This window comes from Esox lucius, chromosome 19 (genome assembly GCF_011004845.1).
Source record: "Esox lucius isolate fEsoLuc1 chromosome 19, fEsoLuc1.pri, whole genome shotgun sequence".
NCBI classification, from domain to species: domain Eukaryota; kingdom Metazoa; phylum Chordata; class Actinopteri; order Esociformes; family Esocidae; genus Esox; species Esox lucius.
The window spans coordinates 16638725-16782903 of record NC_047587.1 but is presented as its reverse complement, the minus strand read 5'-3'; the positions used below and the strand labels follow the sequence as shown (position 1 = coordinate 16782903).

Genomic DNA, 144179 nt, shown 5'->3' with positions numbered 1-144179 from the left:
GAAGAATGTTGCCTGGTTTGATGAGTCTCGATTTCTGTTGAGACATTCAGATGGTAGAGTCAGAATTTGGCGTAAACAGAATGAGAACATGGATCCATCATGCCTCGTTACCACTCTGCAGGCTGGTGGTGGTGGTGTAATGGAGTGGGGGATGTTTTCTTGGTACACTTTAGGCCCTTAGTGCCGATTGGGCATCGTTTAAATGCCACGGCCTACCTGAGCATTGTTTCTGACCATGTCCATCCCTTTATGACCACCATGTACCCATCCTCTGATGGCTACTTCCAGCAGGATAATGCACCATGTCACAAAGCTCGAATCATTTCAAATTGGTTTCTTGAACATGACAATTAGTTCACTGTACAGAAATGGCCCCCACAGTCACCAGATCTCAACCCAATAGAGCATCTTTGGGATGTGGTGGAACGGGAGCTTCGTGCCCTGGATGTGCATCCCACAAATCTCCATCAACTGCAAGAAGCTATCCTATCAATATGGGCCAACATTTCTAAAGAATGCTTTCAGCACCTTGTTGAATCAATACCACGTAGAATTAAGGCAGTTCTGAAGGCGAAAGGGGGTCAAACACAGTATTAGTATGGTGTTCCTAATAATCCTTTAGGTGAGTGCATATGCCATGGTGGAGGTAAACTTAATAAGAAACGTTAGTCAGTTTAACACAATCCTAGTTATTGTATAAATGTCATTCACGAATGAAAGAAAAAAGTATATTGTTGTGCCATGAAAAAAAATACAAATAATGTTATGCCATGAAATGAAATAGCTTTGGCAGACTCGCTAGTAATTGCTCAATTCTTATGACTATTTCAGTAAGTTAATAGATACCGGTAAAGCTTATTACTGGCTAATATGCTGTTAAAACGTCCAGTAGCAAAAGGCATACACTATTAGTGGTGGAGGTAAACTTAGTAAGAAACTTTAGTCAGTTTAACTGTATCAATATAATTCACGAATGGCCAATTAACTATTAAAACGGCCAGTGGCAAAAGAGGATTTGTTCAGGATATACAGATGCCGGGTTTCAGTATAGCCAAGAGTTTTTCCAATAGATATCTACGACCAATGCCAAATGTAACAACTTCCAGCAATAATTGCACGAATGACCATTGCCGAACACATGCAACAAGTATAAATACATTTTCAAGGATTTTCATGACCGTACGAACCCTGTAACCCTTCTACTCAAGAGGAAGTTTGGCCAAGGTAAGATTGTGGCAACGCGTGTATATATATAGATATATATATATATATATAGTGCTGGAAAAATTAAGAGACCACTGCACATTTTTCTTTCCTCTCCAAAAAAGTTGAAAAGGAAGGTTTTGAGTGAGGAACAGAAGGGTTAAAATTAAGAGAACACTGCAAATTGAACGCTTCTGTTCCTCATTAAAAAATTTACTTTTCAACTTTTTTGGAAAAAAGTTGTTTGAAAAAAGTTGTTTCAACTTCATTTTTCCGGAGCTGTATATTCAATATATATAGTTCCAGAAAAATATATGGCAAGCTGTGTTTTTCCACTAGATACAGTGGGGAGAACAAGTATTTGATACACTACTGATTTTGCAGGTATTCCTACTTACAAAGCATGTATAGGTCTGTAATTTATATCATAGGTACACTTCAACTGTGAGAGATAGAATCTAAGATCCAGTCTTTAGGTCTTGCATTTTAAATGTTCACAATCATCACTGTCATTTATATGTTGGCTGAGAGTCACTGACAATTAGAAGGGCCAGACATTGGTTGATGTTTTTATATAAGGCAGTCATGCAAAAATATCCTGACAATCTAAGTAGAGAAAATCAGAAAGAAGAATAGCAGTTACCAAACACGCTCTCAAGACTGGATAGTACTGGAGATTCCACAGGCCTAATCAGAACTGTGTAAAATTGCTTTTAAAAATGTTGACCCACATTCATGGAATGTCATTCAGAAGTTAAACGTTTTAGTGTCTATAAAACTTATAAATTATCTTTTTATTGTCAATTGTGTTTTCCTTGATGTATGTTTTATTTCCATTTTATATGTTATTATTGTTGTAAAATGGGGCTCACCTGTAAAATAGAACTTGGTCTCAGTTGATTTCTCTGTATAAAGGTAAAATAAAAAATAACTACTTATTATGCTAAGATTACACATTTAATGTGCTATAGTCAATACATGTTCAAGCATTTTGTAGGCCAAGATTGTGCACTTTTTCTTACAGTTAACAGATTTCATGGATGGAGGCTTAATGTAAATGTACTCTAAAATGTCTGTAATTATAATCATTGTCAACTCTGGCTAGGTATGTGTCAGGGGGATTTCTAGGATTTCAAGACACAGGAGGCTTTGCCCAGATCTCTGACTTCATTTTTTAATAATAGCTAAATGACAGACAGATTGCTATCCAAAATGGTCAAGGGGATTCTGAGGTAGCTTAACTTGTTTTGGGTCATATTAAATGAGCATCATTCCTACCATTTGCCCCTGGGTGCTGCTGTTCTTGTCTGTATTTATTCTTGGTTCATCTGCAGTGCTTTGTATCGCGGGAACATGGTATATTGGCAATACACCACCAACCCCAGAGATGCCTTATTGTTCTTATAAACCAGTTAAAAATGCTATTAGGTTAGTACAAAATGTTGTGATGTCATGCCTGTGGTATGCGTTCTCATATACCATGGCCATCAACCAATGTTCATTCACACATTTCTAGTGGAGTGTAGCGCTACAATATACTGTAACTGTGCATCATTTCATTGCAGAGGCAGTTCCGGAGTGTTTGATTTGTTGCCTGCGTTGTATTTATCAAACATATGCATCAAGTTGTATGCAGATCCCCTTTGCGGAAGTGAAATTTGACATACCCTAATGATGCATGTAAAAAGGTTTGAGGATTGATGTTGTAGTTGTCAACTGCCGACACTGCGACTGATGTTGAATACCTTCAGGCTCAATCACACCTACAGTGTTGATTCTTAAACTTTTATGCATGCTTCATCGGAGCATGCGCACAACAGAAGTTCAAATTTCACCCAATGCTACCACTTCGGCCAAGGGGTTCTACATACAACTTGATGCATGCTTTCGATAAATCCAACGCATGCAACAAGCAGAACACCCTGAACTGACTCTACAACAATGTAGAGATGCACAGCTAGCATTCCATTGGAAACTTCCAGTGTAATTATTATGGAAAGCATTTGACACACATGCACCACGCATTGACGGTGCATGTGTGACAAATGCTTTCCAGAATTTTGTCCATTGACAGTTTCAACCATTTCTAACTTCTGACCTCAGATGACTTTGCAAAATAGGAGGGGAATGTCCCCATCAATTTCAAAATGTTTTATGTGTAGCAGAGTATTTTTAAAGGAATTTTTATTCAGCTATCTATCTTTGCAAGTAGACCTTTAGCAACTGTGGTAGGCCAGCTAGTCCAATGTACAGCAGCAATCTGCCAAAGTAAGGCCATTATTTGAATAACTACACAAACATTATTACACTGATTTCCATAATTTCCAAAACATCTAGACTAGATACATTTTTCAAGGAATTTCATGACCGTACAAACCGTGCACAATATCTATTCAACAGGAAGTTTGGCCAAGGTATGATTGTGGCAATGTGTACAGCAGGTCCTTAAACATGTTGGACAAGACCCACCAAGGCCATTATGTCTCCAAAAGCATTTTGGAGAGGGTCAATCTCCTTGTGAATAGTCCCCAAAACGATTAAGATTATTGGCCAACCCTGTCTAACCCTGAGAACCTAGCAACATGTCAACAGTCAGAGGAGTGGTGGTGGTACTTTAATTATAGACAATTTCTAGACTCTTGTAACCTTCCAAGAAAGCCTTTCAATTTTTATTTTATTTAGCAGATATATGTATAAAAAAACTAATAAAATGTTGAGTGAAATGGACCATGCAGAAACTGAGGTACAAAACAGTTGCCTAGAGTGTGTTTAATAATTATTTTCCATATTTTCTCCTCCAAACTTATGTACAGTGAGGGAAAACATTATTTGATCCCCTGCTGATTTTGTATGTTTGCCCTCTGACAAAGAAATAATCAGTCTTACATTTTAATGGTAGGTTTATTTGAACAGTGAGAGACAGAATAACAACAAAACAATCCATAAAAACACATGTCAAAAATGTTATGAATTGATTTGCATTATAATGAGTGAAATAATTGCTGGTGGGGGCCTGAAACATAATTGTTTCCCTCACTGTACACTACATTGTTTTCTGACAGTGACCTTGAAAGAATGTTTCAGGCCCCCACCAGCACTAAATTGCCCACATCACTTGGGTTCTTACGCTTTATGTTGGTCTTTTGCTCGCCTTTCATGAAAATCTATTGATTTAACACTTCTTTTTGTATTTCACCTCAATTTCTTCTCTTTTTCCCCCCATCTATCCTCCTCCCTACAACCTCCTCCTCAAATCTCCTCTAATCATACCACTGTCAAATGTGTTTTGTCATCTCAATAATACCAGATGGTGATCTTACCACCTACAAATACTCCCTTACCTTTTCTCTTCTTGTGACTTTAACTCCACTTCCATTCTCTTATCCTCTATCATCTCCAGTTTCTTCTCCTCCCTTATTTTTTCCCCACTTTTCACCATGCTCCCTCCCTTTTCTCCTAACCTTCTCCACCTCATCTTACTTTTTTGGCAGATCAATGCCTCAGTCATCTTGATCAATCAAATGTATTTATAAAGCCCTTTTTACATCAGCAGTTGTCAAAAAGTTATTTTACAAAACACCAGGCCTTAAACCCCAAGGTGGCTAGGAAAAACTCCCTAAGAAGGCCGAAATTAGGAAGAAACCTAGAGAGGACCCAGGCTCAGAGGGGTGACCAGTCCTCTTCTGTCTGTGCCGGGGGAACATATTAAGAGTACAAATTGTAATAATTAATAAATGCATGTAGGCTGAGTCCAGAGTTTATTTAAACTTAGTCCAGGTCGGAAGCATGACCAGATGGACAAGGACAGGGACAACACGGAAGATTATCGTATTGATCTCCAACACAACTAGGAGGACTTTGGACAGGGACAGCAACGGTTCTTTCAAGCCAGTTACTCCTCAGGTGTGGGCCAGGACCCCATGTCCTCCTAAGTTTAAAACGGCAGGAGACAGGGAAAATTCAGAAAATGCATTTGTCAGATCTACAAGGATTTATAGTGGAGAAGGAGAACTGACCCTACTACCCCAGCACAATAATATAGCAGCGTAAGACCTTGGGGCTGAGACAGGGGGGTCCGGTGACACTGTGGCCCTATCTGGGGGAGGCCCCGGACAAGGCCCCAACAGGCAGGAAATCAATCCACCCACATTGCCAAGCATCAACCAAAGGGACACCTACTAACCGCAACCAACCTGAATGAGTATTGCCAGCAGATTACAGCCCAATTGCATAAGTGCGCAACAGAGAGACAACAACAAGCCAATGACTCTGCCCCCAAATGGTATTGGAGGGAGGGCATCCCAGTGGCGATGAGAGCCCACCTGGCAAGTCAGAAAGGGTGGACCCTATCAAGCCTTTCTGGTCACCTTCATGCCCCTGGGCCAGACAACATTTAATCATAGACCATGCTATTGAGATGAGTCTTTAGTAGACACTTGAGAGTTTGCATTTCTAACCTTAATTGGCAAATCATTACACAGTAGTGGAGCTCTATGAGAAAAGTCCCTGACTCCGGCTGTTTGTTTAGAAATTCTAGGTACAATAAAAAGGCCTGCATCTTGCGATCTAAGATTACGTATAGGTATGTATGGCTGGTAAGTAGGAGCAAGTCCATGTATTGATTAATAGGTTAACTATAGCCCTAACCCTAACAGGCAGCCAGTGTAAAGAGGCTAGTACTGGAGTAATGTGTTTGACATTTTTTGTTCTAGTTAGGATTCTAGCAGCCTTGTGCAGCACTAATTGAAGTTGGTTCAATGACTTGCCTGGGTAACCGGAAAGAAGAGCAATGTAACAAAAGCATGGATTCGTTTTTCTGCATCAGTTTTTAATAGAAAGTTTCTGATTTTTGCAATGTTTGGAAGTTGAAAATATGCTCTTGAGACATATTTTATACGTTCATCAAAGGAGAGGTCAGGGTCAAGGGTAACGCCACTGTTTTATACAGTTTTTTGGGATACAACCATGCTGCCGTCGAGGTCCACAGTGAGCTCTGCCAACAGAGTTTAAAAAGCAAGACGTTCTCTGTCATCCACTTCCTAATATCTGAAACGCATGCTTCCAAAGTAGCTAATTTTGGGGCTTCTCCATGCTTCATTGAAATATATAACTGTGTCATCAGCATAACATTAAAAATTGACATTGTGATTCTGGATGACATCACCCAGAGGCAGCATATAGTGAAAACAATAATGGGCCCAGAACCCAGCCTTGAGGAACACCAAAACATACCTTTGATTTGTCAGAGGACATGCCATCCACACATACGAATTGATATCTTTCAGATAAATATGATTTAAACCAGGCTAGAATGTGTCCATGTAGCCCAATATGGGTTTCCAGTCTTTCTAAGAGAAGGGAGTTATCCATAGTGTCAAGATCAAGAAGCAACAGTACGGATGCGGAACCTTTGTCTGAGGCCAATAGAAGATAATTTGTTACCTTCACGAGTGCAGTCTCAGTACTATGACAGCAACTGAAACCGGACTGGAGCATTTCATAAATGTTATTTGTCTTCAGGAAGGCATTCAGTAGTTGGGAAACACATTTTTCTAAGATTTATGCGAGGAACAGGAGGTTCGATATTGGCCTTTAATTGTTTAATATGTCCGTATCCAGATAAAAAAAATGTTTAGAAGAGGATTCATTTCCACAATTTTTATTGAGTTTGGTACACATCTGGAGGAAAGGGAGCGATTTATTATGTTCAACATTGGCTGACCTTGCACAGGAAATAGCTCCTTAAGTAATTTTGATGGAATCGGGTCTAGCAGACAATTTGTGGGTTTAGAACTCATTACAAATTTAGTGAATGTGTCGAGTGATACGGGATAAAAAAATGTAAGTGTCCCCATTGACACCTGGTCAAGGAGATTCACGACTTTCTCAGGAAAACTGAGATTTTGGGGACTATCACTATTTAAGGAGGAGTCAGTAATTTTTTTTGTAATGGTGATGATCTTTTCAAGTAGTTAATGTATTCATTACAGTTAAAATGAAGTAAAAAACTTCACTTGTTGAACTTTTTGATTGTTTTTGTTCACTTCAGTCAGGTTGGTGAAATAAGCTGTGAGTGCTATTCGGTATTGTAGTGTACTGTCTATCCAGGCTAGTCTCGATACCTCCAACGAGGTATGCAGCAAAGCATTTGTGAAGCCACAACACGCACAACCTTGAGGCGGATGGGCTACAACAGCAGAAGACCCCACCGGGTACCACTCATCTCCACTACAAATAGGAAAAAGAGGCTACAATTTGCACGAGCTCACCAAAATTGGACAGTTGAAGACTGGAAGAATGTTGCCTGGTCTGATGAGTCTCGATTTCTGTTGAGACATTCAGATGGTAGAGTCAGAATTTGGCGTAAACAGAATGAGAACATGGATCCATCATTCCGTGTTACCACTGTGCAGGCTGGTGGTGGTGGTGTAATGGTGTGGGGGATGTTTTCTTGGTACACTTTAGGCCCCTTAGTGCCGATGGGGCATTGTTTAAATGCCACGGCCTACCTGAGCATTGTTTCTGACCATGTCCATCCCTTTATGACCACCATGTACCCATCCTCTGATGGCTACTTCCAGCAGGATAATGCACCATGTCACAAAGCTTGAATCATTTCAAATTGGTTTCTTGAACATGACAATGAGTTCACTGTACAGAAATGGCCCCCACAATCACCAGATCTCAACCCAATAGAGCATCTTTGGGATGTGGTGGAACGGGAGCTTCGTGCCCTGGATGTGCATCCCACAAATCTCCATCAACTGCAATAAGCTATCCTATCAATATGGGCCAACATTTCTAAAGAATGCTTTCAGCACCTTGTTGAATCAATGCCACATAGAATTAAGGCAGTTCTGAAGGCAAAAGGGGGTCAAACACAGTATTAGTATAGTGTTCCTAATAATCCTTTAGGTGAGTGTATGATATACATTAATTGTTTGTTTAACAAAAGAGGTTCATTATACAGTGGGGAGAACAAGTATTTCATACACTTTGCCGGTTTTCCCACTTACAAAGCATGTAGAAGTCTGTAATGTTTATCATAGGTACTCTTCAACTGTGAGTGACGGAATCTAAAACAAAAATGCAGAAAATCACATTGTATGATTTTTAAGTAAATAATTAGCATTTTATGACATAAGTATTTGACACATCAGAAAAGCAGAATTTTAAATTTGGTACAGAATCCTTGGTTTGCAATAACAGAGATCATACGTTTCCTGTAGTTCTTGACCAGGTTAGCACACACTGCAGCAATGATTTTGGCCCACTCCTCAATGCAGTCCTTCTCCAGATTCTTCAGGTTTTGGGGCTGTCGCTGGGCAATACAGACATTCAACTCCCTCCAAATATTTTCTATTGGGTTCAGGGCTGGAGACTGGCTAAGTCACTCCAGGACCATGAGATGCTTCTTACGGAGCCACTCCTTAGTTGCCCTGGCTGTGTGTTTCGGGTCGTTGTCGTGCTGGAAGACCCAGCCACGACCCATCTTCAATTCTCTTACTGAGGGAAGGAGGTAGTTGGCCAAGATCTCGCTATACATGGCCCCAAAGAATGATGTTTCCACCTCCATGCTTCACGGTTGGGATGGTGTTCTTTGGGTTGTACTCATCCTTCTTCTTCCTCCAAACACGGCAAGTGGAGTTTAGACCAAAAAGCTCTATTTTTGTCTCATCAGACCACATGACCTTCTCCCCTTTCTCCTCTGGATCATCCAGATGGTCATTGGCCTGGACATGCGCTGGCTTGAGCAGGGGGACCTTACGTGTGCTGCAGGATTTTAATCCATGGCGGCATAGTGTGTTACTAATGGTTTTCTTTGAGACTGTGGTCCAAGCTCTCTTCAGGTCATTGACCAGGTTTTGGCGTGTAGTTCTGGGCTGATCCCTCACCTTCCTCATGATCATTGATGCCGGAATTCTTACTGGTTGGTAGGTGATCAAATACTTTAGTCATGCAATAAAATGCAAATTCATTATTTAAAAATCATACAATGTGATTTTCTGGATTTTTGTTTTAGATTCCGTCTCTCACAGTTGAAGTGTACCTATGGTAAACATTACAGACCTCTACATGCTTTGTAAGTAGGAAAACCGGCAAAATCGGCAGTGTATCAAATACTTGTTCTCCCCACTGTACATAACTCTGATTTCATGTGTGCAAAGATATGTTACTCCCTTTATTCTATAGCTTGTTGCACCTCCATTAGGAGCATTAACTTGGAGTAAATCCTATAGCCACAAATTGGTCCCTGAATCACATAGTTTTTTCTGGATTTTTACCCACTTCTTTCAAAACTCAGCATGTGGGGCAACCGGGAGGCAACAGGGCTGTTAGGCTAGCATTTTAGGTTTTATCTATTATCTATTCAGCTGCTGGGTACCTCTTGCTGCTGTACTGCAATGCTAGTGTTCTCACCCTGGCATGCATCATCAATGGGTTGATAACTTGTGGAGTATTTACAGTAAGACTGGTTGTGTGGCTCAAAAAACTAAATGTTTTTAAGGGAACAAAAACATTTAAGGGGTTAAGCATTTTAAATGAATCACATGCTTTAACACGTTGCCTTTGACAATAATAAAAGGATGACACTTCATTCAATTTGTGGAAGCAGGATCTTTTCCACGGGACACTCAAACCAGCGCTGGATCAATGTTGAACAACAGGAATGTTGTTTTCAGGGCAGATAGCTTAACCATAGTAAAAGTGTTATTAGACATAGGATGCAGGTTCTAAAATACCCTTCTCATGTTGGGTACTTTCAAGAGGCTGATTCATATATTATTAAATCTTCTTTTCAATTTTGTACAACACCCTTCTTGTGGGATCTAAATCTGGTCCAACAGTGCATCCTTAGGGTGCAAATAGTAGTGATCTTGTCAACAATCCCATATCAATTTTTTCTAGTGGAGAATGTGCAACTTCATGCTTTTCATTCAGAATGAAAAAATGTATACATTAATTTTGTTTGAGACTGAGACAGAGTGCAATTACTGCAAAAGCTGCAGTTGTCATTGATATTGTCAAAGCCATGGATTCTAAAACCCATAATTAGTTGACAAAGATACAAAATGGGATTTTATTTTTATGTAACACTATGAGAGTTCTGCTTTTTCCTTCCTCAAATAAAACTTTTCAGAACGACAAGGCAGAACTCAATCAATCACATTTATTTTATAAAGCCCTTTTTATATCAGCAGTTGTTACAAAGTGCTTACATAGATAACCGGCTTTAAACCCCAGAACTGTTTCAGAGACAGCCTTCCTTTTAAGATGACAATGGACTTTCCCTCAGCATTCCTCCTATCAAAAACCTATTAGAGAAATAAAAAGATAGAAAGACCCCACAATGTCTAATAAACATGTGTTCACATAAAAGTTGTGGATGAAAACGTAGTTGGTAACAGAGGGTGTGCATGCCCTAAAAATGTTGCCTTTATAGAACCTTCATTTTGTCCTGACTGAGGGCTTCAGACCATGCGTGGGTGTTTATGTTGGAGGGATGTTGTGTGGCACCCCCAATGGGAAGAAACACTGACATATTTAGTCATCGAAGACCGGCAGACATCTGTGGGTCCTGCACAAGAAACCTGCTGTTAGTGCCACTACTCCATTTGCAGTTACTGCTGTGGTAGATTTCTTTGTGGCAGAAAATAAAATGGTTATGACGTAATTATTATCACTGTGGCACCATGTAAAATATGTGATATTGTCATTCCTGCTATGGTTGAATGTAGGTTTATTTTCAGTATACTTCAATAACAACCAATAGAATATGAAGAGTGATTGAGAGTCAGTACAGATTTGTGGTGGTTGTATTAAATGCATTTTATTCCCATTAAACGTCCCACAATGTACTGGGAATTAGAAATTATACTTCGTAAGAAACTATACATATTTCGCCCCCATGGTTTACTTACTAATCCTACTATACTCCCAGCAATCACCTTTAAGTTTTATTGTGCTTGCATGAATTACAGATAAGAGATTCTCTATTATTATCGTGTCATTACATTCTCAGGTAAATTAAAAATCAACTGGAATTAATAGTTGTTTTAATAATATCCTTACATCGTGAAAAAGACAAACTGCTGGTATTGAGGAATAGAAGTAAGATACAAGGCAGCTCAACCTTAGAGAAAAGATCAGTGCTTTAGCAGGAAAGTTTAGGGGATGTGCTAATTCCCCTATTATTTGCTCGCCCCCACTTAACTCTGTTTGATTGATACTCTTTGGTGTGAGCAGTAATTTTTAGGCAGGAAGATAGTAGCAGAGATGAAAGAGGTAGCATTAACCAATGGTATGAATTCCCTCAGTTTCTTGACCCAAAAAGCAGGACCACCCCATTATTTGATCTAAAGAGAGTGAAATCAATTTCCATAAACCCTAGTAGAAATGCAACAGTTCAAGAGCAAATAATGATCAAATACAAGTTGTTGTTTTTTATCATTAAATAAATGTATGCCTTTTTAAAGCATAAAAGTAAATGGGTGAAATACTGCAAGTAAATCACTTAACAAATTATAAAAAGTATAATAAAATGTCACGTGCTGGAGTGTGGAAGGACACAGGCACAGAGTTGAGATAACGGGGATAATCCATGTTTTATGAAAACAAAATCTCAAACAAAACAAAAAGCAGCAACCAGTGACCTGGGGCTAACTGATACTCAGGCAAAACCAAAGTGAACCACACTGGCAAAGCAAAACAAGGAACTTAAATAGGATCCCCAATTAGAGGCATCGACCGACACCTGCCTCCAATTGGGGAGACCAAAAGGATTGGAGGTGGCAAGATGTGCCACTTCCTGTCCTGTCCTGACTATGCCCCGCGCCCAGCGCAGAGATGGCTAGGGGCATAGCCAGGACGTGACAGTACCCCCCCCCCCCAAAGGCGCGGGCTCCCGACTGCAAGACCGGGACGACAACACCCGGACAGGCAGAGGCTCAGCACCCACAGCCGCCGGTACAGGCCGGGGAGGCGGAGCAGCTGGTATTCCATCTAAAATTGAGTGGCCTGCACCGTCACCGGATCTCAACCCTTTTGAGCTGTGGCGGCAGCAGCTTGATCGTATGGTACATTGTCAAAGACTATATCTCCTAATCATTTTGCTATACTTCCTGGTGAAACTCATTTCAGGTATGTTTTCATGAAAAGCAAGGACATTTCTAGGTCACCCCAACATTTTGAATGGTAGTGTATGTTCAAAAAGGTTTTAGATAAGATTAGATACTAATTAGCTCCTTGGGACAACAGAAATGCCTTTACTTGCCTCATTTAGGAGAGCTTTTTTTGCCAGATTTGAGTCTGATATATTTTGTCATGGTGTTAATAGGAACACCATGACACCATTTCCTCAGATTAATAGTTTTTTCTTCACCTTGCTGCTGGCATACTAAACAATAATATGAATTCAAAATGGAACAACACTCATCTGTGTTAAAGTTCATGAAAGAAAATATGTGGATTTCACATGACTGGTAATTCAGACATGCTCGTATGAAAATGTCTGAGATCTTCTTGTTTCAGCTCATTAAACATTGGAAAAATACTTTACAGGTTGTTTATATTTTGGTTGAATGTAAAAAGTAATACCACATAGACCCTGAGCCATGTTTTATTTTATTTCTATCATTCAATTACTGATTATCAAAATCTTTGATTTAGTTTTGTTAGTTAGTTAAATCTAAACTAATGCTTGCTGAGACATTATACAATCCAGTGTGATTTTAGTAACAAGTTAGAATTTCTACACTGTGCTACAAGTAAGCAATGTAAACAAGTAAACAATGAAGTGCTGAAACCACACAATCCTAGCAACCATGCTGCTGTAGGCATGCTCTTACAGTGCAGTTCAACAGCATATGCATCATCAAGACGTTTACTATGTCTACTATGGCAACCAAATGAAGTTACATTTGAAATGCTTAGCAACACAACTTTCATTTGCAAGCACGCAGAACCTCAGCTTCTATTAGTCAAGCATTATGGAAATAATGAGAAAAATAAAATTTACTTAATAATGTTATAGCAAGTCTACCCTAATATTCCATCATCACCAAATTAATTGCTGCATGACAGCGAGAAACAATGCCTACTACAGCTGAAGTATGTTAAGTATGCTTATGAATAAGAGGCTGCATTTAGCAGTCACTTTAAACAATAAAAATATTTGCGTCCTGAATGTTAAGCAGAGAAAACAGACTAATAAAATCTGACTTTGTCAGACCAGGGTCCACGTTGTCAGACCAGAGTGTTTTGGTTGTGCTAATTACATTCTGACTAGGGCCAGCTTTATCGCATCAACCAACATCCCTTGATGAGGTGAGTTTTCCCAGAGAAATATGAGAAATTGCGTTTGTGGTCCAAAGCAGGACACCTGGCTGGTTCATCAAAACCCTTCTGATGCCATTTATTTACTTGCTGAAGCGAAAGATTAGAAGTATGTGAGCACAGCAGGTTTGATTCGGGAAGACACATTGTTCAATGTACCATGTGTCGAGGTCTGCTGGGGCCAGTTGAAGTGTTGAGCAGCCTCATGGCTTGCAAATGGAAGCTGTCTTTGATCCTATTGGCATGGGATCTTAAGCTCCAACATAGACCACATTAGTCCAGCGTTAATGGATAAATAGCCAGTGCAAGAGTCTGTCCTTAATGCTCGAGGCCTGGAGTCAATGCAGTTGTTAAGGGAGTCAGAGAAATTTCCAAATTGAAGGGGATTATCTATGTAGTGCTTTCACAATGCTCTCTTGGCCAATCTATTTGTCCCCTTGCTTAGTTCTGTACCAGGGCCCCTCACTCCTCTCTCTATTGTGGTTAGAGACAGATGGCGCTGTTCTTGGAAGGGAGTAGTACACAACATTGTATGAGAGCTTCAGTTTCTTGGCAATTTCTCTCAAGGAAAAGCCAGCATTTCTCAGAACAAGAATACACTGACGAGTTTCAGAAGAAAGTTATTTGTTTCTGGCCATTTTGAGCCTGTAATCAAACCCACAAACTCTGATGGTGAAGGTACTCAACTAGTGTATAGGAGGCTAGTTTCATTGCTTCTCTAATCAGCACAACAGTTTTCAGTGATGCTAACATAATCGCAAAAGGGCTTCCAAATGATCATTTAGCCTTTCAAAATGATTAACTTGGATTAGCAAACACAACGTACCATTGGAAGAGTGATGGTTGCTGAAAATGGGCTTCTGTACGCCTATGTAGACATTCCATTGAAAATCAGCTGTTTCCAGCTACAGTAGTCAAACGATAGAGTATGTTATAATTAAATATAATATAAATATATAATTGGGCAATTTTCTATATTGCAAATGTAATACAGAATTTATTTTAAAAAAAATTTATTTTTGAAAGGGGGCCCAAAGTATTGTGGCACACGTGAGAGAAACAAAAGAGTGGCAGCCCAAGCTTTTATCAGCGGTAAATTTACCCTGACTGCCTCAGGAGAAGGCTAAGTTGAAGAATGAGAAGTTTAATGGCATATTAAGGAGAAGCCAGTGGAACTGTGAGCCGGCTGTGTGATTTGAATGGACAGACATCATGAATACTAACCATGGCAAATCCTCGACCTTGATCAAAGGAAAAAGCATTTGGCGTCATAACGCATTGTTTCCTCAAGCAACAGCGAGACATAGGGCTTTTGCAACTGCACTATAACAAAATGCACCTATGAAACAGTGCATTTTAAATGCTTTTTGATGTAGAAACATAAATACCTGTTAATGCCATTACGCAACACTGCTAAACCAGTCATAATGCTGGATCAGACCAACCCATTGATAGACGAGCCTTCCATACATAAGCATGCATGTCTCACACTGAAGCAGTAAACCAGCAATCAGAAAAAACTGCATCTGTCAATCATGTAATACTGTTACACATTGAGACACATTGGTAAAGAAATGGAGGTGATGGTTTGCAATACGAGACAAGCCATAGAAACACTTTTTGAACCTTATAAATGTCTTATATTGGGATAATAACAATGTTTGGCCTTTACTTGGGGTTTTCAGAGGAAACTTTAAACATGTTGACTGCACTGCTTTAGAACTGAACTAAACTTTCCACACATACTGTATTTGCCTACTGTTGATTGGTCAGTAACAAAGACATCAGCAACTGAATATCAACATCCAGACTAGAGGAAAAATATGGCATGAACAAAACTAGACTTATAGAAAACAATTACTCACCATCTGGATCTGATTCACACTAATTGTTTGGAGGGATAAGAGATGTCCTGTTATTGTTATTACATTATTACTTTGCTTTGTGGCAACAGTCCTGTCCAGCTTGTAATGCCTTTTTTTTGTAGTCTTTCATTTCATTGCATTTCATCAACAACTCGCCTAAAAAGTCCTTAGTTCTTGGATGCTTCAGTATCCTTTTCTAGCCTAACTGACTGCTGAAACGTTCCAAAGAACTTGACACTCAACTCACTTCATCAACCCCTTTCCAGCCCATTTCAGCTGGGTTGATATGCTAGCTTTACTGACAGTCAGGGAAAACAGCCAAAATGTTTCCTTTCCATTTTTATGTGTATTTTTCCAATTTATGAGTGTATAGCTTCTCGCTGTCATCTGTGAGTTCCATGCAGCAGCTTGTTTGTCAATGATGTCCTGTTCCTCTGGTCCAATCTCTTTTTTTATACACCTGTGACGTCACCATGATGACACTGACTGAATGACTACACTCCTAGCTCTTAAGTGCCATCTGTACAGATGCTGATGTAGAGAACTATGTTTAACAAAACATAGAGACATGCAGTGAACCTCTTAGATTTGACTTTGTTGGTTCCGGCACCTATTTTGGCCTGACTGGTATCTCTTGTACAATTTTTACTTTACCTCACTGTTTGCACTCTGCACTGTAAACATTACAATAATAGCCATCAGAGTTCATTGAAGTTCTCAAATAATCCTCATTTTTTTTGTTCCACCAATATAAGCAGTCATTTGTGTTAAAAGTGAAGTTCAGGTATCTTCAACAATTATTCCAGATGTGTCATCTTGAAAGTACTTCAATTGCTGGTGCAGGCATAGTAAGTAGGCTAACTGATCTTAAAACAGTGGTGAATAACTTCTGAGAAGTCAAACAAGGAAATGCCATTGTAGTACCATAAACCTATGGTATATTTGTTTGTTTTTTACAATTGTAATTATTCCATAGGGTTTGGGCCTAAGCCAATTAGAGTATTGTTAAAAGAAGAGGTGATGCACAATAGTAAACAGGCCCTTGAGCCAACTTTTTTGAAACATGCTGCTGGCATCAAATTCAAAGTAATCTTCTGTCAGACTCATCCTCTCTGGAATAATATTTTAATACCCAATCATGTTACTGACCTGTCACCAATTGACCTAATTAGTTGAATGATATTAAACCAGGTTTAGTTTTTTTTAGCATTACACAACTTTTCCAGTCTTTTGCTCCTGTCCCAACTTTTGAAATGTGTTGCTGGCATCAAATTCAAAGTGGGCATATATTTTTTAAGAAACATTAACATTGTCATTGTCAAATTTTATCATTGTACTACTTTCTATTGAATAGAGGGCTTAAATGATCTGCACATCATTGCATTCAGTTTTTCTTTAGATTTTACGCAGTGTCCCAACTTCATCAGAAATGGGGTTGTTCTTTTAAACCAAAGCCTCTGTGATTGGTGTGTCCCTATAACAGCTGTAAAAGACGCTTTGGTCTCATACTGATTTCTCTGTATAAAAAAAGTTTGAATAAAAACAACACTATTCAATTTATTGCTTATTAAACGTCTGCTAGATGTTAATTGAGTCTCCAAAAATACACTGAATTAACAGATTATAATGCCATCAACTGATTTAGGGGATAGAAATGAGAGAGCATTGATGGAGAAATTGAACTAGTCAACAAAAAAATTCACAAAAACATATTGTCCAATCAGAACATAATCTTCATATAACGCTCTCCTCAGTGTACAGTGGGGCAAAATTAGTATTTAGTCAGCCACCAATTGTGCAAGTTCTCCCACTTAAAAAGATGAGAGAGGCCTGTAATTTTCATCATAGGTAAACTTCAACTATGAGAGACAAAATGAGAAAGAAAAATCCAGAAAATAACATTGTAGGATTAGTATTTGGTCACCTACAAACAAGCAAGATTTCTGGCTATCACAGACCTGTAACTTCTTCTATAAGAGGCTCCTCTGTCCTCCACTCGTTACCTGTATTAATGGCACCTGTTTGAACTTGTTATCAGTATAAAAGACCCCTGTCCACAACCTCAAACAGTCACACTCCAAACTCCACTATGGCCAAGACCAAAGAGCTGTCAAAGGACACCAGAAACAAAATTGTAGATCTGCACCATACTGGGAAGACTGAATCTGCAATAGGTAAGCAGCTTGGTGTGAAGAAATCAACTGTTGGAGCAATTATAAGGAAATGGAAGACATACAAGACCACTGATAATCTCCCTCGATCCGGGGCTCCACACAAGATCTCACCCCGTGGGGTCAAAATGATCACAAGAACGGTGAGCAAAAATCCCAGAACCACACGGGGGACCTAGTGAATGACCTGCAGAGAGCTGGGACCAAAGTAACAAAGGCTACCATCAGTAACGCACAACGCTGCCAGGGACTCAAATCCTGCAGTGCCAGACGTGTCCCCCTGCTTAAGCCAGTACATGTCCCGTCTGAGGTTTTCTAGAGAGCATTTGGATATTCCAGAAGAGGACAGGGAGAATGTCATATGGTCAAATGAAACCAAAATAGAACTTTTTGGTAAAAACTCAACTCGTGTTTGGAGGAGAAAGAATGCTGAGTTGCATCCAAAGAACACCATACCTACTGTGGAGCATGGGAGTGGAAACATCATGCTTTGGGGCTGTTTTTCTGCTAAGGGACCAGGATGACTGATCCGTGTAAAGGAAATAATGAATGGGGCCATGTATTGTGAGATTTTGAGTGAAAACCTCCTTCCATCAGCAAGGGCATTGAAGATGAAACGTGGCTGGGTCTTTCAGCATGACAATGATCCCAAACACACTGCCCGGGCAACGAAGGAGTGGCTTCGTAAGAAGCATCTCAAGGTCCTGGAGTGGCCTAGCCAGTCACCAGATCTCAACCCCATAGAAAATCTTTGGAGGGAGTTGAAAGTCTGTGTTGCCCAGTGACAGCCCCAAAACATCACTGCTCTAGAGGAGATCTGCATGGATGAATGGGCCAAAATACCAGCAACAGTGTGTGAAACCTTTGTGAAGACTTACAGAAAACGTTTGACCTCTGTCATTGCCAACAAAGGGTATATAACAAAGTATTGAGATTAACTTTTGTTATTGACCAAATACTTATTTTCCACCGGAATTTACCAATAAATTCATAAAAAATCCTACATTGTGAGTTTCTGGATTTATTTTCCTCATTTTGTCTCTCGTACTTGAAGTGTACCTATGATGAAAATTACAGGCCTCTCTCAACTTTTTAAGTGGGAGAACTTGCACAATTGGTGGCTGACTAAATACTTTTTTGCCCCACTGTATATATACATATAATGGTGGATTGGAAGACACTAACAATCAAAGGGCAAATAGTTTACCCAAGTATGTGCATGTGCAGTGCATGAATTGGTGGGAGAGAGTGTATTCAGGAGAGACATTCGGTGTCATTAACTTATACACAAGGTTAAATACAACTAATGTCAACATGAATTTGCTTTCTGCTTACTGTCTGTTTTGCCTGCAGTATATATTGGTTGCAGTAGGTGTGCTCAAAGATCCCTCTGGTGTTGCAAACAAGTATGTACACATGCAGAAAAATAATGACATCATGCTCCAAACCAAAAGTTGAGTCATGGGCAATGCCACAACCAATTGCGGTAGGATGGTAAAAACATTAAACAATGATATGTGTTACAGTTTGGTTGTAAGGCTGAATGTGGAAAATTCAAATTAAATAACCCCATATCAAAATCCAAGGTTCTGCAGGCCTCTCGCCTCTGCTAAGCTCATTCTTCATGAATCTGGCCTCAGAAAGACAATGGACATAAATGGTATTCATGGCAGAGTAGCTAGATGGAAACCAGTGCTCACTAAGAAGAACATGAACGCTCATCTTGGGTTTGCCAACATTAACCTGTATGATCTGCCAAAATAGTTCTGGAACAACGTTCTATGGACAGATGAGGAATAATTTCAACTGTTTGGTTTGGGAACCTGCACAACAAGCTATCATTGAGTTCGGTTTTGGATCAGAAAACTTTACAGAACAATGCCAGGCAATCCATAAATGAACTGAAGCTGAAGTCCAGCTGGATCATGCCGCAAGAGAAGTATCTTAAACACACAATAATTAATATGGGTTTGTCAGTATAGATGAAGAACACCAAATGCATCAATAGGCCTAGTTTTGGAATGGGCTAGTCAAAATCTGGACTAAAAATAAACCACCCTGATTTGTTGTAAAAGAACATGAAACAAGCAGTTCATATTCAAAAACCCACAAATGTCACTGAGCTGTTCTATGGAGGAATGGGCCAAAATTCCTCCATGGCTCTGTGAGTGACTAATCGTTCATGAAGCATTTGGTTGTAGGCATTGCTACAATTTTGGATTAACCATTTTCTGAGTTTAACGAGGCAATTTATTTTCAATACTATATATGGTGTTTGTGGCTTTTGTTTCTTATCACAAAGTAACAAAGATGTGTCAATGCCAGTAAAGCAGACCTCCATGAAGCTGAAAAATCTGAATAAATTGATCAGTGATATGGCAAAAACATTGGTTGTGGCAAAAATGCACTTCTGAGCTCAGCAATAGCAAACAAACTGGTACACCACAGAAGACTGCTTTGAATTGTGAAGACTGATATAAATAATGTTCTGTAGGTAATCACACAATGGACCCATTCGAAGGACAACTTTTGCATTGAGGCCCACTTGCGACTAGCAACCATTATAGGAATATGGATTCCATATGTAATATTCTCTGTGGGGGCAAAGCAAATTAATAGAGGTTTTTTTTATCCCTTTATGCATGCCAGATGTTCTGAACATCCTGTTATGTACTCTATAAAGTGAAATTATTCCCTTTGTTCCTTTGTCTGTCCTGAGCACGCTGCATCCACTGACACTGCTAGAACGACGAAGATCTGTTAACTAATAAATGTTTGTTTTAACCCTTCAATCAATACTTTGTAGTTTCCTTCTTGCACCTTGAGCTTCCTCAATCTACCAAATACCTATCTCATCAAAGATAAACCACTTTTAACTGTGGAGCAAAACAAAAACACTCTAAAGGATGTAGGCAATTGTTGATGACCACATTACTGTACCATAACCTCAGATGGTTTATCACAAGATGCAAATCACTGGCAAGCCTAAAAAAAAACACTGCCAGGTTACAATTTGTTAGTATGGACAGATGAGTTGAATATTAACCTCTCCCCGAGTGCTAGAAACAGAAAGATGTGGAACTGCTCATGATCCAAATCATACCACTTCATCTGTGTAACATGGTGGAGTTAGATTTGTGGTATGGGCATTTATGACTAACTCTGGAAATGGCTCACATGTTTATTGATGATGCAACTGCTGACAAGATCAGCTAGATGAAAGTGTACAGAAATATTTTATCCGCTGTGATCCAACCAAATGTTTTAAAACACATTGGACCGCACTTCAACTTGCAGCAGGACAATGAATTCACACATATTACTAAAGCCACCAAAGAGATCAAAAAGTGCAAGTCAAGCAACCAATCTGAATTCAATTGAGCATGCGTTTCACTTGCTGAACACAATACTGAATGCAAAAATATCCCACAAGAAACAAACACTGAAGATTACTGCAATATAGGCTTGGCAGAGCATCACCAGAGAAGATACCCAGCATCTGGTGTTGGCTATGGTTTAGTGTCTTCAGCCTGCCATTAAATGTAAAAGATTTGCAACTAATTACTAACTCACTTTAATTTATCAAAGTAAGACTTGTATATTTTTCTGATGAAAATGTAGGGTCTTGATTTCAAAAGTTCACAGTTTATGGATATTAATATACTTAAATTAAATATGAAAGTCCACAATGTAAAACCTTGTACTCCTTATTTAATTTCAAGTCCTGTGTGCTGGAGTACAGAGCCAAAACAACTAAACCCATGTCACTGTCCAAATACTTATGGACCCTGACTAATTCTCTCAAATTACTGATAAATGTGACTTTTTTATGTTTGAAATTTTATTGAATATTTTAGAAAAATGAAAACAGATTAGCCCTATGCTGTTTGAAGCTTCATATACTCAATTAGATGAAAGAATGTGCACCAATGAACCTTTGCCCTTACCTTAACATTGGCTTGCACTTACCTTAACCTTTGAAGTTGCAGTTATATTTTCTGGAAGACACCACACTGTTGAAGGCTATTAATGGTCCGGCTATAAATCTGAATGAAAAAAAGAGCATTCTGCAGAAGTTAGCGATTAGGTAAGGCATAAGGAGTTTGTTGCCAACAGTTGTATAAGTGGAATAAACTCCAGAAAGGGACTCTGCATGTACAGAAAATGTTGTTTGTAAGTAATCCATTTAGTAGTGAACATTTTTGAAAACATAATGAAAAACCACTCTTTTTGCACCTGCTTGTAAAGGCAAAGACCACTACATGGCACAATCAACACTTTTTTTTTAAGTTTGGTCATTTCTAGTTTCGTATTCTTCTACACCCATTTTTAGAAAGGGCTGTACCTGCGTGTTTGTTGCGTTTTAAAGCTGTAAAATATCCTTAATCCCTAAGCTTCTTGTCTTGCAAAAAATTATGTAATCTAGGTATATAAAAAAGATTCAGCTAGACTGGTAGGATGTTTGTAATAATAATCATACATCAAAAGGTGACATTTGATGATATTGAATAAAATACTTTCAAATATGTAGATGGTTGTGACAAATGAAACACAAATCTATTATAGGGCTAGGCATAGGTAATGTCCATTGTTTTAAATAATAGCCATTAAAAAGAAATTGCACTTTTTATAATAATGGTATTTTGTATAAACACCTTGCTCTGTATCCTATCATTACATTTGGAATTAAACTGTCTTAAATAGCTAATGCCGAGTTATGTACAGTATACTAACATTAGACTTGCTTAGATTATCTGGAATTATTTGGAAATCAAATTTTCTGATTAATTGAATCAAAATCTCATGAATCAAGAGGGTAGTGAAAGGACCAATGTTAGGGGTAAAGCATTACGACTACCTTTAAAGGTAATGGGTAACGTAACACGTTATTGATTTAATTTAAGTAATTTCAATAAAAAGAAAATCAGTATTTTTATGTAGATTCCCTTTTCTCTGGTTGCAAGGGGCAATAAAGGACGCAAAGATGGCAGCACCAGCTAACCCAGATAAAGGGCATGAGGGTGCACTCAAGATGCCGACATGAGAGGTTATGAGGTTATTTTCAGCAGAGAAAATAAATTGGGTTTTCTTACACTGTCAGAGAAATTGAAGTACAGTTGCATTGTATATATGGATCAATCAGCCATAACATTATGACCACCCGCCTAATATTGTGTATGTAAACAAATTGCTGAAATAGAGTCAAAAGTAAGAGGCGGACAGAGGCGTTGCTAGGATCACAATACATTTGGGGTTTAGCCCTCTGCTTGAGTCAATTTGTGGTAGCAGAGACTTTCCCACTGTCGTAATAGCCTGACAGCAATTGAACTATCAACGATTCTTCTCACTTCAAAGCATTCTTATTTTGGGCCTACTAACTTTGTGGAGAAAACAATTTACTCTACTAGCAAATGAAAAACGTGCTAATCTTGTAAGAAAACCCTAATATTCTGAAGTTAAACAAGATGTTATTGTTATAGACAGTCAATAAATTCATGTGTATTTCTATTTTGTTTATTAATGCCGGAATATGTTGAAGAGGTAATTTTTATTTTTATACTGCAAGGGCAAGTTGTCAATATATTGTTAAAGCAGTTGTCAATATACAGCATATACTACCTACAACAAAAATAGTCATTGTATTTTAATTTCCAATGTGCAAAGTAATATGGGGGAAGACATTGCTGCACGAGAATCTTGATCGATGGCCTCCGAGAGATTTTTTTTTTATGCTAGACATTTGGAGAAATAAGAACAGAGACAAAAGTATGTTTACATGGAGCAACAAAGAGATGTCTGTACAGTCCCATATACATTTTTGGCGGATCTTAGAAGTTATTGTTGATAAGCTTGATTTAGTTTTGATGGAACCTTCAATTTTAACAGGTCACAAAGGGATATCAATAAACATAAACATGCTTGATTTATCTGTTGTGAAGGTTAATAAAGGATATTGGAAGCTAAACCAAACTGTACTAGAGAATTAGGTTTTTAAGACAAGAGTAGCAGGAATTATTGAAATACTAGAACCATAAGTACTGGATAAATACTATGAAAACCTTTGGGAGTTATTAGGAGCTAATGTTATTTGATATAAGGACTTGACCTTATATCAACTGGGAAAGGAATTCCTCGGGCCAAAAGGATGAACGAATATAACATCAGAAAAAGAATAAGGCATTATACAAAAAAGCATTTCTAACTAAAGCTGCATTATTGGAGGTCTCATCACTACAAAGATTGTAAGATTGTATTTATGAGGAAAAGGCTAGAGGAGCATTTGTTAGATCAAGACAAAAATGAAAGAAGGTGAAAAGAATACAAAAACGAATACGAAAAGCATGTGAAATGTCATTGGTGTGCAAATTAATTATTAATGCTCCCAGTGAAAATTCAAAAGAAATCTCTCAGTACGTTACTCAATTTTACCAGACTCTGTATACCTCAGCCCAATTCACATCCAATATAGATTCTTTTTTAATTGAAGTAGTAAATAATGCTATGAAAATAAATAAGGATTTCAGGTATCTTTGTGATGTGTATTTACTCTTGTATGGTGAATTTCTTGACATATTTAAAATTCCAACCCCTAAAGAATATGCAATTGCCTTTGATGCAGTCTCCGGGGGGTGGGGGTTATTGTTTTTTTCAAACTGAATATTGACTACATGTGTGAGTTCCGTGGAATGGTGAAGGAGAGTTATTTTTTACCTGTATCTGGAGTATCATTTTTTGGCCTCAAGTACATAAGTTTCTCGCAAAGAAAACAGGAAATCTGGTGTGACTGAATAGATTTGATGCAATTATTTATTTAAACATTTTAATATGGAAAAAAGTGTGGTATACTTGATTCAATTGTTAATAATTGTAGGGAAATACAATGTTCATAAATGTAAATGGGTTTATTCAAAACCAATTTTTGTCCATTTTATAAGTGAGTTTAAGCAATACCTCACCATGTTAACTAAAATAAAAAACAAAGAGGCTATAAAAACTTGTAGTATTATTTTTCAATATGATTTATGTAGATCCCCTGGCTGTGTAAAAAGTGTGTATCGTTTCTTGTATTTGACTATTCCTCTTTGTGTACCTGTGTATGTTCTTGTTTGAATGAATACAATTTTTTAATATTATGGCCTTGATACACCTACCAAAGTCACTCGTTCAGCTCCCATTCTTTTCAAAATGATATGTAGCGTTGACTAGCGATTTGTGCTATATTAGCCATATTAACAACACCTTATTAATGAGGGCACGTAAAAAAAAAGTGCCTAAGGCACTGGGGCTTGTTTGGGATTTACCAGAGTACACTTTCATTCTGTTAATAAACATTATGGTGCACTCATTGTATTTGTATTATATGGGAGGTGTTAATAGTAGGCTGGACAGATGAAAGATTTAGCAACAGTTTTTCAGGGTGAAATGATATATGGATTATACGCATTATTCCAAAGAGATTTCAAATTGCAGTTTGCATGTTTGTTTGTTGTTCTTCATTGTTCACTACAATGGATCTATCTAGTACTGGAGTCTGTACATATAGGCTGTTAAACAAGCCTGGCCTGAAAATGTGGTGGCACATACAATACAAAATAATTTATTGATTTAAGAGATTATTAATTGAAGAACTAAACGCAAATATTCTTTCTCATTATGGTAAATGATTACTTGAGGTAATAGGATTGGTCACTCTTGCCTTATAATGATTGATGATTGATAATGTTATATCCTGATGAGTGATGTTGACTATGCAATAACTGGCTATGTAATAATACAATAACCCATTACATTTGTGCCTTCTGGCCATAAGTGACCAAAGCGTGAATACAGAATCAAAGGACTGATCATAAAATAATGGCTAAGTACCTTAATGCCTTACTTTCTACAGCAAGTAACTAAGTACCATAATTATGGGAACTGCAACTAGGACCTGTTATTAGTTACTTTTAAAAGTAGCGTTTCCCAATACTGGAAAGGACACACGCTTTTCTGTAATTGTTGAAGCAGATCAATGTGGGTGATGACCAGTATTGTGGTTGTTAAATCATAGTTGGTAATCCAACCACAATGTTATCCTTTGCTAAAATATTTTTTTTGTGTTATACTTTCCTGTTAATCACCAGACTACATAATAACCATATTCATTCACACTTTCCAGTATATAAATGTTTTTAATATGATAAATGATAAGGATAAGTGCTAGTGGTAATTTGGTCATCACTCCCACTGTATACAATCAACCTTACAGAACATTGGTCATTGTTTTAACTTGCTGGAAATGTTCATTATAGACAGGGTGCTGTATGCAATGAATAGAAGGAGAAAAAGCTATTATCAGTACATGTCCAACTGTCCTACCTCAAAAGTTGACCTTTCATGCACATAAAACACTTTTGGTGATATGTGGTGTGTTTTGTTGTTATACCTGAAAGAAAGGTTGTAAATAAGAATCAGACCATACAGAAAAAACAACAATAGTTTATTTGTAACCTTATTTTTGTGTATGAACTACAAACTGGTTTCTATATTGATCTTCATATTTTTTTTAAAGGTCATGAAAGTATGCTCACATAAATCTATTTCTTTTACAGAATGTTTTTCTTTTTTTCCATTTCAGAACAGGTTGTTGGCTGCAATTAAAGTTTTAAAAATGTTTTCTTTGTTATTTTATTCTCAAAATGTATTTTTATATAAATCTACTACTAGAACAGCATTCCCTTTCAGAGAAAAATAAAATATTGTGGAAAGAAAATCCTCTCCCAGTCTAGCCAACCAAAACATTGAGATTCAGTACATAAAGAATGAGATGGATTGACTACATTTCAATAAATTCACCATAAAATTCTCTAAATTATGAAGGAAAGAGAATGAAAGTTGGACAAACTCTCTTGCTTCAAACTTTTTGACTCAGACCCAAACATGATCACCCAAACACAAAGTCAATGACACACACAACATACATGGTTTACCACTTTGTTAAACTCCATATAAACTTGTTTCACCATCACTAATTATTGTATTGTGAATGCCCCACTGATGAACATGTTTGTTTCATGTTGATTAAAACTGTTTGAAAAATCTCATGAGAGATTTCTGATTTACTGATGAGGTCATTAATGACACAAGTTAAATATTAATCTTTCAGGATTATGTCTTTGTTAACTTATTGTAAAAAGTAAACAGTAAAAGTTAATACTGACTGTAGCATTTGTCTCTTCTCTGGTTATATATACTCCCTTGTCTGGATTTAAGTGGAAAAGTAACAGGGTGACAATGTATCATTATCATCTGATACAAACTCTATACCAAACAACAAGCACTCGTCAAGGGCAAGGGGATGACATGCTTCTACATCACTTTAAGAATATTGTAGCATAGCTGCGGTGCAATTCCATTAACGCTATTCATGGAAGTACCATTTGTATTTGTCACTGAGTAATGTTAAAGCATTCAGTCAATAGAAAGTGTTAGCATGTCTTTCTCAAGGTCATGGTTTCCATGGTAACTAAATCAGCACTCTAAAGTATTTGTCATTATATCCTTAATAGTGCTTTCACTCCCAGAGAAGCACTTGATGACATGTAAATGGGAAACAATGAGATGAATTTACCCTCATTCTTCTGAAACATTTTAAACAGTACAGAATAACATGACTTACAAACAAAATTGAACCAAATAAAAAAGTGCATTCCTTACCCTTTCTTATAAGTTTGACATTATGGAGGGAGTGGAGAAAAATAACATGTTTATTTCATCTATAGAGACATCTGGGGCATGTGGCACAATTTTTCACTGATTTGCCATAGGTGGGCATTGATGATGGAATGGAAGAGCTTTGTCCAATGTCTTAGCCCCTGTCCTACCGTACTCACAAATCTGCTCCTCATATAGCCCACTGAGAAAAGGATATTGGATAGACTTTGAACAGACATCTCTCTGGTTGAAAAGTCATTTAAGAAGTCTTTCAAATTGTTTTGTGTAGTTGGAGAAGTCTCATCAAAATAGTTAATGGAATTTTAGCAGTGGTGTTACACAAAGGATTGTGTCAACACCTGGAGAAGTGCATAAACTCTCAGTAGTAGTTCTGATTGACTGAAAATGTATGACCTGGAAAAGTCCCCATACTGCATGTGATTTTAGGGCACACCATTGTAACAGCTGGTCTGGGATGGGAAAAAGAGGGTAGGATATTCAGGGATGCTTGACTCTGTTTGCCAATGCAATCTCAAAGTTTCTCTGTGTGACTAAAAAGTTATTATGGATCAGAGCAATTGAAATAAAGAAGGAATTCCAAACAGGGTGAATACACAATGTGTAAATTAGATAAACTTACTGTTGTGACTGGCATAGAAAATACACCTATGCATCAATTGCTAAAATGTGGCCCTCGTTTAACATTCCCAATCTATAGATGGCAGGCCACAATGTATATAATGCATATGTCCAATACATTTAAGTGGCTGATTTACTGAAAATATTTTGTTAATTTGAGACTTTTTTCTAAATTCATAATTAAATTATCAGGTCACAATATATCACAACAAGTCATGTGCCAGGAAAAAATATCTGTTATCTGCTCAATAAATTCTCAAAGTATGTTGAGTAAAATTTGCCAACTTGCATCACATTGAGACTGGGGAAATCACAACCTTTCTTGTTTCTAGGGAAGCTACTCTATATGTGGTTAGGAACAATAAAAAATGAACTGGATTGGCAAGACTGGTCCAAATAATGAAACGGTTGTTTCATTATTTGATTTTGCAGGTTTATCCCATTTTGCAGGTTGTACTATGTGTAGTTGCTTCCATATAGGCTTAGACACATTTTCACATCTGCTTGCATGTTTCTCCCTTATCAAAGTGTTTTGCTATTTCCTTTATACACTATGCTGTGAGCTTACTATAGCACAGGTCAATATACTAGGCAACTATTTATGCTGACCATCTAGTGACAATAGTGGTATGTAGATTGTTTGGTAGATCAACAAGTTTACTAGCAGTCATTCAAGTCTGCACCAATTTTCAATGTTAATCCATAAGAACATGAAATAGCTGACAGGCACCTATTGATCTTGTTTAGGGATGATACAATTAGCTTACCTAGACTAGCCTACACCATTATAATTAAATAAATATTTGTGTTACTGTTTTAATTGTGAGCCCAGTTCTACATGTGACATTAAACCATAGTGAAAATATACTTTGAATAAAAGCCCTAGTTGTTTACATTTTTCATACCTGCAATTGAATTTGGATCAGTTGTGGGTCTACCTTTAAAAGATTATAAGGTCAAAAAAAGCCCAGTAGCAGGTCATTCTGGCTGTATTTTTACTTCTAAAAGTCTTCCTCCTTATCAAATCAGATTTTTTACTACTCAACCAACAAGCCATTAGTTGGTTGTAATTAATGAAGTTAATGGAAAGAGACATCTGTTACAAAACACCAAATACTTTTATTGACATTCTAAGATTGTCAAGCCAAACCACTGATACTCAATACGGAGGAAAATGTCTGTTTGTCACTGATTTATATAATGTACTTGATTGATTGTTGAAAACTTAAACCACAATGCTTTGTATGCAGTAATGCTTTGTTTATTGGTTGTGTGTTGTGCACAGAAACCTGTAGGTGGGAAAGTTATTTTACGTATATATAATCATTATACTGGACAAATAGCATAAAATTCCCCCAGCTGATCATGGTCTGCATCCTGCTCTGATCATAGGATTTGGTGAATGCTATATACCTTCTGCCACATTGCCCTGTATGACATTGACTTTGCCATTGACTGTAACCCTAAACACAAAATCATGCTAAAGTGGAGTTAATATCCACATTTATAAAGACATTTGCAACAGTTATTGTCGTTTGTGGTGGTATTTATTTTCTTTATGGGAATGTTAAAAGGGGAGGGTGTGCAAATATTTTACAGTGAATGGTAATGTAAGATTTGTTTTACTATTGGGGCAGGGCAAATTGCTTGGCTCTTTCTCTCACTCTCCAAAAAAATGTCTGATGAAATAAGTGGTGAAAAAATAATTACAGCATACAGTTTTTTTTCTTCATTGAACCACAATATATTTTTTCTTAAATAAATAACTTCTGTTTTGTAAAGACACTTTTTAAAACAGTTCAAATAATTCATTTCCCAGTGTCATTGAATAAACATCATCAACCACTGATTTGCTTGACACATCGTCAAGTTCTCCACTTCCCAAAGTTCTCATTCCCAATATCCAATAATGTCGTTTTTTTATCATTTCATAATCTTGTATTCACATGAAAAAGGTTTCATATCTGGGTCTCTTGTACATTGTCTTTCGAGCTAGCCCGGATTAACAAAGGTTCGTGCGCCGAGCTGTGTATGGAGTTGATAGTAGAGACGTGGTTGTAGCCAGTCTTATAGGTGTTGTAATGGTTGAGGTGCTCATGCTCGAGCGGAGGCAGAGTAAGGTGGCCTTCCATGGCTGAGCCTCCCGTCACACAGTCCTCATCCACGTTGATGATCTCAATGGTTCGCTGGGGCGCGTGGTGGTTCTGCTGGTGGTGCTGCTTCCTCATCTTGTAGAAGATGATGAGCATTACGGCAGCCATGAGAGTAATGGCCACGAAGCATCCAATAATGATTTTGGTGGTTTTCATCACTTCATCCAGCCCAGTCATGGAGCCATCGTTCAGGTCTGTGACGGGAATGGTGACGGTCCTCTCTGTGTCCCGGGTCGAGAGGGTTGTCCGGGCCGTGGTGGTGGTGGTGGTGGTGCTGGAGGTGGACAAAACAGTATCCCAGGAGCCAGCAGAGGGAGTGGGGCCCACTTTCTGGCCCACAGTAGTGTGCCCCTCATCGTGCACTGGCTCAATGGTCTCGACTGTCACTGTGGTGAAGTAGCTGAGAATGTTCTCTGTAGATGACACATTAAGTGTGGCAGATGCTGTGGTGTTGCCTGCTGAGTTGCTCACCATGCAGGTGTAGGTGCCCGTGTCTTGCATGGTGACATTAGTGAAATTTAGTGTGCCATCATTGTGCACCGAAATACGAACCTTGTATGCCCCGTGGGTCATGATAGAGCCATTTGGTGTAATCCAGCTGACTGAGGTTAGAGAGCTGGCCCTGCATTTCAGCTCTGCTGCCATTCCCTCAGTCACGTTCAGGTCTGCCGGAGGCTCCACAATCACAGGTGCGTAACAGTGAAAATAGTTCTGGTCTAGTTCACCAATATAGCGGCCCTTGTGACTGGCTGGGGAACTGCAGCGGGCACAGCAGCTGGTGTTTGCTGGCACTATCTCTTTGAGCCACCAGCTTAGCCACAGAATGTCACAGTTGCAGTTCCAGGGATTGTGGTGGAGGTGTACTCTCTCCAGGTGGTGCAGGGGTGTGAAGAGATCATGGGGCAGTAGCGTGAGGTTATTGTGGGCTAGGTTGAGCTCCACTAGTGATTGAAGGTCATCAAAGGAGTTCCTCTCAATGGTCAGGATCTGAGCATGCATCATCCACAGCTTCTGCAGGTGGATCAGCCCTTTAAAGGATCCAGGTCTGATAACCAACAGCTGGTTCCCCGACATCTCCAGCTCATCCAATTTGACCAGTGGGATGAGGTTGGGAATCTCCTTCAGATTGCACATGCCCAGGTTTAGATAGCGGAGGTTGCTGAGGCCCTCAAAAGCCCCCTCTGAGATATAGGAGAGGCGTTTCAGTTCCCCTAAGTCCAGTCTCCGTAGTGAGGGCACCCTGTTGAACGCATATGAGGGTATGCTCTCAATGGGGTTGTTCCTCAACCACAACTCTTTGAGCTTGGAAAGGTACTCAAAGGCCCCATTAGGGATGGTGGTGAGGCGGTTGTCGAAAAGCTCCAGGGTGTTAAGACTGGCTAGGCCATTGAATGCCCCAATCTCAATGTTGCGAATATGATTTTTGCTAAGCTGCAAAATCTCCAGGTGCCGCAGGTGCTTGAAGCTGTCCACCTTGATCACCTGGATGAGGTTCTCCTGAAGATTCAGGTAGCGTGTGTTAGTTGATATGCTGTCAGGGACATCACGAAGTCCCCGCCGGGTGCAGATTACTTTGCTGAACTGGTTGCTGCAGGAGCAGACAGAAGGACAGGTCTGAGCACGCACCAGGCCTGCCACCGCCAGGAGCTGGAGGGCCAGAAGCAGCACGAAAAAAGGGTCGGAAAGGGCCCCGTTCCACCTAGGACCTCTCATCATCTCCTGCTGCTGCCGAGAAGAGGTCATCTTGTTCAACATTCATAATTCATTAGCTGGGTAGTCCACTCTTTGGGAAGAGGTGGGGTTAAGGCAGGCTGAAACAACAAGATGAGAGAGAAGAGAGGTAGGTTAAAAGGGATACATGTAAATCCAAGGCCATCATGTATTGTTATGAGATGTCATTATATAGTAGATACAAGAAATAAACGTGTAAATGAGTTATGAGTTTGGACTAGGTGGACACAAAGTACAGTAAACTTGCCACTGACCATTCCTCCAATAAAGGCAACAATATCAACAAATTTCACTTGCAGTAGTGATGAGTCACTGGATGGTGAAAAGGTAGTGATACAAACATAGCAGGGAATGATGATCTATTCATATTATGTAATGTTGTTAGGGGCTTTATGTACTGTATTGTTTTACACTTGAAGTGTGTACTGTTCTATGTTTTCCATACATTGCTTTTGCGCCTGTGTTTGTAGTGATTTCGGGACTGCTACAGGACCACACAACACCACTGCTCTTTCAGTTTCTTTTATTTGTGATGTGACAATTTGCAATCTGCAATCATTAGAATAAGGACAAGCAGATGTTCTTCAATGCACAAATATGAATAGCTTTTCTTTTTCTCTCAATCCAAACTTGAGTATTTAAGAAAGGTACAAGGGTTTTACATAAATGTATTAAATAGAAAGTCACAATAAAATTACAGTGCCTGCAATCATATGAATAAAGACAAGCAGATGTTCTTTAACACACCAATATGAATAGCTTTTCTGTAAAAGACGCATACAGGAATGTTAACTACTTTTTAATAAAATGCACTGCAGGACCTTGTGAACAAATAATAGCTCTACATAACAGCTGGATACAGGATATAAACAACAATACCCATGATACCATACTGTATGCCAAAGATATTTATGAATATGTTATGAAAGCGGCAACATACAGCTTTCGCATGCATTCATGAAATATAACTTCACATTACTTTGATAACATTGCTAAAAACACATGCATGGATCCAAAATTGCAGAACCAATGGGATCTTCCTCCCCAGTATACCCAATAAAAGATCTATTTGCAGAGCTAGCAAACATCGTGGTTTAGCCTCATATCAACCTTGTTGGCGGGCTGAGAATGCAAACACAACTACATTAGCGCATATAATAGCAAAGAAACTATTCGCAGAAAAACATTAGAATGCACATTTCAATATAGTTGTACACACTACTAATAATGCTAATTGACAAAACATGTTTTAACTAGACTAAATATGCTTATTCTTTGAAACCTCCAACCAGTGCAATATCCTTAACATACTGTACCTCTTTCTTTCTAAATCCAAACGTGACTGAGAGAAACCTGTGTAACGTCATTGAAAACCATGCGACGCTCATGTTCCATTATTAACAAACTTTGAATAACAAAAATTAACCAAACCATTACTTGTCACAGAGGTGTGTGTATGTGTGTAAATACATACATGTATTCGGGCATCTTTGAGGCCCTTGTTTACTTGTTTGCTAAATCTGTCTTCAGGTATTTCTTAGCCTGATCTTTATGCTTCAAAGTGTTCACTGGTGGTCTTCTTTCAGCCTTCTTGACCTTGGCATGTCTCTGAGCACTTAAAAGCGTGTACTTCTGGACACTCCAGGTAGGTTCCAGTTCTGGAATATGGTGGTAGTGGAGGATAATGGGTTCCTGATAGCTTCACGTTTAATTCTTCTCAAGTCTTTTGCAGTTAATTTGCGTGTTTTCTTCTCCATGAATTTTTTCACCCCAGTTTACTATTCGTAACAAAAAGTTGTCCGGTGGTCATGCCTCAATACTTTAGCTATTTCAAGAGTGTTTCATCTGTCTGAAAGGCATTTTACAATTTATGACTTTTCCATGTCAGTTAAATCTCTTTTTTGGCCCATTTTACCTGAGGTCATGAAGCTGCCTAATAATTATGCACACCTTGATATAAGGTGTTATTCACTGACGCCACATTCTCCCTCATTACACAAGTACCATCACCTGAAAATGATTCAATCCAATGAGCATTCAGGTTTATATGATTTGGAGTTGGAAACTGTGCATAGAAATAATAATACTCACTTGCCTAATAATTGTGCACGTAGTGTAATGTAGAGCTTAATTTTTTTTCAGACAGACTACGGATCAGTGTTATCATCATCACACATCAATGGCTGATCAGTGATTACTTCTGTGGGGCAGCATAGATTTAGAATATAGCAAGTATGAGGGAGCCACAATAAATTGAAGAAGTTCTAAGCTATAAAAAAATCTCCACTGTGTGTGTCCAGCCATCGGGCCAGCACTCCAACAAAATACTTCTTGTTTTGCTAGAGGATGAACATGCTATTACTGTAACTACCGATTAATTGCATTTTACCAAGGACATTCATTATTTTATTACCAAACCCACTTTTTGATCAGCCTATAGCCTGAGGGTATACACAGTGGTGTTTCTGTACATGGGACTAGGCAAATGTGACAGGGTTCAAACACAAGACATTCTATTACATCTCAAATTTGTAAGGAATTAAGGCAGAAAGCAATTGACCATGGTTAGAAATTTAGACAATCTGACTTTAGGCTCGCCTGGTCTCTCTTTTATAACTAATTGGTTACTTTAAAAGAGAAGCTCATTCACTACGGACATTGGACTCCAAATTTTAAGAAAAACATTTGTCTCCCTGTTTTGTATTCATTCATTCACTACTCAAATCCTTCAATAATCAAAGCTTGCTTGCAGTTCCATTCCTCAATTGATAAGTCATAACTGTTTAAATTTTTCAAATAAAACAATATAATTGCCATTAGTTGCTGTAAAACTATCACACTTTCATCAAACAAAGACAATTATAATTTAGTTTAAATTTGTTGTAATAAAAAGTTGAAAAACATTGTTGCAGCTGTGTGCAAATACATGTATACTGAATGTGTGAATGAAAAGTGTGAATATTTTTGGAAATAGAACTGCATCTTTTTGAGTTATTTGACAAAGGTAAATGTGTTACAAATGTGTAATCTGCTGTTTTAGAGCTATATTGAAATGTAAATATCTTGTAAAAATCCTTTCTTGGCCACCGGTTGTAAGTGTCACTAGCAAACTATTTTGTTCATTGCAATATTTCAGGCTGCATATTACATTTATTCACAATTCAAATAGCCATCCAATCTATTTAATAGCTAAAACTTGCTTCATTTGCACAATACATATTATTATAGTTTTATCCACTGTGTACTCTATAAGCCTTTAAGGCAACAACTGGCATTGTTACAGTAACCAAGTCTTGTGGATTAACAAAGTATAGGAAGTAATCAACTTTCCCTTTCCCAATAAAATACAGTAGCTACAAATAGTGGAAGTTAAATTAGTAGATACTTCTAAAGCACCCCATAGACAACATCCTTCCTAATCGTCTTATGCAATGACATTCTCAACTTATTTCCACATCCCATTATTCTCCAACAATAGGCCCTTGAAAAGAAATTAAACAATAAAATCAGAGGTATGCTATCCAATTCATCCAAAGAGAAAAGATGAACTTGAGTTACAAATCAATTTGGCTTTTCACTGACAATGAGAGCAGCAAAATTGGATTTAGAGAAGGGAGGGAATTAAGTGGGTGCTTGTGTGTATGTATGCATGTGTGTGTGTGTGGGGTGGGGGGGGGGACATTGGAGGGGGTGGGGAAGGGGAGGGTAACAGAATTAGATTAAAAATGAATATGTTTTTAAACTTTCATCCCCCTAAGAGATGATGAACTGGCAGCAGGCTTCTTGGCAGGCTGAGAGAAGGGGAAATGGCTAAAGCTCGACCCATTTCGGCAGAGAGCCACAAACAATTGAAAAGCAAGACATGCATACATTAGCCTGGAGAATGTAAGCTCTCCTGGTGATTAGTCTCGAAAACTTGACACTAGGTAATAGAGTAACTTGGGTCTGGTTGTAATGATGGATTACTCTGGCATACTCTGGAAGTACTGGCAACCACTGGAGACTATCAACAAATCACAAAGCAGACATGTTAAAATGTTACATATGTAAAACCTCTGCGTTAAAGTTAGCCACTTGCTAAATTATCTCATAATAGAATTATCTCCATTTTGAGAGCTGCTCTTTTTGTGTTACTTCAGCTAAAAAGTGAAAACTCCCCAGAAATGACTATACTTCCTGAGGAGACTCAAGAGGTTTGGCATGACTATAAAAACTTGCACCAAGTTCTTCAGGTACACCATTGAGAGCATCCTCGCAGACTGCATTACTGCCTGGTATGACAGCTGCTCCACTGTGGATTGGAAGTCCCTTCAGAGGGTGGTGAAGTCTGTGGACCGCGTTATCGGCGGCCGTCCCCCCTCCGTGCAAAGCATCTACCGTACACAATGCCTTGTATGGAAAGCACGGAACATCATCAAAGGCTACAGCCAACCAGGCTATGGTCTGTTCACATTGCTGCCGACTGGTAGATGCTACTGGAGCATCAGGGCGCACAATTCCAGACTCATATGGAGGAGGTCTGTATGGAGGAGTGGGCCCAAATCCCTGCTGTGCAAACCTGGTCAAGAACTACAGGAAACGTAGGATCTCTGTAACTGCAAACAAAGATTTCTGTACCAAATATTAAGTTCTGCTTTTCTGACGTATCAAATACTTATGTCATGCAATAAAATGCCAACTAATTATTTAAATATCATACAATGTGATTTTCTGGATTTTTGTTTTAGATTCTGTCTCTCACAGTGGAAGTGTACCTATGATAAAAATGACAGACCTCTACATGCTTTGTAAGTAGGAAAACCTGCAAAATCGGCAGTGTGTCAAATACTTGTTCTCCCCATTGTATCTTAGAAATAAAGCTGACTTCATGGCCATAGCTGGACCACCCGGAGCAGTTGGTGCTATACATGGGACACAATATTGCACAGATTATTCCATCATCAAAAGATGACCGCAAACGTCTTCTTGAGCAGCCAGCCATGTAAGAGACTGAAAATTAGCTGAACATATCTTGAGTGGTCAGGACATTATTCTTGGTTTCATGTTTACTCAGCGACACATGGCCAACATTTCTATTTGACAAATGGCCAACATTTTATTATCTTTATTTCAATATGGCAACATGACACATCCTTGTACAGTATTTATATGATGACAGAGAGAGAGAGACCCCTCCCCTATCAGCCAATCACTGTGAGCGTAGTAAGTAGGCTTGTTTGTGGAACACGACATCTCCAAAGCAATCGGGTCAACCCCACCCTTTTCGTAGCTTAAAATTCCTCCCCATTCATTTATAAAAGTTGATCTTAGCCACTTTGTGAATAGGTTTTAAGAGGAAACTCTTAGCTTGGATTTAGTTCTCTTTATCTCAATCTCATTTTATTCTACCACCTCCTAGTGGTAAGATAAAATGTTTTGTGCATACAGCTCCTGATGTCTTTCCATGTACCTTCAATGAACATAAAATATTATTTTGAATGTACCAATCAGAGACATATTACATTCATATTGCAACTATAATATTGAATACTTCTACCCATATTGTTCATCCTAATCTATTATTAAATTGCTAGTAGTTTACATTGTTGTCATACTTGCCATATCTATAATATTCAATAATTCTACCCATATTATTCATATTCCTCATCCTACCCTTTTTAAAATTGCTGCTTGTTTACATTACCGGTATGTATATTATTGCTATATCTTTTGCAATTTTTTTGCTTTGATAAGGAAGGGGATTGGAAACATGCCAGCTATTTTATAAAATAAGACAGCCACTGCAACGTCAACAAGCAGGGTATTCAGGTGATTAAAATACTGAGCTCAGCACAGGGCAGATTATTGCCCCTCACAACAGATATAAAATCAGATTCATATAACTACTGATGGACAGAGCTTAACTGCAGAGAACAGTGATGTAGTTTAAAGTGGAATCTGAGTCAGTGTTTCTTGCATGATTCTGTTAGCAGAGGGGGCAATTATTTTCCTGGGTGGTCCAGGGGCACATTCGTTCTTCAAATTGTATTTACAGTACTGTAAACAAGAACTGTTCCTTATATTCCTTTTACAAACTGAGCACTCTTGCAGGTAGATTATTATTTTTGCCAGCCAAAATATGCATTCCCCAAAATCACACCCTAAAGCACAAGTAACGAATGAGGATGCACTGTAACTTCACTAAATAATACATGGCAAAAACCTTGCTGGCTTCAAGCTTCAGTAGCTACGTTATATAGTAAACCTAAAATAAAACTGTTTATGGTTTTATTGCGATTAATGGTGGATTTTCAAAGTACGCATCCATGCATGCTTTTTAGGGTAATATAGACCACAACCCCTTGCAGTAAAAGAGGATGGGTTTCCATGATTTTCTCATATATCCAATTGACGAAAAAGTCAGTTTTCATCAACTGTATGGACAGTTATTTTATCAATGTCATTCACCAATGAAAGAAAAACAAACTGTTTTTGTGCCATGAAATGAATTAGCTTTGGCAGTGTAAAGTGCATCTTCAGTCTCGCTAGCAATTGCTCAATTCTTATGACTATTCCAAGTAGTAAGTAGATACTAGTAGGCCTATTACTGGCTAATAAGAAATGCCCATTAAACATTAGTCAGTTTAACACAATGCTTACTGGTGTCTGGCTAAATATTCAAACTTGGCGTGATGTAAATGTGTGATAAAATGATCTAAGGTCGAGATACAATTTTATGACGAGGTAGTTGGTCCCTACAGTAATCTCTTTCTAATTTAACGTGTTGAATGTAGTGTATCAACCCTGTTATGTCTGTTGTTGATTTGAATGTTAGCTAATTTAGGGAACTAGTTTCGAGAACCGTGGAATTTTGACTAATTGGTTCAACAATGCAGAACACTCTGCACACATGTATAGGAACTATCTGTCCAAATCAGAAGAAATGCATAGCTTTATGAAGTGACTGATACCCCAAATTGACAAGCAATGAGCAAAAACGCTAACTTTCAGTGGGTGAACTAGCAAGCTAGCTAGGTTTCAATGGATAAACTAGCGACCAACTAGTTCATTACACAGCTATCTGCACATACTGTTTGATTTGTTTGCCAGCCCAGCTAGTGCGCCAGATATATTATATATATATATATATATATATATATATATATATATATATATATATATTACTAGGCCATTACCAGGATGAGTTTAGACTACAGTAAATGGCTACTTGCAATGTTGAGCTCTTTCACACCTTCTCCGATGGTGCAAGCTAGTCTACCTTCTCCATGCAGCCTCGCTTTCAATTTCCAAATTGCGCTTGATGACTAAGGTTAAAGTATTTGGCTTACTAGCTTGCTACACAAGCATCTATAATTAAATACTTTCATTAGCTTCCTTTTTAAAAATGTAGTTCTACCTCACTTACTTTAGGTATTTGACGAACCAAACAACAGTGCAGCAGCAAGCTTACTAACTTTCTTTAGTTAACAGTAGATTACAATCAGCTCTCATCTTTAAAAAAATTAAAATAACTACAGAGACAATATAATATAATTGATTTTAGTTCAAAACTCAGGTGAATCCTTTTTATGTGTGCTGGTAGCCCAAGTGCTAAATCAAGCAAGAATGAGAAAACTACAGTAATGGGTCTCCTCAGTTCCCAAGTGCTTAAAAAGTGTTGTTAAAAGAAGAGATGATGTAACAAAGTGGTAAACATGCCCCTGTCCCAACTTTTTTGAAATGTGTTGCCATCTAATTCAAAATGGGCATGTATTGTTCCAAAAACAATAAAATGTCTCAGTTTCAAAACATAGGGATAAATGATTTGCTCATCATTACATTACAGTCCCAACTTTTTTAGAAATGGGGTTGTACCTAAAATTGATATACCAATCATCTGAACATTTATTCAATTTGATATACAATTTACCCATGAAGAGGATAACACAACATTTTGTGTCCATATTGGGATAAAAACAGTGTATAGGGCCCAAAAAGTGGGATTAATTCATAGAAGCCAAGGGTAACCAGGATATCACTACAATGAGATGGATAACAATATATTCTGTTTATTAATTCTGTTTTCATGATTTTCTTTCAATTTCGCAAGTGGCTGAATCTCTGTCAGAAAAGGAATCACCTAATGTCTCAGTTTGTGTAGGCAATTTGCTGCTACTTTGCCTAGCTAGCTAAACACATATATATAGCTGTGGACTTACATAATTTTCCATAATGGCCAGTGATTAAATTATAACTTGGGCCCAAGTTTAACTCAGTACTAAACTTTAACCAGCCGACTTGTTGATAAAATAAATCATATTATGTACAGTATGTTGATTGGACCAGAGCAGTTGTCACCAGGTTTATTTTTTTAAGTATGCTGTAATTATGCTGTGTTTGATCTTCACTTTCTTTCTGACTTTGTGGTAAATCAAGTGTTTGAATTATTTTTTTACCTTGAGTATGCAACTATTCTATTGTCTTCTTGTCTCTGCCATACTGTACAGAGGCAACGGAAACGCAATGGTTGCAATATGAATTTTTTTTCCCTATCTTGGCTTCCCCGGGGAATTTACCCATCCACTGTCACTGAGCCTAAATGTATGACTGGAAGCATTAGGGCGATGTTAAACTATCATGTTGATTTAATCAGAATCTGTGAAAACACTGCAATAGCTATTGGAACCTACAGGATATAGCAAACTAGTCACAGAATCCTGGTATGAACCCACCTCACACCCTCATCCTCTCTCCTTCCTCTAAAGCATTTTAGCACACAGGAACACACACACATACACACACTAAATCCCTACCCCCAAGGGTGTCAGTTTTTATCCTGGGCGAGAAGCACAAGTACAGTTCTTCCTTCACTGTGGCCCAGAAATGTTCCTGTTCTCCCTTTACTGTAGACACATTTGCAACTGCAATGGTACAGGGAGAAAAGGGAGTAAAGAAACCAGCTAATGTGACTCAGGCTTTATTTAATCTGTTTATTACCCGTGTGCAATCATTTAATAATTTTTGATGGCTGCCAGTTACATTGTGGGACTTTGACACATCTCAACATTTCATATAGATGGCATGAGAGGATTGAGAAGGAAGACTTTTGAAACCCAGAAAGTTTTATGTGAGGGAAGAGAATGAGGCGAAGGGAAATGACATAATAGCAGTCTGTGTGAGGCCTACAGATGGAAAAAAAAAAACAATAAGAATCTCTGAATCAGGTCAGGTCCTGGCAGAGCATGGCATTTTGCATAACACTCCAATTAAGAAAGAACAGGATCAATCAAATCAAAGGAACTATTTTTCTCACTGTGAAAACGGCAACAGTAAACATCATGCCCTATAAAAAAATTCAGCGCCTCCCCTTGACATATTGCATGACTAACACATGCAATTTGATTACTATGGGAACCTCCTAGATCTCTATGGTAAGACGACAAGCAGTTTTGGGGGTAATGCGTTACGCGTTACAATAGTCAGTTATTTAATTTAAGTAATACCTTACCAGTTATTTTTTTCCAAAAAATAATGGGTTATTCAATTTCCCTCAGTGCAACATACGTAGCTTTACGTAGCGTTCCTTTTCTCTAGTACCAAGTGGCAACAAAGGACGCAAAGATGGCAGCACCAGTTCTCCCAGATAAAAGACATGATACACCTACCAAAGCCATTTTGCCCAGCTCCCATTCATCTCAAAACGATATGTAGCATTGACCAGCGATTTGAGCAGCGGAAGGCAGAGCTCGCCTGAACTTCTCTATTCAGGCTTGGGAAGCAGTTTACTATTTCGACTACATCATTATTACCCTTATGTAAAACTAATTACCGATGTTGCTGTTATGTTTTGCTTGGATCTCTTGCCTGTTGGTCAACCAAAGTTTGATCAGATATCATACTCTGTTAAACAACCAAAGTGGATCCCAAATCATCCTCCATTACTTCCAGGCAAATTATCCTTCAATCCAAATGAACACGTAGCTGCCACCTCATAGCTATATTAACAACAAATTATTAAGGAGGGCACTCAAAATGCATAAGTGACAGAATTCAGGAAACTGGGCTTAAGTCGCATTTCACTACTTTTCAGGAGAGCCATTTGTTAAGACATGTTCTGGGACATTTTGTCTTTTTTGCAGAAATGACTTCTTGAAATTGTGAACTTGAATGTGACAAAACCTTGTTTAACCAGTGGGAAATACAAAACTTTTCCTGTATTGGCTAAGATAATGAAGGGGCTGGACATGCTGACATACTGAGTTCTGATTGATCTATCAAGTCACCAGCTTATAACGGTCCTACTTGGTCAGTATTATTGCGATCCCGGGAATTTCAAACATGGACAAGTGCGATGGCGTTGCTATAGCTCTCAATCACTTCCCTGAATTTAGCTGCCGTTGTTAACAAATCTGAGTGGGAACAAGTTCTGAGATAATTATTTCGGGAGGACAATGATGCCATTACTCTCTCAGACTCGGAAGATGAATCGGACAACGATGAGGAAACCCCTGACTTGGATACTGTTCAAAACATTGTCAGAGAACGTGATTTGTAGTGTTGTCACATATGTTCACCATGTAATGGAATCAGTGGAATATCCTGCAGCGTATGAGAAGGAAATTGACAAAATACAGGCATTTCATTGTAAATGCGGAGATGGCCGAAAAGATAACGCTGGCTCATCTTGTATAAAACAACTGTCCATGGATTAATTTTACAAACAAAGGACAACCATGGCATCCATGACAAAGACAATGGAAGTCAACAGACCAAATGTTAACGACAAAGGACTTTGTATGTAATCAGAGGATTATTCCGTCTGCCGCGAAACATTCCTACATCTATGTGGGTCTAACATCTATAATTTGCTAACTGGCTACAGAATTCAGTTTCAGAAAGTTGTCAAAGTCATTTGCATTGCTAGTTATCTAGCTATAGCTACTGACGTTAACTTACCAGCTAGCTAACATTTCCTGCTGTCTAGCTTGCTCGTTGGGTAGCGAGCTTTGCCTGATGATTAGCTATACTTTAGTAAATAATACTGCAACATTTCTTGTGTGTTGGCATTCTAGCTGAACCGTCAATGCAGATAGCTAGGTGTGTTTCAGGGGAGGGGGTGATTATGCTGACCTATTGTTATGTTTCCATTGTCTTCTCAAAAGTGTGCAAGTCACTTATTTCGGTAAGTAGCTACCTGATTGACCAGCCAGTCATCCAGGTGTGTTTGACTATGACCAGCTATTATGAGTAGACAAAAAAGCGATTTGGACAACCCAGTCCATCATAACAGTAAAACTGCTAAACAGCACAGAGGTTGTCCACCTGCACTCAAATTATCTGCACTTACATTGCTGCTACTATGAATCCTGCTGCTAAGCTACTTTACCTTTCACTGTACTGTTTCTACCTGATTTATCAAGTGCATTTGAAAAAAACTTTAATTTTATTTGATGTAATATATGATTATTAGAGACCAACCAGACCAGTTTAGCACCAAGTCAGTGTCCCATCTGAATACTTAAATTGCTGGGTGGGGTTAAGGCCTAAGAGGGTGTGAACTACGCTGAATGGGCGTAAACAAAGACCAGCTCTCTGGCAAGTGTGAATCTTTCAAGGCTTTTTTCTCATAACCAAGTAGAGCAGATTATCAACATTTGAAGCAGGATATCTTTCCTGTAGCTATATCAAACAGTATTGTATTATATACCATTACAAAGCTCTGAGTCTGGACCTTTATAAAATGCAATATAAAGGCAAACTCAAATTTTGCAATAGGACCCAATTCACGAATTATGTCCAGCAGTATTTATGAAGTTGTAAGCTCTGCGTGGAAACTACTTTTCGAAGTCGACATGGTTATATATGTATTTGACAATCTTGAAATATTTACAAAATCAAATTTTATAGGTTGTTATTTATATTTAATAGTTAATCATTAAAACAAAACTGGGGAAACAATTGCTTTCCCCACAAAACATGCTTCCCCTCTGCCATTTCTTCAAAGAAACCAGAGTACCTCGGTTACGTCTTGTAGTGAGTGAAACTGCAAATATTTAGTTGGAAAGAGTAGAAATTCAACTTAATTTGGGTATTCAAACCATATTTAACTTGGTAGAATTTATAATTTTATTGATGTACACAAGGTTACAAGGACCATAACACCGTACTTTTTACAGCAAGTACAGTAACTAAGTACTGTAACTATGGGAACTATGTGTACCGTTTTTTATTCTGAGTCTCTATGGCACTAAGCATCACATTACAATCGGGCCAGTGGTTTATGCCTGTATCCATACTTAGACAGATCCACTAAGAAAGACCGTACTGAATTTTACAGAGGAATATCTCAAGGATTGAAAGGTAATGAAAATCATATTGCTAACACCAGGTAGAAATATGTCAACATTGCTGTGGTGGATTTCAGCCTCAGGTGAAATAAAGTGATTTTGTAATTATTTTTTCTAGGTGGGATAGCATCATGAGCAAAAACTAAAGATAAGCATAGACACTGTAAGCAATCAAATGGATGGGATTACCATAGATATTATCACTGGCTTGGTTCTATTTAATAGGCAAGGTTTTTGCTGCTGTAAGTCTTAAGCATGGGTATGTAGAGAAAGAGGTGGAAAGACACAAAAAGAAGTCAACAGAATTGTTGCAAAACCAGCTAAGATGGTTGCAGCTAGAAACCTTTAAAAAAAACATAGCACTTGTTTTCTGCAAGATGGACTAGTATAGCAATAGTGTAATGAATGAGAAACCTTACAGTGTTACAGCATGGGATGACCAGTGACATGGGATTCCCATAGCAGCCAGCTACTACTTAACAGACCCAACCCATTGATACCCCAGCTGCCCCCCTCACTTCCCCGCCTCAACACACACTCACAGAAAACACAAACACTTCATCAGTGAACTGCACATAGTTGCTGCTCTGGGTCTCCTTGGTGACCATTCTCTGGTTGGCATTGCTTTACTTCCTGTCCTTGGTTGCCATGCCGACCCTTGCAAAAGGAAATACCGCTGCTAGGCATGCTTGAGTAAGGGACATTGTTGTACAATGCTCTTCACTGTTCTTCCTCTCACTAAATTATAAGAAACTATGAGAGATTTTTTCTACAGTATCAAATGCTTATTTATCCTTGAATCATCATTACCATTAGAATACTATTATGTACACACACTTAGAGCAAATCAGCACATACAGTAAAAGGAGTCAAGCAATAAACAAACCGTAGCTCAAATTGTGTTTATGTCTATGAAGAAAGAAAATAACAGACAACATACAGTCATGTGAAAAAATTAGGACACCCTATAATAACCTGTGTTTTTTTTTTACATATTTAGACAAATGGATATTCAATATCAAGTTTAACAATACTGAGGGATTCAAGTAATATAACTAAACAAGTAAAACTGAAGGAAATACTTTCTGTAAAATGTAATAAAATAAACATGCAATTTCTGGTGAGCAATAAATTAGGACACCCCCATATTTTGTCCCACTAAAAATGTCTGAAATCACACACAGGTATATCACATCAGGTGCACACGATTAGAACATTGTTACTCAGCATTTTGAAGGACGTTTGCCCTATTTAAACCTCAGACATTCAGTATGGTGTGTTCCTGACTGTTGACATGAGAGTGAACACCATAGTGAGATCGAAAGACCTGTCTGAGGCCTTCAGAAAGAAGATTGTTGCAGCTTACGAGTCTGGTAAGGGATTTAAAACGACCTCAAAAGAGTTTGAAATCAGCCATTCCACTGTCCGGAAAATAATGTACAAGTGGAGGACATTCAAAACAACTGCCAACATGCCCAGGTCTGGCCGTCCAAGCAAGTTCACCCCAAGAGCAGACCGCAAGATGCTAAAAGAAGTCTCCAAAACCCCTAAAATGTCATCACTGGACCGACAGCAGGCTCTGGCAACTGTTGATGTAAAAGTGCATGCCTCTACAATCAGAAAGAGACTGCACAAGTTTAATTTTCACGGGAGGTGTGCAAAGAGGAAACCTTTACTCTCCAAGAGAAACACAAAGGCCAGACTGAAGTTTGCCAGAGAGAACGTAGACAAAAAACAGGACTTCTGGAATAATGTTGTTTGGACAGATGAGTCTTAAATTGAATTATTTGGACACCAGGACAGAGGATGTTTGGCGCACACCAAATACAGTGTTCCAGGAAAAGAACCTCATACCAACTGTGAAGCATGGAGGTGGAAGTGTCATGGTTTGGGGATGCTTTGCTGCAGCAGGACCTGGCCTGCTCACCATCATAGAATCCATCATGAATTCTACAGTGTATCAGAGGGTGCTTGAGCAACATGTGAGACCATCTGTAAGAAAATGAAAGCTGAAGTGGAACTGGACCCTGCAACATGACTATCACTCCCTCCGGGAAAAAGAACGACGCCATGATTCTGGTTACTGATGGATTTATTGCACTTGTCATCCTTTTCTTCTCCATCACATTCACCGTCAATGAAATCCACCGTCAAACTACAGTATGACAATATAAAAGATAAACACATTCACATACAGTATAAAGTGGTAAATACAGATACAATCGAGAAATACAAACGTAATACACATACCTCGCTGGCTGCATATAACCAAGAGGGAATGAGTTCACTTGAAAATACCCGATCCAAAAACACAAATAAATATCTTCTTTAATTCTCTGCTCAAACCTGAGTAACTATTGTCATCACACACGGAGAATAACTTCTCACTCCATGTGTGTTTCTCCTATTGCACCTTAAAAAAGTGTCCGTGTGCAACAAAAAACATTTACCTTTGTTCCTAATTAACATCAATACTCAGCATTCATGAATGATTCAATAAATTTAACAAAACATGTTATAATGACAGAAATGATATGTACGGCAGTTACAATGACAATGACCCTAAACATACCAGTAAATCCACCAAGGACTGGTGGAAAACTAAGAAATGGAGAGTCCTGGAATGGCCCAGTCAAAGCCCAGATTTTAATCCCATGTGGGGAAACCGGTTGTAAATGCAAGAAACCCCTCAAACATCACACAGGTTAAAGCACTATGTATTGAGGAGTGGGGCAAACTTTCCTCAGACCGATGTCAGAGACTGGTAGAGGGTTGCAAGAAGCGTCTCACTGAAGTTATTTCAGCCAAAGGGGGTAACACTAGGTGTTAGGGGGTAACACTAGGTATTAGGGGGTAACACTAGGTATTAGGGGGTAACACTAGGTATTAGGGGTAACACTAGGTATTAGGGGGTAACACTAGGTATTATTGGGTAGGGTGTCCTAACTTTTTCCACAGTTAGAATATGCATTTATGTTGATGTCTTTTGTTTAATGAGTAAAACAATGTTATTTTTTGCTGTTTATCTGCAATTAGATAACTTTATTTTCCTGAAATGAATAAAACAAGATTATACATCGATATGTGAACATTTCTCAATGAATAACTGAATATTTAATGGGGTGTCCTAATTTTTTCACATGACTGTATATCTTTCGAGAAGCTAAAAAAGCATGTAGGTGTGCTATGGGAGCACAAAACTGATGACTGCTTCTAAAAAAAAATGAAGCAAAACTGTCAGTTGACATATACATCAGTTTTGGTTTGGTGAACAAAATGTTGACAAAATGTTAGTGTGGTTTGGTGAACTTGACCTATCTGGCACGTTTGTCATTAGAACAGAATGCCTCACTAGGGCACTGCCAGTTTCCTAAATCAAGTATCAATTGCCTCTATCCAGGACATCAAAAACACTTCTGAAAGCACTATGTGGAAAGACATTATCTACAATTGATTGAATTGAATGAATATCAGCCACTGTGTCAGGTTTGACCTTATGGTGACACTTATCAGCAAAGAATGAAGGTAAGTGATGTTGGACCCTATGGAGTTTTTCACATGACAATACTATCCAGAATGATTGTGATATTGAAAATTAAGGTTGATAGGTTAAGATACCCCTTAAAAAAAACTTTATTTTAGTATTTTACTAAATCAAGTATTTTCACATTATCTCACATAGCTTCTGTGGAATCAATCAAGCTTTTCTGTTTCTTTGTCTCACTGTAATCATTAATAGGACTATAACACTATTAATTATGACAGAATATAATGTATTATAGTATTTAATTGTTGTACATCTAAGCCTCTGTCATGAACAAACATTTTAAACTGTTGGAGAAAAAGTTCATAGAGTAAGTCAATGGAGGAAAAATGTATACAGTGGGGAGAATAAGTATTTGATACACTGCCTATTTTGCAGTTTTTCCTACTTACAAAGCATGTAGAGGTCTGTAATTTCTATCATAGGTACACTTCAACCGTGAGAGATGGAATAAAAAAAAAAATCCATATGATTTTTAAATAATATATTTGCATTTTATTGCAAGACATAAGTATTTGATCACCTACCAACCATTACGAATTCCGGCTTACACAGACCTGTTAGTTTTTCTTTAAGAAGCCCTGTTCTCCACTCATTACCTGTATTAACTGCACCTGTTTGAACTCGTTACCTGTATAAAAGACACTTGTCCACACATTCAATCAAACAGACTCCAACCTCTCCACAATGGCCAAGACCAGAGAGCTGTGTAAAGACATCAGGGATAAAATTACACGGCAGGACCTGGTCAATGACCTGAAGAGGGCTGGGACCACAGTCTCAAAGAAAACCATTAGTAGCACACTACGCCGTCATGGATTAAAATCCTACAGTGCAACGCATGCAAAGTCCCCCTGCTCAAGCCAGCGCATGTCCAGGCCCGTCTGAAGTTTGCCAATGACCATCTGGATGATCCAGAGGAGGAATGTGGTCTGATGAGACAAAAATAGAGCTTTTTGGTCTAAACTCCACTCGCCGTGTTTGGAAGAAGAAGAAGGATGAGTACAACCCCAAGAACACCATCCCAAGCCTGAAGCATGGAGGTGGAAACATCATTCTTTGGGGATGCTTTTCTGCAAAGGGGACAGGACGACTTTACCGTATTGAGGGGAGGATGGATGGGGCCATGTATCGCGAGATCTTGGCCAACAACCTCCTTCCCTCAGTAAGAGCATTGAAGATGGGTGGCTGGGTCTTCCAGCATGACAACGACCAGAAACACACAGCCAGGGCAACTAAGGTGTGGCTTCGTAAGAAGCATCTCAAGGTCCTGGAGTGGCCTATCAGTGGCCTAGCCTATCAAATACTTATTCTCCCCACTGTATGTAGACAAAGTGAAAGGATGGGGAATGTGAGCCTCATAACAAAAAACCCTTATCAGAAATGTGTTCCCCTGCCATGTCCAAAAGAATTATCCTGAAAGAAGGGCTTTATAAGCTACATAAACAGTACATCAACATTAAACACCTGCATAGAATGTGTCCAATACATGCACAGAAACTATTTAGTGCTAAGAGATACTTTTGAATAAAGGATTCACAGCCATGCCCAAATTAATTACACATACAGAGGAATGATCTGCATACATGGTGTGAACTATGCTAACATACCAGCTTTTCATCCATATATAGCTGGATTAAGTTCAGCAGTAAGAAATGCGTAGTCCAGTGGTCAATCACAGTGCATTGTAAAAAGTCTGTGGGAATGAGTGTCATTTTAACTGAGGCTAAGTAAGATCATTATTTTAACATATACAATGTGTACTGTGCACATAATATTTAAATAAATTGTATTGCCACACCCACTGATTCATAAAATCTAAATTGCATGTATCACATGCTGATAACATGTTAAGAGAATAAAATTAACACAACATACAGGAGAAACAGATAAGATCAATATTATTACATACAATATTCTTCAATAACTCTTCATTACATTATCAACTAACACCTGTGAGTTTTTATAGATATATCGCATATAAAAGCAACATATGATCATGACATAATAATGTGAACATCTATTATGTAAGTTGCTAAACATCTTAAATACAAGAACATGTCAACCAAACACACACACACACCAAATCAGATTTAAAGCAACCAAATCAGATTTAAAGTCGAACACTTTCTCTTGACTTGTGTATGGAATGGCTGATGGAGTCAACACTGACCATTGGCCTTTATCCAGCCAGCATCAGGGAGGGCGATTTGGCCATTGGAGCTTGAAAAAAACCATGTTACATGTCTGCAGGGCTGCCCATTCCCTGAATAGATGAGGCAAGACCATATACTTCAGCCCCATCTACAGTGCCAAACCAGCAACAGAGGCGGAGCACTTTCGATGCCCCGGTCCATGAATGACCACGGAGCGACACATTTCCAAAAGAAATGAGGCGCAGTAATTCCATTTGGCTTTTTCAGACACAAGTTTTGGGCCAAAAGCTCATTTAGGACCACTGGCCCTGAAACGCACGCCTACACACAGAGTCACACTACCTCTGGTTGAATAGAAAGAGGTAAACACACAGACATGCAGAAGGCACATCAAGGTAGGATAACATTTTGGAAACAGTAACTCATACCCACAACACACATACACAGACATACACAGACGGTCAATATTCTTTATTTTTTTTCACATAAACACATTTTATAATTGAAATTGAGTAGGATGAAAAACATTTGATGTGTGCACTCATTACTGTAAGCTGCTTTGGATAAAACTGTTTGTTTAATGAAGTAGTAACTGTACATTTATGAGTAGCTTCTCCACCAACAGAGATTTGTTGTTTTAGTCTGTTGTCCCCTAATGTCATTTACACAAATTGATTTATTTCCACAATTAAGCAGACTCTAATACTCAGTCCACTTATCGATCATCTCAGGCAGAGGAGGGAGGTGGGGTAGTTTGAGGTCACGATGCTGGAGATAGTGATCTGTGGAGATCAATCTTCCTACACATTTTCTATTAAAATCAATGCCCAAAAAACTATCACATACAAGGACAAAAATCCCCTGGTGTATCCTATGTGCATCATGTGTGTGTGTGAGTGAGTTTGGTCATGCTGTGTGTTTGAGTGTGCATGTGCGCAACTCTCATTGTCTGTATTTCTGTGGGTGTGCAACAGTGCCCCCCCCGACCCCCCACCCCCGTGTGATTCCTGCTGTGTGACAGCAAGCAGGGATTAGCGCTTGGTGGGAGGTACAGGGGAAGTGATGCTTTACCCTGTGAAGGTTTCCCAGTTGCTCGAAAAATTGCCAATAATCTCTACAGTGTCGGTTCATGGCTGTGTGGAGGCAGTAAAATGCACCTTTCTCTCTGTACCAGGGTGCCTGGCGTAGGTCAGCATGATCATGCCTCACATCCAGTCTGACCGGTCTGTGTGGAGGTAATTTAAAGGTCACAACCATTGTCCATCAGGCTGTTGGCTAGGTCAGCTGCAGTCTTAAGCCCGTGTGACCATACTAGGGCCACAGACGCAACAGCAGCTGAACCAGAGAGAAAGAGCTTACACAGAACAGCTGTCTGCTAAACGCTACCGGGGAGGAATAATACAAAAGTCTTGTGTGGAATAACCACAGTGATGCATTTTTTGTTTTGTGTTTGGGGGAACGTGTTGAATAATGGGATTATTCCTAAATATGACCTTTTACTGATAAAGGATGCACTCAGTCATTGCTCCACTGCTTTTTACAAGTGGAGAGACTGTGTATAAGTCGGCTTATAACATTGCAATAAAATATGAGGAAAAGAGGGATGCCATTTCAAACCAAGATTTAAGATTACTCGTAAAATGCTAGTTTTGAGAAATGCATGAATTTGAAAAGACCATCCTCTGCTCGCCTGTCTATAATCAAGGTGTGTTATGGCTTTGGAATTTACTTGTATTTGCTATTTTAAATGCAACTGAATGAGATGGATACCCATCCATGACCCATTTTCAATGCCCTGGCTGAGGGAAGGTTCTCAGCCAAGATTTGACGTACATGGCCCTGTCCATCGTCCCATTGATGCAGCGAAACTGTCCTGTCCCCTAAGCAGAAAAACACCCCCAAAGCATAATGTTTCCACCTCCATGTTTGACGGTGGGGATGGTGTTCTTGGGGTCATAGGCAGCATTCCTCCTCCGCCAAACACGGTGAGTTGAGTTGATGCCAAAGAGCTCGATTTTGGTCTCATCTGACCACAACACTTTCACCCAGTTCTCCTCTGAATCATTCAGATGGTCTTTGGCAAACTTCAGATGGGCTTTTGCTTTCTTGAGCAAGGGGACCTTACGGGCGCTGCAGGATTTCAGTCCTTCACGACGTTGTGTTACCAATTGTTTTCTTGGTGACTATGGTCCCAGGTGCATTGAAATCATTGACAATATCCTCCTGTGTAGTTCTGGTCTTGGCCACTGTGGAGAGTTTGGAATCTGATTGATTGCTTCTATACAGGTAACAAACTGAGATTAGGAGCACTCCCTTTAAGTGTGAGCTCCTAATCTCAGCTTGTTACCTGTATAAAAGACACCTGGGAGCCATAAATCTTTCTGATTGAGAGGGGATGAAATACTTATTTCACTCATCAAAATGCAAATCAATTTATAAAAATTTTAACATGCGTTTTTCTGGATTTTTTTGTTGTTATTCTGTCGCTTACTGTTCAAATAAACCTACCATTAAAATTATAGACTGATCATTTCTTTGTCAGTGGGAAAACGTACAAAAATATCCCTCACTGTAGATAGCTATCTGGACGTGGCATATAATTGTTAATCAGACACAGTGTTACCTAAGTGAGCTCTTGTGTGATACGAAATGTTTTCCACAAACATATATGTGCTCTTCCCAATGTATGGACCCATAAAGCCCTTCTTTCAGGATATTTTTTTAGGACATGGCAGGGGAACACATTTCTGATAAGGGTTTTTTGTTTCATTGTTGGTGCAACCTACTTGACAGCAACTCTTTGGCATAAAAAGCGTTATTAATTTAAACTATCAGTTTGTCTTGTTTATGCTGTTGTAGCCTAGGAGGGTTTGTTTTCCCCCTTAATGGGGTATGGAGATGAGAGCCTACTCTGGATGGCGTAATACCAGTGTAACGTATAGAGGTAAATTTATTTTTTTGAGATTAAAGAAATTTGTAGCAATTTGTGAAATATCTGGAAATTTCAATGATCATTAATGACATGCTAGCTAACATTTGTATGTCACTAATAATCATCATAAACATTGATGACTTGATCATCCTTCCTATTACTCGGTACAAGGCTGTGTATTTAAAAATTGCTGTTGGATATGCCAATAATAGGGGGTTCAACGAGATTATGTTCAATTCTTCTGTTTCAATGTAACACAGTTACAAAACATTCATATTTAGGAGTTTGTGTTGAGTTTTATCTATATGAGTCTGAAAAAACTACTAAAAAAACAACAATTTTGCAGTGTTCAAATTATGACATATTTTACAATTTTTATTGTTTTCTGAAAAGTGTTGAAATGACTTTCCTATATCTGATGGGTATTCAAATATATATATATATATATATATATATATATATATATATATATATACACATTCAGAATCCCCCGAAATGACTATATCTATTTGTAGGTCGAATGGTTCCATCTTATCCGACAGTTTTGTTACAAGACTAAGTTGGAAAGACAGTCCTGTAATGTAATTAGATCTAAAGAACTGAGGTAAACGCACAGGCAAAAACTAACAAAGGCATTGTGTATCATAGACTTCCTGTTTTCATATACGAGTGATTTCTAGCTCAAGCAGAGTGGTGTTGCCTTGGAAGTGGGTATACCCGAATTTTTCCAAATATCATCTGAATGTCCAATCAGGCAAAAAGAACAAATCCTTTTGGAAAATGTGTTGAGAAAGATTGACATGCTTTCGGAAGGATCTAAAAGCATGAATCCCATATTATAGGAATTTGTGTGCATTCTGTGCAAACTGACAAATATCCCCTTTCCCATGAGATGGAGTTGGTAAAACAAATGGCCACTTGATTGATGTAAAAAATGATTTTATCAGGGACCAGGGCTGCTCAAAATAACCAGCAAAGATTTTTCATCTTTGGTTTGAATTGTTCCTACCCCCCTTCCAGTCAATCAGTATGTACAATACTTAATTTCACATTTAATGTGACTAACTGTAACGTTGAAGCATGGAGAACAGAGGATGCTTAATAAAATAACAAAAACATAACAAAACTGACTAAACTAAAAACTAAACCACAAAACAGAACAATACAAAGCCAAAGGACCAAACCAATGCAAGATACACTGCAAAATGAGGAAATTAAATATGGACAGTGACCAGGAACACAGGTAAGGGCAATAACAAGGAACATGTGTCCGTGCTCCTGGTGAGGAAGGGAGGGCACCATGGATCTCACTGACGTGCCACTAATTGCACTCATGAGCAACAAGGTGGGCTGGGAGTCTGTGATGTAGTACTTTGCATGCACGTGATGTGACGTCTCACTATTTTTATTGACTTATTGACTCATTGTTTTGAGTTCAGCTCAGTAAAAATCACACATATTTTGAGTCATTGTGTACATTTGTGTCAGTGATGCCAAGAGCACATCAGACATAATACTGGTGAACAATACATTGCTTATTGTTCAAAATAAACGATTAAATGGAGGAAATCACTCACTCAAGTGTTTTTACCCTAAGCCGAGGCTCAGTGTGTAGGTTATATAAACCTGGGTCTATCATACTATATCACTCGGTAATCCATACATGTGTTTTTTACTCCATCTTCCATCCAATTATGAAGTATAAACATATCTTTTTACTGATTGATCTATTTTTCTCTGTGAGACTAAGTTGTTGGTCAATACACTGAGGTGAGCTGGAGGATAGAATATAAATCCTGCCAGTGTCATTGTGGATCTCTGTTGCCAGCTGTTTGAATTAGCCAAACAGTAATTTTAAAGAACAATTTAACAAGTAACTCAATCATTTTCAAGTATTTTTAACTGTTAATTTTATGCAAAAACGTGGTCTGTGTTTTTTTCCCTATGAATCTGTGTCTATCTTGACAATTAATTATCAACAAATGGCATGCATTATTGTACACATTGCATCCAATTATCAGTTATAAACATTTCTGTTTAATGGTCCTGCAGCTTGAACTTTATTCTCTGCGAAAAGCAAAACAAACAGCCATGGGTAGGAACAATGAGCTGGAGAAAAATGTATGAATCCTGCCAGTGATTATGTTGTTGAAATTCATGTTGTTTGTATAATAATTGATGGATTTAAAAAAATCACAGGAGTAACAACAGAATCACAATGAGACTTTATTAGAGGTCAAAAGCTACAATTATGATGTCACGGTGTCACTCAGAGAATGTTTAACCAAAGTTGTCGTTAGTGCTCAAGGTATGCCATTCCATGAGAACAGTATTGATTTTTAAACAAGGTTTTAAAGACACAAGTTATTAGTGTTAAGGTTATGGTTTAGATACAATACATTTCCAAATAAATAATTCCAAAATAAATATATTCTGAAAGAAAAAGGGGTATTTAATCAGTTGGATTTAAAATGTATTCAGTTGTATTAGCATAATTGAAATAAAAAACAATGGGTTAGAAACATACCTACCAAATCAAGAACATGCATTATCCATTTATTGCCAGCTAGAGTATATGAAGTCTAACGTATTCAGGTTGGTCCTGCAATAAATAATAATAGCATTTTTGTAATTGGTAATTTTTAGCAGTTCTTATTCTCTTTTTCCAATTAATCAAAAAAGTCAATCAAAATTCTTATATACAGTATCTCACAAAAGTGTGTACACCCCTCACATTTTTGTAAATATTTGATTATATTTTTTCATGTGACAGCAATGAAGAAATGACACTTTGCTACAATGTAATGTAGTGAGTGTACTTATATAACATGTACATTTGCGGTCCCATCAAAGTAACTCAAAACACAGCCATTAATGTCTAAACCGCTGGCAACAAAAGTGAGTATAGTGAAGATTTCCAAATTGGGCCCAAGCCATTTTCCCTCCCCGGTGTAATGTGACTCGTTAGTGTTACAAGGTCTCAGATGTGAATGGGGAGGTGATAGAGTCAGAATTTGGCATAAACAGAATGAGAACATGGATCCATCATGCCTTGTTACCACTGTGCAGGCTGGTGGTGGTTGTGTAATGGTGTGGGGATGTTTTCTTGGCACACTTTAGGCCCCTTATTGCCAATTGGGCATCGTTTAAATGCCACGGCCTACCTGAGCATTGTTTCTGACCATGTCGATCCCTTTATGTCCACCATGTACCCATCCACTGATGGCAACTTCCAGCAGGATAATGCACCATGTCACAAAGCTCGAATCATTTCAAATTGGTTTCTTGAACATGACAATGAGTTCACTGTACTGAAATGGCCCCCACAGTCACCAGATCTCAACCCAATAGAGCATCTTTGGGATGTGGTGGAACGGGAGCTTCGTGCCCTGGATGTGCATCCCACAAATCTCTATCAACTGCAAGATGCTATCCTATCAATATTTCAGCACCTTGTTGAATCAATGCCACGTAGAATTAAGGCAGTTCTGAAGGCGAAAGGGGGTCAAACACAGTATTAGTATGGTGTTCCTAATAGTCCTTTAGGTGAGTGTATAGGTCACACTTTATGTTAGCTACCGGTTAGCTGATGTTTGCTAGCTATCTACAGTACAATCAACCAGTGTTTGCAGTTGTTTGAATTTGTTGAATTTGAGTCAATGAGAGAAGCTTGTAGTGCAATATAGTGTTCCTCAGCTGGCAAGGTGATCGTTTTTGTGTGTACCGTTTGAAAAGCACTCAATGCACGTAGCTATTGTGAGGTTAAATCCAGTACATTTGTTTTGTGTTGGTTGGGTTCACACGCAATAGCTGAATTTGCAGAGCTACTGTAATGAGCCATCCGATGGCGCAAACGAACAGTATTACAGCACTACTTTTGGTGTCCCCTTCAATAAATGCTCTTGAGGAGATTATGTAATTGTCCCCTCCAAAGTTGATATCAGATTGGTGGAGTCTCTGAGAATGTTTCTTGCTTTTTATTTGTCCAATGAAATAAAGTGTTTTTCATCATGCCATGAATAAACATCATCAAAAAGGCTTAGACAACTTGGGTTGGGAAGCATTTGCTTTCCAATGTGGCCATCTGTTATTTATACAATTACTCCCTCCTGGGGTATGGAGGAAAAGGCAACATATTGCAGAAGAAAATCTACATTTATCAAACAAACTCATTATGCTTTTAATCAGCTGACCTGAGATGCATCCCATGGGACTCGAGAGCTGGGGTCTGGGAATCTTGTCATTATGCATCTGTCAAACACAGCAGCACTATTACAGAGGGGCAATACAAACAATAAAGAGAAAATTATATTGGTATCAATGAGTAAGATGTGTAACCTATCAAGAGAATAAATATAGACAATGTCAGTCTAAGTTTTATAGATAAGTGAATGTGTGACATCTTTCGACAGATTCATCACAGTCAAATGATAAATTTGTGAGCAAAGAAAAACATAACCGTCTCCACCCATGGCTAGTTTGTGAAAGTGACGCTTGCAACTCTTTCATTACTAGATGGAGCAAGCAATTTTCAAGCTCCACAAGTGATGTGCTCATCTGTCAAGGGATCACTACATGGTTGCTATTATCATTTAAATTACTGATGAGTTTTACAACACCAAACCAATTCCCTCTGTTTAAATATGTAACTCACGTCGATAACATTAGCGTTTTCAAAGAGCAAGGTTGTTTCCAACTCTGTTTCTTCTAACATGAAAATTCCTTGACTTATTGAGTAGTTGAATGAATACAAATTTAACAAGTCAAATGTTGCACTATTACTTGAGTCTTATATCAGGTTTTTGGCAAGTACATTGAATGATATTTACAATATTTTTATTGTTAAAGACAGACGTAGGTTCCATAAAGTTAATGAAAGGCCATTAGATTCCAAATCACTTCTGTCCCACTCCTTAGATAATATGGTATTTGATAGTCTTTGTAATAGGTCTCTAATTGTATTCATATTGGACTTGCAATAGTGCAATGTAACTGGCAGATCATTCAGTCAGAAATGCAGAATTTCGGTGCCTTCAGCAGGATACATGATTTTAGAATGTACAGACATGCCATGAAATATGGTATTTTGAACAAACATGACTCTTCAACATCGAGACTAAGGAATCATGAATCTAGAAGCAGCCCCTAAACACTACACACTTCCTCAGAGTTCAAATGTTGTTGTTGAACCTCAGAGAGTACCTAGCACAGTGGGTACAGATTTTATAAATGCATCAACTTTGGGACCCACTATTGAGTTGAATAATGTAATTGTTCCACTTTTTATTAATAAAACAAGCATAACATTTATGTTTACAAATCCCTCCTATCATTTGAGAATGAACCTCATTTACAATTAAACACTGCATTTTTTTCTGTATGTGTGAAGTCTGTAAATCAGTAATTTACAAAGGTATATGCCACATAATTCAGAAAGCATATAAATTCTTCAGTGTACAATTGTGCAAGCTCGAAAGTCACTTGGTGCCGTATGGGATTCCACACTTTCGTTGAGGCTGCATCAATGCACACTCCCTGGAAGGGGCAATTGGAGGATCTCATTAGCCCCTAAACCCTTGATCTTTTTTGGTTCCTCTACAACTGGGACACTGGAAATGGCATGTGTAAACCAGCATTTTTTAAAGGCCAGCAGTGGAGTGGAAGGAGGAGGGGTTCATTTGAGATTTAACAATGGAATTTCTATCAGCAATGTTCAAAAACATGTAGTGACAACAGCACACCTCCTGAGCAAACCAGGTGACACATGCAGTGGATATAAAAAGTCTACACACCCCTGTTAAAATGCCAGGTTTTTGTGATGTAAAAGAATGAAAAAAAGATAAATCATGTCAGAACATTTTCCACTTATAATGTAACCTATAATGTGAACAATTCAGTTGAAAAACAAACTGAAATCTGAAAAATGAAAAAGAAAAACCTTACAATACAATAATAATACCAAAGCATCAGAGGGATATCATTGTTGGAAGATATCAGTCAGGAGAAAGGTACAAAATTATTTCCAAAGCATTAGATATACCATGGAACACAGTAAAGAGACATTACCAAGAACTGGTTAAAGACGAGAAGAAAACAGGTCAGGGAGGCTTCCAAGAGGCCTACAGCAACATTATAGGAACTGCTGTAGCACACAGCCAGTACTGGCTGTGTGCTACATGTGACAACAATCTCCCATATTCTTCATATGAATGGGCTATGGGGTAGGGTGGCAAGACGAAAGCCTTTTCTTACAAAGAAAAACATCCAAGCCTGGCTGAAGTTTGCAAAAACAAACAACAAGTCACCCAAAAGCACGTGGGAAAATGTGTTATGGTCTGATGAAACCCAGGTTTAACTTTTTGGCCATAATTCCAAAAGGTATGTTAGGCGCAAAAACAATACTGCACATCACCCAAAGACACCATAACCACAGTGAAGCATGGTGGGGGCAGCATCATGCTTTGGGGCTGTTTTTCTTCATCTGGAACTGGGGCCTTAGTCAGGGTGGGAATTATGAACAGTTCCAAATACCAGGCAATTTTGGCACAAAACCTTCAGGCGTCCGTTTGAAAGCTGAAGATGAAGTTCCCCTTTCAGCATGACAACGACCCAGAGCACACTTTCAAGTCCACAAAAGCATGGCTTCACAAGACGAAGATTAATGAAGGGCCAGAGCCCAGACCTGAATCCAATTGAACATCTGTGGGGTGATCTGAAGAGGGCTGTGCATAGGAGATGTCCTTGCAATCTGACAGATTTGGAGCACTTTTGCAAAGAAGAGTGGGCAAATATTGACACGTCAAGATGTGCCATGCTAACAGACTCCTACCTAAAAAGACTAAGTACTGTAATAAAATCAAAAGGTGCTTCAACAAAGTATTAGTTTTAGGGTGTGCACACTTAAGCAACCAGGTTATTGTGATTTTTTTATTTTTCCCCCCTCAAAGATTTCAGTTTGTTTTTCAATTGAATTGTTCATGTTATATGTCACATTAAAGGTGGAAAAAGTTCTGACATGATCTATCTTTGTCTCATTGTTTTACATCACAAGAACCTGGCATTTTAACAGGGGTGTGTAGACTTTTTATATCCACTGTATCAAAAGTTAGCTGCACATCGAAATGAACTCAATGGCCCTCATTTATCATTCTTGCGTAGAAACGGGCATATATGTTGGCGTAAGATTTTGCTTACACTCCTCTCATCGCCTGATTTATGAAACTGTGCGTACCTTTAAAATCCAGGTGTACGCAATACCTTCCCTTGATAAATGCCGCGGATGAAAACGATCGTCATTAGAATAACACGCCCCTATATATTCAAGTCTCCGCTTCCCCCACGCCCTCATTTTACGCCATGGACACACGGAAGACGGCAAAAAAGAGAAACTTCTCTGACGTGGAGATTGAGACGATCACCAGGGAGGTAGAAAGAAATAAAATTGTTTCATTTGGCAGTTTAAAAAGCGGAATAAAAGATGATGATGTGATGTGGAGTACCATTCATTCCCATTAATAATTGCATGACAATTTGTAATATTCGTCTTATTATTTAATGATATTTATTATTAATGACGTTTATTGTTATTAGAAGAATGTCGTTATTATTATTATTTCTATTATTATTTAAGAGAAGAGGAATGTCAGTTGTATTATTTTGTCAGTCTGAATTATATTTTGGTAATTTAAAGCCTTTTATTACTGAACCCAGTCCAGGCCTAACCCTGAAACGTCATGTAAAGCGCACTGGCTCGCATCTGAAGGAATACATATAAGTTAAATGCTTTGGTAAAGTCACACAAATGAAACCTTGAAGTCCATGTTGCACAAAAATAAACACTGAAGCTTGTAATTATGTTGTTGTTTTTTTTACAGTGGGTCATAATATATCATATATTTTAGTTTGTAAGTGCGTTAGGATTTTTTTTCTGCGCATTTCCGCACTAACTCAAAACGTGCGTACACCACCTCCTGAGCTGGCGTAGGATTTGAGAGTGCCGTACGCCAACGTCCATATTGATAAATCTCAAAGTCACCGTGGTTTTGGGTGTACGCCAGTTGTACGCTGGAAATTTGGTGTACGCACTTTTGATAAATGAGGGCCATTGTGATTGTCAAGTATGGGATATAGAAGTTTCATGGATTATGGACATCATATTTGGAGAATCTGATGCATGTCACTTAAACCACAGTGTAAATGGAAAGAAGGGAAAAAATATCTCTATTTTGCAAGTATTTCTACGTTTGATGCGTGCTATCTTCTGTAACATCTTGGACATAAGATATGCTGTGGGGTGTATGAGCAAATTCCTTGTCAGTGTCATAAAAGTAAAACATTCAGTGACATTGAAAGTATTTGTAAAATGTAAATGAAATTGTAAATGAAACATTACGGTTGAAGAGTTGTAGGATGGAGTGTTCGGCAATTCTGTTGAAAATCACCCCTAATAGTCCCTGAGTGCCCTGTTAGAGTGAAAGAAGTGTGGAAAAGGTTCCCCTTTCTAGTACAGACATGGACTGTTCAGATGCCCCCTAGTGAGATGATGTGCTATTCCAAGCTCAGGAAAATAGATGAGGTGTACAGTGAAAGATACGAAGGGATAATGTTACCTCAGATGTAAAGAAAAGGATATAGCTTCACATATTAAGTGAATGTATTGAGTGTGTGTTTACTAAGACAGCGACAAATTATTTACTAAGACAGTGAGTATTCTATGTAGCATGTTTGGATGTATAGAAAGTATGACACTGTTGTAACTGCATTTTTCACTGCTGCTACTTACACTTGCTAATTATTGAGAATGTTAGTTTGTTAAGTTAATGTTGTCATATATATAAAACATATTTGATCCCCTGATTTTGTATGTTTGCCCACAGACAAAGAAATTATCAGTCTATAATTTTAATGGTAGGTTTATATGAACAGTGAGAGATATCTTTATGATCTACCTGCATTGTAAAGTGACTTTAAGTCCAAGAAAAGCACTATATAAATAACATTTATTATTATTAGTATACAAACAATTTCACAGGCTTACAAGAAAATGTTACATATATTAATTCAATTTAAATAAATATTGGGACACATTACTAAAAATAGCAACGTAATTAAAGATACTTAAATTAATATTATTTACGTTTAAAGTGAAAATGCTTGCTTTCAGGTTCCCACACAGCAACACAAGAATAGAAAGTTCTCAATAGGACACTGGCGGCCAAAAGTTTGGAATAATGTACAGATTGAGGTGTAACAATAGAAAATATAGTGTCAATGTGAATAAAACCTTTACCCAATACTAACCTCACCCAATAGAAAGGCTAAAAACAAATAGCAAAAAATTGTAAGTAATGGACAACAAAATAACTACACCCTACTAAAGACACTAAAAATGATATAAAGTAGAGTGTCTGGTAGCAGCAATTGAGACTTGAGTGTGTGTGTAAATCAGTCCAGTTCAAGTGACCTTCGCTGGTCAGCTAATTGGATCAGGAAACCAAAAATCCAGTATCCACACCAGACATCATGTCCTCAGTTGCCCGGTAAACCACAGCTTCTCTTCTCTTTAAATGTTCTGAGCAATCAGGTGTACAGGGTTGGTCTGTGGTGGTAGTTCTGGCAAGGCCTCTACTCCCCATAAGAGCGGTTGGCTCTCCTTCATTCGTCAGCTGATTTGATCAGGTACTCAAACTCAGCAGAGCCCCAGCTAGGAGAGGAAACCAAAAATCCACTGGGGTCAGTCTCTATATCAGACATGTCCTCAGTTGCCCTGGCAAACTGCAACATCTCTTCAGCCAAGAGTTCCTTCAGCCAACTAGCCAAAGCCTGTGAAAGTACAGTAGACAATAATTTGACAATGTCAAACTGTAAAAATCTAGGTTGGTCCAAACATTACAGCAAGTCATACGCTTCACATTTAAGGAAGCTAAAGGTGTTAGGATAAATTCTAATACATATTCAAATTATGAAGGTAAAACCGCGACATAAGTTGTTTATTTGTAAAATATGTTGCACACTTGTAAAACAGATCTCCAAACAAGTAATTACTTTTAATACAGTGGGGAGAACAATTATTTGATGAACTGCCGATTTTGCAGGTTTTCCAACTTACAAAGCATGTAGAACTCAACTGTGAGTAACAGAATTTAAAACAAAAATCCAGAAAATCACATTGTATGATTTTTAAGTAATTAATTAGCATTTTATTGCAGGACATAAGTACTTGACCCATCAGAAAAGCAGAACTTAATATTTGGTACAGAAACCTGTTTGGAATTATAGAGATCATACGTTTCCTGTAGTTCTGGACCAGGTTTGCACACACTGCAGCAGCGATTTTGGCCCACTCCTCAATACAGACCTTCTCCAGATCCTTCAGGTTTCGGGGAAGTCGCTGGGCAATACAGACTTCCATCTCCCTCCAAAGAATTTCTATTGGGTTCAGGTCTGGAGATTGGCTAGGCCACTGCAGAACCTTGAGATGCTTCTTACACTCCTTAGTTGCCCTGGCTGTGTGTTTCTGGTCGTTGTCATGCTGGAAGACCCAGCCACGACCCATCTTCAATGCTTTTACTGAGGGAAGGAGGTTGTATTCAAAGATCTCGCGATACATGGCCCCATCCATCCTCCCCTCAATTCGGTGCAGTCGTTCAGTCCACTTTGCAGAAAAGCATCCCCAAAGAATGATGTTTCCACCTCCATGCTTCACGGTTGGGATGTTGTTCTTGGGGTTTTAACTCATCCTTCTTCCTCTTCTTCCAAACACGGCGAGTTGAGTTTAGACCAAAAAGCTTTATTTTTGTCTCATCAGACCACATGACCTTCTCCCATTCCTCCTCTGGATCATCCAGATGGTAATTGGCAAACTTCAGACGGGCCTGGACATGCGCTGGCTTGATCAGGGGGAGCTTGTGTGCGCTGCAGGATTTTAATCCATGATAGCGTAGTGTGTTACTAATGGTTTTCTTTGAGACTGTGGTCCCAGCTCTCTTCAGGTCATTGACCAGGTCCTGCCATGTAGTTCTGGGCTGATCCCTCACCTTCCTCATGATCATTTAGGCCCCGCAAGGTGAGATCTTGCATGGAGCCCCAGACCGAGGGAGAATGACCGTCATCTTGAACTTCTTCCATTTTCTAATAATTGCGCCAACAGTTGTTGCCTTCTCACCAAGCTGCTTGCCTATTGTCCTGTAGCCCATCCCAGCCTTGTACAGGTCTACAACTCTCTCCCTGATGTCCTTACATAGCTCTCTGATCTTGGCCATTGTGGAGAGGTTGAAGTCTGTTTGATTGAGTTTCTGGACAGGTGTCTTTTATACAGGTAACAAGTTCAAACAGGAGCAGTTAATACAGGTAATGAGTGGAGAACAGGAGGGCTTTTTAAAGAAAAACCAACAGGTCTGTGAGAGCTGGAATTCTTACTGGTTGGTAGGTGATCAAATACTTATGTCATGCAATAAAATGCAAATTAATTATTTAAAAAGAATACAATGTGATTTTCAGGATTTTTGTTTTAGATTCTGTCTCTCACAGTTGAAGTCTACCTATGATAGAAATTACAGACCTCTACATGCTTTGTAAGTAGGAAAACCTGCAAAATCGGCAGTGTATAAAATACTTGTTCTCCCCACTGTAGTTGTATAACAAATATGCATACTTGTAACCAACTTGATATTTTGAATTATTAATAACACTTGCTAACGTAAAACAAGGACACTCAGAATGTTGTTACTAAAATCTTGGTAGAACTATGATGAAACTATTTTTATTTGTAAATCAGTCTGCGGTAGTACATTTCACAGCTTTTGCAAGCAGATATACCTATGAGGACTCTGATTGGCAGGACATACCTTTTTCCTCCAATGAACTGACTGCATCGTGACATTTTCACCTTTTAACCAATCTGAGTAGATTATGGAACACCCAGTGCCAGAGTTTCAAGTCATAATTATGAAGAGGAAGAAAAACATGGCTAAGTACGGTCGGCTTCTTGTACCTCAGTTTATGATGGGATAACAAACTTTTTAGATAATTTTTCCATCTAGCTAGATGCACAATGCACAAAGTTTTACTGAATTCTACTAGCTGAACTAAAATGTAAATCTAGCAACTAGCAAGGAATTTAAATGGCTACTTAACATTTTGCCTATGACATGGATTTGCATTTACCACGAGAATAATAGAAATTCACTTTGCACAAGTTTTTCGTACATTTCAAATGCATTGTCGCGCAGAACTAACGAGATAAAAGGTTTGGTATAGTATCAACAACTGAGGTACAAGCGGGTAGGTAAAGCTATGAGTTAAAACACTTATGTTCCAAAATCTACTCCGATTGGTTAAAACATGACAGACTCACCATGCACTCAGTTTATTAGTCAGAAAACGCTATGCCCTGCCAATCAGAGTCCCCATGGGTATATCCGCTTGTAACCGCTGTGAAGCATACAACCGCAGACTGATTTACAAATACAAATCATTTTGTCAAAGTTCCAGTGAAAGATCAGTAACAAAATTCTGAGTGTCCGTATTTTACGTTGGCAAGTGTTATTAATAAGTAGCAAGATTCCAAATATTAAGTTAGTTATACTATGCAATTTTTTTTATACAATTTACAAAAGTTATCCCAAGTTTGAAAATCTTTTTTACGTATGCAAAAGTATGCAAATTTTCTTACAAAAAATAAATACACTTCTGTTGCTGTTTTATATTAATATAAAAATGGATATACACCAATTTTAGATGTGGCCTTATTTATTTTGTAAGATATATTAGTCATCACTTCCAATCAAATATAAAACAAACATTCTCAAAACATGTTTTTTCTTTCTACATATTTATAAACAAACCTGTTGCTTGCAGTGCCATGTCCGCTGTTTTATGTTTATCTTTGCTGTTTTGTCCAGGTTGTCCAATGAACAATGTTTCTCCCTTTGTGTCCAGTATTGGCCTGCAGCTGCATCTGAGAAGTAATGTGTGGTGTTTTAGCAATTATAATGTTTAATAATCCTTAATTCAATGTTAAAGTTTGCAGTCAGGCTATTTCTTACCTTCAAAGTCAGACCAGCTCCATTCTTCATCAATACATTTTAGACTAATCTGATTTACCACTAATCCCAGCACACCAGTGTCGTGTCGACTGTTCTACCTGAGATATGAAAGACAAAACATTCCTTTTTCAGTACAGTATTGGAGCCATCTATCGCAGATGATGTACATACTAAAACAATGCAGAAAAGCAATAAATGTGAAAATCTTTTTGCCATACCCCTTCTACGCTTAACAAATAAATAAGTCTATAGATAAATGGTAATTAACAAGTTATTAATCAAGTAAAACTCAATAACATGGTGTTAACCAATTCATATAACTAGGTAGTGTTTATTGTAGTGTTATTCCCGCCAAGTTATTCAGCACACAATCCAGACAACCTAAGAATAATATTGTTTAAAACTACTGACCATTTAAAAATATTTATAAATTAATATAAATTCACATTTACCTTTCATGCGGCCTATACTTTTCATCCTCACCAGCACTATTGTGTAGGTCCCCGACCGCACGCTATGAAAATGGGGTAAATCCTGGCAATTAGCCAATAATAAAAATGTGAATAAAATTTGTTGTAGGTACTGTAATTAAACGTTCAACTTACAGATAATATATTTTGCACAAGAAGACCAGGCCCAGGTCCTCCTGTGAAGCAAGCTATTAGAAATACAGTCAATGGTCTGGTTAATTTGCTAGGTATGTACACTCACCTAAAGGATTATTAGGAACACCACTCAAATACTGTGTTTGACCCCCTTTCGCCTTCAGAACTGCCTTTATTCTACGTGGCACTGATTCAACAAGGTGCTGAAAGCATTCTTTAGAAATGTTGGCCCATATTGATAGGATAGCATCTTGCAGTTGATGGAGATTTGTGGGATGCACATCCAGGGCACGAAGCTCCCGTTCCACCACATCCCAAAGATGCTCTATTGGGTTGAGATCTGGTGACTGTGGGGGCCATTTCAGTACAGTGAACTCACTGTCATGTTCAAGAAACCAATTTGAAATGATTCGAGCTTTGTGACATGGTGAATTATCCTGCTGGAAGTAGCCATCGGAGGATGGGTACATGGTGGTTATAAAGGGATGGACATGGTCAGAAACAATGCTCAGGTAGGCCGTGGCATTTAAACGATGCACAATTGGCACTAAGGGGCCTAAAGTGTGCCAAGAAAACATCCCCCACACCATTACACCACCACCAGCCTGCACAGTGGTAACAAGGCATGATGGATCCATGTTCTCATTCTGTTTACGCCAAATTCTGAATCTACCATCTGAATGTCTCAACAGAAATCGCAACTCATCAGACCAGGCAACATTCTTCCAGTCTTCAACTGTCCAATTTTGGTGAGCTCGTGCAAATTGTAGCCTCTTTTTCCTATTTGTAGTGGAGATGAGTGGTACCCAGTGGGGTCTTCTGCTGTTGTAGCCCATCCACCTCAAGGCTGTGCGTGTTGTGGCTTCACAAATGCTTTGCTGCATACCTCGGTTGTAACAAGTGGTTATTTTCAGTCTAGTTGCTCTTCTATCAGCTTGAATCAGTCGGCCCATTCTCCTCTGACCTCCAGCATCAACAAGGCATTTTCGCCCACAGGACTGCCGCATACTGGATGTTTTTCCCTTTTCACACCATTCTTTGTAAACCCTAGAAATGGTGGTGCGTGAAAATCCCAGTAACTGAGCAGATTGTGAAATACTCAGACCGGCCCGTCTGGCACCAACAACCATGCCATGCTCAAAATAGCTTAAATCACCTTTCTTTCCCATTCTGACATTCAGTTTGGAGTTCAGGAGATTGTCTTGACCAGGACCACACCCCTAAATACATTGAAGCAACTGCCATATGATTGGTTGATTAGATCATTGCATTAATGAGAAATTGAACAGGTGTTCCTAATAATCCTTTAGGTGAGTGTATGTGTATGAATATTTAGATATAATGGTTTACTAGGGTTACTCTAATTACAATGCACTCAATATTGCATTCTGTATGTAACAACGGTAACCAAAAAGTTAGATAGCTGAAACACAAAACAACCGGTTACCGCACGTAATGCTAGCTAATGTACAGACAGTAAGCAAGCTCGACTCTTACCTTGATTTGTAGTAACAAAATTACTTGGACTGCCTTGAACTGTTGTTGCGTTTTCAGTAGCAAATTCCATGGCATGGCGATTAGAGTAGAAATTACCGGAATGCATTCTCGACGCTTTACTGAAATGTTTGACTTTGATTACAACCGCCAGTAAAACACAATGTGAAGTAAAACTTTCTTGTGAGTTTAAAAAAGAAGCAGGGTTGTAGTTAACTCCAATCCTCTTAATTTCACAGGTCATTGAAAATCATCACGCCCCCACTCCTGGTTTTCTTCGCTAGATTGGGTTATTTAGTTTTCCGTCACTACGCCCCCCTACTTCCATTAATTTGATTGGCCATCAAAACATATAGTCTGTGCCTAGACCGTCACCGTCTTGTTTTGAGCCATAATCGGAAATCAATGTGTCAACTCCGCTCTTTTATTTAACACCTTAAATGTAATTTGCTCCAACGGACTTGAGTCCAGTCAAATGACGGACTTGAGTCAAGTCTTTATAATGTCAAAGCACAAGGCAAATGATCGCAAACAGAGAAACTGGCCAATGCAGCAGTGTGCACAAGCTAAGACAAAAGCAGAGAGGAAATCATGAGACTGAAAAGAGTGAGAATAACCAACTGACCTGTTTCATTTGCAGTTATACTTCTGACATTATTTGCCTTCCCCATAAAAATATGTTTGTCATGTCAAATGAATATTGAGAAACCAAACTTTTGCACATCTGTAGACCGGTGCGTTTGAGAAGACCAATGATCGATTAAGTAAGCAGAAGAACTCCCGCACCCAGTCTGCGTAACTAGCAATAAGAATTTAATAACAACGTTTCGGTACCAACTTTAGGTTGCCTGCTGAGAGTAAACTGTTGAAATATTGGTACCGAAACGTTATTAATTATTTAATTAGTTATTAGTTATTCGTATTTCATGTTATGCAGACTTGGTGCGGGAGTTATTTTGTTTACATTCTATCCAAACAAAGATTGGTTCAGATGACATTGTTTCTTGAACTTTGCAATACAACATCAACCATCTTGTGAATCTGAAACCTCAACCAACCTTTTTATAAAGGCTTTTATTCAATGAATCCTTTGTTATTTCATTTTTCCTTTGTTGCCATGGTTAACAGCCACACACTTCTAAAAACAAAAAAAATATGTTTTTATAACTTTTGTTGCACTCTCAAAATTATTTTAAAACCATATAATGTAATAAATATTTTTCAGTGTGTTAAAATGGATACACCTATTTGATTTAAATTATATACAAGTATACAACATTTTAAATTAACTGGGTTATTTCACTCAGTTAACTATTTCTATACTACTTTTTGTCCAAAAGTTAAACACTTTAAGTATACTGCTTTTTAACTTTAGGGTTGCCTGCTGAGTGTAAACTGTTGAAATTAGAATGAGGACAAAAGACAAGTGTTAAGAATTAATTTGCATTTGCAAAGTATTAGGAGTTTCCAGAAATGTCAAGAGCTGACTTCTTATGACAGGTTAAAATCGTTTTTATATCGTGACTTCTCTGTACTGACCTTTTACCTGTTACAAAGATCTTTACTTGTATGGGGACACTCTGAAACAGTCCTTTTCATGCAGTGCAATAATAAGTAACGTAGGCTAATTTGCAACATGTTACTCCAATGGCTAATAGATATATTCCATGGCGTCTACACATAAGTGATGCAGTTTTTAATCAGTATCAAATGCACTTAAAAAGATGCTATGCATATCTGGGAAACAAACGTTCTTACATGAACCAATACTAGAAGTTTCTCACCAATGTAAATGGAGCACTTAGGTGTGGTATTATCAGTAAGATAAATCACTATTTAGTTATTACCAATATTGGCTATTATGTGTTACACGTTTAGAAGTGCAAGATCAGTCATATACAGAGGCAGTGACAATGTTTTTGAGGAATCAGACAAAATGTACACTACAGTTCAAACGTTTGGGGTCACTTAGAAATGTCCTTGTTTTCAATGAAAACAGAAGTGAAATGAGTTTGAATAGGAAATAAAACAAAATGAATACGAAACATAGTCATTGACAAGGTTAGAAACAATGACTTTTAATTGAAATAATTATTGTGTCCTTCAACTTTAGCTTTTGTCAAAGAATCCTCCATTTACAGCAATTACAGCCTTGTAGACCATTGGCATTCTAGTTGTCAGTTTGTTGAGGAAATCTGAAGAGATTTCAACCTAGACTACCTGAAGAACCTCCCATAAATTGGATTGGCTTGATGGGCATTTCTTACCATATGATGAAGCTGCTCCCGTAACAGCTCAATAGCAAAACAATAGAAAACAAGGATTTCTATGTGACCGCAAACCTTTGAATGGTAGTGTAGAAGAAATTGTGTTTATTTATTGGCATTAGGTAATATAGGGATACTAATGGTCAGTTATTAAGCAATTTGAAAGTGTAAACAAAATATAATTACATCCTCCAAAAATATTGTATTTTGATATATTAAATAAAGTCAATAAATGCAATGTTCTTGCCTCAACTTACAGTTTGTTAAATACATAATCAATTTTAAGATCACATTACTGTTTACAGTGCCTTTGCAAAGTATTCAGAATCTCTTTTGTTTTTCACTTTTTGTTGTGTAATAGACTGAATGTGTATTTTTAATCCACCAATCTATACACAATACTCTAATGACAAAGCAAACATTTTTATTTTCAAAATACCTTCCAATTTAAAAAAGTATTTAAAAAAATATATATATATCTCACGTATCTCAAGTATTGAGATGCTTTGGTAATTATATGGGAACATAGTTTTTGGCAGCAATCATGGTTTTGATTCTTCTTCTTAGGTAAGCCTCTACTACCGTAGCTTTGCACACCTGTATGAGGACATTTTGTCCAGTTCTTCCTTGTAGATCCTTTCAAGCTCTGTGAAATTGGATAGGAAGTGTCAGTTAACTGTGATCTTCAGGGCTCCACACAGATGCTCATTGGAGTTCAAGTCTGGCCTTTGGTTGGGCCATTCAAGGACGTTCCCAGATCTGTGCTGAAGCAACTCCAGTGTTGTCTTGGCTGTGTGACAAGGACCTCTGTATTTTGCTCTGATCATCTTTCCTTCAATCCTGACCAGTCTCCCAGTCCCTTAGAAGCATCCCCATAACATGCTTTAACGTAGGGATGATATTATCCAGGTGATGAGGGCTAGCTTACTTTTGACAGATGTAGCACTTGGCATTCATGCCTAATAGTTAGATTTTGGTCTCATCAGGCCAGAGAATAATTTTCTTCATGCACAGAATAAAACAAACAAGTATGGTTACAGATATGAGCAATTTGCTGGATATGGATATGATACAATTATTTAAAGTCACTCATTCTCATGTCACTCACTTTGCGTGGCATGCTAAGCGCTCAAATGGAAAGTTCTGCTGTCAGTAAAGACACAGGTGGGAGTGTTCGTTGAACCTGCTGCTACAACTCTATTCTCAGAGATCTCCCACACTCACTACACAAACACTTAACTGCACCTGCATTCACTTTCACCATATCTCAGTACTAAACTCTCCATTTATTTTTCTAAATACATTCTGTGTTAATCAGAAACAATTGATAACTGTCAAGTACATAAAGTTTTTCATTGACTTTGAGGTGGCGATATTGTAGTGAACATTGGTTTTGGAGTTGGTTTAAGCAAATGTTGTATCGCTCTTCTTTTTTTTACATAGTTGATTGTCTGCCTCGCATTACGTTTTAAAGGGAAGTGACAGGGAACGACACAGGTAGATACTGAACTACCACATTCATAGACTTAGTAATAAATAATGGCTTTTGCAGCCCTAGCCCCAGATATATTTTGGTCAGGCCAGTGTGTTTTGCGAGCTGACATTTACCCAGTTGGGATGGTGTGCAACAAGATCCGAGAAGTGCTTTGTTTTCATGGCTCAGATTTTGTTAACATTTCACAGGGTTGTACAACATATTAGCAGAGCACCTATTAGCCAAGCAGAGCACATTCTTGTAATATACATTATTTTCTTAACAGCAAACATGGGACTGAAGCTGCTATCTCTGCACACACAATTCACTTCACTTTCTCAGGGTTTGAATTTATCTCCAGTACAAATATGCAAATTACAATACGTAGCAAGTCAGCTCTCTAATTTCTCCATGATATGGTTTCTTTGTCTATTTATGTTGTTCAGGGGGCAATTCCATTGCTGTAGAAGCGTCTATTCATAGTTTAGTTATGATGTGAGCAAATTAAGCCAACACTTCAATTCTGTTACTAATCCCAAACAACAGAATATTACAAGATAACATAACAGATTTAAAAGTAAATGGCAATTATACAAATGTTGAAGAGAAAGTTTTGCATCTCTTGGAAGTTAAACAGCTAGCTTACCATGGGCAAACATCAATGCATTTATTAGCATGTTTTTTAAATATAAAAATAAGCAATGTTAACTGTCCGTTTCAGCTGTTTTTAAACTATCGACATGTTTTAAGTGAGTTCCAGCAACATTAGAATCACACTGATAAGTGCTCTGAGTGATGGAGCAATAACGTACAGATGAGATAGGATTTACCATAATTTAAAATGCACTTCCAGGTTACATTAAAGGACTGTGGTTACACTACAGATTGGGACATATTCAAAAGATGTATGCTAATACTGTAGGTATGTGAAGAACATCAAACATGTCCCGTTAAACATGTTTGTCTTGCAGCAACAACACTATGGTTTGCTGGCGAGCATAGGAGTCTCTTCAAGGAAATAGAAGAAGCCCATAGGGTTAAATTTTTTGCCACAGATAACAAGCCATGGTCAAGTAAAGATCCCTCTTCAGAAAGGCCGGAAACTACAGTCCTAAGCCTCACTGTCGTTGCTGTGAACACAGCTATGTAAAACAATTCATTCACCAGATGTCTCCTCCACTCCATATCTCCACTCCACTCATTGCACCTCCCCATCTCACATCCCTGTCCCCATTCTTCTCAGTCCCTACCTACTCTCTACCCTCCTGCCTTCCCAAGAACACCCCATACTCATACCTCCTCTCACAGCTCGTCTTATGTTGCCCTTAACCCCTCCCTTCACCCCTTCTCAATTCAGAACAGTAGTTAAACAGACTCCTTAAAGGGATAGTTCGTCCTAGATTCATATGAGTAAAATAAAGCATACCTTGAGATGTTATTGAAGGTCCATGGAGTCATTTTTAGCAACAAGACATTATTCAACTCCACCCCAGCCTGGAATTAGCATTAATAGCATTGTCCAAATGCAGTATTTTAAACTGTGCGTCCCAAGCAACAAAAGTTATTTTGCAAGCAACTGTTTTGACGATAAATCTGTTAACAACCCGAGAACAACAACTATGCATTAGCTAGTTACCAATTACATAATTACAAAATAACAAAGGATGTGTGTGGTGGTTACAGAAAATTGTTTAAAGTGACAAAATTCCTGTTTTCATCAGCATGCACTAAAAAACAGCTCAAGATACACAGATTCAATTCATGAATTTGGACAATGCTAATAAAGCTAATTCCAGGCTAGGACAGAGGTGAAAAACGTCTTGTCGTGAAAAACTTTGAATAGGCCTTAAAGAAAAAGTGTTATTTTACCAACAAATTAATCTAGGATAAACTATCCCTCTTAGGCCAAACCTAATCACTGGAACATACAAAGGAGAATAAAGTAATCAGAGCAAATGCCAGCAAGCTCGGGAGAGTCGTCGATCAATGCATGACCTTCAATGCACATGAAGCTAGTTATACAAACAACAGACATTGTTAGTTTAACTAGGAAGTTCTTGCCAGCACCTATGGCTTGTAGGGTCACTCATTCACAGGCCAACAAACGTAATTGTACTTAGACACCCGACCTACCACAAGGAGTCGCTAGAGAGTGACAACGCAAGGAAACCGTTGTCAAATACCCATCCACCAACCCTAGGTTAAGATTAGGATTAGGGTTTAAGGTTAGGCTTATTGTTTCTTTCCTGAAGCATGCTCACTCTTTTCATTATTTAATTCATGCTGCAGAAGAATGAACAGAGTTGCTTATATATCTGCCTGTGAGGCTGCAGTGCATCCCAGGCACATTTCATGGCACCTTTGTCATTCTGCACCGCAGACAGCGCAGAGCCAGTTTGCAGCACCAAATGTGGCCCCCTTGTTTTTTACATAGTATCACCAAATCTGAATAAACATCTGCATTGTCCTTTCTCTAATTATGTTTGTAAAAAAATATTTGGAAGATTTTTTTTCTATGACTTATTTAACATACAGCTCCGGACAAAATTAAGAGACCACTGCACCTTTTTCTTTCCTTTCCAAAAAAGTTGAAAAGGAAAGTTTTGAGTGAGGAACAGAAGCGTTCAATTAGCAGTGGTCTCTTATTTTTAACCCTTCTGTTCCTCACTCAAAACTTTCCTTTTCAAATTTTTTGGAAAGGAAAGAAAAATGTGCAGTGGTCTCTTAATTCTTTCCGGAGCTGTATATTGAAGTTAGGTGTTGCTGTATCTTACAATTAGAGCAAAATGCAAGAACAAATAATAAAAAAATGCTATACATGTTGTTCCCTTTTCCTGATGAGAAAGCCAGTTATCACAAATTTCCTGGTTTTTCCTGTAAATACGAAGGTGCAAGCAATTTAAAGTATGTGAAAACTTCCACCATAAATTATATTTAGTCTATGGTATTTCGTTCGTTTTCACAGCCACCATACCGACAACTCGCTGCAATATTTTAGCAGAAACAGGAAGAGTGCAAACCACTGCTAACATAACTAAGCTGGGGTTTCATAGAAAAATGCCACCAAAAAAATCCATTCTTTAAAATTAATTAAAGAAACATCTTGCAAATTTGACAAGTGACTGACTGATTAGTTACAAAATACAAGCTTTTACCACAGAAAAGGTAATCTGACTATTTCCCAACATACCCTGCCGCTCTTCATCAGACAGGGAGGAGTTAGGTCCTGAGGATCAGGATGATCCATGATCAGCCTGTAGACCCTGCTTATCTCTCTCACTCTCTCATTTTGCCAATTGTTCTGCTCTCACCTGCCAACTCATTTGCAATCCCTGTGGTTTCTGGCCATCTTTACATTTGCGCGCGTTTGGCTGCTGGCTCACCCTGAAAGAGAAGAGGAGAAAAAAAATTACTCAGAAAAAAGGGGGAAAAAAGAATGGCGGCATTTACAATGACAAGCAGCTTGGATGACACTTGGTTTCGTGGGCTCCTCATTTGGCAAGAGCTGCTAGCGTAGGGCATTGGTATCGCAGAGAGGGTGCCAAGGTCTTTGTTGAAGCAGGGGGTGAGTGTAGTACCGCCAAAGCAAGTGCTTAGCGAATTGAAACGTTCTACTGGATAGGCATGGAATCGCTGCAACACGTATTAACGCATCCCACTCCAGTTATAGACTTTTAAAAATACACTACTGACATAGAATACTGACAAGGCCTTTATCAAGTGCGACTGCTTACCATGTTGGCAGACTGAGCATGTTTCATTAACATAAGAATCCTATCCACCGTCCTCGCAAAAGATCTTCATACCTCACTTTCCTTCTCTCAAAATATGTCTCTACCTCCATGGCTCCATTTTCCATGCCTTCCATCCCTCCTCCTCTCTCTCCCTCCATGTCAGCTGACGTATGTTGGGTGCTTTTGAGGAACCAAGACTTACATAACTGCGTAACTGGGAAGCAACCTTCCAGCAGGGAATCAGACATTCTACTCAGTGGGGGGTGGGCTGCTCCAGATACCCCTGGGACAGCGGACGGTCACATCCAACCAGTCACACAGAGGAGAGAAAAGAGAGGATCTGCTCTGTGAAAAAATTATATGCCCCTCAAATCAACAGTGCTTAGGGGAGAGTGTAAATAAGCAAGTGTTTTATGAACCTCTGGCCATTCTGGACCCCTTATTTTCAGATTGTGGGATCTGTGAATCAAAGCAGTATTTCAATAGTCTACTCCTCTAAATCTACATTGTAATGAAAACACAGAACAGGTGACCGCAATCTGGTTGAACCCTACCAGGCACTTGCTTTCACCTGGCTAGTTCCTTCACCTCAGAGCAAATGAAAGCAAGTACATATGGAGAGGAAGCCACGGTAGACTAATGAGTTTCACCCCAGGTCAAGGTTTTCCCTCTTTCTCCTACATGCTGCATGGCTCAGTGGGCGCTGTTCCAAGTTTTTGTTGCATTAACTGAAGACAAACGGTGGCTAGTGACAGTAAGACCTTGCATCAACATATCCCAACTCATCCATGTGTGAGTCTGTGTGTTTGTTGGTCTTAGTGAGTGTGTGTGTGTATGGTTGAGAGGCAGAGTCAAGAGAGAATGAGCAGGCAAGAGAGACAGTATTTGTATGTACAACAATGTTCTCAATACACAATACACTCCCGAGAGCCCGATCCACTGCATCTCTCCCTCTTTGGAGCTAGCTGATGCCGCAAAGCTAATACTCAACTGGAGAGTGACTAATTATACTCACAAAGAAGATGACAGAGATTATGGATATGGGCATTGCCACACTAATCATCATCATCATCATCATCAACAATATCTCCATTACCCACACACACATGCAAATGTGGATTGTGGAGTCAATGTCTCAGAACGCAGAGATATGTTCTCTGTAATGAGGACAGTGGGAAATACATATTCAAACATGCATATATTATGTCAGGGAGAGAAGTGTACCAGAGAAGTCTCCAATTTTGTTGGGCCCTAGCAGGGGATGATAGCAACATGATGCCCACACTACAGTGATATGGTTTCACTGTATGAACTACTTCATGCTAGGAGTACAGCTAGGAGTACAGCATAGTACATCTTAGTCTCATGATGGAGAGAGGTCAGGTTATTATAAGTTATGCATTCATGAGAAGGAATGGAAAGAACAGCAGCAGATATTGATTAGTTGTCATGACAACATCACTGAACATTGATTTAAAAAATCTCAACAGAAAGATACCAGTTCACCTGGATGTCTGTGTTTTTTTTATTAAATTAGTTCTACCATTCCTTATGGGTGAATGGCACTCTAATGGAGGGTCCTATGTATAGGATAAATACATACAGTTGTGTTCAAAAGTCTGCACACCCTTAATACTGTGTATGGTCCCCTTTAGCATCAATGACAGCATCTTTTGTAAGTTATCTATGAGGCCCTGAATTCTTGCAGGTGGTATAGCTGCCCATTCGTCTTGGCAAAATGCCTCCAGGTCTTGCAAAGTCTTTGGCCGTCTTGCATGAACCGCACCTCTGAGATCTCCCCAGAGTTGCTCAAGATATTAAGGTTAGGAGACTATGATGGCAACTGCAGAACCTTCACCTTTTCCTGCTGTAACCACTGGAGGGTCAACTTGGCCTTGTGCTTAGGGTCATTGTCGTGCTGGAAAGTCCAAAAGAGTCCCATGCGCACCTTTTGTGCAGAAGAATGCAAATTGTCTGCCAATATTTTCTGATAACATGCTGCATTCATCTTGCCATTAATTTTCACAATATTCCCAGTGACTTTAGATTTCACACACCCCCAGAACATCAGTGAGCCACCACCATGCTTCACAGTGGGAATGGTATTCTGTTCACTATAGGTCTTGTTGACCCCTCTCCAAACATAGCACTTATGGCTGTGACCATAAAGCTTTATTTTGTCCTTGTCACTGTGAGGTGTGTCAAGGTGTTGTTGGGCATATTGTAAACAGGCTTTTTTCTGGCATTGTGTGCAGTAAAGGCTTCTTCTTGGCGACTTAACCATGCAGCACATTTTTGTTCAAGTATATTCGTATTGTGCTCCTTGAAACAACCACACCGTCGTTTTTCAGAGCAGCCTGTATTTCTCCTGAGGTTACCTTTGGGTTTTTCTTTGTATCCCAAAAATTATTCGGGCAGTTTTGGCTGAAATCTTTATTTTAATTGCCAATTTTACCTGTGTGTGTCACCTTGTTTGTCTGTAACAAGGCTAAATATTCAAGGGTATGTAAACTTTTGATCAGGGCCATTTGGGAGATTTCTGTTATCATTATGATTTAAACAGGAGCTAAACAACTGTGTGATAATAAATGGCTTCATATGATCACTATCCTTAAAGTAATTTTGCATACAATGTTTAACGTCAATTTCAGATCCATAAACCTAGAGATCAAAATACATCCTTGAATCCTCCAGACATATAATCTTTAGCTACACGCTCCCCACTACAGGGAAACTAACAAATACCAAGCTTGTACCTCTCCCTCTCTTTATCTCTGCTGAAATCATGGACACAGTGTGGTGTTGGTTGTCCTACAAATCATGCTTATATCAACGACCTATGCTCCTGCTACTCCCCTGCACAACCTATCTCCATTTGATAGGAAATCGCTATGGAAAATCACATTTCCTTGCGGAAATGACCAGGAAGCCTCGCCAGGCCCAATAAATTGGCCACACAGACACCTCTTCAACTACAGTAAGGCCTGGATTGGGGAGTTGAGGCTGTTGTGGTGAAGGGCCACATGGCCAGGAACAGTTGGTCCCAGAGGCACTATGAGTGCTGAAATCAGCTGTGCCTGGGCTCCGATTGGTCATTACCTAATGGTAAATCTATCTGTCTGGAACAGCACCCTCTCCACTGACTCACCACCAGGTAACAAGAGAGAGGGGTAGGTAAGTGAATGAGAGAGAGCTAAATGCTACAAAGCGTGATAACATCAAAATGCGACAGAAACAGGGGTTCTGATGGAAAACATAATAGAGCAGAAAAGAGAATAAAAGGAGAACGAGTAGGAATTGAGATTTGGGAAACAACTTGCTGTGATAGTATTGTTGCCAAATAAAAATAATTCTGGATGAACTGTGTGAAACAGACTTATATTTGAATTGCTGTACATCATAAAAAATTATAATGAAAACTACCTATCTCTACATAGGTACCAGGAGACTAGAAGGTTGGGGAGAATCCTACATTTTAATAAATAAGTCTGGTAGATGATGGTGATGAGGTAAAACAAATTGAGGACCTTTTAACGGGAATTAAGAGGTAATATATTTATCTGGAACAAAGAACATGATTTGGTAATGCACTGTATTACTGGATCTGTTACTCAATTAAACTGCAATTAAATTAAAATGCATATAAATCTCTACTTTAATAACATTTGTAATTAAAACATTTCCAAGCCATGTACAATACGTACATCATTAGTATGTGAACAATTGGAGAGCTTGTTGGCATTTTTGTTTCAACCAATTTTCTAAAATTGGTATAGGCTTTTATGTTTCTGATAGTGCTTGTGTGTGTGTTGTAGTGTTATTGCGTGATCCACACCTATGTGTATATATGGAGATCTCAAGTCCCAATGAAGATGTTTGTACTATTGATTACCGGCTTAGCTTTAGAAAGAAAACATACATTTGGGCATAGTGCTTGACTTGAGGTTACTTTAAGTTATAGGCATTACCACATAGGTTTTGAGTTAGAGTTTGGGAGTGGCACTTGGTTAAGTTTAGGCATACAGTTAGGTTATTGAGTTGAATGTTAAATTACGCTCAATGTTAAGTCTTAGGTCAAGGTTAAGTCTTGGGTCCAGGTTAACTTTCATGTCCCCATAAAGATAAATAGACAAAATGTGTGTGATTATGTTTACGTGTGCATGCAAATGTGTGTGAGCATATATAGTACACTGTGATACTTTCCCCTAGGACCGGAGAGAAAGACTGACTTGCCTATTGACTAATTCAGACTAGCTTCAGAGCCAGTTTGGGACTGATGAGTGTTGAATAACCATGAGCCAATCACTACTACTCTTTCCTCTCCTTCGCCTCTCATCTATTTTCCCTGTTTACTCTTTGCCTTCAATCTTCCTTCTCACTTATCTCCTTTACTCAGCTATTCCCTCATCACCTTCTCTCCTTTTCTACCCTCTTTCAAACATCTTAGACCAGTCACAAAAGTCAACATGCTATGCTCCATGAACATGTAATGTGTTTTCAGATTTGTTTTCAGACTTGTACTGTGTCATATTTAAAATATTAAATCCTCATATGTTCCATTGTAGCACACATCCTATGAAGCTTTTGGTAGGCTATCACATGAGACTCTCTAAGGGCTGGGGGATTCCAAATATAAGTAAATTGTTCCTCTCCCCTGGGCCTTGCCACGAAGGTCTTTTATCTTCTATCATCTTGGCTTTCTGCTTTTTTGCCAACTACTTTTTCCCCACTGCCTATTGAGTTTTTGTCATTGTCTACCTTTTTCTCTATCCTCTGAAGGCCTTTCTCTTTGTGCCGCCTTCATGTCTACTCTCCCCAGTAAGCACCTTCATGTGGCGGTCTCATCTTTAATACCAGTGTCTCTTTCAGAAAAAAAACACATCCTAATATGCTTGGTGAATCTGCAGTTTGTAAGGGGCCAAAGCAATTACCTTCCCCTTCATGAAGAATTGACAGCTGGTATGTGTACTACTGAAAACCTAAAACAGAAGGGCAAATACGAATCTATTTCACAGTCAGATGAATCAGAGGAACATTTCCCTGTCCAAAATAATTAATCAAAGAGAACCCATAGTAACAAGAAGGAAATAGTTGAGTGGGGAAGAGAATATATATGTATAGATACATATTGGGACATTCTTTTGAATGATATATTGTACCTTTTAGTGTTGTTTTCAATTGTTTCACTAATTTCCTTTCCAACGGCCACAAAATGGAATTTAACTTCTGCAGTGCTTCTTCGCAATCTTATTTCCTTGAGAATAGAGAACTTTAATAGGAAATATTATTCTTTCGTTATCATTATAGATCAAAACTAGATTTTCATACCTTTTTTTTTTATCATTCTGCGACAAATAGGGGTGTTATGTGTTTGGAAGATTTAATTGCATGGCAATTCTCTGTCCTAATATAGTTTATATTAAAATGAGCAGTCCAGTGTTTATTAGCTGATCATGTACAGGCTAAACTAAATGCAAAATATATTCAAACCTGGAATCATTAATGGTGAAACTGCAATGTATGTCTATTTGAATGAATACAAAGAACAAAGAAGTTACTGCAAACCACAAACACAATGATTTTCTTCTAACATTATTGCGCATGGCACATGCAATATAACGGCAGAATAAGTACTCCAAGGTTTTTTTTTACACACTGCCTGAATCTGGATTCTCCACAGGAAGGAGGTTAACCTTCATTCCCAGTCAGAGAAAGAAGGCCTGACGGGGGTTGGTAACCGGTGCAGTGTTGTTGCTGCTTTCTTAAGGTCTTCCATGTGTTCTGATATCCACACTTAGCTGATATGAGTGTTCATTACAGGTACTGAGGAAGGGAAGTGGATGGTGGAGTTAAAAGAAGTGCTGAAGTTTTACCCAAGTAGCAGAGTGCAATGTATTGTGTGCTGACCAGATTAAAAGACTGCTTTATATCAGGAGAGCTTGGAACTAGATAATAACTACAAAAAAACGCACTACAACACGAGATTGTAGTGTGGTCTACAACAGACTGAGGTCTACATTTTCTGTCTGTCCCGCTGAGAAAACATTTCTATATACTCTATAACTTAAAAAAAACAGACACTAAGGACAATGGTGAGTTTTATTACATTTAAATCGACTTGCGATTTGCTGGGGCTTTTTGGAGGGGTATTGTGAATGGGCAGCCATGATTTTTATCTACCTATAACATTAAAACACAAATCCTTGAGGGTAATGTTAACTTTAACAGCTAGCTAACTTAAACTCTCACCCTAAACACAACTATACATTACCCTAAACATGAACTTTACTAAAAAATATATATATATTGTTTAGGTTTGAATACCATTTGGGGTATTGATAGTAAAAAGTTAAGATAGCTTGTACGAAATACAGAATACAAGACGTGCTTGTGTGTTTTATTTAAATTTGTTTCACAGGACCATGGATGTACCTTACAAGATGTTATATCTATCAGACCTTACTGAAACTATGACACCTAATTATTCAACAAATTGTGTCCCAATTTAAGATTAAACAAAACATAAGTGATTACATTAGTAAATATTTTCACAATATTGTCACTTGAATTGCTTGTAATTTTTACAATGACAGCTATTTGTTAACAAAGATAGATTACCTTCAAAGTTTCAACAATAGAGACAAAATAAGGAAAACTGAGAATGCAGAGAAAGAGAGGACAGGAGACAAAAATAAACATGGACAAAAAGGATTTCTGAGCAGGGCCAATACTGTGAGAATACATCATTTCATTTTCCCTGATGATCTCTTGTATGAGAGACAGTGGGTAAGGACAGGGGGGCAGCTGATGATAGGGAGTGCAGTCCACACAGCATCAGCCATGTGTCTGTCTCGCCCAGCAACATCAGCCTTCCGGTGCTTTCCGGAACGATCTTGCGCCAGTCTAGCCCATTGCCTCACTGCCAGCACCAGCTGCCGTTGCCCTCCAGCCCTCCCCATCAAGGGAGTGTAGTGTATGCACCAACGCATCAGAGAATTGTCACGGCCCCATAGTCAGACACATCAGCAACACGGCTTGCCGTGCATTCATCCTATCACAGAAACACATCGGAGGTAAAGTAACGGCAAGCAGAGTACTGTAGGATGTTGTGTGTAACACAGGATATGGCTAGAGTAGGTTGCGGCTTTTAGTTTGTGAGTGAGTACGTCTATCAGCAGGACTGGCCAGACAAAGTCTCCATGTGTCTAAGAGTTTAGGCATGTGGAAGGACAGAGATAGTGAGGAGAGAAGAGGCATGACAAAGTGAGTATGGGAGACAGATCGAAAGAGAGCAGTTCTTTTTCGCTCGTTTCTCTCCGTGGAGAAGCACGACGTCTGAAGAGGTTTTTTATTTTTCATCTGGAGATGGAAACTGAAGAGCGGTTTGGAAAGCCCCAGTGGAATTACTGACTAGGGATGTACACTCCTGGGGCTTCCTGTCTCTCTCTCTCACTGCCTTTTTGTATCTCCTTGAGTCTGTCTCTCTCCGTTACTCTCTGTCTTCACTCCCTCTGCCACTATTCTCTCATCTTTCTGACCCTCACCAGTGAGCTGCCACATTCACACTCTGCTCAGTTGTGTCTCACTCTCCTGCCGTCTCAACTCTCATTCCTCAGTTCCATCTATCTGAATCTATGTGGTACATCACACCCTACACACAGAGAGACACACTCGTACACACGCGTGCGCGCACACACACACACACACACACACACACACAGTAACATGAACACGTACACGTGTGCACTTTCATCCCAGAACTGCTCATTAACGGCACCCTCCCACTCCACAGTCATTAAAAAAGTCCTCATCCCGCCATCCCATCTTGTTTTCCTTTCATCCCTTCATTCCTGGGTTCAGACAAGGACTGCTCTGCTAACACTTTAACTCCGTCAGGGCTGCTTCGAGTTATAGTTGTAGAAGTAAAACAAAGCTGCATAAAATGGAGTACAGCTAAGTTTCTCAGACCTGAGCTGAGTCTGTTTGTGTCTTCCAAATCTGCTGCTAATGAGCTGAGCTGTCAGAGCTCAACCTTTACATTGAAAGCTTTATTTTAACAAATCAAACGCAAGCAATGGGAAACCTTAGACATGTGCTAGCACTACGGGTGAGTAATTCTAATTATTTTCAACCAAGCAGGGGTTATGGTGTAAAAGGACTGTGATTTGATTCATAAACATGTTGAAGGGCTTGACCCTTCACTGGCCTATCAGACCATGCTCCATGGTGGTTGCTTGAAGGTGTATTTACAGTCTTCAACATATTGCTTTGGAATTTACTATAATTCCAATGTTAGTCAGATATGGTTGTATGGCTTCAACATGACATGGTATTGACACTGATATACAAGCAGCACAAACATGTATGCGGCACATCCAACTATTCCATTAACTATTAACATAGCATGTAATTGTTCTAAGACAGAGGTAGCATTGATCATTTAACAATTTGATACAAAGTTTTAGGAACAATACATTCATCAATTAGAATGTTTGATTGAAAATGTTCATAAATGTAAATGTATGTACAAGGACATGCATATGCAAAGTGCCTAGTGGTGTAATACGGGAACTGCAAATCAAACATAGCCTAGTTCGTGTAAATTAAATAGTGAGAAAAAATATGTTAAATTAATTAAAGGTTTCTAATTATATAATTAAATGGAAAAAGCCACCTTGAATCAAATTGAAGAATTGTTGGGGGAGCAAAAACATTTTTTGGAGTGAATTTAATTACGGTAAAAGTATTATTCTATGCTAGTGAAATCCCTATGCAACTATGCTGAGTGAAGCAGCAGGTTTGAATCCAGACAGAACATTTCCAGAACAGTCTAAATGCTGATTGAATTAGCAGATTCAAATTCAGTTTTAATTCATGATTTGCCTCTACAGCCGCTAGTAGGTGCTGTGTGTTAAATATGCACACTGCTTAAAAAGGCCTGTTTCAGAGTCATTTGTTAAAAACTAATTTAAATGCGCAAATACCAGTGTCCTCCCAGAGTGGATTCTCAGCAGCTGTTTAAAATATATTTATTTCATGACTTAATACAAGTCAGAATATCTATAAGGGGACACTTAGCAATTTATGTAATTGGTACTGAGTAAAATTGGGGAGGGTCAGGGATTTTTCTTTTTCATCCAGGTGAGAGTTCCATACTTTTTTATACCTAGGGCACTGGATGGTCAGGTAAATATTTCTTAGCGTTTTAGAAGTTGCTTGTCATCTTAGTGTGTGCTCAATCCAGCTTGTGTCCTCTATGCGTGGATAGGCTACTCAGGTTGGACAAGTCAGGCCTCAACAATTGTATGGTTGAGACCAAAGTACAGCTGTTGCTTTGTGATACAAGTGAGGAGCATGCACCCCTCTATCCAGACCCAGATCCACAAACACTGGCATTACTCCCACATATCATTTCTGCACCCCTTGTTTTGTTTATCCATAAACTGTACTGCTCCTAACCTTGTACAGAGCTTATTGCATAAAATCGACAGCAAAATCATTATTCTACCTGTGGCTGCTGCCCACATGACGTGAGGTAGCCGGTATAACTTTGCACGGCACATGGGCGTACTGGGTGCATGTGCTGCAATGCTAGCTATTAAATTACAGTATGTCAAATAAAGAAAATGGAGGAATTAAAACTCTCTAATATAGACCATTGTAAATTAAGGGAACATGCCCCCATGCCTCCCTGGACCCCCCTGTCTCAGCCCCAAGGTCTTATGCTGCTATATTATTGTGCTGGAGCAGTAGGGTCAGTTCTCCTTCTCCACTATAAATCCCTGTAGATCTAAGGAATGCATTTTCCCTGTCTCCTGCCGTTTTCAGGTGTGGGCCAGGACATGAGGCCCTGGCCCACACCTGAGGAGTACCAGGCTTGAAAGATCCGTTGCTGTCTCTGTCCAAAGTCCTCCTGGCTGTGTTGCAGATCAAGATGATACCTGACGATTTCAGCTGCCACTGTGCTGACACCTCCCCCCTCCCCTGTGTTGTCCCTGTCCTTGTCCATCTGGTCATGCTTCCGACCTGGACTCAATTTAAATATACTCTGGACTCAGCCCACATGCATTTATTAATTTATAACATTTGTACCCTTAATATGTTCACCCAGCACAGCCAGAAGAGGACTGGCCACCCCTCTGAGCCTGGGTCCTCTATAGGTTTCTTCCTAAATTCCGGCCTTCTTAGGGAGATTTCCTAGCCACTGAAATTCAACACTACTGTTGTTTGCTCCTTGGGGTTTAAGGCCGGGTATTTTGTAAAAGCACTTTGTGACAACTGCTGATTTAAAAAGGGCTTTATAAATAAATGTGATTGATTTATTGATTGCTGCCATGTGGAAATGGTTTGATATTGTTTTGACTAGTCATTTCTCTCCAGGGTGAACTTAACCAAATGCAAAGAAAACCTTGCAACAGTAGCAAATAGGCTACAAGGTAGCAAAGCATGACATTGTTTCTCTCTTTCACATGATACTAACCAGCCAGTAAATCAGGGACAATAATCATTTTTGTCACTTTCTGCAAGAAGATGTCAATCCCCTTGAACAAACACTGGGGTTCATTATAGCTGGGAGACTTCAACATCTAACTGAAATGTTAATGGAACTGCAATGTCTTGATGGTTAAACCTGGTGGGTAGGATAGTTAACCTTTTACAAAAGGTAGGCCAAATATATGCTTTTTATTAACCGGCTGCTTGTGTTGATGCACTGCCTACATATTTTTCCAAATAGTCTGTACTTCGGGACAATAATATGTGAAATTGTTTATATCCTACGGACAATGCGTGAGTGACCACTGGGCCCGAATTATTGTTTATTTGGGATAGACTTTGTGATGAATATAAGTTTGGGGCTGTCTGCTCATATGTTTCGGGATTATTTATAGGTCCTGGTTCAGAAAAATGAGAATAATATTTGATGTTGGCAGCAACAGACGACAGCACCAAATAGCCTCTGTCTGACAATAGGTTTTCATATCCAAAAGTGCGTTTCACTTTGGTCTAATTTCCACTTTGTGTTATGTGAATATTTAGCCACACAAAACTGGACTGGGGGTGGTAATCTAATACGTTTTGCTATTCAATCAACAGTCCACATTTGAAACCGGGACTACAATTAGTACAGAAAATTAAAAAGAATAGTAAATCATTGCAATGTAATAAAACAAATCTTATACATTCCGTTTGTCATTGTAACCAACATTTCGATCCCAACTCATCCCCTTCACCCTTGCTGATTCATAAATAACAAACTGATTTTAATTGTTATTTTGGTTAGAGTGGAGGGTCACTTGTAATAAAATCCAGATGCCAGTTTAGCCTTGCCGTGAATATGATTTGAAACAGGACATTGCAAACACGTGCCCTCAGCAAAGCTTCCTGTATCCCACTGCAAGTTGGAATTCCTTAGCTGGTTTTGTGAGTGGTGGTATATACATGCATCCTCTTCCAAGCAGATTCATCACAGCTCCAGTTGTTTTACATTTCGTAATTATTACCCTAATAGTAGAGATGTCTCTTTTTCAGTCATTTACCTATATTTCTACAGCCATTAGCTGATTGCTTTAGGTTTAAATTTGTCTCGTTTCATTTCTGTGTTCTCTGGCATTTCCCTTGTTGATTGATGACTAAGTGAGATAAGAAACCTGTGTCATCTGATATTTATACTCCAGTGAAAAGGTATGGCAAGGATGACCACAATTTTAGAAAAACAAATACACTATATGCCAGTCCATTGAACACCCTAATGCAATCTACCCTCAGGTTTTTGGCAACAGGTATTTTTCAGGTCCTTTCCAATAGTCTCAACCAGGATGAGCTTGCAAATTGAAGCCAGCTGTTTTTGCTGTAGTCATCAGCCAAATTAACAGTTTCATCCAATTTCCATTCAACATTCTACCACAGGTTGAAGTCAATGAGGGTTTACTGGACATCATTGTGGGCTCCTTAAAACACATATTTGAGGAATCAAGTGCAGCTACAGTAGAACCACCAAAAGTAGCATCCCAAGTTCAATTAAATGAAGAGAACAGTATTGCACTCATTTAATTTGTAGGTGACATGGGATGTGTAAAATCTTACTGAGGTGACAACTCCTTCATTCTGCACCACAATGAGGACATTTTGGCTTATTGGGTATGGAAAGCTTATTGATAATTGTTAATTCCACACCTACAGTATTATATGTACATATGTTTACTGCTCAAGCATGCCACAACATGTATTTTTAAGGTTTTATCTTTTTCATGTGATGGCACTGTAGTTGTGAATTTTAGAATAGTCAGCTGCTGTTTTCTAAAACAAATCTGTTAATTTATTACAGTAGTATTGCATTGAAACTACCCTAAACTTGCAATTTTCAGCCCGTTTAAAAGCCTTGGTGATACAGATTAACTTGCAAGCAATCACATAAGCTAAATACCATAAGCAATTTTGCTATAAAAAATTACCAAAGACTTATGCTGTCACCTATTTTCTGTTTTGTATTTGTAAAACAAATATTATGTAATTAGTATGTAATATTATGTATTATATAGTAAAAAGTCTCAAAATCATCCACACTAATTGTTTAAGCTTGAAGTTACACATTCTGAAAGGAGACTTTCAGACATGATAACAATGCATCTACATTTGATTTACTGCAGAACTTAAAAAAGCATAAATTGTATAGGTACCATTTGAGTAAAAGGCCAATGTCTCTGTCATTTTTAATATTGTCCCCCACACTACACAAAAGTCAAGGTTATAAAAAAGTGCACTATGCAGAAAAAAGTATACAGTGCTACGAGTGAACATGCTAAATCTTCAGATCTTCAATCTCAAAATCTTCAAATCTCCTCACTTAAATAATCTAGTTTATAGTGAAGGTTGAGGGCCCTGCCTTCCACCGGTTTGCGAAAGGCACATAATTAAGGTGACATGCAGTGTTAGGGGTAGCGCGTTACAAAGTAATGCATTACAGTAATAATGTTACTTTTTGTAGTCATGAATAATATAACAGTGGTAATAGAATTCTACTCCAATTTTAGTCAAAATAATACAGTTTCTGATTAAATATATGTTGCTGTTCCTTCACTACGTTCTTAGTTTCCTTTTAGTTATTGATCTAATAACATTGTGTCTAATATTTAAGAAACCTCCTGCCCTATTCTGACTTCCTCCTTTCAAGTTAATGTTTCAAGTGAGCAATTTGTAGAGGGGGAAAAATATATTGCTTTCTTGAATGTCCGATCACACTATTTCTATATCAGAATCAGAATAACAATATTTCTATATCACTGTGATAAATTATATTTGAAAATAAAAGTGAATTTGGACATGGAACTAGGGCAATTACTTAATTATTTGCGGCAGTGTTGCCTAATGTTTGATGAGAAAGAGGCCAAAAAATTACCATTGCGCTATCCGAAGGAGGTTGAGTTGGTGTGCAAAAGCATATATATTTAGTGGGTCAGGCACACTTTAGCAAAAATGCACTCTAGTTTTCCCATGTCTGGTTAGGACATGTTCAAATTATAGCCAGAATATATTGCAAGACTTTCAGAGATGATCTGACCCAGTCGTCTGGCCATAACAAATTGGCACTTGTCAAAGATGCTCAGGTCTTTACTCCTGACAATTTATCCTGCAACCAACATGTTGTCTACAAGAACTGATTGTTCGCTTACAATCTAATCTACCCAGACTTTGACATGTGCCCTTGTTAGAACATTTTATTCTAACAAGTGGTCATAATGTTTTGGCTCATCAATGTATACAAATAATGTAAAAGGAATGAATTAGGTACCGCGCAATGCGAGACACTCAAGATCTCTGGCACATTGCAAATACAAAGGTCTCAGTCCTAGGATTCTAACAGTATTAATAATTTTGTTCTTGGTTATAGGTGCATCATTTCTTATTTTCAAAACTAATGTTCTATTCCGAATTCTATTCTTCCTGCTCTTAGTTTCAAAATGATTGAACATGGATTACATTTTACCTGACAATACAATGACATGCCTACTATGACATCTGGATGCAAATTGACCAATAGTTTTTTAAAGATTATTGTTGTGATAGAAAATATGTTCGCCCCCTCTGTGATGATATCCTAGGTCTAGTGCCTGATGTTGCTTATTGGGTGTGACACTTTGGGATATAACACAAAAGTAATACAAAAGTAAATAATGGCTTTTCCCATGGAGTAAAGAAATGTGTCACATTTGAAGTAAGTACTACGTCAAAAGTAATAATAACTTTATTTTGAGTAGTGACCCTAACTCTTGTGACATGTCTCTCTGGTATTCTGTTCAGGCAGCAAGATCATACTTACAAACTCTCACCTGATGAAAATGTGTAGCCAGGTGAGTTTACACTCCCTTACTGTTTACTGTGTACGCATCACTTATTTTTCACTCTGACAATCCAGCCCAGCACACAAAACCAAGCATCCTCTTCCCTGTCCACGTGTGCTGTGAGGAAAAAACCAGAATAAAGAACATCGAACATAATCTTATTAAGAGGTACTATGGATTTTCATAAAGGATGAATTAGAATGAACCACTAAAAGAGAAAGAGAGAAATACAAGCAGAGAAGATTGAAAAAGATAAAGAGAGAGAATGGAGAGAGAGAAAGCCCGCTGTGAGAAAGCGCAGAGCAGGGTTTGTAAAGACTCTCTTCATTATTCCTCAAATAGAAACAAGCCCAGTCTCAGCTAATCTCCTTCACAACAGAGCCCAGAAAATGAAGCTCTGCTTTCGCTGCCTCTCAAAGCTATAGACTAACAATAGACAGACAGGGAGGAAATCAAATTTGCAACCCCCACACAACAAACCCCACTTACTGTATGTATACCCTAATGCACACACACGTAACACACATATCAATTTGCCACTCATTGAGTTCCCCTTTTTCCCATCCCCTATAATAATAATAATAATAATAATAATTTGAACTTGTATAGCACTTTTCTAGGTAATCAAAGCATTTCACTGGGTGAGCATACTGGGTTAAATCACTTTAATAGGTACAAATAAAGGTAAAATAAATGAGTACATGGTTAAGAACTAGGAAATCATGAGATGGCGGGAAGGGTAGAGAAGGGAAGGAGGTAAACCGCTGAACGCAAGTTTGAAGAGGTGGATTTTGAGGGCCTGTTTGAAGGATGGCAGGGTGTTTGCCTGATGGATGTGGTTTGGGAGGGTGTTCCAGAGTTGGGGTCCAGAAGCTGAAAAGGCCCCGTCCCCTGAGGTCCAGAGCTTTTTCCTGGTGGTTTTATGAGTGGTTGTGTCCGCAGACCTGAGGCATTGGGTAGGGGTTTGGTGGACGAGGAGATCGGAGAGCTGGGGCCATTTTTATGACTTTTTAGGTAGCAAGTATTATTTTAAAATGAAATCCTAGTGTTTCGGCAGCAGTAGGAGACAGGGAGGGCGGAATGCAGCCAATGTTCCTGGGGTGGAAGAAGGCAGTTTTACTGACTTGGTTGACGTGGGGTAGGAACGAGAGGGTGGGGTCAAGGACGATTCCAAGGTTGAGGACCTGGGTGGAGGGGGTGACAATGGAACATAGCAGTGAAAAACTAGGCCGTGACAGCAGAGGATCTGTCCAAGGAGAAGGATATAGAGGATAAAGAGGGGCCCAAGCACTGAGCCCTGGGGGACACCGTGGGTGACTGGAGCGGTGGAGGATTTGCAGTTGTTTACAGAAATGTATTGATGTATGTCAGAGAGATACGAGTTAGGCCAGGAGAGGGCAGTGCCGGTTATGCCAAGGGAGTACTAAAGGTGTGTGGGGAGGATGGAGGGGTTGATAGTATTTAAAGGCGGCGCTGAGGTTGAGGATGATGAGGAAGCCAGAGTCAGCAGAGAGATGTCATTGGTGATTTTCTGTTTCTGTGCTGTGTTTGGAGTGGAAGCTAGATTGGAAAAGTTTGTAGAGGTTATTGGAGTCAAGGTGGGATTTGAGTTGAAGACAACTCGCTCAAGGATTTTGGACAGAAAGAGGTTGGGGATGAGCCGGTAGTTGTTAGGGGTGTCAGGGTCAAGTCCAGGTTGTTTTAGAATCGGGGTGACAGCAGCGAGCCTGAGGTGGGGGGGTGAGGCCAGTGGACAGGGAAAGGTTAATTATATTGGTGATGAGAGGGAAGAGTGTGGGGAGGCAGGCCTTGACTAGAAAGAAAGGGGTAGGGTCAAGGGCACAGGTTGAGAACTTCATGTTGGTGACTAGTTTGATTTCAGGGATTTCACTGAAGGATGAAAATGATTGGCTTGAAAATAGTGGGGGGGGGGGTGGTTTGAGGGTCAGGGAGGGTGGTGGAAGAAGAAGCAGCTGCTGATTGTGTTTTGTGTCAGTTTTGGTTGGGAAAAATGATAGAAATGCATTGCATTTGCTGGTGGCGAAGGAGTTAGAGAGGGTGTCCATGGATTTGAGGAGTTTGTTCATTCATTTTGGGGTTGTTATGGCCAGAATGGATGATGGAGGAGCAGTGAGAGGAGCGTGCATTGTTGAGGGTGTCTTTATATTGTTGTTAGTGAACCTCCAAGTGGACAGTGAGACTGTTTTTTTTGTAAAGTCGTTCCAGTTGACAGCCCCTGACTTTGAGGTGGTGAAGTTGATTGGTTTACCAAGGGTCAGAGTGTATGAAGGAGAAGACTGGTTAGGTTTTTATGGGTGCAATCTCATCAAGGCAGGATGAGAGCGCATTGTTTTAGGTTTTGATCAGGTCAATGGGGGAGATGTTTGGAGTGAGGGAGGAGTCAGAGATGGTGTCAGCTAAGATGGAGGGGTTAATGGACTTGGAATTCTGGAAAGTTTGTGGTGTGTTTCTGTTTGACAAGGGGAATGGGGATATCTATGTCCTGGGTGCTAGCCAGATGGTTAGAGATAGTGAAGTCAGTACTGGACAGGTTACTGATAGTGATACCAGAGGAGCAGACCAGGTCCAATGTGTCCTTTTCTGAGGGTGGAGAAATCTGTGTGTTGGGTAATATTGAAGAATGCCCAGGAGTTCTGTTGTGGTTTTGCAGTCAGTAGAGTCGACATGGATGTTGAAATCACCCAGTAACAGAACAGATGTTGAAATGGAACAGAGCTTAGTTAGAAATTCAGATAATTCAGAAGGAAATGCAAGGTTTGGCTTGGTGGGGCGATAAATGACAGCAGTGACAAGAGGTTTAGGGCTAGACAATTTAAAAGCAAGGTGCTCAAATGAGAAGTGGGAGGGAATGGATATTGCACTAGTTATGATGGTTTGTTCCAAGGGTTTTTGACAGGTTTTGGTCAGACAGAGAAAGTCGAGTTCTGTGGTAGAAATTTACAGATAAGAAATCTTTCTAAGGCAGGTAAGGCAGAGATCAAAATACACTTTAACACAATCACATTTTATTATATTATATTTGCAAATAGAGATAGAAAGACACTAACACAAGATCAGTGAAAATCTACAGTAAAAAAATAATACAATTGTATAGGTTAGAAGGTGTGACAACACGTCACAAAATAACTGACATTTGATCAATACATGTTTGTCTGGTCTAAACCAGTTAAGCTTATTCCTCTTATCAGTTTCACATTCCCCCTAGGTTTCACCCAAATGCAGGTTGCCCACCTGCATTTGAAAAATACCTCAATTGTCCATCCTGTCTTGTCGCTCTCCTAATTACGACCATTTAACATCTTGCATTCTTCCTAAAAAAGGTTTAGAACCTTTCTAATCAGCCCAATGCTAAACTAGTAATTCTCTACTCCTCTATACATTTGTAGAATTCATTAATACGTCAGCTCAGTTCTTATAACAGTTTATTGTCCCAAATTAATCCATTGACGATGAGGCCTTTGTTATCTAGGGATTGGGTGTTGAAAAGTGCAAATTTGAGATGTGCTTGAGACGTGTTGTTCGTTGTGATGACGTAGTGCCAGTGGAGCACTGACTGTGCCCCCACAGGTCCCTCGGACGGGACGGAGTGCTCCAACCCCGGGTATACAAACGTTCACCTAAAGCCTCTATGGATGTAACCAGATCTACGTAACAGACTGAGGGTTTTGGTGGCTGAGATGCACCGAGGTGGAGTGGTATGGTAGTTAAGTTTGAGAAGTTCGAGAGTTAGAACTCTCAGTAGCAGAGAGCACTGAACAGGTGCAGAGACGAAAGGATCCAAAAGTCCAGGTATGAGGCTGGGGAGCATGAGCTGATGATAGCTTTTTTCAGGTCTGGTGTCTATTAATAAAATTTGCTAGAACGCGGGAAGTAATTAAATCTCAGGTGGAGAAGCGGCGAACAAACAACGCCAGCGCCCTCTTGCTTCGATGTTACTCTACACTCTCAAGAACCACTATCAATTAGATTCGAAAGTGCGCTATGTTCTTTCCTTTCCAACCAAATTAAATTATTTCATATATTATTATTAACAACCCTCAATATGGGTCATCGTCTCTTTCTGTAGTGTTATTTGTTTTTAATTACCGTCTGATGGCACCATTCACATAGAAAATTGCTTTACATGCACAAAGATACAAATAGTTAGCTTATAATAAAAATATTTGTTTGTACATTCAATCATAACATCCCTTACCTTCAATAGAAAAAAATAAAACAGAAAACGCTACGCTCTTCGTTTAAACATTATTAGAGAAACAATATACATACAATGTCTTGACATTTCGTTCTGTTCCTTTGGGTAACTCATGGCCATCACATGTTGGTGCATACAATACTGCTAATAACATTAACTCTGTAATATTATAATACTGATGGCAATGAGCAAGTATGTAGTACCAATCCCCCAAAACACAAGAACCACTGCCAGACACTACCATGTGCATGGCAGTGTGCCATAACATTATGTCTATTGATACATGAGATGCAACTACAGCTCCGGAAAAAATTAAGATACCATTGCACCTTTTCCTTTCCAAAACAGTCAAAAAGGAAAGTTGTGAGTGAGGAACTGAATCGTTCAATTTGCAGTGGTCTCTTAATCTTAACCCTCACTCAAAACCTTCCTTTTCCTCGTTTTTGGAAATGAAAGAAAAAGGTGGACTCTTAATTTTTTCCAGAGCTGTATGTTAGAGATCCAGCCAGCCTGTCAGCCCTGCCTTACTGCACACTAAAGCCAAGTATTTAATCCCATATGTATTGCCCTGTGCCTCACTGATAAATGGGAGTAAACTGAATTTGGGGTAATTGCATCAATCTGACCAGCTTTGGTCAACTAATTGTACTAGTCCAGCGCAACAGACCAAGCATTTATTCCCATATGCATCGCCCTCTGCTTTGCTGAAGCAATAGTGGGAAGAGTAGTAGCATACTATTCCATAAGTCCCAGAAGCGAAAACACACCCACAGCAACGATGAAATATCAGTGTCAGACCTGCAGCAGTAGAGACGTACCTCCATCGAAAACAAACTTCATACAAGGGTTTGCCCTCAATCAAGGATAAAACACAGTATCTGCTACTGTACAATATGCCATACCTACAGATCCATGGGCGTGGAAGCCTTGCGTCTTCCCACCGAATGGTCCGGGGATTCCATACACATGCCACATGGAATCCAGCTTGTTTGCCTTCAGCAGGAAGTTGAAAAATCCATCATGAGAAATAGGGATGGGAGTGCAACCACCTGAGTGCACGATACCTCCGAATCATGAACGGCCAATATCGAAGAGGGGTCCGACAATGAAACGAATACTCACAAATGACTCCAGAGTCTAGCAACAGCACGTAAGACCACAAGCAGAGTAGTGGTGGAACTGGATATGGACCTGTTTTAGATTCATTGGAAATAGTCAATGAATTAATGTAACAAATGAATTTAATATATAAAGAGAGTATTATAGTATAAAGTATCCGAGATTGAAAGTTCTCCGGAGATAGAAGATGCAGGCAGGAGTGAGCAAAAATGCAAGAGCCCTTCTTCAAACTCTCTGGTTATATCCTAAAACTCAAGTAGTGGGGGTTGGTTAACTGACCTAAGGAAAACACCAGTCCTGTAGAAAAGACCCTGGGGCACTTCTTATGAAACAGGGGTGTTATCTCAAGGATCACGAAAGCTAGGAAATTAGAAGCAACCCTTTTGTCTCTGCATTCGCTTAACAACTGTTAACCTTAAACATTCCAATGACAGCATACTAGAAGAGAAAAAAAGTACATAGTTATCTATAAATGTCTATAATAAATAATTGAAGAATCATTGAATGCGTACATAGACATAGAATTGACATTTTTTGGTACCTTCAGTAGCAGAGTGAATATTGAGACTGTTGTGGGCGTGACAACTGCTGTTGTAAAAAGGGCTTTATAAATACATTTGATTGATTGATTGATTGATTGATTCAGATGTCAGCTGATGCATTGCTGAGCCAATGCCCACTCGGGTTCCCTGGCTGAACTAACTGCGCCCACGCAATGACAAATTCAATGGGGTTGAGTGTATTCTACTGCAGTGTAGCCCCATCCATGACATATACAGTGGTTATAAAAAGTATAAACACCCCTGTTAATGACAGATTTTTGTGAAAAGAATGAGACAAAGATAAAGATACATCATGTCAGAATTTTTCCACTTTTAATGTGACTTATAATATGAACAATTCAACTGAAAAACAAACTGAAATCTTTGAGGGGAAAACATTTAAAATAAAAATCTAACAATAACCTGGTTGCATAAGTGTGCACACACTCTTATAACTGGGGATGTGTTCAGAATTAACCAATCACATTCAAACTCATGTTAAATAGAAGACATTACCCACCAGCCATCAAATAAAGTGACTCTGATTAATCACAAATAAAGTTCAGCTGTTCTTCCAAAGCATCAGAGAGATCTAATTTTTGAAAGATATCAGTCAGGAGAAAGGTACAAAAGAATTTCCAAAGCATTAGATATACCATGGAACATAGTGAAGACAGTCATCATCAAGTGGAGAAAATATGGCACAACAGAGACATTGCCAAGAACTGGACGCCCCTCTAAAATTGATGAAAAGACACGAAGAAAACTGGTCAGGGTGGCTTCCAAGAGGCCTACAGTTAAAGGAACTGCAGGACTTTCTGGCAAGTACAGGCTGTGTGCTACATGTAACAACAATCTCCTGTATTCTTTGTATGAATGGGCTATGGGGTAGGGCGGCAAGACGGAAGCCTTTTCTTACAAAGAACAACATCCAAGCATGGCTGAAGTTCGCTAAAACAAACATCAAGTCCCCTAAAAACACATGGGAAAATGTGTTATGGTCTGATGAAACCAAGGTTGAACTTTTTGGCCATAATTCCAAAAGATATGTTTAGCGAAAAAACAACACAGCACATCACCCAAAGAACACCATACCCACAGTGAAGCATGGTGGTGGCAGCACCATGCTTCACTGTGAAGATGATTAACGTTTTGGAATTGCTCAGCCAGACCCCAGACCTGAATCCAATTGAACATTTGTGGGGTGATCTGAAGAGGGCTGTGCACCGGAGATGTCCTCGCAATCTGACATATTTGGAGCGCTTTTGCAAAGAAGAGTGGGCATATATTGCCACATTAAGATGTGCCATGCTAATAGACTACTACCCAAAATAAATGAGTACTGTAATAAAATCAAAAGGTGCTTCAACAAAATATTAGTTTAAGGGTGTGCACACTTCTGCAACCAGGTTATTTTATTAATTTCTCAAAGATATAGTTTATTTTTCAATTGAAATGTTCACATTATAGGTCACATTAAGTGGAAAAGGTATGATTTATCTTTGTCTCATTATTTTACATCACAAGAACCTGGCATTTTAACTGAGGTGTGTAGACTTTTTATATCCACTGTACCTGACACCGGAGTCACTGACTAGATCCTCAACATTTCTGGACCTGATATACTGTATTTAATAATAGTTGACAAGATATCCACATAATCAATTACTTCTTCAGCAGATCACTATTGATTTCTGCGTGTCCGTTCTGACCTTTTTCTGGATGGTGAATCAGTCGACAAATAAAAAAACAGGTAAAGATACTTTATATTGACACACAAATACACAGGCTGGGCCATGCACAAAGCAGATTGAAAAAAATGCCAGGACTTTCCTAAGACCATGTTAATGTTCTGCTGAATTTTACAGGGATGTTAACAAAAACATGCAAACATTTCTTTATGACTTGCATCTCTGTTTAAAATAACCTAAACTAAAATCAGAGCATCGATAAATGTTTACTAACTTTGCCTAAACACCCACGTCACTGAAACCTTGCCACATTTCTTTTATGGCGGTCAATTACACATTGTTCAGTAGCCAAAGGCACACACCTAAACATATTGTGTAATAACCCATGCTAGTTTGTGAATGTTCAGATATTGCTACTTTCTAAAAGTTAAAAGGACATTGGGTTTTCTAATTCACATGAGACTGCTTGCATGTGCTTTTAATTAAGTTGTTTTCTGCTAACTGCACTGTCAAACACCACACGGATATATGGTACCACTACTCTTATAATGTGAATGCTTTATTTCTACGATGTGGGACAATAGGTTGATAAAAGCTAGTGGGTCTTGGAATTAGCTAAAGACACATGCATTTAACATTCCCGATTAAGACAAAATAATCAACAACCAAATGAGAGGCAAATTAGCTATGCAGTGACATTGTCCATCAACAAAGTCACACGTATTGTTTGTCTGTTGTCTGTGTAAAAAGGATGTGGTCCATAAAGCTGTCCATAACTTTTCTTTCAGTACACTCATAAATGGCACACACTGTTCCCTAATTGCTCCATTTGCTCAGGTTTTGCCAACTCATGGCTTCAATGAAGGAAAGTGTACTTATTATGACAGATGTTGGTTTTCCAAGACTCCTTAAGAGGAATGCACTTACTGTAAGTCGCCCTGGATAAGAGTGTCTGCTAAATGACCCAAATGTAAATGTAAAAATGGGGGGAAAATGTACTCGGGGAGGATATAGTGTTGGCTGTGAGTCCAGGGTCTTGGCCTCTGCCTCCTTTTGGGTGATTGCTTACACTGCTCTCCCCCAAATAGAATAAAACCTGTACCAACCAGTTAACACCTAGGTGGCGTTGTCCAGCATCACTTCATACTGCCGCCGACAGATGTGCATTTTACAGACATTGTAGTAGCTGCATGGGAAATCTGAGATGCACATTTACTACCATTCATTCGACAGCCCAGCGTTTGCTGGGCTAACACTTTTTGGCGTGCTGGTATTTATACACAATGTTTTCTTAACTCTTCTTTTTGGAAGCAAGCCCAAGGAACAATAAGTATTGCCGGTAAATAGCCTGTCAATACAGTTAATAACGTTAAGAGTTGATTTGACTTTCCCCTGTCCAGTAATGTCAACAAGCTCGGCTATGAAATGTTGTGACTCGTTCACCCAGTCGAGGGTTCTGCACTGGGCTTGGAAAGTCACAGCACGTAGAGCATAGTGCGTAAAAAAAGCAGCCATGGCATTACTGCTTAATTCATACAGGAGCGAATAGAATTCGAATACAATGACTACATTATGTTCTTCCCCATCTGTTTTTTCTTCATTACCACACTATGCTCTACATTGTGTTAAACTAAAATTGATGATCCTTCTTTGTCATAGGGGTATGGTGTATTATTAGTACAATTTTTCTCTCCACTCATTTTAAAAGCTTTTATTGCTCCCCATAGTTGGCTACACTATTGTAGCTTGTTTTTTCAGTGTGTGCTTTTCTTAATACCCATGTACAGATATAATGTGGTCAGGTGCATGGCTGTGCCTGTCTTATGTTGTCCTGGTTTCAAAGGAGGGATATCATCTTTTGCTAACCAGACCTCTTCACTGGCCACATTAGGGGCCCTTTACAAGGGACTGTTGGATGAGGTACCATCTGCACAATTAAACATTGCGCAAGCTTGACTTCCAGGGAAAACTACGTACAGTACCACAACACTATGGCCAGAACCATCTATATTTACAGTATATGGATATATACACACACACACTTAAGCTAAACTATGCTTAAAGGCCCAGATGACAAACACTCATATCCAGATTTGCATGCCTGCATTCACACACACACATACACACACACCTCACCTATAACTTATTTCCCTCTATGACATAACTTCCTCTTCCGCGATAATGCCTAACACCAAAAGTGACCCCAACTCCAGTCATTTTAACTCCATCCCTCCAAATTCCAGAGATTTAACCATCTTTCCCAGTAAAACACATTTTTTTTTCATTTTCCTCCTGCAATACATCTTTCTGTCTTGTAGAAACTACAAATGGTTAAGGGTTTGTAGTGGTTCCACATATTAATTATAATTCAGTGCACTTTTACTCAGCTTTCCTTTCAAAGGTGATTTACCAAGGCTTTGGTGATTTTACCATTAGGTGCAGCCCCATACAAACACAAATACTGATACTGTACATACACACATGCTGGTTCATTACAAACATAAAAAGGTGGCCTGTTTAAATCTAAAGGAAAACAGATTCAATTTAACTCTAATCAGCAGATATGCCACACGATCTACTGGGAATCAGACACTTTTAATCATAGGAATTTTTAGAAATAGGTCACTTATCCTGTGTAACGTTGTCACATTGAGGCAGGACACATGCAGGGAGTACGGAGGACATTTAATAAAAGAACTAAGACATAACAAAACTGAAACAAAATCATAAGACAGAACATAACAACATTACACATGGGCAAAAACAAACAAACAAAAAAAACTTAAATGACCAGGAAAACAGGTAAAGGCAATGACAAGAAACAAGTGCTCATGATCCAAATGACGGAGATAGGGCGTTTGATCTCACACCAACATGCTGTGCCAGGACGTGACCGTATCCTTTTTATATCCACTGTGTCTTGTACTCACTAATGAATTTAAAACATAGTAGATTTTCTTTGAGCTACTAGACCTAAAGTTTGTCTGGCTCCTTGCTTGTCAATAAGGACCTGTAATGAGCCCTAAAATGAATCTCTCTCCATGAAATTGGACACATATTATTAACAATTGTCTTACATAAATAAATATATATTTTAACCTTTTAGACAAAGACTAAAAGTCATACCTTGTAAGTTTGTAGCTAACTGCACAATTAATGTTAGCTAATTTTAGCACTGAGTTAGACATTGAAAATGAATAGCTCAAAATAACTTGTTTAACTTATTTGTTTAACTTTATTAGTTTAGTACAATATAGTTACTACTATTATGTTGTGCAAGCAAGACAGATAATTTATAGCAGCTGCCATTGCTGCATCCAAGAATAAACCAGAAAAAGAGTATATCACCAGTGTGATTCCCCTTGCCTGATAGATAGGCCTGTGTAAAGCATATGTTTAGAGTTTAGCTGATTTAACATCCAAGGCTTTGCCTCTTAAAGAAAGTCAGAAGAGACCAATATGAAACAGGAAACAACAGTGGGCAGGTGAAGGTGTTCATGTGGATTTGTACAATAAAAGGTTCCACCTGGGTTTTTCAATTGTGGCCATGCTGCTGCCGATGTCTGTCTCAGTTTGTGTGACTTCTGTAGCTGACTGCAAGCAGTTGCGCTCAACAACACCATTGTCTCTGCTTATTCCTGCCTGCAGTGCTGTCCGGATAAGGTGGTATATAGGCATGGCTGACAGAAAAACAGAATGTCACAGGATATACCTTGTTTCCCTCATGAACAAGGTAGAGGCATCCTCCAGTTGCTTGGCTAGAAAGGTACATTGCCTTACTGTTCCATTCCTTCACAATCAAAATAACCCCTTCATTGCTACCAAGCACTCATGTTACAAACAAATCAAAGAAGGAGCATGTTTTGTACAGTAGACTCTTGGTACATTGACACAGGGTTACCAACCCCAGTTTGTTGAGCGTTCACCCATTACTTAACAGTGTCATCCATGTCAGGGTGGCTGCAAAGATCCTGAGAAAACAGATTATCTCTCTCATCGAGACACGGGCAGTAAATGTTGTGTCCATGTCCGAAGCCCTTAAAGGTCAGCACAGTCAACACTCCTTGTTTTGCAGAGATCTCTCATTTTGGTGCTTGCGGGTGCTTAAATGTATTCCTTTGTTCTCACAACTTCCCTTTTGGGCTTTGAATGTGTTTCAATACAGAATCACACTGGTGTGTCAACACTTGGATGGTAACAGTTCAACCTTGCCCAAGCCTACTTCCAACAGTGGGTTCGAGTTTGTTGAACCCACATAATACATATACTCACCTAAAGGATTATTAGGAAGACCTGTTCAATTTCTCATTAATGCAATTATCTAATCAACCAATCACATGGCAGTTGCTTCTATGCATTAGGGGTGTGGTCCTGGTCAAGACAATCTCCTGAACTCCAAACTGAATGTCAGAATGGGAAAGAAAGGTGATTTAAGCAATTTTGAGCATGGCATGGTTGTTGGTGCCAGACGGGCCGGTCTGAGTATTTCACAATCTGCTCAGTTACTGGGATTTTCACGCACAACCATTTCTAGGGTTTACAAAGAATGGTGTGAAAAGGGAAAAACATCCAGTATGCGGCAGTCCTGTGGGCAAAAATGCCTTGTTGATGCTAGAGGTCCATGAGCACCATGTCACAAAGCTCGAATCATTTGAACATGACAATGTGTTCACTGTACTGAAATGGCCCCCACAGTCACCAGATCTCAACCCAATAGAGCATCTTTGGGATGTGGTGGAACGGGAGCTTCGTGCCCTGGATGTGCATCCCACAAATCTCCATCAACTGCAAGATGCTATCCTATCAATATGGGCCAACATTTCTAAAGAATGCTTTTAGCACCTTGTTGAATCAATGCCACGTAGAATTAAGGCAGTTCTGAAGGCGAAAGGGGGTCAAACACAGTATTAGTATGGTGTTCCTAATAATCCTTTAGGTGAGTGTATATTGTTAACATAGAATTTAAATTGCAGACATGGCCAGTGAAGTGCACTCTTTGTGCCCTTATAGTTAGAGTTGCTGAACAAGTTATCTGGCTCTATTAGCAGTTGAATAGAGAGCCCTGGTTATTCTATTATATCTTATAGTTCCTTGTCTACTGAAATTCCTGTGTGTTTTTCATGGACAGTTAATTCCGTCGTAGATTTTTTTCAGATTTTATTCCAGGGAAATTTCTTCACAAAGGTCAAAATGGAATGGATACTGGTGATAATGTCAACTCAACTTCTGTAGTGAAATGAGTTTGGTGAGTAAATCCATCCCAGCACCATCAAGATAATCTCCCCAACAATTGCCACAGACTAGCTACTGCGATTTCTCTTCCCCCTCTCTACAAATGACCCAGTAACTCAATGACATCTTCACAATTTTTTTCCATATGTGGGGACACTTTCAAACTTTTTCTTTTGAATGTTCAAAGCTTGGTATAAAAACATAAAAAAATGCCCCTTTAAAAGAGTAAAAAGCATGAGCACCTGTTTGGGCAACTGTCCATCTCCTATTTCCCTATAAAGTTTCCCCTTCTCAGTTCCTGGAGGAACATTTACTAGCTACCTATCAACTGAGGTAAAGTGGAGAACAAGTATTTGATACACTGCCGATTTTGCAGGTTTTCCCATTTACAAAACATGTAGAAGTCTGACATTTTTATCATAGATACTATTCAACTGTGAGTGACGGAATCTTAAAAAAAATCCAGAAAATCACATTGCATGATTTTTAAGTAATTAATTAGCATTTTATTGCATGACATAAGTATTTGATACATCAGAAAAGCAGAACTTAATATTTGGTACAGAAACATTTGTTTGCAATTACAGAGGTCATACGTTTCCTGTAGTTCTCGACCAAGTTTGCACACACTGCAGCAGGGATTTTGGCCCACTCATACAGACCTTCTTCAGGTTTCGGGGCTCCCGCTGGGCAATACGGACTTTCAGCTCCCTCCAAAGATCTATTGTGTTCAGGTCTGGAGACTGGCTAGGCCTCTCCGAAACCTTGAGATGCTTCTTACGGAGCCACTCCTTAGTTGCCCTGGCTGTGTGTTTCGGGTCTTTGTCATGCTGGAAGACCCAGCCACGACCCATCTTCAATGCTCTTACTGAGGGAAGGAGGTTGTTGGCCAAGATCTTGCGATACATGGCCCGATCCATTCTCCCCTCAATACGGTGAAGTCGTCCTGTCCCCTTTGCAGAAAAGTTGTTTCCACCTCCATGCTTCACGTTTGGGATGGTGTTCTTGGGGTTGTACTCATCCTTCTTCCTCCAAACACGGCGAGTGGAGATTAGACCAAAAAGCTCTATTTTTGTCTCATTAGACCACATGACCTTCTCCCATTCCTCCTCTGGATCATCCAGATGGTCATTGGCAAACTTCAGACGGGCCTGGACATGCGCTGGTTTGAGCAGGGGGACTTTGCGTGCGCTGCAGGATTTTAATCCATGACGGCTTGGTGTGTTACTAATGGTTTTCTTTGAGACTGTGGTCCCAGCTCTCTTCAGGTCATTGTCCAGGTCCTGCCGTGTAGTTCTGGGCTGATCACTCACCTTCCTCATGATCATTGATGCACCACGCGGTGAGATCTTGCATGGAGCCCCAGACAGAGGGAGATTGACCATCATCTTGAACTTCTTCCATTTTCTAATAATTGCGCCAACAGTTGTAGCCTTCTCACAAAGCTGCTTGCCTATTGTCCTGTAGCCCATCCCAGCCTTGTGCAGGTCTACAATTTTATACCTGATGTCCTTACACAGCTCTCTGGTCTTGGCCATTGTGGAGAGATTGGAGTCTGTTTGATTGAGTGTGTGGACAGGTGTCTTTTATACAGGTAATGAGTTCAAACAGGTGCACTTAATACAGGTAATGAGTGGAGAGGGCTTCTTAAAGAAAAACTAACAGGTCTGTGAGAGCCGGAATTCTTACTGGTTGGTAAGTGATGAAAATACTTATGTCATGCAATAAAATGCTAATTATTTATTTAAAAATCATACAGTGTGATTTTCGGTCTCTCACAGTTGAAGTGTACCTATGATAAAAATTACAGACCTCTACATGCTTTGTAAGTAGGAAAACATGCAAAATCGGCAGTGCATCAAATACCTGTTCTCCCCACTGTATATAGTAGAGGTTTTCATTTTTAATTGTGTTACAATATGAAATCAAAATGTTGCCACAATGTCAAAATGAAAAAAAATAATCTACAAGTTGTTCAAAATTAATTCCAAATATAAAATGGAATATTTGGACACACCTGAATGAACTTTGATGCAACCGATTGTCTTTAGAAGTCAAATAGTTTCTTTTAATTAAGTCCACCTGTGCACAATCAATGTGTTTCATATGAGCTCAGGTTAAATACTCCTGTCTCTGAGTAGTTGGTTTGTACAATTCCTGACAACAACTATATCATGAAGACTTCTAAAGCATATCCAGAATAAGGTTCTTCAAAAGCACCAATAAGGGTTAGGACATAAGAACATTTCAAACGTTTTGAATATCCCCTGGAGCACAGTCCATTATTAGGAAATAGAAAGAATATGTCACAACTTTTAATCTGTTTAGAACAGGCTGTCCTCAAAAGAAGCCTATGGCAACTCTAAAGGAGTTATAGTCTTCCACGCCTGAGCTGGGAGAATATGCAGTCTGCCACAATAGCACGGGTCTCACAACAAATCTCAACTAGAGCTTGCCAGAAGTAATGTGGGAAACTCTGAGACCAATTGGAAGAAGATTGTATATACTGACAAAACCAAAATAGAGCTTTTTGGCCTCAATGCTAAGTGCTTTGTTTGGTGAACCGCACATAATAACATTAAAGTCCGGACCTCATCCAATTGAAAATATGTGGAAAGAGTTGAAAATTGCTGTTAACAAAAGGTCTCCATCCAATCTGATGGAGCAGATTTAGCAAAGTAATTGCAAATTCAATTTGTTTCCAAAGGGGCCTTTACCAAATATAGGTATTGACTGATATTGGACTGAAGGGGGTGAATAAGTATGCAATCAATAATTTTTGGTTTTGTATTTGTAATTCATTTAGAAACAATGGTTCAACAACCTCTCCTGGGAACTCCCAGCCATCTCCCAGCTTTGTTACCATTCATTAACTGGAATGTAATACATGGAACAGCTGGGGACCCCTAGAAAAGGATTGAGAACAACTGGCTTTGAACAATTTGTAAATTGTATCTTTTTACATTGACATAATGGACTTCTTAATCAGTGACCCAAATTTCTAATGAAATCCATTTTTATTTCAGGTTTTAATACAATAAATTATGGAAAGGTCCAAGGGAGGTGAATATTTTTAAGAACCATTGTTAATGCATCCAGTCAGCTAGCATGTCTACAGAGCACTGTAAAAATAATTGCATATTGGAAAGCCTTTAGCTTTTTAGATATCACAAAAACATCTCAGGGTAATCCTAGAGAGAATAAACAATAGATGGATCATCTTTCATCAGTGAATGTGCAGAGTTTACAGTTTACATAAGCAGGTTGTAATAATAGAACAGCCCCAGTTATACCTTCCCACAGAGAGACAAGAATAAGCAGGTTTTTGATACTATTTTCAGAATTATAGAAAGAATGGGGAAGATAGAGCCAGAGAGAATGTGAGAGAGAAATACAGTATTACATTGTTATCTTACTGAGAATATGTTTTTTTCTTTATAAAACAGGGGTCAAGTTGATCTCTATCATAATCTAGCAAGCACAACAGGGTTCATTGTTTTTCAAAACTGTAATTTTATATGGTTTCACATACAATGCAAATGCAAAATACCTTTTTGCAAAACATGAAACTACAAAAGTGCAAACCTCAATTGTGTAAATCGTACCAAGCAACATTTAAATGTGAACTGAAACAAGTTATTTTGCCTTCAATATAAACCTATTGTGTAAAAAACGTATTTGATAAAAAAAATTGTTCCATAAGCAAAGAATCCTTACAGTATTCATGCATAAAGTAGGTCTAAAAATCTTTGGATTACTTTTACAAGAATGGACCAAGAGGCCAAGGGCAAGTCCAAGAACAAAGGCAAGGTTGAGGGGCCTGTTGACAAATATGGGTACAGATGCATGGTGCGAATGGTACGAATATTTGTATGAATATTTAAAAATGACAATATGCCACACAAAGCTATACCACACTGTACTTCAGAATTACTCTACTGTATACATTACAATATACTGTTTGTGTAAAATACATTTTTGATATTGATTTGATGGCTTGGTGTACTTTACTTTTATTCTATGTTTATATTGCATCATTGAATTTGTAAAGGACAAAATGGAAAATGGTAAAAAAATAAATATTTTGCTTCTGGATATCTGTGCTCTTGATTAACATTCTTTCTACATTGATTCTCTTTGCTAAAACAATTTTAGGGGAAAATAATACAGATCATGCTGTGATAATAAGTTTACTTGCTTTTTATGGTACATAATATAATTATAGGGTAAACAAATAGCACAGACATATAAACCATGCTAGATTACATTTCTGGTTATAGTTAGCATTTATTAGGCCATTGAGCAGCTTTTGGTGCTCGGGACACACATTTTCAATTCATGAATAATTTCAGGCTGGGAAATAGTTAAATAATGGCTTACTGTGACTCCACACGCCTTCAAGAACATCTCAAGGTAAGTGTTAATACACCCAATTATAAATCAAGTTCAAACTATCCCTTTAATGTCTTGATGCATTTTGCAAATAAGATGTCATTTTGGCCATTTGTGTATCATATTTGTGTGTTAATTGCTTTGAAAAATTTACTTCTGCTCTGATAAATATGATATACCAATCAAATACAAAAATGTATACAAGTACACATGCAGATTGAATTACAGGAATGGAAAGCAAAGAGAGAGAATGAAAGAGGGATAAAAAGAGAAATGTCAGGTTAACTGAAGACGGCGCACATTCCCTTGCCACGTCAGCCATTCACTCTACCAGTTGCTAGTGTTTTGGCTTCCTCTGTGTTCTCAGATGCCGGGTTGTCTGGGGAATCTGAAGCTTGTGCGCTTAATTTGACATCAAAAGCGTGTATCAAAAGAATATAGTAGATAGCTTTGTTTCAGATCTGCTCATGAGGAGCTGGTTGCATTTTAAACAGTAGCACATATCTGATGACAGATTACGTTAATACAGTAAGTGCAAACAAGCACTTCTGTCTCAACAGTTATGGCTGCATTTCCATATTGATAGAAGTCGAACAGGATAAGGCTCAGTTTGGCTGTGTGTGTATGTACTGTACGTCTACCTAAGAGACCCAGAAAAATAACAAGCCCACATACAGAGAGAAGAACAGATCGAGGACTGTAGAAATGGCTAAACTCCTGTGAGCAGCCAGCCTGCCATCAGAACCCTGGGACTAGCCCCTTCATCGGCACTGTTCTGCAGACAAAACAAATATAAAGGGTTTCTGTGCTATGATCATATTATTTAAATGAACAAGAATTCATGCTGTTTTCTTATAGTGTAAACGGATGAAAATGGTACTTGTCACACCACCCTTCTGGGTAACGTGACATACTTCTCAGACCGATACTCCCCACGGCTACCGAGGTCTAAAGACGACAACTCGCTCAATGTGCATTGGAGTAGAATAAGCGGTGATGTAGTATGTCTGGTTTTGTAAATCTTTCAAGCTCCATAAACCCAAAAAAATTTTGTTAGCAAGCAACTAAAACATCTGGCGTTGGCAACGAAGCAGCAATGAAATCTTTCAACAGAACGCCACATTAGTTACCAGGTTGTAGTTGCATAAAATAGAAACTGTAACTAGACCATTGTAAAAGCCCTTTCAAACCATGAGATTGTGGTTGGTAAAGTTATATTAAATTACATCCCTTTGATCACTGGTACAGAAATGATAGGGACAAACACAGCACAACTGAGAGTGTGAGTTCAGCTGGCTAGGACACAACTGCAGCCAACAACAAAGTGAATGAGGCAGAGGAACAGCAGAGGGAAAGAGTGATATCAAGTCTAAAGAGAGGAGGGAAACAAAATAATAGAAAGGAGAGAGAGGGCAGAAACAGCCTCAAGGACAGTGTGTTAGCAATCAGATCACATCCAGCTGCATTAATAGTCACCAGGCATATTAATGTGAACCAGGAAGAAGATGCTATTGGTAAAAAAGAAAAAGTTTGAATTTGAAAATAATTCAAGTGTATGATGTTGGCAAGGCTATTATTATTATTATTATTTTTCTAAATAAAAATGAAACAAATGCAATTCTGCTGCTCATATTCATTCAATCATCATTAAGAAACAACTTACAACTCTCAGGGATGGTAAGATTTAATTTCATTATGTCCAGACACAAAACATAAAGAACAGACTCAAGGGGGGCACATCCTCAGGAGGGCACAGTTTGGAAGATAGACAAGGACAGGGATAGTTGTCTCATAGTGGTCATCATTCTTTGTCTAAATGGTGCTGCGTTACACTTGCAAGATTAAAATGTGTGATCACACCAAACAGAATGCTCTCCACCCCTATATTTAGTTTTCAGTGTGCCGCTGTAGTATGCAACAACTGTCTCCACCTTCCCCCCTCTGAAATAGCATGCCGCCCACATCAGTGTTGCTTGCATCCGTGTCAACAATGAACTGATGCTGGATGTCTGGGTAGTCTTTACAAAAAATGTAGATAGTGGCTCAGTGGTACCATGAAGCTACGCAACATATACACATACTCTGAGGTTGGCCAATGCTGCACAGCGCTGACCTTGTCAGATTTGGTTGTTACCCCTTGGGGAACAACCACATGGTAGAGGAACTTTGTTTCTCGCTGCAGCAGATGGCACTTTTTGGGGATGAGGCAGAGCTCAGCATGGCTGTGAAGACCCAGAGATTGAGAGCACTGTCAAAGTCTGGAGCGTGAACTAAAAGGTTGTACAGGTACACAGCACACTTGCTGAGAACAATCTGGGAAAGCACCTGCTCGATTAAACACGCAAAGGTACAAGGCATTGTGTCGAAAAGTGCAAAAGGCATCACCCATACTTGCCACAGTCCATGCCCAATGGTAAATACAGTCCTTTAACAGTGAAAGATCCAGACCCTCAATACTGTTCTGCTCTTCGACATCCTCAATGCCACTGATGCCATCTCAACCGCAATAAAACTGACGTCATGTTGGTGGCTCCTAAGGCTCTTCTCAACAAAGTAGGTCAAGTTGTGAGATTGAGGTGTTATTTTGGCCCTCCTTTCTACATTGACCACTAAATCAAGTCCATATCAAATATTTTTTCACCTCTTTCAACATTTATCAACTCCATCCATCACATTTATAAATCCGGCAGCAGAGACCATACACACATGTTTGTAATATATTGTTTGGACTACTGCAATTGACCCCTTTTTGGGTGCCATGCAAAGCCCTGGATAGGCTTTGTCCTGAACTCCACCACCAGGGTCCTTGCATGTACCGAACCTTGGGAACACATCACCTCTACACTGCAGCGCCTTCACTTTCAAGTTCAACATTAACTGTAAGATCCTCACATACAAGACTGCTCTTAGTCTTGCCTTATACCTCTCCAATATCCTCCATCTACACAACCCCTTACCAAGTCTCTGCTCCTCTACCCACCATCCCAAAAAAAGATTCTCTAGCATGGGGGACCAGGCTTTTAGCACAGCTGCCCCCAAACTCTGGAACTCTCTCCCTCCATCCACCTGCAACTTGGTCGTCATCATCACCTTCAGTTCACCCCTTATTTCTGGGGCTCAAATGTAATTGGAAAAAAAAACACAGTTAACACAATTAACACAAATCATAAATAAAATGTACATTTTATATATTTTGTCGATGGGTTAGTCTGGAACGCATGGACTTTACCAAACATTGTGTTTCCTCCTTTGTGAAGCTTTGCCAGGCCTTTACTGCAGCTGTCTTCAGTTGTTGTTTGTTTGTGTGTCTTTCTGCCTTAGGTTTTGTCCTCAGCAAGTGAAATGCATGATTGATTGGGTTGAGATCGGGTGATTGACTGCCATTGCAGAATCCACTTCTTTGCCTTAAAAAACTGTGTTTTAAAGATTGTGTGGTATGCTTCGGATCATGGGGCGTTCCAAGCCTTCTCCATACTTTTTTCTTCCCAACATTCTGGTACAGGTTGATCTTAGTTTCATTTGTCCAAAGAATGCTGTTACAGAACTGGGCTGGCTTTTTCAGATGTTTTTTGGCAAAGTCTAATCTGGACTTTCTATTTTTGAGGCTTATGAATGGTTTGCACCTGCTGGTGAACCCTCTGTATTTGCTCTGATGAAGTCTTCTCTTTGTATAATGATATATCTACCTCCTGGAGAGTGTTCTTCACTTGGCTGGATGAAGTGAAGGAGTTTTTCTTCACCATGGAAAGGATCCTACAATCATCCACCTCTGTAGTCTTCTGTGGACTTCTAGGCCTTTTGTGTTGCAGAGCTCACCAGTGTGTTCTTTTTTCTCAGAATATACCAAACTGTTGTTTTGGCCAGTCCTAATGTTCCTGCTATCTCTCTGAGGAACAACAGGCCATCCTTAGGCTTTTTCAGCCAAAGGATGGCCTGTTTCATTTGCATTGAGAGCTCCTTTGACCACATGTTGTGGGTTCACAGCAATAGCTTCCAAATGCAAATGCCACACATGGAATTAACTCCACATCTTTTACCTGCTTAGCTGATTAAGAAATAATGAAAGAATTGCCCACACCTGTCCATGAAACAGCTTTTGAGACAATTGTCCAATTACTTTTGGTCCCTTGAAAAAGAGGGGGCTACATTTTAAAGAGTTGTAGTTCCTAAAATCTTCCTCAAATGTGGATGCGAATACTCTCAAATTAAAGCTGAGATATTGTAGATTAAGGCCATATTCATTATTTAACTGAACTTGAATATATTTAGGTTAACAGTCAAAATAGCAAAACTTGTGTCAGTGTTCAAATGTAAGTCTAGATATTTCTAAGACTTTAAGCAATATTGTTTGTGTAATTTCTAGGTAGAAAATTACTTGTAAGTGAATGCTGAAATAAGTGTTTCCCATTTCCTCTAAAGACTTGGGTGTGTGACTATTTTAATTATATTTTGTTGATTGCGCACTCTCTTTGGGGATATGATACTTTGAGACTGCTAAAGTCTTGGCTAGTTGGGAGCAGAGCCAGGAGGCACGGCCAGAGCCATCCATCAACACCTGACACATTCCCTACAATAAAAAACACAATTTACAGCACACATAGAAGGTCCAGCACCACCGGAGCACAACACAGGAGTGGGGGATAAGAAGTCAGGGACTGGGATACAGAGGTGGGGCAAATAAAGTATTTTTGAATGACAGATTTAGAGTGAAAGGGAGAGAGGGTAATTGGGAGAGAATGACTGAAAATGAGTGAAAAATGAGGGGGAGAAATCCATATTATCTAAATTTAGTAGAGGTTGGAGTCCAATGAGAGTGGGGGGTTGAAATCTAACTGAGCACAGATGTGTGTCATGACAGTATTGTTCGGCGGCTGTCCTCTAGGAACGATTAGCCCTGAAGATCTTAATATAGACAAGGACAAAATTATAGAAGACAGAGAGAAACAGAGAGGAAAGAGAAAGAACAAAAAAAAGAGAGAGGGAGGTACTGGTGTTCATCTCCACAGAGTCTCTTTACCTCTCCTCGTCAGACTGTGAATGCAGACATTTAGCAATCTGTCTCCTAATGAATCATGCACTCTAATCAGTCAGAACTCCTGGATATGTGTATGTGTGTGTAAAGAAAAAAACTTTGAAAGCAATTTGACCTGGTTCTCATTCTTTCAGGAATACAGATGCTTGAAAAAATAAACTGTGCATTGCGCATCCAGACCACTGACCAATTTTTCCTTTTATTTCAGAATAAATTAAATATAATGACTTATACTGTTGCACCAGAGGACAATTTTAATTCATTAAATAGTACTGAGTTATTCATTTCTGTCAATACAGGGAATTTCCATGTCTGCTGACTTCCTTGGATGTGGTAGCTGTTTCTCAGCCTCCCATTATGGAGAGAAGTGTGGACCTGCCTTTAGGATATGCACAGCGGTGCATCACAACAGTAAAGAGTGAAACTGGAAAAACTGAGAGAAACCAAGGGCAGTGACAGTATAATGCACGGAGTGACAGGAATGGGCACACCACAGCCAGTCTCTGATATCTTCCTGCATCACCAATAGGGTCAGGTAGAGGACATTGCTAAGACTTCACTATACTGAAATTAAACTGCACAATAATTAATGTTGCCATCGTCTTGATGGCCACATATTTCTTTCCCAATAGGGACTAGAAACTGATAGAATAGTTTAACAAAAATACCTGCCAATTCAGTAGAGTAACCTACATACACTCTCCCTGTACTTCCAGCTGGAGCTGCAACTTCTGCATTTTCTATTGGGAGACTTTGTTTTTAATATACCATGGATACATCAAGATAGTAGCTAACTACATTTCTTTATTAGCAAGCTAACAATTGAATTAATTTTTTATATAATTTTTTTATTATCTTACTTGAATATATTCCCCCACTGGCTCAGTTTTTTTGGTCTTGATTAAGTTCTCCAAAATGTATTCTGTGCTAGCAAAGCCCAGTCAGCAGCTATGTGAACAAATTGAGACAAGGCATAAAGGGATTTTGTAAACTACATGAACTGGAGCAGAACTAGCATAGCTAACAATGGCAAGCATATTCCCTTGATTCCTGGCAAGATAAGAAATCATCAGGGTGAATAGTCTGCAGAATCACTTTGAGAATATTCTCAAAAGCAAACATATTACTGTGATAGGAGACAGATTTACCACAATCATGTCTGCAAATATCTTGCCAAATTCTGGCAAGGTGGCAGTATTCTATTCAGCAGGACTAGCAGTGCTAGCTTAGCAAAACTACACAGAACTATAAATATACAAACTCCAGCTATGAGGCTAACAATTGCACTGATGTGACTGACTTTTCCTAACCCAGGGCTGTTTGTGCATGAAGACGACTGCCTTCTTTAGCTCTGTCCTATTACCTGTGGGATGGCAGTGTTGAAATCAGCCCAGACATGGTTGCTCCCTGGAATGGCTGTCTGATTGAAGGCACACAGCGGAGCAGATTTAACGCAAGTGGGGAAGTGTGGAGGCCTAGGATAAACAGTTCTCTAAACCAATTACTGAGCATAGAGCAGAGCACATTGAGATTAGTCAGACAGAAGACTACTGAGTCAGGAGGGGGTAAATAAAGATGGGAGAGAAAGAGACTCACTTTGTGTTTGTCTGTGACAGAGAGGGGATATTATGTTGGTGTGGAACATACCGTCTACTGTGTGTGCAAGTGAGTGTTTATGTGGGTGTGTGCGTGTGTCGGTTGCTGTATTTGCATGTGAGAGAGTGAGAGAAATACATTGTGTAGGTATATGTGTAGATACACACACACACACACACTTCCAAGACCCAATCCCATATCGACCCCTTTTTGAGATCTGAACAAATGAGTAACACTAAATATAACATGCCTTCTGACTGGCTAGCTGGGAAAGTTTACATCATGTGATTGGCTGGATACTGGATATGGTGGCACCATCTCTAATATGACCACCTTGTCCAGTCCAAATGCTGTGGATCTTCCAGAAGAGACTCCGGCCCCTATGGCAATGCTCCATCATACCCATGTGACTGTGCCCAATTTACCCTACTGCCCATCTATAAGGAGGTGCTTTGTACACAGAGTAAGCCTGTGGTCTAGCCGCAATAGTAGTGAACAATTGTATAGGGGACCATTGTGAATAGAACAGCAAATGACATAGACCCTAAGCGCCACTTAAAAGAGGGATAACCTCAAAGTATGTGCTTTTTACATTCTAACAAACATCACACAAACCAGACAAACATAGTAATTCATGAATAATTGCATTAAGTAATCAGGATCATGACACATTAAGAGAAACCATTATAAAAAGATGAGACCAAATTAGACATTTTTGGTAAGGCATATCATCTCTACGTTTACATTTTTTTTTTATTTAACTTAAATGTGCCCCCATCACACAATTAACATTAAAAAGGTGATCTCTTCTTGTCTAAATGTGACCTCACCGTCTCAGACAGTTCCCCACCAACCACCAATCAAAATGAGGATCAGGTGTGCAACAAGTTGTTTGGGGAGGGGGATGATAAGTGATAATAGGTGAATTGGTAGAACGTGTGCTAATTGTTAGGTATGGCTGGAGTGTTTCCTCAACGTCTTGCCTAGCACAGGTTACGTTCTACTTGATCATTCATTATACCCTCCCGGTGTCCCTTACATTTTGATAGCTCTAATAGAAAAGAAAGGAAAAAAGCAGTGTAACTGGCTTCCACCTTCCAATATTTTATTTGAGGGAGCTAGGCTAACAGTACAGTACTGCAGGTATTACTGCTGGTGATAGGTGAGAATATTTGCTGTATTTAATTTTTTTTTTTCAAAATTGCATTCAATCTCCTTACCGCCTTCTCAACTGTATTGGAGAGGTCACTCCCTGACCTTCCTCTCCAATGAGTTTTGAGAAGGAAGCAGGTAAGAGTGTACTGAGAAATGGTTGAGCACTCACCTGTCAACTACTTCACCTCTGCAACATACTAACCGACTGCTACACTCACTGCCCAACACCTATGCGGCTAACTCAGCAGTCAGCACAAAAGACGTGTGGACAGTAACTCTAGCACAAACGTAATTAATCGTGTGGGTCGTTTAATACTGCTTAATAGACTGGAGGTAAAAGGAGCACGAGTGCAGCAGATATAAACTACTGTTGATGACAGGTGACTTCTAGCAGCCATAATAATGACATCATTCCCCCAGGGAATTGGATAAATGTCTCTTCCTTTTTACTATGAATATGGTTTTAATATACCTGTGGTTGGCACTGTAGCTTCAGCAGTATAATGTGTCATTGGTGGTTATGGTACCAGTCTTAGGTCCAATGTTTCCACCATTTTCTGTGGGGTGAGAGGTTGAGGGCCGGCATCAACAACACAAAAGGCTCAATGCGTGAAATGTTAAAACATCCTCCCTGTCCACCAGTATCTCTTGCTTGTCAACTTTATTTTCTTAACATTAATTGACAATACTGTCTTAACATCATTCCCTAATGATAACATAAGTACTCACTCTCATTTAACCGTTTTCTAAAACTATTCATGAATTGCCTCCCTAATAAAAGCCACTAGCTACTAAATAATGAGGCAATATGAATTCCATGTACAGGTGCTGGTCATAAAATTAGAATATCATCAAAAAGTTGATTTATTTTAGTAATTCCTTTCAAAAAGTGAAACTTGCATATTATGTTCATTCATTACACACAGACTGATATATTTCAAATGTTTATTTATTTTAATTGTGATGATTATAACTGACAACTAATGAAAATCCAAAATTCAGTATCTCAGAAAATAAGAATATTACTTAAAACCAATACAAAAGAATGATTTTTAGAAATGTCAGCCTACTGAAAAGTATGAACATGAAAAGTATGAGCATGCACACCACTCAATACTTAGTTGGGGCTCCTTTTGCCTGAATTACGGCAGCAATGCGGCATGGCATGGAGTTGATCAGTCTGTGGCACTGCTCAGGTGTTATGAGAGCCCAGGTTGCTCTGATAGTGGCCTTCAGCTCTTCTGCATTGTTGGGTCTGGCGTATCACATCTTCCTCTTCACAATATCCCATAGATTTTCTATAGGGTTAAGGTCAGGCGAGTTTGCTGGCCAATTAAGAACAGGGATACCATGGTCCTTAAACCAGGTACTGGTTGCTTTGGCACTGTGTGCAGGTGCCAAGTCCTGTTGGAAAATGAAATCTGCATCTACATACAGTTGGTCAGCAGCAAGAAGCATGAAGTGCTCTAAAACTTCCTGGTAGATGGCTGTGTTAACCTTGGACCTCAGAAAACACAGGGGACCAACACCAGGAGATGACATGGCACCCCAAACCATCACTGACTGTGGAAACTTTACACTGGACTTCAAGCAACATGGATTATGTGCCTCTCCTCTCTTCCTTCAGACTCTGGGACCTTGATTTCCAAAGGAAATGCAAAATGTACTTTCATCAGAGAACATAACTCAGCAGCAGTCCAGTCCTTTTTGTCTTTAGCCCAGGCGAGACGCTTCTGACGCTGTGTCTTGTTCAAGAGTGGCTTGACACAAGGAATGCGACAGCTGAAACCCATGTCTTGCCTAAGTCTGTGCTTGGTGGTTCTTGAAGCACTGACTCCAGCTGCAGTCCACTCTTTGTGAATCTCCCCCACATTTTTGAATGGGTTTTGTTTCATAATCCTCTCCAGGGTGCGGTTATCCCTGTCAAGTCAGCAGTCTTCCCCATGATTGTGTTGCCTTCAGAACTAGACTGAGAGACCATTTAAAGGCCTTTGCAGGTGTTTTGGGTTAATTAGCTGATTAGAGTGTGGCACCAGGTGTCTTCAATATTGAACCTTTTCACAAAATTCAAATTTTCTGAGATATTGAATTTGAGGATTTTCATTAGTTGTCAGTTATAATCATCAACATTAAAAGAAATTCACACTTGAAATATATCAGTCTGTGTGGAATGAATGTATACATTATACAAGTTTCACTTTTTGAATGGAATTACTGAAATAAATCAACTTTTTGATGATATTCTAATTTCATGACCAGCACCTGAACACTATAGTGTGTTGCATTGGGGGTTAAAGAGGGGGTAGAAAATATAGTTTTGCTGGATGTAGCACAGAGTACCCCATGATTTCACATTATATTTGTAACTTTACAAGCTCCTAGTATTTCGTACCATAAATTATCTGTGGCACCTATATGTTTTTTCCACAAAAAGTATCCCTTGTACATTAGAGTGGGGAGATGGAAAATATGATGTGGTTGGAATTAAAACACAATCCTTCTCCAAAGCTAATGAACACTAATGAAGTTAACTTAAAGTAAATTTCTTAAGCTCTCACTGTTTCTCATTGAGCTCCACCTCATGTTATTCTTTAACTTATGTAAAGTATAATTAAAATAGTAGTTTTGTTTTGTTTTCATTTTTCACACAATACTCATGATATAGACACATCACAGACTTTTATTTTGAAGGCAAAATTCGAAAACCGGAAGTCATATAGACCAATTTGGAGTGGACGTTGTGCATGCATTGTGATGGCAGTAAACTGTGGGGAAAAGTAGACAGAATACTGTATTAGCCCTACAGTTACAGCATGACATATTTCTAATAGTTCTAAACCCCATTAAAAAATGAAAAATATTTAATACAAAACCATGCAAGTGCAGTGGGCCATCAGTAGGCCTATGTCGTGTAGAACCCCCTGTTATCGGCATAGCCAACAGCAGTTTTGAAATATACTTCTTGCACCGAGTAATTATTTGATCAAGTTGTTAATGTTCAGTGATTATTAGTGACATATAAATGTTAACTAGCATGTAATTAATTTGCTTTCTGAAATGTCAGTGGAAAATGTAATATTTTCAGCTAGACGACCCCTATTATGGGTTACTGTCCCCTCTTATCCACCACCTTCCTAATATGTTTAATTACATTATATTTCCTTTTTCTTAAACATGACAGATCATAGTCTTCTCTTAACTGTTTACAATAAAGTTTTAGCTACCTTTCATGCATTCTGGAGAAGAAAAAAGACATATCATTTTGATATTACATGATGTCTGGTCTTATCGCCCAAGTCAAATTTCACGATTTGCAACTTGTCTAAAACAATTTCCATAGACTACATGACAGTACATGATGAGGCAGTACATCGGTTTGTAATACACGATACTCGATTTTCAAGGTCCTGGACATGATCAGAAAGTACAAAATTGTATGCGTCAAGAGATTTGTATGCCTTGAGTTTTTCTTTAGTATAGATGCTCGGTTTTTCAGCAATGTTTATGAAAATATCTGGCCACATTAACTTTGGCCATTTAGTTGGATACTTAACACTAGGACTGTAAAAGGCTTACGGGAATTGGCATTTGAGGTTGTAATAAAAATAAAACTGCCATTTTGAAAGCTACACCATCCTCCTTCCATGACTTTTCCTAAATGGGTGTATATTAAATTGTTCCATTGTCAGAATTCTAAAATCACAAACAGAAAACTATTTAGAGACTATTCACCTATTGAACCTATTTTCCGACTTAACTGACCAATTAACGTTCGCACCCAGGCAGCCAGTTAATGGTACGCAAATGGTGCTAATCACCCTTCACTGAATGCATGACATCAATGGATAAATGTGCAATTCTCCGTGATGAATGATAGTTTTGGTTGAATTTGAATGAACTTACAAATGAAATACAACATTTCCATGAACCTTCAACAATTTCATTTGGCCATTATTGAAACATAATAAAAACAATATAGGCTACTTGACAATTCAACATGTGTATCACACGTGACCATTTTTCAGTAGGAGATCTATCTTTCATTCATCAAAGGTAAATCTAAATATTTTAAGAAATGTAATACCCAACATTCTTTACCACTAGCCAACTACCAATTCAACAAAGGTCTTACATGATACTTTTTATCTCAGGAGAGAAAGAAATACAAAATTGCATACACTTCCTATAATCTCTCTTTGAATTTTCTCTGCTTATTTTACTGAAGATTAAGATTCTACAAATGTATTACACTAAATAATTATTCACGAAGCAAAATATCAACGATCATCAATTATCAATTCAGCAACCATATTACACATTAATAATTTTATTTGGAGAGTTTGGGGAGAGAGAAACAAAACTGCATAAACATCCTATCATCTCTGAATTTTCTCTGCTTATTTTACTGAACAATAAGATTCTACAAATGCATTATGCTAAATTATTATTTACAAAATGAAATATCAACGATCACCAATTATCTACTGAGCAAATGTATTACATGGTACTGTTTTTCATCAATACAATCAACAAATGACTTTTCTATATCTTCATGTAGGCTACTGTAAATCATTCTTTGAAATTGTGTATAGGGTACATGTTGATGAATGTGGATTTTGTGAATAGAACATACTTTAAGTAAAGCAGAATTGCCTATTTCATCCACGTTGCAGGAATATTGAGGAACAAAAATTGGTAAGTTACAATTATATACCATTGAATTTCAGTATCACTGTATTGTATAAAGTATATGTGGAAAAATCACTGTTTTGCAGGTGAAGCAAATAACGTTGATCACGTCCTTATGTGAGCACTGTCAAGGTCTGGGTAGATTAGATTGTAATCTAATTGAAAAATCAGTTGTTGTACTCAACATGTTGGACACCCATATGAGCAGGAGTAAAGACCAAGGGTGAAATTGTTATGGCCGGATCACTTGGCCAGAGCCCAGCATCTCTGAAATGGAAAGGCTTGTGGGGTGCTCCTGGTCATCAGTGGTGAGTACCTACCGACAGTGGTCCGAGGACAGAAAAAACACAAACAGGCAAAATGTTGTTGGGCGCCCAAGAATCATCGATCCACGAGGGGAACAACGGCTATGGGGCTGTGTATCCGCAGACTAGTCAGAGGGCCCATGATGACCCCTGTCCACCATCGAAAGTGCCTACAATAGGCATGTGAACATCGGAACTGGACCTTGGAGCAATGAAAGAAGGTTGTTGCAGACAAGGTACCCCCCTTCATGGTAATGGTATTCCCTGATGGCAGTGGCCTCTTTCAGCAGAATAATGCACCCAGCCACACTGCACACATTGTCCAGGAATGGTTTGAGGAACATGATTATAAGTACAAGGTGTTGCCCTTGCCTCCAAATTCCCAAGAATTCGATTGAGCATCTGTTGGAATGTGCTGGACCAAATAGTCCAAACCACGGCTGCTCCACCTGACCACTTACAGGATCTTCATAATGTTTTTGCTCACCAGTGTATACATGATGACTGAATTTGTAAAGGACCTGCCTTTTATGGGACACATAATAAAAATATAATTAATGACACGTACACCAATCAGCCATAACATTATGACCACCTGCCTAATATTGTGTAGGTCCCCTTTTTGACGCCAAAACAGCCCTGACTCGTCGAGGCATGGACTCCACTATACCTCTGAAGGTGTGCTGTGGTAACTGGCACCAAGACGTTAGCAGCAGATCATTTAAGTCCAGTAAGTTGTGAGGTGGGGCCTCCATGGATCAGACTTGTTTTTCCAGCACATCCCACAGATACTCAATTAGATTGAGATCTGGGGAATTTTGAAGCCAAGTCAACAGCTTGAACTCATTGTGGTCCTCAAATCATTCCTGAACAATTTTTGCTTTTTGGCAGGGCGCATTATCCTGCTGAAAGAGGATATTGCCATCAGGGAATACCGCTGCCAAGAAAGGGTAAACATGATCTGCAACAATGCACAAGTAGGTGGTACATGTCAAAGTAACATCCACATGAATGGCAAGACCCAAGGTATCCCAGCAGAACATTGCCCAAAGCATGGAGGCTTGCCTCCTTCCCATAGTGCATCCTGGTGCCATGTGTTCTCCAGGTAAGTGATGCACACGCACCCGGCCGTCCACGCAATGTAAAAGTAAGCATGATTTATCAGACAAGCCCACCTTCTTCCATTGTTCCGTGGTCCAGTTCTGATGCTCACGTGCCCATTGTAGGGGCTTTCGGCAGTGGACAGGGGTCAGCATGGGCACTCTGAATGGTCTGCGACTACGCAGCCACATACACAACAAACTGCAATGCACTGTGTGTTCTGACACCTTTTTATCAGTACTAGCATTAACCTTTTCATCAATTTGAGCTACAGTAGCTCGTCTGTTGGATCGGACCACACAGGCCAGCCTTTGTTCCCATGACCCTGTCGCTGGTTCACCGCTTTTACTTCCTTGGACCACTTTTGATAGGTACTGACCACTGCACACCAGGAACCCCCACAAGGGCTGCAGTTTTGGAGATGCTCTGACCCAGTTATCTAGCCATCACAATTTGGCCCTTGTCAAAGTTGCTCAGATTCTTACACTAATCCATATTTTTCCTGCTTCTATCAAATCTACTCTGAGGACAGAATGTTCACTTGCCGCCTAATCTATCCTACCCACTGACAGGTGCCATGATAATGAGATTATCAGTGTTATTCACTTCACCTTTCAGTGGTCATAATGTTATGGCTGATCGATGTATATACTGTATATAAAGAGGGTTTACATTGTTAGGGTGTATTGATATCTGTGTTTTTATTGGGCCATCGTGTAGTGATTGACTGAAAATACAAATGTTTTTAGATTCTCTGTGTATTTTGCAAATCCAGTTTGTCATTTTGGATGTGTTGAAGTCCAGTTGGACAAAGGTGCTCAAGCAATCTATAAAAACTGGAATATGACATACAGCTCATTTACAAATTGATAGCTATCATTCCTAACTTGGTATAATGAATTAATCATCAGTGTGCCCAAGTCACTGAACTGGATCAGGCACTACCGCTAACAGTCCACAGAGATAGTCTCATTCTTCATTAATGCCTCATTTGTCTTTGGATCTGCAACTTCTTTTTTCTTTCTCTCACAGTTTCTTCATCATTTCAGTTGGTACAAGTAAAAACCATTTAGCATTAAGGTTCATCTCCTGAATCTGAGCAGTGAAATCAAACAGACAAGAAGAGGATCTTATCCCTATTAGGCAAAAGTGACTGGAAGAGATCAGAGGAATGTGTGGGGCTACTGTAGAACTGGGTAGTTCATGTTCCTTAAAAGACAAAATATGAAGGTGAATCAAGGGAAGTAGTCTTATTAGAATAATGCTTGAACTGAATCATTGCAGAGAACTGCTTGATGGTGGAGGCAAGGCCTTATGGGAGAGAAGAATGTGTGTTGCAGAGTTCGCTATGATATACTACAGTCCCATTTCCTGAACACATGCTCGGGACAATCGATCAACCAAACATCCTTCTGATCTGGGCTTTAGCTCCTCAGAATACGATAGAGGTTCTCTAAGCACATAATAGACAGTCTAGGACTTTTTTTTCAAAACATTTGTTTCCCAACCTTCCATTTTGAGTTCAATGTGTCATATGTACACTACCATTCAAAGTTTTGGGGTCACCTAAAAATGTCCTTGTTTTTGAAAGAAAAGCAAATATTTTGTCAATTAAAATAACAAAATTGATCAAGAAATACAGTGTAGTCATTGTTAATATTGTAAATGACTATTTTAGCTGGCAGATTTCTAATGGAATAGTCACATAGCCATGCTGAGGCTCATTATCAGCAAACTCTGTCCTGTCTTCCAAAGGCACATTATGTTTGCTAATCCAAGTTTATCGTTTTAAAAGGCTAATTGATCATTAGAAAACCCTTTTGCAATTATGTTAGCACAGCTGTAAACTGTTGTGCTGATTAAAGAAGCAATAAAACTGGTGATTTTTAGACCAGTTGAGTATCTATTGCTTCTGCAATTGTGGGTTTGATTACAGGCTCAGAATGACCAAAAGTACTTTCTTCTAAAACTCATCAGTCTATTCATGTTCTCCAAAATAAAGGCTATTCCATGCAAGAAATTGCCAAGGAACTGAGAATCTCTTATTAAGTTGTGTACTACTTCCTTCACAGAACAGCGCAAACTGGTTTAAACAAGAATAGAAAGAGGATTGGGAGGCCCTGGTGCACAACTGAGCAAGAAGACAAATACATTAGAGGGTTTAGTTTGAAAAACAGACACCTCACAGTTCCTCAACTGGCAGCTACATTAAATGGTACCCGTAAAACACCAGTCTCAATGTCAACCGTGAAAAGGTGACTTCGGGATGCTGGCCTTCTAGGCATGCTGGCCTTCTAGTTGCAAAGTCAAAGCCATTTCTCAGACTGCCCAATAAAAAGGAAAATGTTAAGATGGGCAAAAGACCATAGACACTGGAAAGAGGAAGGTTGGTGGAAGGCCAGCATCCAAGAGTCACCTCTTCACAGTTGACATTGAGTCTGGTGGCAGTCTCATGGACAAATCTGGGTGTAGCGGATGCCAGGAGTTTGCTGTCTACTGAAATGCATAGTGTCTACTGCAAACTTTGGTGGAGGAGGGATAATGTTCGAGGGCTGTGTTTCAGGGTTTGAGCTAGGCTCCTTGGGTCCAGTGTAGGCTCATCTTAATGCTTCAGGATACAAAAACATTTTAAACAATTGGGTGCTTCCAACTTTGTGGCAACAGTTTGGGGAAGGCCCTTTCCTGTTCCAGCATGACTGTGCCCCTGTGCACAAAGTTGGGTGGATAAAGACATGGTGTGACGAGGTTGGTGTGGAGAAACTGGAGTGACCTTCACAGAGCCCTGAGATAAACCCCATTGAACACCTTTGATATGAATTGGAAGAGCAAATGTGAGCCAGGCCTTCTCATCCAACATCAGTGCCTGACCTTACAACAATTATTTTATGTAAATCGGCACAAATTCCCACAGAAAGACTCCAAACTCTTGTGGAAAGCCTTTGTGGCGGCAAAGTGGCGGCTGTCATGGAGGGGGGGGCAACTCCATATTAAGGCCCCTGGTTTTGAAGTGGGATGTGCAACAAGTTCATATACATGTGATGGTCGGGTTTCCACATATTTTTGGCCATATAGAGTATGGTACAGTGCATATCCATTGGGATTTAGAATTAAAAATGTAGTATCAATGAGGTGGCCAAAGAGTACTACACTACACTTTGTAACTGCTTTTCAGGAAGACAAAGCATAAATCAAAGCAGAAGAGTGAATAGCGTCCTCCCTATCAGGAAGACAAAACATAAATCAAAGCAGAACAGTGAACAGTAGTGACCTCCCTAGTCTAACACACAAACACACCACTCAGAAACACAGAGAATGTCACAAATACACACGCACACACACACACACACACACACACACAAATGCAGTCCCATAGCAAAGTTAAGTCTCCCAGCTCATGAATATGCCAATTAGATGCATCTGGGTCATTAATATGACACAAGCATGACATGGGAGGCCAATTAGTAGTCAACATAGTACCTGCTCTGCACTCCTGTTACTAAACATCATCACTGCAATCCACCCTACAGCACACCACACAGTATGGATCAATCCACCCACATGCTCTCTTTAAGATAGATTCTCGAAGGTAAACAGGAATTTCAAACATGCATTAATGTAAACATCACATTCAGTTTGCACCACATGGAAATGTGGGTGGTATGGTACGGCAATAAATGGGATGTATAGAAAAGGGACATTTACATCTAACTAATACATTTATTTACAATAAGATCGAATGCTTGTATACGGCATATATGAACATACATGTGAGCATGACTTGTATTGTCACCAGAAAATCATAGTGAGTATTGTGTGACAAGGACTTGGCAATTGTGTGACAGCGTTGCTCTGTTTTGTGGCATATGGGCTTGTCACTACCAAATGTTGTGCCCCACCGGGTGAAGAGTTTGGCAGAGGATACATGCGGTGCACCATGGGGTAATGTAAACCGATCAGCCATAACATTATGAGCTCCTGCCTAATATTGTCTAAGTCCCCCCTTTTGCCGCCAAAACAGCCTTGGCCCATCGAGGCATGGACTCCACCTAGACCTCTGAAGGTGTGCTGTGGTATTTGCCGTCTTGGATTGAGATCTGGGGAATTTGAAGGCCAAGTCAACAGCTTGAACTCATTGTTCTGTTCCTCAAACCATTCCTGAAACATTTTTGCAGGGCACATTATCCTGCTGAAAGAGACCAATGCCATCAGGGAATACTGTTGCCATAAAAGGGTGGACATGGTCTGCAACAATGCTTAGGTAGGTGCTACGTGTCGAAGTAACATCCACATGAAAGGCAGGACCCAAGGTTTCCCAGCAGAACATTGCCCAAAGCATCGCACTGCCTGCACCTGCTTGCCTCCTTCCCATAGTGCATCCTGGCGCCATGTGTTCTCCAGGTAAGCAACGCACACGCACCCGGTCATCCACGTGATATAAAAGGAAACGGGATTCATCAGACCAGGCCTCCTTCTTCCATTGCTCTGTGGTCCAGTTCTGATGCTCACGTGTCCATTGTAGGCGCTTGCGGCAGTAGACAGAGGTCAGCATGGGCACCATGATGGGTCTGCGGCTATGCAGCCCCATACACAACAAACTGTGATGCATAGTGTGTTCTGACACCTTTCTATCAGTACCAGCATTAACTTTTCAGCCATTTGCGCTATAGTAGCTCGTCTGTTGGATTGGACCACACAGGCCAGCCTTCGCTCCCCACATACATCAATGTGCCTTGGCCGCTCATGAACCTGTTGCCGGTTCACCGCTTTTCCATCCTTGAACCACCTTTGATAGGCAGACTGGGAACACCCCACATGGGCTGCAGTTTTGGAGATGCTCTGACCCAGTCGTCTAACCATCACAATTTTGCCCTTGTCAAAGTCGCTAAGATCCTTATGCTTGCCCATTTTCCCTGCTTCTAACACATCAACTTTAAGGACAGAATGTTCACATGCCGCCTAACATATCCCACCCACTGACAGGTGCCATGATAATGAGATTATCAGTGTTATTTACTTCACCTTCACCTCAGTGGTCATAATGTTATGGCTGATCGGTGTACAGTACACACATACATACACAAATTACACTTTCCTGCTCTCTGCTACCTCTCGTGACCCACCTCATACATACGGTACCAGTAAGATGTTTGGACACACTTTTTAATTCAAGGGAATTTCTTAGTTTTTATTATTTTCCAATTTGTAAAATAATAGTGAATACATCAAAACTATTAAATAACACATGGAATCAACTAGAAACCAAAATAAATGTTTGAAAAATCAAAATATAATTATATTGTTCAAAGTAGACACTGTTTGCCATGATGACAGGTTTGCGCATTTTTGGAATTCTCTCAACCAGCTTCATGAGCTAGACACATGGAACACTTTTCCAGCAGTCTTGAAGGAGTTCCCACGATTCGCATGCCACGATTAGAGCTTGCTGTTAAGAAGAGGAAGAGGATCGATTAAGAAAGGAACCCAGAGGACAATGAGATCATAGCAACGCCTCTGGTGTAGCCTATAATGTATGCTCAGTTCCCAAAGACTGTGAAGAGTTCATTCGGCTGGCTAATTCAATTTAAATAAAACACATTTGTTGGATCATAGAATGTGTGTTTTATTGCTGTTACAATGTAGGCTATTATACAGTATGGCTATTTAAAACATTGGTTTGGTAGCTATTCTATATGACTGGAATTCAGGAATTTGAACGGCCATATTGGCTGAAATTATAAAACAAATGAGTTGATGCAACAAATAAGTGACACATTTGTCTATTAAATACAGTAATAAAGCTAACTCTGACAGCCTATTCGCCAACTGTCATAAGATGTGTTTTTCTACCATGCCGTACTTCAAAACTATGATTATAACATATAGTTCTGCTATGTATTTTATCATTTCTTAAGATAATTAGAATGTTTAAACAAATAGTCTTTATTTCTGTGTAGGCTATTGGTGTATTTCTATATTAAAATTATAATTCTTTATCGAAATTATATCAGTGATGAAGTTGCAACTAGAAACATTTAACTTTTAATTCATTATAGCCTGCTATGTAAGGAGACCATTGTGAACATTGTGTGTACTGTCGTTTAGAAAACAAGAGAACTAACACCTTTTTTGAGCTGTTCTTGCTATAATATAGACAACTACAGTACTGATATAATGATGGTCCTTTTGTATACCAACCCTACCTTGTCACAACACAACTGTTTGGCTCAAACACAAAAACAAAGAAATTCCACAAATGAACACTGAACAAGGCACACCTGTTCATGTTTTCCAGATGACTACTTCAACCAGGTGAATGCCAAGGGTGTGCAAATATGTCGTCAAGGCAAAGGGTTTTGTAGGTTTGAAGAACCTACAATATGAAATGCATTTTGATCTATTTAACACGTTTTTGGTTGCTACATGATTGCATGTGTGTTACTTCATAGATTCGATGTCTTCACTATTAACATACAGTGTGAAAAATTGTAAAACTAAAGAAATACCCTTGAATGATAATGTGTGTACCAACTTTTGAAGGGTACTGTACATGTACATGCGCACACACACACACACAGTCTGCTGAGGCCCCCCATACCATTCATCCTAAGTAATGTAGATATGTTAAATCTGGACATGTAGTAGATATAGTACGTGCCAGGGACAGGATAAACACTTACAACATCACTCCCTCTGTCTGCAATGAAGATTATAATATAAGAAATGTTTTATATTACAGAAACAATGATGTTATAATTCTGGTTTGGAACAGTGGCACTCAAAAGAAATCACACCGTTTAACACATTTTGGATTAAAAGCAGTAGATCAGGAGAAATTGAATATTAAAGAAAATCTGCAGAGGTGATAACATACCTCCCCAGGCACAATTACAGCACAGGGTGGCTTAATGACTAACAAATAAAGGACAGTGAGAAAAAGAGAGATAGGAAGAGAAAAAGGAGAGACTTGCCCCACATTCAGCAGAAGGGAGTGGAGGAGAAGGCATGTCAGGATGACAATTGGCAGATTGATGAAGAGAAAAAAGGTGTTGGACAGAAATAGCAAGGTAAAGGTAGAGAAAACACAGACAGAAAATGATGACACAAGGACTGGGGAAGGTCACATTGATGTGTGTGTCCTTTCATGCAGTGTTCACCTTTCCCCTGTTTTCATCTCGCATTGGTCATCCATGAAGATTACCTAGGCAGTGGACACTCAGCAGTCCTGAAAAGCACTAGAGGTGAGAGCAGGAAACTGCTGTCCTCTACTATTAACTAACGGACAAGCAGGCCAGGCTTCCTACTAAGAATGGAGAGGTCCTACAGCTACTGTAGTGGCACTAAGGTAGGAGTCCTGCCAGGCTGATTGAGTCTGGGAGTTAAACAGAGGCTCAGGGAGACAGACTGAGGAGTCCCAGCTGTCCATATAACATTTGCTGATCTTACACCCCTGAGTCTACAGAAGGCCCCAGTCCCGGGGAGCCAGACACAGACAGGATGGGATAGAGGGTTGATGAGCAGAAGAAAAGGCATTAGATTACTTGTGTTTTTAACCTTTGATCATGTTGAAACATGAATTACTACATTAGCTGGTCCATTCCTCAGGCTAGAAATGAACACTTCTTGAGTGTTGAGATGTACAGTAGCTCGTCAATAAGGATTATAAGACAACTCTCAGTATGTAACACAAACCAGGGAAAAAACACACATAGTTGGGTAACAGTCTGATCAATGAACTCAAAGATGACCCATATGAGAAACTGATCCATACAGGGTTTTTGTTATAGCTCACATTATTTTACAGGAGGATTATTTTAAAGATGCTCTAAATGGAGTCCAAGTAGATGATCATATCAGAGAACTAATCATTTCTGCTAATAAATCTGATTGCATCATATAGTACTATGACTATGGGATGATTATATTAAGCTCTGTATTTATGTCGATGTGTTTTCTGCAGCCCAGCAAAATCTAAATGTGAGGTAGACGTGGGAGTTTCAGTCATCAGCAATTCAAGCCTTTCTCTCAACTTAATTTCCCTTTTGTCTGCACAGTAATAGATTTAATAGCATTACAGATGCTACAGCTTCACACCAAAGAATGCAAAGAATGACATGAAAACAGTAACATATGTTGTCGTTTTTTACTTGGTGATAGTGGAATCAACTTGCACACATCCAGCACTGAAAGATATTAAGATAGATGTGTTTCAAACATTGCTGCAAAACCATGTAATTTCACACTGAAATGTATTTCACACTGAAATGTACTAAAAGTTTTTGTCCTCTGTTTTATGAAAAAAAATGTATTGGATAATCCTGTGTAACATTTTCATCAGTTCAAATCCATAATTAATCATATCAGATTGTCCAGTTGACATATTTAAAGATTTAAATGTTGTAATTATTGACCGTAAAATATTCAGAAACAAGCACTACACACAGATTTTTGGGGACAATGCATAGAGCTCCTAGCACAGAGTTACAAAAGGTGGGATAGATGTTGGCCATACTCAATTATTTTAAACCTACTCTGCTCTCTAGTCAAATGACAGGTGCTTTTCTAACTATAATCAAGATCCTCTTTCGCTCACATATGCTGTTTGTGAAATAGAGGATTCAAACTCACACTGAATATGAAAGTAAACAATTGAAATCACAGGCTGTTCCAACTTGTGTGAATTTCATCACGGCAACTCATAATAACTCAGTAGTGTGTATGCACCCCACCTGCCTGTATGCACTCCCGACAACATCTGGGCATGCTCCTGATGAGATGGCGGATGGTGTCCTGGGGGATCTCCTCCCAGACCTGGATCAGGGCATCAGTGAGCTTCTGGACAGTCAATTACGCTACTTGGAGGCATTGGATGCACCGATACATAAAGACCAAGAAGTTCTCAATTGGATTCAGGTCTGGGGAACCTGAGGGTCAGTCAATGGCATCAATGCCTTTGTCATCCAGGAACTGCCTACAAACTCTGGTAACATGAGGCTGGGCATTGTCCTGCACCAGGAGGAACCCAGGGCCCACTGCATCAGCATAAGCTCTGATGATGAGTCTGAGGATTTCATCCCAGTAACTAACAGCAGTCAAGGTACTATTAGCTAGCACATGGAGGTCTGTGTGACCCTCCAAGGATATGCCTCCATCACTGACCCACCACCAAAACGGTCACGCTGGATGATGTTGCTGGCAGCATAACGTTCACCATGGCGTCTCAGAGCTATTTTACGTCTGTCACATGTGCTCAGTGTGAACCTGCTCTTGTCTGTGAAGAGAACAGGGTGCCAATGGCGGACCTGCCAATTCTGATGCTCTCTGGCAAATGCCAATCGAGCTGCACGGGTGTTGGACTGTGAGCACTTGTCCCACTAGAGGATGTCAAGCCCCCATGCCACCCTCATGGAGTCTGTTTCTGACAGTTTGGTTAGATACACGGACATCAGTAGCCCACTGGGGTCATTTTGTAGGGCTCTGGCAGTGCTCCTCCTGTTACTCCTCGCACGAAGGAGCAGATACTGGTTCTGCTACTGGGTTGATGCCCTTCTACGGCCCTGACCAGCTCTCCTCGTGTAACGACCTGTCTCCAGGTATCTCCTCCATGACTGTACTGGGAGACACAGCAAACCTTCTTGCGATGGCATGTATGGAAGTGCCGTCGTCGAGGAGCTGGACTAACTGCGCAACCTGAATGGGCTGCAGGTACCACCACATGCTACCAGTAATGACAAGGACACTAGCAAAATGCAAACTAGAAAAGAATCAGTCAAGAAGGATAAGGAGAGAGCATTTGTCACTTTCATTTTCACCAAAAGATGTGACACTGATTCACAGTTGATTACGCTTCCTAACTGGACAGATTTATATCCTTGTAGTTTAATTGACTTTGTGTTGTACTGTGATGATTACGTGTTTCCTTAATTCTTTGGGACATTCACATACTATATACACACTGTATATAGTATGTGAATTCTCCAACTCTGGGACATAGAGCTTCAAAAACATAATCGTTGCTTCAAAGAGTCATCGTTGGTCAAAGTTCCCCTGAAGTCCTACATTTTGGGGTCTGGCTCATGGACTAGAACGCATTTTATGCCAATGTATGACCTGTGAAATGGTCAGTTATGATTTAACATTAGGTTATGTAATGTGGAACCTTGACTTTGCCTGAAGGTAAATAAAACAGGTGCAGTGTGCATACCAATCACTGACGGACCAACAGTAAAATAGCTCCCAGAAACAGTAGATCCGAATCAATTCAAATTACTGACTTGTGCCTTGTCTGTCATTGTTTGCTGTAGACATTGCATGTTCCATGTGACATTTGATGTTCCTGAATTTGTTAATTAAAATAAGTTGGTTCGTTACCTCTGCGCTTGTGTCCTGCCATCTACAAACGTGACAGATCCCTTCACTTTTCCACATTTTGTTACGTTACAGCGTGTCTAATGTGATATTTCTGTCTGCAAACATTTCTCCAAAACCTGTATTTGCTTGAATTGTTCGTAGATTGATGAAGAAAATGTATCGAACCCATTTCATAATAAGGCTATAATGTAACAATGTGAAGTGTGAATACTTTCCTATTGCACGGTATATTGTCTCAGCCTACAGTTTTGCATAATGGTGTGTCCACACAGGCCATGAAAGGAACAACTCTGTGAGGATAATGCACACATAGGTGATATTAAGCTTGTTTCAACCAAGCTTCTCCATGTAGACGGTGCTACAGTATGCCTTTAAAAGAAAATGCAGGAAATAACTTCAGCTCCCCTAGAAAACATGACAGCCTTAGTAACAGCTTACTCTGCCATATAGCACCCCACCTTTCACACACACATGATTTATTCATCTTTCAAAACACAAATTGTTTATATGAGAGAAACAGACAAGTCTGTGTTTGTGTGCGCGCACGTGCAAACTGAGTCTGCGCATGCGTTTGCGAGTTCGCGCATCTGGGTGCCCTGAAAATGTCATTTCCAGAGCACATAGACCCAGTCACCTTGACTGATTTAGTCATTATTTTGGCTTGAAAGGCTCAGCACAGGCTCTTTGTGAGTAGAAATTGCATTAATGAATTCAGATAAGAACAATCAACTCCAGCAGTCTCCTCTTTTCTGCATTTTCAAATTACCTATTAAATGCAGATTCCTCCAGCACCTTCACACTTATTTCTGTTTTTCACATACATTACATCTCTTTTTTAGTCCTTTTGTCAGGGAACTGAACTATAGTGTCTTACCTTTATTACGTGAAAGCATGAGAGAGAAGGTGAGAGACAGCACATCACTCTTTCAACCCATTTAACCTTTTCATTTAGTAGCAGAAATTAATATGGCAACCTGGACCACTATCACTTTCAGCAGACGCTTCCAAGCTGCCCTGGAGCCAAGAGGGTTGTCTTTTCAGGGATGCATGTGTCGTTGCTGTGTGAGCTTGCTTGCTTGCGTGCGTGTGTGTGTGTGTGTTTCCCTCACCCTGTCACGTCAGCAGTATGTACCTCTGAGCCAGTCACTCTCACGATTCTGCACCTAGTACAAGTCATGCATAGTATGAATGTAGAAAAGAAAGGGGGGTTAAACCATTAAGTTGAAAAAGCTGGCTTCATCTCTCATGTCAAGACTGGCAAGGTGGGTTATGTAAGGCCAATGGTGACTAACGTGGAAGCTTAAATTCAGGTCACTGCTTTTGAGTGCGCCCCCACCGCTGATTTAACACAAATAAATTGAGCTTATTTTATTTTAAGCAATTATCTGCAGATGCTATGATCTAGACCAGCAGTTCCCAAATGCTTTTGCTTCAGGACCAAAATTTGACAATGGTATTTAGTTGTAACACCATATTGTAGGTTATGGATTGCATTTTATATTTGGTAATGTTGTGTTGATTATTCATGTCTTCTTGGTCAGGTCTCTACCGCAAAACAGTCTGTGTCTCGATGTGCTTTAAAATCTTTTTTACAATAACATAATTCATGACAGAGATCTATTATCAATTATCAAGATAATTATTCATTATAAATTATCGGTTTAAGAAGGGGTTGTAATAACTGACTTTGCTCTGTAGATATCGCTTGTTAAAAATCTGTAAAAAAAACAAAAACAATGCACATTTCAGTTATTACAAAAAAAAACATAAGAAAACATACACCAAAATCACTGATCTACCTGCTCCAAATAAATAAATAGTTACATAACTGAATTTGATTATGAACCCTCTTACACTACAAAAATCAGCATTAAAACATTAGCAAACTTGTTCGCTACTGAGTTAAAGTTGCTAGCTAATTCTATATTGTCTGAAATGAGCTGCTTATTTTGTAAGATTGGTAAGACTTCCTAAATATTGGTCACTGGTGCACAAAACAACTAATTTAAAAATGTTTTAACATTATTACTTTAAAGTTTGGTTATTCCAGCCCATGTTAGGCATTAAAACACACTGTGTCATTGTTTTATTATAAAATATGTTTTAATGTTTTATTTTATTTTACTCATGTCCATGCCCCTTTGAATATCTCTGGTGAGCAAATTACCATTACTACCATCCTCAAAAAATATACACTAGCACAACTCTACAGCAGCTCCAATAAAGACTCCTACCCTCTTCTGGTACAAATGACTAAAGAGAAGACAGTAATAGGAACTGTGTGAAAGCCGGCCCCCAGTACAACAGCATGGAGATTTTATGATGTCCCTCAGATTATTCACTAAGATTGATAGGGAAAGCAGGAGCACCCATTGATTAATCCATCGACTGGGGGAATGTATTGTGGCCTGCCTCCGGATCTGCTGTCCTTTCCCCCGAATGGCATATTCAGAGAGACAAGCTAGAGACAATGACTAATGAGTTAGGCTACTACAAAAGCTGTGTGTGTGGCACATGTGCATGTTAATCCTTTGTGTGTGTGTGTGTGTGTGTGTGTGTGTGTGTGTGAGAGAGAGAGAGAGAGAGAGAGAGAGAGAGAGAGAATGTGTGATAACAGGCGTTGAATTGCATGAGATGTGAATAACTTCTATGACGGCAAATGTCAGTCCACCATAGCGATGCACATAGGGAAGGTGGAAAATAGCAAGCAGGTGAACCTTATTTGTTATCTGCGTTATTGTCGATTGTATAATCACAGTTAGCCTGATTTATCAACTGGCTCATGTTTAGCATTGGCCATCTGCTTCCAAAGGAATTATTAGCAATAGTAGTGATTTAAAACCATCATAACGTTTATGGTTACATTTGGTCAGGCAAGAAATCTCTCTTACTCCAAACAAATTGTGTGAATCACAACCTGAGGCGTTGCTAGGATCACAATACATTTGGGACTCATAGATAGAACTAGACAAAATATAGAACCGCATCTGTAAGTAAAGTAGAGATATAAAAAAATAATAATTGGCTGCATTGAAATGAAATGAATGTTGGCTGATGGAAGAGTAGGCTTGTAAACTAGCGGTGGAAGTTGCACCAATCTTTCAAAATGTTTGTTTCTGCACACAACACCTTAAATTGACACAGTGACCAAAACATTTTGATCAGCTATTTTGCCACTAATTAAGCAAAAGTTGTAATGTGATGTAAATGCAGCCATAGCCATGCAGTCATTTAGGTAATGTGTGTGTTATAAGAAAGAATTAACTTAACCTATCATTTAGCCGTGACAGAGTATTTTATACAGTGCATAATGCATTGCTACACTGAGAGCCTGTCTGCTGGTTTTTGTTTTATCCTTACAATTGGTGTCCAGCTATGACATGGACAACCAGGTGAGGGCAGTTCCTAATTAAGTACTTGACTTTAAAGTCAAGCAAGTAAAAGGTAATATGTCAGTCAAGTAAAGGGTATGTTTCATACAGAAAAAGACTGCAACTATGCTCCCCCAGGCACTGAAAGTAGGGCCCTCATCTCCTCAAACACAATTAAACCACCATTTTGTTGTGATTTATCTCAGGTCAAATCTGACCCCCTAACCTAAATGTAAATTATGATTGTTTAGGTGCAGATAAGCTCAGTTGTAATTTGAATACCTAACCTGCATGTTATACACAAATTATTAGTATAACATGTGGCCTAACCCTTAGCTTAAAAAGAAAATACACTACGTGCCACTATAATTTTTATTTATTATTTACCTTCATGTAAAATATACAGTGAAATTAAGTGAGAAAAATATCTATTTTTCAGCCGAGCTGTGCATAATAAATACACATTGAAAAGATAAGTAAAACAATTGACAATAAAATATAATTTATAAGAGATGTAAAATGTATTATAGGCACTAAAATATTTAACTTAAAATGATACTGAATGTGGTGCAAAGTAGCCCATGAATGTGGGGCAAAATATTCCAAAGCAGTTTTACCCAGATATGAATAGTCTCATAATGTCTCCAGCACTATCCAATTTTGTCTTGTTACATAGTCAGGATGTTTTTAAAAACATCAACCAATGTCTGACCCTTCTTGATGTCAATGACTCCCAGCCAACTGACCAATATAATAGTAATGACAGTGAAAATTGGCACCAGTGATAAAACGAAAGGCCGAATGATAGACTGCAACTGTCAGGTCCTGACAATGGAAATGCTTCTAGGCATCTCTATGGGTGTCTGGTGGGGATAGTCAGGGCCTGACAGAAGGGAGACCACTAGGCATCTCTATGGGTGTCTGGTGGGGATAGTCAGGGCCTGACAGAAGGGAGACCGCTAGGCATCTCTATGGGGTTCTGGTGGGGATAGTCAGGGCCTGACAGTGGGGAGACCACTAAGCATCTCTATGGGTGTCTGGTGGGGATAGTCAGGGCCTGACAGTGGGGAGCCCTCAAGGCATCTCTATGGGTGTCTGGTGGGGATAGTCAGGGCCTGACAGTGGGGAGGCCTCAAGGCATCTCTATGGGTGTCTGGTGGGGATAGTCAGGGCCTGACAGTGGGGAGGCCTCAAGGCATCTCTATGGGTGTCTGGTGGGGATAGTCAGGGCCTGACAGTGGGGAGGCCTCTAGGCATCTCCACTCTATAGTTTCTGTTGTCCCAAATTAGAGACCGCTTCCCTGTGTTGCCTCTAATTGAGGATCCTATTTAAGTTCACCCATTTCCACACTTGGTGTGGATTATTGTTTATGCCTTTTGCATTTAAGTTACCGGTAGCTACAACTCCTTTAATTTGTAGAATAAAAGGAATGGTTTTGCTCTGCACCTCATGTTCTGCCTACCATCAAGTGTGACAGTATCTTGAAATTTCAGTAAAGAAGCTGAGGCATGCACCTTTATCTGGTAGCGACATAAAAGTTGCACGCAAAATATTTTCTCCATGCTGATGTGACAGAAAGAAAACAATTTTCTAAATGTTACACTCTCACTAATGTTATAGAAGACAGATTTTCATCTAACCACATCCCAAGGTATTCGTAAGAGTTACATATATGATTAATATATAAAGTGAAGAACATAGAACCTAAAATTGAACCAGAATGAAATCTGAATAAAATGCAATTTTCTGATGAAAATGAATGTTACATGTTTTTTTTTTACCAATGCCTCCAGGATTTTAGCAAAAGATGACAATTTATAGATGGGACAAAAGTTATCAAGGACACTAGTGTCCCCACACTTGAGTGGTTTTCCAGACTTTAAAGATTACCCCTGAAATTAATGTTAGATTAAATATACAGTGGTATATTTGTATTTGATACACTGCCGATTATGCAGGTTTTCCCTGTAATTTTTATCATGGGTACTCTTCAACTGTGAGTGACGGAATCTAAAACATAAATCCAGAAAATCACATTGGAAGACCCAGCCACAACCCATCTTTAATGCTCTTACTGAGAGAAGTAAGTTGTTGGCCAAGATCTCGCAATAAATGGCCCCATCCATCCTCCCCTCAATACGGTGCAGTCGTCCTGTCCCCTTTGCAGAAAAGCATCCCCAAAGAATGATGTTTCCACCTCCATGCTTCACGGTGAGATCTTGCATGGAGCCTCAGACCGAAGGAGATTGACCGTCATCTTGAACTTCTTCCATTTTCTAATAATTGCGCCAACAGTTGTTGCCTTCTCACCAAGCTGCTTGCCTATTGTCCTGTAGCCCATCCCAGCCTTGTGCAGGTCTACAATTTTATCCCTGATGTCCTTACACAGCTCTCTGGTCTTGGCCATTGTGGAGAGGTTGGAGTCTGTTTGATTGAGTGTGTGGACAGGTGTCTTTCATACAGGTAACGAGTTCAAACAGGTGCAGTTAATACAGGTAATGAGTGGAGAACAGGAGAGCTCCTTAAAGAAAAACTAACAGGTCTGTGAGAGCCGGAATTCTTACTGGTTGGTAGGTGATCAAATACTTATGTCATGCAATAAAATGCAAATTAATTATTTAAAAATAATACAATGTGATTTTCTGGATTTTCGGCAGTGTTTCAAATACTTGTTCTCCCCACTGTATGCATTAGAGATCCAGAGATAATTGGAGCAGCACTAACTAATGCCCTTGGATCATGTCATTCGCTGTGGTTTTCTTAGTGTCAATTTCTAGAAACAAATCAAGGGACTATTTTTCAGTTAACAGACTCAGTAAAAACACTTGACTCTTTAAAATCTGTGTTCTTGCATTATTACTTGATTTATGTATTCCTTTGAAATTTGGGTAAGGAATAGAAGTTTATTTTTCATATAAATCACCTGCTGCAATAAAGTGGCAATTAAAGGCATCAGTAGTTCCATTTTGATCAGTAATAGGTACAGAGTCCAAGAATATCTTTTGTGGCAGTGTTGACAGCACTGTTGTTCAGGGTTTTTACTGGCTTCAAGAATTTGGAAGGACCCCTATTACAGATAGATAACATATTTGCATAGTAGTATGATTTTGCTTTTCTAATAGGTTTCATACAAAGGTTTTTCAGTATCTTAAATTCGGTCAGTCTAAGGTATAAGTTGTTTTAATGACATTTGCCCATGCCACATTTGTTTTATGAATAGCATCAGATATTTCAGAATTAAACCAGGAATTGGAATGGTTCTTAACTCTTATCCTCATATAAAGGGCATGCTTATCTATTACTGAGGTGTTTCAGACAATTTGCAAAAGAGCAGTAGACATACTTGTCTCATCAATATTTAGGTTGGCCAGGACATCGAAGCATAGTCAGGTTGAGTCATTTTCTTTGGATTTGTAAAGACTACAGCCTGAAGGGAGCCCTGTTCCCACACTTGAGGATAGGCTTTCCAAAATGGGGATGGTGCTTGTTTTTTCAGATTTAGGGGATTTCGTCATCTAACTAGTCTTTTTGAGATAGATATTATGGTTTGCTTACAAATAGAAAAAGTATATGGCCTCTTTTGACCTATGCAATGCAGAAATGCTAGTATTTGCATCACATGAAAAAATTCACAACAATAATGGCACAGCCATATTAGTATAGTGCAGCAATGGAATTTCCCTTTGTGTTTTTCGACTTCAATGCCCTCATCATTTTGTCTGTGAATTGCATAATTTCTGCCTCTCTGAGGTAGCACACATGAACAAGATTAATCATAACATTAAAACCTCCCATATAGCATATGGATAATAAATAATCCTAAAAATCAGAATAAAACCTGAAATACAAACTGAAGAGATACTACTGGAAATGGCATTCTTCTTTCTTAGATATCTTACTGTTACAGTTTCAATATACTGTATATTCCATGCTTTTATCAACAGCCACTCCTCCATACCCCTAACTCCATGGGGTCTCTATCTGCTAGCCCAGCAGCTAGGGACCTCCTGCACTGCTATGTAAGACATCTAGACAAAAGAGCCCAAGTGTAGATAACACAGATCTTCCTGACTGTTAAATTCCCTTTCACGCCCAATCCAATCTCTGGAGAAACTTTCTACCAAGAGAAGATGAAAAATTGACATGTGGTGCCATTATTGATAGAACTCCCTGGCCATCAGAGAAATGAAAGCTAATGGTGTCCTAAGCCGAGGCTTTACTCAGATTAATCCGATTTACCAAATGAACATTTATTATATGGCACAAAGTACCAGCCCTGATCTAAACAGAGTCGCAGTCTGAAGAAATAAGCAATGTTACAATAAAGGATGTGGCAAAAGGGACATTGGCATATGCCTTGTTGCTTCACGAGGGGCTGACACTTCATAGCAATGCTACCCTTTTCTTCATTCATTTTTTGACAGGATTGCTTGGTACAATTTTAATCAAGTAATTGAGAGAAACGAGAGGGGGGCTATATAGAGGCAACCATTTTATCTACATTATAAGTATAGCTTGATGCTGGACACCGTTGCAGCTAATTACACTTTCAGAAATGCTTAATACACAGATGGGATAGGCTCCTTGTAGGCGTGAATCATTCTGTATTACTACGCAACAAACAAATGTCATCTTTGGGATGTGTAGGTTGGATTCATCATACTAAAATCCCTGACAGGGAAAGAACAAAATGAGTAGTCTTACTTGTCTCCCCAAGGCAAAATGATTCCATCATCTGGATGTGCCTTCTCACACAGGGTAAAATATGTTCACTCTCTCACTCATATCAGGGAATAGAGCACTACTTCATTCAGGTGACAGAAAGATATGATTATTTATACAGTGGTACAATGACAACTGTAACCTCTACCACAACCGAAGCTAAACATTTACTTCAGGTATTTTGATACTGTACATTTATGAATAATTTATTTTAAGTAACAGCTAATTTTACTAGCACTAGAAGAATTGTACTAAATATTGATACTGCATTAGTTAACATAAAACCAGGTCACATTATTGTTATTTGTGCAGCAACCAACCCTTAATAACATAATGCCTAAATTATGTGTATCCATGATTCCATTCATCAGTCATAGTCCCTCTTGTGTTGCATGGTTCACATTTTAATCTAGTGAAACACTGCAATGAAATTTTTGGGTGGAAAAGTGAGCAGGTTAAACATAAGGCATTACATATAGGTAGCCATGCTAGTGTTTAAACAATTACATTTTGTTTAGTGAAGCTTATTTTCAGTCGCCCTTCCCTGATAAGCATGTACCTTTTATGCCAGAATGTTAAAATGAGAAATAAGGTTAAATTACACTACTCACCTAAGTGGTTAAATTAAGTAAATCATTTTTCCAGCATAGAGTAAATGAGTGATTCAATTTATGAAACACAATTTGCAAACACATATGCAGATGCAAGAGTTGTAAAATTTATAATTATTGGGTTTACATTATAGATGCAAATATGGCTGCAAAAGGAAGTGTCAGTGGTTGTGACTGCAGTAGTAATGGAAGTGACTGGGTATAGCCTAAAAAGGTAATCATACAAAAGACTCATCTAATTCATTGGTTGGTATTATTGGATAGCCAGAACATGAGAAGGTTGGTTTGGTGTTTTGAGATTAAACCGTTTTTATCATCAATCATCAAGTATTATAATGATTGTTGTTGGGTAGTTTATGCTAACATAGGTACATTTTTATACTTTCTGCAGTCTTCACATTTGAAAGTTCAAATGTATAGCAGTGCTGTTATATACTTTATAGCTGTGTATAGGGTTAGCAAAATTTGAAGTTAGAATAGTGTATTATTTTTAATAGTCTGTCTTGAATCAATGAGGACCATTTTCAGTAGCAACCATTGTATTGTTACTTACAAATATTTTATCAGGTATGTTGACCGAGAAGACATTCTCATTTGCTACGATGACCTGGGAGCATTTAAGGTGGAATGTTTTGCTCTGGGACAGAATAACAGATTTTTTTACCCTGTGAGGTCAGAAATTTAGCAACGTTTTAAGGTTAACCACTGCCACATCTTGTTATAGGTCTGTATCATACCATTGTCTATTGATGCACATTTGAAATCACTATTGAAAAGCATGCACATAATATCATGGAATTAATTCATAAGACATTTGGAAGCGTTGGTTTAGTGTTGATAAGATCCATCAAACTTTTGGATCTGCTGTGCAACCAAATTCCCAATGTAAGTCTATTATACTTTTTAAAAAAGATCAAAGATACCACTGTGTAAGAACAAAGGTAAAATGTTTGGCTTTTGTGCAAAGGAAAACTGTGGTGCTGTTACTGTGGGGTGAGATCTTGAGTTGTTAAAATGACTGATGCAAATGTCTATCAGCACACACAATAAACTGAGACAATATGCGGCCTAGCACATGTAGAACCCAACCAGTAACCAAAAGGTTGATGGATCTAATCCAAGAACTGGCAAGGGAATTAAATATGTAGTTAAAACCCTGAGAAAGATCAGTTAGACTTTACTGCTTCCTGGCAATGGGCAATGAACCAGCAAATGTGAAGCCCCCCATTATTACATTATTAATAAAGAACCAATAGATACAACCAATGCACGATATCCAGCCTAACATTGGCACACAACATTAGTTCACGGACGACAAGCTTCATAACTAGAATACAACAAAAACAACAATGGCACTCATGCTTAGGCAATGTTTTAAAAAAAGTGTGCTTTTACTTGGAGCCGGCAGAGTCTGCATTGAGAAGTGTTCAAGGCTCAAGCTAAGCGTGTAGTTTCAGCATCACGTAAACCAGGGACAGCTCCAACAATCTACAATGCCAGCAATTACGCTACCGCATCAGCCAGCCAACTACTGAAGTGTACATTGGAAAGCTTTGGAAGACTGGCACCACGTTTCAAATGGTTCGATGGGAATGAAAGTCCAAATACTGCTCCCATCTAAGACATGGCGTTGTTCATTATGTTAGTCTTCTCAAACCGGCGCAGGTAAGGAGCCACAGGCCTTCATCACATAAAACAGTCCAGTTCATTCTATCGGATTTTTGTTTATAGATATGTTCTAATCAGTACAAAATATATAAAATATCATATATTCTGAATGTAATTAGGCCTTTATCTGGTGCTGAAATGCAACGGTCAGAATCCATGTGGAATGCAACAGCCTGCACCAACATCACTGAATACGACAGACTCAACCAGCCTTTCTGCACATATTATACGATCAATATAGACTAACTGTGTTATCAGCATGGGGCCCAAAATAAACATTTATTTCATCAATACATCACATGGATTAAACAGATATTATAGTCTTTATCTTTTAGTCGAATACAGCCAGGCTGAATCAACAAGCATTTCTCAACGCGCTCCACGACGCACCCCCCCCCCCCCACACACACACACTCCTCCCCACCTAAAAAATACCCCACATACACTCAGTCACGCACGCACGCACACACAAACACACAAACAAATGATCCATCAAGTCATCACATTACACAATTAGCTTTCTTGTCAGATGAAGGTAAATTAAGCTTTCAGTACGCTATGCCCTCGCTGAAGTGCTTCTGACTACAGTGGGAGAAGGATCATAGAGATAGAGCAGCAAATATGCCATGTTTAGCTTCAGCTAGAAAAATAACACACCATGGGCAAGGTATCATTGTTGTTTAGAAATAAATTCGATTTAACAAGCAAACACATGTAACTTACTTGTAACCAAAGATGCTGATGTTAGCAGGATATCTGATTGGAATAACGACAGTTTCTTCTTCAGCTCCTTCCCCTCGAAAACTGCATCAAAAATACATCCGCAATTCTCAAGCAATTTGCCAGACTCCGTAGTGATACTTTTACACCGCTTAACCGGTGCCCCGAATGTAAACGATACTGCGTTTAATCCATCAATTATTATCAATCGATTGATTATTATGACTTTCACATTGACGACTAAGTAAATTTATCCATCCACCGATTCATGTTTCAGGACGCAAATAACACGACGGAACCTACAAGTGCCACTGTTGAAACTAATGGTTCGATGCAGAGCGATATCCCTCTGTTCTGTTAACAAGGCAAAATCATGTCACTGTCCCGTGCCATTTCGCTGACATGTGACAAATCAGGACAAAATTCCGACATCTTCCCAGATCCAGATCCAATATTTTTATTTTGAATAAAACAAATAAGCATCTTCTTTAAGCCCGTCCACCACAGACGTCGTCTCATGCAGCGGTGGACCCCACATGGATAACATCCTGAGTCCTCAATCTACGGCTGAACATCATCCACATGCTGAGCAGAAAGGAAGAGGTTGAGGGTTGTCTTTCCCTTATCACACTTTTAGCTGGAACTTTTCCTCCCTCTTCCCCTTGCTACTCTTGAACTCCCCAGGAATCTGATTAGATTTCAAATCACAACCCAGTGCGGATTTCAATATATTAATAGTTCTCTTTTCCTCCGTTTGGAACGTCGTTTAATGGGGTCCAGGAGTTGATGTAGCATATGAAATCGTTATATTGACTGAACAAAGAATGATAAAGTCGTCACGCTTATCTTTGTCTTATGATAAATGCATCCATCCGTTTTCATTGTCTTCAGTGTGTTTGATGTAGGAAGTACGGCGCGTCAACGGGAATATCCACCTGGTCTTTTAATAGAAGCAGTCTATAAAGACCACATAGATGCATACATGCATAAAAGCATTTCACATGGAAATAAAAATAATTATGAATTCCAAGATCACCGACTCAAATCAAAGGATAATTGTGAGAGGCTGTTTCATAGGATAAACTAACATTATTATAGTTCCAAAGGTTTGGTGTCCGGAGGTTTCATCCCGCGTCTCGATTACCGTATGTACACCATGCTGCACCTGTCAGTTTCCCCCCACAGCAATCACCTACTCTCTCTGCTCTCTTACTCAATCTGTTTCTCAGATAGGATTCAGTAGGACCAATCCACTGATATCTCACAAGTGGGAACGAATATCCACCAGGTGATGATCCACTGCGCGCAATCCACACCAACTAAAATTGCGCGTTGGGGTGATTGGCAAAAGCCTACTGACCACAATTGACCACGTTTAGCTATTATCAACCAATCTACAAATTCAAATACGGAATGCAATAGGCACTCTCACATAAAAAATAAAATAGCATGCATCCGCAAGGTCGAAGGTAGACAGATAGTGGGCACTGCTGGTAAGTAGTTTATCTACTGCGTGTATAAAGCCTCACAGACACACATCACTGAATCCCTCTCTTACTTAGAACAATATCAGTTGTATTCCAGTCATTGCTGGTGGATTTACGATGTTATAAGACGCGCAGATCCTACTGATAATGCCAGAAATACTCCTTTTAGACTTGTTCAACATCTCTCCTTGGATGCACATTCGTGTTTGGGTCCCTATCTGTTTCTCCCACTCTCACTTTTGATAGGTGAAATACAATTATCAAATTTCCAACCATCATCTTCCCGCTGATTGGTCAATTGCATTATCAAGATATCATGAGGAGCTGTGCGTCTATGGGTGGGTGTACGCTTCTCTGTACTCCCGTGTGTGGACATATTAGGAATGTATGTGCGTGTGTGTTTGTGTGAGAGATGGAGAGAGACCCTTTCTCTGCGGCTCCCTGCACCAGATG

At 39.1% G+C, this 144179-nt stretch overlaps 1 protein-coding gene across 3 annotated transcripts; it reads right to left on the bottom strand.

Moving 5' to 3' along the window:
• Nucleotides 1-26074: 26074 nt before the first annotated feature.
• lrrc4ca (leucine rich repeat containing 4C, genome duplicate a) lies at nt 26075-143565 on the bottom strand. Of its 3 annotated transcripts, none has more exons than XM_010899675.3 (3): nt 142243-143565; nt 74947-75019; nt 26075-31871 (listed from the first exon to the last, which is right to left on the bottom strand). In XM_010899675.3, exon 3 carries the CDS (start codon nt 31813-31815, stop codon nt 29866-29868), a length of 1950 nt encoding a protein of 649 aa, XP_010897977.2. In that variant the 5' UTR covers nt 31816-31871; nt 74947-75019; nt 142243-143565; the 3' UTR covers nt 26075-29865. The 3 variants fall into 3 exon arrangements, with proteins under 3 accessions (XP_010897977.2, XP_010897978.2, XP_019912176.2); XM_010899676.3 differs by lacking the exon at nt 142243-143565 and adding an exon at nt 75572-75644; XM_020056617.2 differs by lacking the exons at nt 74947-75019; nt 142243-143565 and adding an exon at nt 74826-74882.
• Between the last annotated feature and the right edge of the window lie 614 nt (nt 143566-144179).

Coding starts and splice junctions, on each gene's coding strand:
- lrrc4ca (XM_010899675.3), bottom strand. CDS start 31,815: ATGTTGAACAAGATGACCTCTTCTCGGCAGCAGCAGGAGATGATGAGA.